Here is a 137,225-nt window from a genome sequence, read left to right as displayed (position 1 = left end):
TTTTTTTTTTTTTTTTTTTTTTTCTTTTTCCCTTCATTTTCCTCCAGAGGCACTGGATGAATTACAGGAACTAGTATAGGATGATTAGTTAAGCAGGGTTAGTTTTCCAAAAAGCTTCAAATTAACGGCGAGCATCTTGAAATGCTCATTAATTACAAATACTTTAGTGTTTATATTATTTTTCCTGAAGACAGTTATTCCTATGGCAATTATAACGTCTCCCTCCACCATATGCAGTCATTTGCTGTCTAGAACTCCTAAAGTTTTATATCAATTTGAGCCAATGTTATGGTAATTGATACTCAGCCCAGCTCCTGGATGAAGACTTGGAAATTGGTGGACAATGGTGCATGGTGACCCATGGTAGTGGTAGCACCAGTGGTAGCACCACTGCTTCTGTGGTGCTACAGTCATGAAAGGCTCAACAAAGGAGAACGTTGCACCAACACTGCATTAACCATGGAAACGTAGACAAAATACTTCTATGGAAATACTAGTTTGTACTGCTGCAGGTCAGTGCCAGACAAATGGGTGAACAGTCAAGCATCTGAGTTTAGGAAAAAGAGTATGTATCAAAGGATGTGTGCCTCTTGCACAGATTTATAATAACACTATATAATTTCTGCTGAAATACTATTTATTTTAACTCCAGATGTTTGGCTGCATCAACTGTTTATGAGGATGAACACTGTGCATATTAATTGAACTGTGCTATCTGTCATTTCATTTCTTGGAATAAAATGTTTATTGTTAGTTTCTAAATTTTAAGTAACGTGATTTAGTATGCAATAAGAAATAGAAACATGCTAGAAAGTATTTTCTCTGTGCAAAACACCACCAGTACTTTAACAGCAACCGACAGACTCTCCATGCAGCCTTCACTGCCACTTAATAATACTACCGCGAAGAGAAAACTGAATCAGTACACAATTTGAATGCCAAGGACCAATACAAAGTCTACCACAAATTAAGGTGATTTTTGACAGATTCATCATGATCTGTTTTCACATATGCTCTGTTGCAATCGTCAGTCTTTGTTAAAGTCCTGAAACAACAGCTGTACTGGAAGATGGGAGTATCCTAGTCAATGTAAACACTGGAACAAGAGACTTTTCTCAGGCTACATTTCATGTTTCTTGTCCAGTCAGGAAAGCTATTTATAGCCTTTCCCAGAAGGTAAGACACCACCCGCTGTTGAGCCAGATTCAGTAGCAGGGACTGTGACATTTGCCTGGGGCCCTTAGAGAAATTCAAGATTAAAAACATATTTTCACATGTTGTGTCTCTTCCAGGCAAGTTTTATGGCATGCAAGGCCTGGACAATGTCATTTGGGGTTGATAGAACCCAAGAAACCAAAAGAATTGGATTAAATTTAGTTGAATGTACAGCATCTCTGAAGAGCTATTAAGCCATGACTGGGACAAGGCTGTTTCCCAATGTTGGTTACAGGCTGCACTGTTTTGCATGAGAAAGGTTTGCTCAGGAGCCAGGGCACTGTGTGTGCCTGTGGCATAATCTGCTCTGTGTCAGAGTGACCCAAGGCTGAGAGTATATAAAGACAAAATATCAAGGAATGTACTGTACCCAGATTAATAATAAAAAATAAAGTAAATAAAATAATAATTAAAAAAAAAAATAAAAAATAAAAAATAAAAATCTTCAGGAGAGGATAATGATAATAGCTCTCCTTTAGAGACTCTATGAAGAAATTTTAGTGGAAAAAAAAAAAAATGTCTTGAGTTTTTTTCAGCACTTCTTTCTGCCCAAAGATTGGTATGCAAAGGGTAGATGACATTGTGAAAGGCATGAGAGAAAAAAAAGGCACGTCACACCTCTGCAGAGGTATAACAATGAAGAAACTTCTCAAGATACCATCTGAGCAGCAACTGAAAATGAAAAATGATCAAAAAAACTTGTTTTAGTGTAACTGACTATAAACACACGGTATCACAACTAGAGGACAGATTGTTTAACCAGAATACTAAGCAACATACACTTATAATACAAGTATTCCTAGTTAAACCCAATAAACATTTTCTTAAAGAGAATTTCAAGTCAATTTTTAAATAAAATCGCTTTTAAAATTGAAAAGAAACATTGGATTGCAAAATCGCTCCTGTTAAACTTCTCATTCAGACTTTCTCATGCCTGCTACTGTTTAGGCAATGAATATTCATGAACATAAACATGATTCGTAACATCTGTATGCTAGTGGTAGAGTGTTAGCAAGACATTTACACTCCTTTGTTTTGGATATATACATGTATACAAAAAGAGAAACTTTCCCTTGTGATCTTCTCCAGAGATGATTTCACAGTCCAAATCTGGCCTTAAAAATTATAATGCATATCATATGATTCTGCAGAAACAGGAATGGAAGCAGTGTCTCTTAGCCCACAGCCAAACACGTCTACCCTGCCAGAAAACAGAAATAAAAGTTTAGTCTGTGAATCCCTTTAGAAGCCTTCAGTCCACTTGAAAAAAAATAATAATAAAAAAAATAGACTGCATCTGGTTTGCCTATGCTGAATGCATCTGAGTTTGCCAGTACATATGAAATCCCATCTTCTGGGTTAAAATTCCCTTTCTATATGTCATTTCTTTACTCCATTTGGTCTAGCTGACTTAAATGAAGTTGTGGAGCTTGTCACATGAGGAAGTCAGCTGCGTTATACAATCCCTTTTAAAATCTGGTAGTGAAAGAAGTATAAGTAAGCATTTGTAACCCACATGAGGTCTACTATTTCAGCTTCCCACTGTCTTATTTTTGTTAATCTTAAACTAACTCAAAATTCTAAACTGAAGCCATCAATTTAAATTAGCTTCTATCCTTTTGTGCCAGTCCTCATAATCCATTTACGTGTGTACTTTCTTTAAACTAAGCTTATCTAAGAAGGAAGTTCCTTGGGAGAGAAGTCTAATTTAAACCAATTAGACAATAATAGCAAACAAGAGTGGTACAACACATAGTGGTATAACAGATCGTGATGCATTCTGTGACAATCATTTCTAATAAAAACTAATAAAATCCAAGAAATTACCAACTGTGACCTGACAGTGGCATCCTTCTGGGAATCTGGTGCCCCACTAAGCATTTTAAGAAGTTTTATCAGCCACGTATTATCCTCCCAAATGGAGGTTTGCACACAGGCCTGAATTCTCATCTGCTGATGAGTTACTTAAACTATTTGCTCAGAACAGCATCCTCAGTGGCTTCAACACTCTTATCTTCTGGTCACTTTGTAATTATGTTCCTCTACATGGCTTGTAGGTAAGAGCATAACTAATTTTTCCTCTAGCTAACCACTTTTCAATTGTTATTCTGGGCTATAACAAAAAGCCATTGCAATACCAAGTTACTTAACTGGAAGTTTCAGTCAGAATGAAGTTAAACTGGTCCTGAGCTGCATGTTTAAGGTTCTTACCCCAATATAGAAGTCTTTACATATGGGTCACCCAGCAGATCAAAAGAAGCTCTAATTTGACTACTGGTTTCTAGCAGTTCAATTGCTAACATGAATGAGTCAGTAATTAAAAGGTCAGTCACTCAGGTGGCAATCGTTTCTGATTTAGAAGTGAGAATTCACAAATTTGGTCTTTATGAAAACTGGAGTGTATGGAGTATTACAGTATTAAAAATACTGCTGGTAGACACACATTTACAGAGAAGTGAAATACGTTTCATCACTTGCCTGTGTAGAATGAATTATAGTCTGCAACACTCCAAAAGGCTTCTGTGAGCGATCTGAAGTTTTACTGCAAAGTGTATGCTGATGAGATAAAAAGCAGTCTACCTATGGCTGTTTTGTTAGATTTTTTAAACTGAATTGTGCCTTGAGTTATTGTGGTCTACTATGTGATTCTGCAGTCAGTACATCCAGTAGCCCATCCAGTTTCTTTGGAAGGAAGATTCTTTACTGAGCATTAATCTTTAATTGCTATCTCAAGCATTCCTCTTCTGGGATGAGGGCTTTTGCCAATGTGCTGAAAAATGCCAATATAAAATTCTTCTGTCATATACCTATATCTTAATTTTAGGAATTGCCACATTCACAGACTTCTCAGTCAGGATGAAAACAGTTTGTCTCATTCTCAGTGTAGATAAGACAGGTAGGTTTGAGTGGAACGTTACTGCTTTTGCTGGTTCTCAGGTGTTGCTGCATATGAAATACAGATTGTTTGTAAGATGTAACTGCATGCTATGAACAGTCAAATGGCTCCAATTATCTTGCCGTGTCCACACTTCAGATTAACTCAGGCCTCCTCTTCTGGAAAGCCTGTAAAAGAAAGATTAATAGCAAATAGGAAGCTTTAGAAAATACAGACATCTGGAAGTAAAGATACCATAGTGGTGTAAGCCACAGTGGAATAAAAGATTTGTTTAGTTCAACCTTTAGACTCTGAAGCCACTCAGTAAGGAAAGAGAGCCAACAATTTAATGGCGCACATTTGTTTATGTAAGATCTGCTGTGCAGAAGAGCCATCCAACTTAAGTCTGCAAACTCTCCAAAACAGCAGGTGCTGGGTGTGCTGGGCTGTTGGAGCACCCATTTCCTAAGGGTAAATACACATCATCACTCACATAATCCTTAAGCCTCTCCTGTCTGGCTGATGAGCACCTGGCTGAGCCCCAGCCTCTTGCAGTAATGCAGGACAGGGTGGAAACTGGCAGTGCCAATTCCACTGGGATGGCGCACACCCACCCCCAGCTCCTGCCTGACATGAATCCTACAACATAATTCATCTGGATGTGCAGCTGCTGCAATATGGCAATAGCTGGTATAGGTTCCTGCAGAATTTCATGTGTGCACTATGCAATGGTGTCAATATAAAAAGTAGTTTTAAATATTTTGCTGGTGATGTTTACATTGTGCTGATTTTAATTTCCCACTCAGCAGGCTGAAATATTTTCTTCCAGACTGGATTTCTCCTTAAGCACATAAGTCTGCATTTAATTGAAGCTGATATTAAAATAAAATGGTTTTCTTCCTTAATGTCATTTCATGCAGTGTATTAGTATAGCCAAATATCTTTGTTTGGTAGCAGTGTTAAAAGGCAACAAAACATCCACAAGGATAATGCTTCTTACTCTGATTTGCACACAGTGTTGCACTGTAAGAAGAATCTCCAAACTCATTTGCCACTGTCTGTTCTTGTAGTGAAGAGCAAAGGTTGAGATCAGTATTTTGTAGACTTTAAAATGAAAAGTTTATCTAGTAGATGACTTGGTAACAGAAAGTACATTAGAACATCAGTAAATCACAGTGATGGATGGAGCCCTGTCAGCTACTCAATTTAACTTGTTTTAAAGTTAAATCCAATTTAACTGTGTGTATAAGAGAAGTTTTAGAGACCAACTGTGAATTACCAAATTTTGGTCGTGATTCTGTAGTGAATCACCTCCATTTTCATTCAAATCAATATGAGTAAAGGATATTTAGCTCTTTGCAGAACTAAATGATAACATGAAGGATTATTCTATGAAGAATGAGCTTTAATTTGCATATAATTTATTTTGAGATTCAGCTCCCTGAACAAACACATCTAAAGAAGTGTCTGTGTTGGACATTGATGGAGAGGAATAGACTTTTTCAGAGCTGTGAAATAGATGTGTAGAAATGTCAAGAAGTATTATCCCCCAAAACATCTATTTCCCTCTAAAGAATGATGGTTCTGTATTATCCTATCCTAATTTCAAGTCATTGGGGATTTATTCTTATACAATGGTCCACAAGATATTTACTTTGACTAATTAGAGTCTTAAGAATTTTACTCCACTTCTAAGAAACTTTCTATAGAAATTCAGTAACCTAAGTTTTCTAACAGGAGTTACAAGAAATAAATAAATCAGGTTTGTGAAGCAAGAATTTGCAGTTTTATTGTATTTGTCAATTTTTGTGATCTTTTTCTTTCTTGTCAATTTTTATGCTATATGACTGTTCCATAACAGATATAGAAGTTTCAGGGGTTTAATACTCATAAGTCTTTTCAAGGAGACTGAAGACCACCTTTCTTCTTCTCTTTAACTCCTTTGCTTAGGGCATTCAAATATCTGTATATACTCAAAGTAGAAACATTCTACTCCCTAAATCCAATTCAAAGGTGAGGAACAGCTACGCTTTTAGCCATTTCTACTAAGTACCGTGAGATTACGGATCTTACGGACATCTTTATTAAAGAAATAAGAAAGCAACTGTGTGGCTTTATGGTATGATAGATTATCCACAAAAGCTCTTTGCAAGGCATCTTTATAAACTTGAACAAATCACAGCAGAGTTTTTTTTCTTCCTGAGATTAGAATAACCAAAGTTTTCCTTTTACAGAAGCTGTTTCTCTGTCACAAAAATAAGCACTGTTTGTATGAAACATTGTGGCCAGGAAGAGTCAGTTCCAGTCTCATAGAATTAATTGCAAGTTTATTTATTAAGTTAAATTACAATGTGTATATTCAGGGTGGGAGGGAGAGGTCAAGACATAAAATTACAATAAGAGAAAGAACGCAATAGAAACAGGTAGTATTGCTTTCTACACCTCCAGCACCTGATCTGTGTACCTAGAACACATGTTTCATTAGTCCCTTTTGTAAGCTGCTCCAAATGCAATGCAAATCACTCCTTAATGATTGCATTGACTAAATGGGAAATGCTTTTGTTGAATGCAGCAATTTTCTGCCTGGAAACTTCTAGCAGAATTTAGGAAATTTCCAGAAATAAGCATACAAGCAGAACATGGACATATAATCATATTTCCTTTGTTCAGTTTTTTTCCCAGCTGACTTGACATTTTTCCTCTTAAGAATTTAATTAGAAGGAAAAATAAAATTAGATTATCAATAGCAGTTAAATGGTGTCGCATCCTAAACAAACTTTACGTTATCAGAGAGAATGAGATTGTTTGTTTGTTTTAGAATAATATTTTGCTCCAAAGTAGAACAATCAAGAAGGAAATATAACAAGGTTCAAAATATACTGAGACAGACTGCAGAATATTTGCTCTTTTTCATTGAACAATGACCAGTTTCTCAAAAGTGCTGAGACCTTTCCAGTGAATTAAAGCCAAGTATCATGCACACTGAAATGAATGTAAGTATCATAACAGATCCATCATGGTCGCTGTATGTTTCAAACCATGAATGGAACCAATTTAGCAGTTTCAGACAAACTGTAACAACTTCCTTAGGCTTGATGTTCATTGCACATTTCTAGGGTAGTACATGGTTAATTTATAAAATGTCTCTGCCTTAACAGTGTCTTCGAGAACTAGTTCTGGAAAGAAATGTGATACATTTCTATTTTAAATTTCAAGAATCCCCTTGCTTTTTCACTTACAGAAGGGATAGTTCTCATTCTACAGCAAGTAAAAGAGACTGGGTGAGCCAGTCCACAAGGATGCCTTCTCTTCTGGCATCAAGCAGTCAAAAACCTTCTCTTGGAATAAAGTCAAAAATGCATTTGATAAATCAGATAATTTCATGGTATAAGCAGAATCTCAGTAGAAATTTTGCAGTTAATCTTTGCTGCATAAAAAGTCCGGTTTAATCTCTTTAAACAAAGCCATAGTAAATAAGTTCTTTCCCCACCCCCAAATTTTCTCATAGAAGTTCAGCTGGGATTGATGTAAACAAGAAAAAAAAAAAAAAAAACACTGAATGGATTTAGAAATTATTTTTAAACTTCATCTTGCTTCATTTCCTTTCCCTTCTGTACATTTCTATTTGCTTAAAGTCTTCCACCATCTCACGAGAGCTATTCTTAAGCTTTATCTTTCCAGAATTGCTTATATCAAATGCTAATTGGCTTAATTAACTACAAGTCATAGCTCCAACAAAAGCATTTCCTATCTAGTCAGTGTGACCATTAAGAAGTGATTTGCATTGCATTTGGAACAGCTTGTGAAAGGGACTAATGAAGCATGTGTTCTAGGCACACAAATCAGGTGCTGGAGGTGTAGGAAGCAATACAAAATCCCTTTGTAAATGCAATTTAAAAGATTTAAACACTAGTTTTCTAAAAAGGACTGAAATAACTTTTTGCAAGGATAAAATAATTAAGAGAAAGAAGAGCACTGTCCTCAAGCAATTTGACAGTTACAAAAAGAAGCGCAGTCTTTACTTGTAGTAATTCACGCAAGTGATTCAGCAAGTACCAGGTCAGAAAGATGTTATGTAAGTCATATTTTGAAAACAATTTCGAAGGGCAAGTGCAGCACTGAAGTGTTGCTAATGGCCTGCAGGGACAAATCTGCACAACCACAGAACTCTGCTCTTATAGTCAGTAAAAATGCAGCACCACAGGAACCAAAAAAAGGCACCATTTCAAGTGGAATTTAGGTCACATGTAAGTGCCACGATACAAAAATATAATCCTGTAAATCTCTGCACAGCTGCTAACAGATCTGGGTAGGTAGTCCTGCGTTCAACACAGATTTTCCATCGATATCTGCAGCTCTTATTCTTGGCATGTGCACATGTAGTACACGTTGGCAGGGCTGAGCTACAATGTCTGTGCCTGGTGCTAGACCTAAATCAGGATTCGAGGGTTGGGATTCAGAATCTCTGCCTTGGGCTCCAACACTTGTCTAGAAGATGTTATCTGGGCACATCTGAGATGCCTGCACTCCACAGAGCCCACAGGTGAGATAGGAAACCTGTTTATATTATAGTAACGAGAAAGAAGAGTCTGATTGTCTCCCCCACCTCTTCTCTTTCTGCTGTTTCTTGGCATTTTCCACAGCCCTGCAGATGTGTGGAAAGCGAGATTGACTTCCTGCTGCTCCCTGTGGGACCGATTGCTCTGGCCACTCACTTGCATGAGAAATGGAGATTGCTGCATCTTCTTCATCTAACTTTGAAGTCAGCCCTTCTCTGGGACCCTCCCACCCTAAAATATTACATGATTATTTCATCTGCTATGCACATTTAAAAAGATGGCAGTAGCCCTGGCTAATTTTCTGCAACAAAAACTGTAGACCTATTTTGGGAAGTGTATCCACAAGGAATGAGTTTGTATGAATAAAGAATAAGAACAATAAATCCTCTCTGTGGGATTTTCATGCTGGTGATCTGTAGGTGATTCACTGTGTACCTGGGCGTACAGTTTGCCAGTGAATTTCATTCTGGCACCCTTTAACTTTCTCAGGTAGTGTTTCATAACCCTGAGCTCCTGAACCTGCTCATGAACCAGAAAAGAGCCCTGAAATACAGATGTGGCAGGATTGCCTGTGGGGAAGGGGACTCTCACATCTTTCCCCACTTGCTCTGATACCAACCAGTGCAGCTCAATTCCCCACAGAGATCAATTATTCAGAAAGCACTTTTCGGTCTTACAGTGGAAAGGTCTGACAGAGTGCTTTTCCACTCCCATCCTATTTCCAGGTGAGCAGAAAAGCATGAATCACGTCCCAGAGCTCAGAGGTTACGTCTCTGGTTAAAAGAGGTTCTTAAAATTTTAATGCATCATCTCTCGTGTTTCCCAGCTGAATGTAAACTGAAAATCAACAACTGAAAAACACGGTAATACAACAGAAAGTCTCAAATTATTTCCCAATTTATCTGCAAGCTATCAGCAATACACAAATAGATTCAAGACCATGTCTATATTAACAGGCAGCAATAAGAGGATGTAGGTGCAAACTAAACACTTAATGAGGTAACCCTGGTGTGTTTCGGACCATGCCAGCTGTCAACGGGCTCCATGCAGGGTGTAGTGGAGGCTGGAGCCCCTGTGGAACAGGGCCTGGCACCGTGCCCCTTCTCACCCCATCCAGGAGCATGCAGGAGGGGCTCTGAGGTGGGCCCAGCACCAGGCACTTCCCTGGTGACAGCGAATGGCTGCATCAAGGCCAGGATGTAGGACCAAGGAAGGGCCCAGCTGCATGGGGCCCGTGGCCAGGGAGGGCTGTGAGGAACTGGAGCCCAGCTCTTCTGTGGCCTGGCTGGGGCAGGGGACGGTGGCTCCAGGAGTGATGTGGGATCCTGGGCCCGGGCCAGGCTGGGGAGCCCCAGGGAGCAATCAGGACTCTATGGAACCTTATGCCTTCAGGTCCCCAAGGCAGGGCCATTGACCATTCCAAATCAGAAAGGATGGATGAGGCCATCTCCTTCGGTGTATAAGAGAAGTTACGCTTGTGGCTAAAGGCTTTGTAAACCTCCTTCTACAAAGGCCCGAACTTTTCACTAGAATGAAAAATAAAGAAATGTAGTTTGAAATATCATGTGGGCATGTCCCATAGCAACAGCTATTACTGCTTTTAAGTACTTAAGTTACAATAATTTATCTTCTTGTACGTACACATGAATGATCTTCTCTTAATCATCTGTGGGCAATCCAAAGATTTTTGCATTTTGTCTCATTGTATTTTAGCCTGGGCCTTCTAGCAGTTTTCTGACTCATTATTCAGATGTGTCTCTTGTTTAATCACCTCAAGCTATCATATGTCTAATCTCTCCTTTGGTAAAAGTTGGAATCCAGTGTTTGGCCACTGGATGGTTCTGCACAGCCACATGCTCAGGCTGTGGATCAGAAAAGCTAAGCAATGCACATCCTCACCTCACCTCCCCCAGAACACTGGAAGTTTCAGGAGGTTGGTTATGGCTGCCGCCTAGCAAGGATCTATTCGTGTGCTTTGCCATGTTCATCCCATGTTCCTTGAACTCTATTTAATTTTGGAGAGATTTTACCAGTAGATTTGGGAATGCCCAGAATGACAAAAAAAAAACAACAAAAGAAAACAAAAAAAAACAACAAAAAAAAAACCAAACAAACAAACTTCTGGTCATGCTCAGATTTTTATTTCTGCAGGCTAAGGTGCCTTCCATGAATCCTTCCAGAAGAACTTTGCTGTGAATTGCAGGCACTTCTGTCAGGACTGGCATGTATTCCTCTGACAATTTTAATCTTTTTTCAATATTTTCTCTCTCAATATTGTCTTTCTCCCAAGAGTGCATCTTCTCAAGGTGGTCATTTAAAAAATGAAAACATTCTTTTCAGAAACTAAAACTTCCAAATTATTTTTACCCACATTTTTAGTTGTCTTCCTGTCCTAATGGGAAAAAATAACTTCTTTAAAACCCTGAATCTAGTCTTCTACTGACTATGATATTTCTTTCAGTGATAAGATCATTTGTTTCTGGCAGCACATGAGCTTGTGCACCTATATCCAATGTAAAATGTTTCATTTGCTTTTGGACTGATGGTTAATTTTCTGTTTCTTCATTCACTCTTCAGATTCTCCTGGCATTGGTGAACTCTTAGAAAGTCATGCAGCTATTTTCAGTTTCTGTATTTTCTTCTGAAAGCCAGGCCATTGTGTTGCTTATTGCAATGCATGGAACTGTTTCACGTATCCTGATTATCGTCTCCACGTGCTTTCTTTCTCATATATTGCAGTAATTCATCTTCCTTTAAATCTTCTGTGTCAAAATAGCCTTTACTCCCACATGAAGCTCAAACTGGACTAGTTGATAGCTTTGCATGATCTATCAAAGTAAATATGTAAGTAAAATTTAAGACTTAAGACTGAACCTCTTATTCATTACTGTCTTTTGATTCACACGTAAATGATGATTTGGTATTTAGAAATAGCCTCCAAGATTTCAGGTGCTTCATTTTTCTTTAAGCCAGAAAGTTTTCTGTGATTAAGAACATCCCTCTCTTATTTCACACAATGTGGAGTAATACAGAACAATTTCAGATCTAGCCTCTGCCAAGTGTTCTGAAGACAGTCAAGTTCAGCTCAAAGAACTCTACATCCCGCTAGAATTTTAAAGCTGGTAGTCCTTTTTAGTTGTTCTATTTATCATTCAATATTTTTTCCTTTGTTTTCTTCATCCTGCATCAGTCAGGAAACATGAGAATAAAACCACTTGACAAATACCTGGTTTAGGCTGTAATACCTCAGCCATTAACACTTGATTGATGCATTCCCAGATCACCCAGTAAAATGCTTTTGATCCAGATCAGGTGTGTTAATGCAGCCACTGTTTCGTGAAATTAACAAAAGCCCACAATATGGTGTTAATGCTGTCTTCACTCTGCAGGATTTTTGATCTCACACTATAAGCTCTAAACCTGACTTTAATGTGTAGTCAGATCATGACCTCAGCGCCTGAGCTGTAAGCTAACAGCACTGCATAATGTGATCCTCAGCAGAACACAATGCATTCCTTGTGCTTTCTCAAGAGTATCTGAAATGTATAACTCCCAGCAATAATTTAGGTGAGTCACACAGAGGAACCATGGCCTAAGATGAAAGTATGTATTAGTGAATTTTTGCGCATATAAAATGATATAATACCTCTTGCTAAATAGTTGTGTTTTCTTTTTAAATTTTTTTCTACTATGCTTCTTACTATTTTGTCATATTTTTTTCTGCTGATATTTTTGGGAGTCTAGCATTGTATCATCACAAGAAATGTGGTGTCTAAAAGCCAATTTAAATGTGTGTTTATTGAATGTCAGTATATATTTACACTGACTTTCGAAGCCAAATAATTAAAAATACTCTTTAAATATTACTAGTTTACTTTTTCCTTTGAGATATGCCTTAAGCTTACATTATAGTTTTAGTCTATGAAGTCACTGGTCTAGTTATGGGAGAAGATTGAAGACTAACCAAAAACCACGTTTTACTTCAGAAATGTTGTCATGAAAAGATGAGCATAATTGTTCTCAAAGTGAGCAAGTCAGGAAGATTTGTAACCTGACATTCCAGAATTCACTGTTTCCAACATCAGCAGCCGGTTCCAATGCCTGACCATCCTCCTGATAAGAACCTTTACCTAATACCCAACCTGACCCTCTTCTGATGCAGCTTGATGCTGATCACTTGAGTCTGCTGGCTCATTACCATAGGTGAAATGTGGAAAGGTAAAGCAAGCAGTAATCCAACATTAACACTCATCTTCCAACCAACTTTGTATTCATTACTCCATTCATTAAAAGACTGCATGTTGTGAGCTACTGAGGACAGGTCTGGAAGGCAATTGTACAAGATATGGGGTGGGAGGTGAGGAATTCTATGTCTACAAAGCCAGATTGCATAGAGAGATAGGGGAGGCTTGAGGGATAGGATGGAAAAAAGTGATTATCTATGTTGATCAATGATCTATTTCACATACCTTTATAAAAAAACATTCTTCCTCTTCTTCCCATTACATTGTCCTACATCTCTCCCTTCCTTACTTTCAAAGAGGAGTTCTGCAGAATTTTTCTGAACCAAGAAGCTATTCTATTTGGATTCGGAAGAGAGAATTTATGGATTTTGAACAGGAAACTTTATGTTGTGAACTAAACCCATGTGCAAATACTAAAATTTATATTCTGTAGGGAGCTAAATGGATTTCCAAAGTCTGCAAGCTTAAAAGTCTGGAATGTTGCCAGAAACCTGGCAAGGTGATGTGGTCATCATTCTACTAGAGAGGAAAGATTTGTGGAGTTTGCAATTACTGTGGTATAACATTGCCTAAGTTTTTTTGAAGGGAAAACAATCCATAATGAACTTGTACAATAAGCCTCTGTCAAGCACTTCCATTTTTGGGAAGCTGCAGTGTAGACAGTGTTTTAAAGTGGGGCAAACTACAAGGTTAACAGAGGGCTCCCTGGAACCTGAGACCATAGTTAAACACTTTCCACTGGACCAAGAGCAACCTCTAGTTCCACATTTTTAATTCATAATTTTCTTTTCCAGAAATACTTTTAAAGTCCAGGTAGGACTTCAAAAATATATAATAGTGCCACACATAGTCAGGCATACACAGGGACAAACATGAAATCTGAAGGAAGGGAAACTTAGAAGATGGAATTTAAGCTTTCCTTCTTGGCAGATGTAAGGATTTTGCTTTTCTTTTAGGATATAACTGTAACATTCCTTAGCTAATGTGGGATGATGACTTTAAAAGTTGATGCCTTGAAGGCTTGTTACTCTGACATTAAACATTTGTTTTATATGGTGAAAGAGATACTGTGCCAAAGAGCTGATTTTCTACTTTTTTTCTCCTTATTATTACAATAAATGGAACATTTAAGGAACATTTGTATTAAAAAAAAACCAAAAACACAAATAAACAAACAAAAGAACATTAATTTAACTTCCCGGGAAAAGTGTATGAGAACTGGGTTGTTGATGCTTTTTTGTAATAGAAAAATTGTGCTGGTGTTCTTGTAAGTGTAAATGCTTTATAAAAGAAGCTAAGGTTGGGCAAAGTCTACGTGTTTTCATGGAATAAAATAAGATTGTTTGCAGATCACAGAGAACCATGTCCTCATCAATTCATGTGATCCTGTTGCACAGGCTGTACCGGAAATCCTGGGCTGGTAGGAATACAGAACTGGTATTGTATTGTTTTATAAATGCCAATTACTTGGTTGATATCTCTACTAACAAAGGAAGACCTTTGTTAGAAAAAACTCATGACCTATGAAATGTCAATAAATTCGTGAAGAAGTGCATGCACACTACGTGGAACAAACTTTTTTCAGATGTTTTTCAAAAAAATCTTTCAGCACGGTTACCTACCTGCAGGAAGAACCTGACCTGAAGAAACCACAGAGTTCAGAAAGCTCTGAAGATACGTTAAAATAAACAAATTGCATTTTTGTTCTCATCGTAAAAAAATACCAGTTTCTAAACGATTTTCTTCTCTCAGTATCTCAAGTCCTAGCAGCCTCTCTTAAGGTGTTTCACATTGTTAGTGCAGAAGAGCAATGTGAAAGCACTCTCTAGTGCCCAATACATACAATGAAGCATGCTTAGTTGTTAGAAGCCTTGGATCGTCACAAGAGTTATTAGGAACAGCAGACAGAAAATACACTCTAAGAAATCCAAACAATAATTTTTAACATAATTCCTTGCCTGATCATTCCAGTATTAAAACAGGCTTGGATAAAGGGGGTGAAAAATGGGAACAAAAGGCTCCTGGGGTTACTATACAATGACTTTTAGGTTCATATTAGTGATTGAAATAATGTATTGAAATTGATATTGCTTGCATGGCAGTATTACCTCATCTCATATTCAGTAGAGAGCAGTGGGAATATTTACTAACACAAAACAAAAAGACAAGGTGACCTTCTTTTCCAGAATTGAAAAATTAATATAAATGAAAACAGAGAAACATGGGAAAATTCAATGGAAGCATTACTATGACTTTGCCTAAATTGCAACTTTCATCAAATTCTGACATATTCATAAAAACTGTGAAATATGTATCTAGGCAAAGAAGAATCAGTGATTCATCATTCTGTGCTGTTCAGAACACCACGCTGCAAGGTATGCATTTATACACCGTGACAGTACAAGCATGATAATTTTTATAAATGGAATAGTTATGTTCAAGCAAACAAGTCAGACACGTTGCCTCATATCTTTAACGCCCACTGAGTTGGCTTAGAGTTTTCCCATTAGAGATAATTATTTATAAAGCTTCGTGTGTGTTGAGCATAGAATGTGTAAAAATAGATACACTAACTAGAAGCAATTCTCCTTTCTATTCTGTTCAATTATTTTGGTTTACTTTTGCAGTGTTCCAAATGGTCACCATCTTTTTTTCATTAATTAATTAAATTGGTCTTGCTTTTGTTTTCCGTTCTAGCTAAACAAAGTACAAAAAGTTTCCATTGTTGCTGTTTCCAAAACATCCTGTGGTAAGTCAGATTCACTGTGTATGTGGCTGGTTTTTTGCTCTTTCTTTGAATTCACAGTCTGCATATCATGCAATGTTCTCTCTGGCATCAAATGTCTGGACTTCCTGGTCTCTCTTATTGGTTCATGGCATGCTAATTTGATCATGATATGAACATAAATAATACATCTGTGTATTACACATACCAAATTTATCTTGCCGAAAGTCTGGTATGAATATACTTCAGAAATGTTTACTTAAACTATTGATTTTATTTAAAAAAATATTTCCTTGGCTTTGTTTGTGCCTATGTTATGTTTGTGATCCATAAATACTACAGTAAACGTTCTTCATTAAATGAGTAGTTACAAGAAGCTAATTTTGATCAGATGGTCTGATAGTCACAAGAACTACACTTCATAATTTATATTCCATCTTCAGTCCCCCTGTCAATTACTATTCTTGTTGTTCTAGCTCATGATCTTTAAAGATATTCCTCACTTCTTATTACAGTGTAATGCCTCATGACCTAAACAGGACGAGAGCAGTGAAGCTAAGCAGATGACCCAACGTCTGCAGAAACAGACTTTGCTTTGCTACAGAAACTATCCAGTCAGAAAATAAAGCAGTGGAAAATGTAAATATTCCATACCATTTGTGAACCATCTGCAGGCCAGCAATTATTCCCTACAGAAATTAATGCATATTCCAAGACAATAAATATGAGAGATAAATATGATCTGCTAGTGCAGTTCACAACAGGGGGAATTCAGCAGTGAGCAATGAGCCAAAATCAGGTTAAGCATCTTGCAGACTAACTCTAAGCTTTTCAGAAAAGGTTTAAATTAGGCTGAAGTACATGTATTTTCCACTTTGGAGTGGAATTCACATAAACCAGAAAGAGTTTCACATAAAAATTCACATAAAAATAAGGAGTTAAATTAACTAATTAATCTGTCACAATGGTTTTCTGTTTGTTTATTTAACACATACACACTCCTTTTGCAAAGTAAGATGAAATTCAATCCAGAAAATAGGAATGCTTTGTAGTATACTTCTGATACATTTCAGTGTCGCATGCTTGTTTTCTTATGGGAAGTAATTTATTACCTGTGTTCATTTAAGGGCATCTTCTTAGCAACAAATAGCAGAGGGATGAGACCTGGCCTTTTAAGACCATAATCAAATAAAAAATCTCTCAGGAACTGAATGCAAACACTTTAAAAATCATTTTCAACAGCAGATTCATTGATTAGATAAAAAAAAAAGAAAAAGAAATATATTAATAGGACTGCAGCTAACTTTCACAACATTAGGAATTTCACATTTTCATTCGTAAGCTCTTATGTAAAACTGCTGCCTAGAATAATTGTCCTCAGTTTTTGAGAGTGGATCATGAGAATTTTTTTGTTGTTTTTGAAGGCCATGCAAACTGAAGAAAGTGATTGCATATATTATGGCATTGGAACTGTTTGCAGTAACTGTTCTGAACATCTACAAAACAATTGTAGGATTTGTTTTCTATAGGAAAGGTTTTTTAGATTACTGGAAAATATGTATTGCATACTTTTACATCAATTGGAAAAGGGTACTTCTGTCTAGCCATACATTATCACGTAACTGGAAGGAAAAATAAATAAAGAAAGAACAGGTGAAAAGTCTCAGGAATTAAATATTAAAGATACAAATTAGATTTCTAATATAATAGGATAGCTTCCCTGAGATGTTTCAAGAATGAAGGTCAGTTTTGGAAGAGCACTTTAAAGAACGTGTCGTTTCAAAGAGGACTGTGTCAGAATGCAAATGTAGTGATAATATAGATAGTGTACATCAAAGGTGCTTTTCTGCCAAGAAGGAGGGAGGGTGTTTGATTTATCACACATAACACAGATTTTCTGAACACAGTTTGGGGTTATTTATTTATTTTCCAGATCTATTCAGTAATGTCCTCTGGACAACCTGGGAACAACAATATGTACCACAATGTTCAATGACAAGTCTGTGAATCCGGCCTCTCAACTTGCATGCTAGTTCAATAATACAGACACCCATATTCCCTGCTGAATTGCGAAGCACAGTGTCACCTCTGCGAGATGACAGCAAGTTCTGTAACAATTTTCTAGGGAAATAAAAATACAATTGGAGAAAACGAAAAATCTTCCATTCTCTACAGTGAAAACATATCAGATTTTAGACAGTATTTTAATTTAGTTCTTAGAATAGGTCCATACTTCACGTACTTCAGTGGTGATAATACACGATTAAACTATAATACTGTGACTTTCCAAATCACTTCCTCTCACAAAACGTCATTGTACTTTGCATATTGAGCTCTGTCTGCCACTGCCAACATAAAGTAGTGCTCATATCCTTCCCCAGGCCACTTGAAAATAGAAAACAGAAGAAATATGAAGAAAATAAGAGAACTAGTTCTAATAAAGAAATGATGATCTCCAAAGAAAAAACTGAGGTAAAGATTTTTAGACTCATACTTTCCAGTGGATACACCAAAGCACATGTACTCAGTTTGAAACTCAACCACTTGTTCCAAGAACAGAACTTAAATTTTCTGATATAGTTTTAGGGATGGGTGTAGTTTTAGCTTTAATGATGGAAAAGAGATCTGATACTAAGACCTACAAAATTTTGTATTTGAATAAGAAAGGATTTGATAGAGATCACCACATACTGTGATTACAGTTTATTTGTGATTCTGGCTGTGATGTTTAACTATACTGCTGCCAACTGGACAACATTACCTGAGTGGAAAAATAGAAAGTGAGCATGTAAGTTGCTCAACTTTAGGGATCGTAAAAAACAGGGCCAAAACTTTTCTGTATTTGAGATTCACAAGATACAAACCAACCTCAACACAAGTTGAGGAGAACAGCTTGGAGAAGTTCAGCATGGCAGATGAGAGCAGTTCCCAAATGACTGACCACTGCACTGGAATGGAAACCCACTGGGATGAATAGACATGTCAGGCACAAATCAGAATGACTTCCATCAGTCTGTCTGGTGGCAGCGTGTCTCAGACACTGAGACAGCTCCATAGGAGCCATGCTCACAGAGTTTGAAGAGCAACCAGTGGTAGTAGTACTAAAGCTTTTCCTTATTCCAGCTATGCTGGAAAACAGAGAATTACTCTGAGTTATCAACACACAAATGGCCTTATGTGCTCTTTGACACCCAGTCTTACATAGGATAAGGTAGATCAGACATTCCTTACTTGAGCTGGAGAATCAGAACTTAAAGTTGATTTCAAATCTTAGCTGACCACAAAGCAATGAATAAAACTGACATTTTCCTGTGACAATCCGGTAAAGAAACATGCCTACTGTGAACCACAATCTCTTTTTGCATGTGTTCAGATATGCTTTGGCAGCTGTTTTAAGGGAGAAACACTACATAGCAAAACACAATACTTTGATTTCATTCAATAAAACTGTAGAATGTTAATGTGTAAAAAAAATGCATGTTCCTAGATTTGCCTTTTTGGAAACTTAGGTACAGTTTGCCAAGGAAAAATAAATTAGCAACATAAGAAACGGCAACATTTCAATAATACATGAATGAATAACTGTGGTACATTTTATTCTTAATTAACTTACATTGTCTTAAAGCTAAATGTTAAATCACAATAACAAGGAAAGTTCTTGAAAATTTTTCCCACTGACATCTTGAAATATTATTTTCATTATTCACTGAGAAGCTATGTCCAGGTACGTAATTTTCAAGTCCTGATGGAAAATATTTTCAATGAAATCACATTCTAAAAATATTTTCCACAGAAAATATTTTCCATTCCATTGTGAGCAATACATCTCACATGGAATTGTAAAAATCAATCAAAAATTATGTATCTCAATCTACAGTAATAGGTTCTGTCTTGAATTAACGGGCAGTACACAAAGGATTATTAATTAACATTACTTTCTTTAACATGTAGCTCATGAATAAGGGATGCACTGCCTGCAAAGTGCTGATAGAGGTACTAAATGAGGAAATACACCATTTATATAAATGCAGTTCTTTGTTTTACACAGTCCTCTTTTTGCACAAACGAAAGGAAATCTAAGTTTACAACGAAAAGTTGCTCTTGAGATATTCTGCTAAATTACTGTAGCAAATGTTGCTTTTTGAAAAATTAGGGTTAAACCTTACTTTCCTTATTGATAAAGGCAGTTATAATAGAGGGAATGGGAATTTCAGCACTGGCATCAGTAATTGTATAGGCTCACACTTGCATTTCTCTTGAGTTGATCTTAGGAACAAAGAATGTCATTTAACTCCTTATTACTGTAATCAGTGCTCTTGTTGTTAACAGACCAGTGCATGGAGAAAAGAAAATCCTGAAGGTTTTAAAGTAAAAATAGATATTACTAGTAATAAAAGATACACAAAAAGCTGTTTGAATTTTCTCTTGCTGTACACCAGGAAGATTTCAATGATGATCCAGATTTCAGCGTGAAAAACAAATTAACATGTTTTTTTAAATGTCTGCTGGCCATAAAATTTTTACTCAGAATCAAGAATCCATCTAGAGATGATCTGAATGGTATGCATTCATTACATGACTCAGTGCTGCTCTTCATATTCTCAAATTAAAGCTAAAATTTCCAGTGAAGTAAGCTTTTACATTTTTGTTTCTATTTTTTTTTTTTTTATATCATAAGCAACATAGCATTAATTTTGGTGTAATCATTCTTATCTCTTTTGCTGACTATTAATGCATGTGCCAATAAATAATCATTCAAGATCTTGTTGCTGTCCGTTGAGTATTTTGAGAACTGTGTTCTTTGGATTGATAACCACGCCACAGAGTACAAAAAGGTTAGCAACTGGCACATTTATCCAAGTAACGTGCAGTTCATTCTACACTTTATAACATCCAAGTGTCTTTTTGATGACTTCAGCCTTTCTAAGACTAACAAGTGTATTTAGGATTTACAGTTGAGAAACAGCATGGCTGCTTCTGCTGCCAGTCTTTATTCATGACTCTAATAATAGAAAGCGTAATAAACAATGTAGATTTATAACTGTGCGTTGTAGTTATTGTAACTGAAGGTTCATGTAATCAGGAGAGGTGATGGCTATTTTTTCTAACTTAGAATTTTCTCACTCGATGCCAGGCACTATCAAGTTATTCAGTAAGCAGACAACTTTGCTATTTTCATCAGTGCTTTGTGAAAGAGTCGACAGCTTGCATGTTAAGGCAATCTGAGCTTCAGTCTAACAATCTGATTTGTTGGCTGAGTGGATTTACTGCATCTTGATTTTCTTGATAAACTCCATGTGAAACACAATGAAAGCTGCCTTGACAACATCTTTATCTACATGAAAAAATCTGCATTGGTCTGTGCAAAGAGGAGCCTCACATAAAACTGAGAATTTTGTAATAAAAACTTAAACGTTTGTGCAGTTTTGTGAACAACAGTATGGTGTTAGCATGTGCTATATAGAAAAGAAAATGGAGCCACTTCAAGTATAACTGTAAAAGGCTGAAAGAGATAATTCAGTGATAAACTTTAGATTAAAAAAAAAAAAGAAAAAAAAAAGGAAGCATAGATCAGAACTGAAGAATAGATTATATTATAGATAAAAAAAGCATTATGTAGGAAATAGCTTGATTTTATGGAATGAACAGTATCATGTTGTTGCCCTGAAAGGATTTTCTACTTTTGAAGTTCCTAGATTAGGTAAGTTTCAACAACCCTCTGTTAATTACTGAAAACTCATTATTTCTTGTATTTCCATTGAATCAGACAATTACATTTCTTCCTACAATTTGTAAAGAATCATTATATATTTTACAGTAGCTGCAAATCTCAGATATTTTGTCCATATTATCTTGCCCGTGTGTCTTGTGTTCACAAGTTTAGCAAATTCTGGCCAACTATATGCCTTATGATGTAATCTGTGCACACGCTGTTCTTTCCTACCCAACAAACTAACGCAGTACAATTTCAATTGCTTCTAAATTTAATCAGTAATCCAGAAACCATTTTCTGATTTCCTCTGAATCCACAATTATTTTTAGTCATCTACTGCTTTGATGAGTGACAAAACTGTATTGTGAAAAAGGCACATCTATAGATATAAACCACAAGACAAAAATTTTGTACAAATATTGATAGTCATTATTGACTGAAGTAGTAGTAATAGAACGAACTGACTGAAGAAGCCTGTGAAATTGATGTCAATAATATTTATACATCTGAAAAACCTTTTGATGTTAGATACCTATTCTATGTGTATTTTGCCTTTTAACACACACAAGATTAGAGTGTCACTGTGAACAGCGTCACTTGGATGGTGAGACAATTGTCTGTTTATTCCTCTACAGGTTGATACAAATACTGCAGACAGCCTTGAGGAGGATATAGGTGAAGACTGGGAAGGTTCGTGTACAATGTTTTAACAGTTGATGGCAAATCTTCATTATGTCAGTGTGTGTTCTTGCAGGTTTCAGCATAATGAGGCTGTACACTGGAATTTCTGTGTAGAAGATGCCTCAGAACTCTTGAATCTAAAATGACTTCTGAAGAGATGATATTGTGCATAGTATTTTTAATATTCTATGGCTCTTAGTTTGTCTGATAATTATTAATCTGCATGATCTTCAGGAATTAATTTCAAGTCTTCAATGGAGAAAAGAACAAGATGCCTCACAGTGCAACTGTGCAACTTCCTTGAAGAATCCTGAAGGATTTTACTCTTTTTCTTAAGGTACTCTGAAATATAACATTAACAATGATAACAACCACAGAGAAGCAAATTCAAAGAACCTAACTAAGGCTAACTCAGCAGCTGCTTGGAAATACAAAGTTTAGAGCCACCAGATTGAGTTGGTTGTTTCAGATGAACATAGTGAAAGACCAGCAGGTGGATCCCAAAGAATTAGGCCACATTCCCATTTGGCAGCAAGCACGGGAACCTTGAAAACTGCAAAATTTGAGCAGATCTCAAAAATGAAGGAAGTTAAAATCACAGTTCTAAGTGCTAGGTGGCCAACTAACTTGTCTGAACAACTTCATTTCTGTCCCAATTTGATTACAGACACTCAAAATTTGTCATGTTTCATTGTCTAGCATGGAGTAGACCTCTTCCAGAGCATCAGGATATAAATCACTTATAAGGAGGACATATTATCAGTAAAAATGAACAGGCATGTGAGAAAAAGGATTTAAAATGCTGACAAAGACTGAGCATTCAGATGCTTCCTAGAGAAAAGAGATGTCTGAAGCCCCATTCTCAGTTACTATTTCACACTTGAGTGGGGAAGACTTTCTTGGTGCTGGTTCTTTTTTTTTTTTTTTACCACCGGCGCTTTGTGTCATTGATCACTGGCAATACAATGACACAGTTATGAAAGGTTTTTAGGAAACAAAGCATTTCTGTTCCAGTAAGTAATGACAGGTAAGAATATTCCAGTCACCAAAAGGACAGATAGCTGTCACCAAGCCAGATGTCTTTAACATGCTTATCGTGCAAAGAATTTAAGTCATCATAGGACATGCAGATTTTGAGTCTCAAGATTTTAACTCTATCATGAAATAGCAAAAGCATTATTAAACCTGAAGAATAATTATTACACCTAATGAATGGCTGTTGTTTTAATGGTAAATTAATGAATACTATAAATGGAGAACATTAATAATAATAATAATAAAAAATCAGAAAAAGACTTGAAACTGAAGTCCAGAAACTAGATCAGTGCAGGATGTTTTGTGAGGTGATGTTCAAATGCATGATTCGAGACTTCAGGATTAAAGTTTATTGGCAAAGAAAGCAGGCTTAGAGATCTTAGGACTACAACCTACCCTTGGATATTAAGGCTGCACACATACCCTGCGCATCCTCTTGTCTCTCCAAGCTTTCAGCCCTAGGAACTATAAATAAATCACACCAATTTTGCTGCAGAATGCACAGACGTGCCACAAACAGAATTGGGCAAACACCTCAGGGAAAGCAGGTATATCCACAATTCCTCAGAGAGTATCCTCAAGATGCATAGCTCACTTTCATAGTGAAAGAAAATAGAAATTCCTTTCTATCAAAAGACTTCATTATATTTAAGATACTGTTTACATTATGGGAGAACTGCTGGCAATAACCACAAAGAAAATTCATTTTATTCAATTTGATTACTTTTGGGGATTTTTCCATTATGTAAACAACACCTCATGCATCTCAAGCTTTGAAACAGCTTTGAAAGCAGACAGCAACTGATTTGGTTGAATGCAAACTCTTTATATAAACCTCTTGATAGTTATTATTCTAAGAAGCACATTGCTTCTGTCATTGCCTGTATAGACTACAAAGTGTGAAAAGTACTGAAAAAGCCTGAAAAGTTGCTGTGGGGGCATGAAATTTTTTTTTCAGACCTTTCTGAAACAGTGGAAAAGTGTTTGGGCTAGAGACGTGCTTGTAATTCTAAACTATTCCAAATGTCCTCTTAAAATAGTTTCTGGACTTCAGTTTCAAGTCTTTTTCTGATTTTTTATTATTATTATTATTAATGTTCTCCATTTATAGTATTCATTAATTTACCATTAAAACAACAGCCATTCATTAGGTGTAATAATTATTCTTCAGGTTTAATAATGCTTTTGCTATTTCATGATAGACATGAAAGATAGAGTTATGAGTTCATGAAAGAATTTCACTTTGAATTCAGATAGCTTTATGCACATAAAAACATCACACAAAATTAGCAATAGCCTATATACCCTATGTAATATGGAGCGTGTTCAAATTAAACCAGGCAGAGCTTGCTGATGCGACTATTTTTCTTGCAAATACAGGGTACTCTTAAAAATTTGCATTCAGTCAATAACTGTGATAACTTTGTTTGGACACCATATATGCCCGGTTTTTGGTATGTGGTCTGAAAAAGCAGGAAAAACAATTTATAACACAATAAAGGCAATTAGAACCCAAGTAAATTTTTCCAACAGCACACAAGGTTGGGATGGCAAATCTCTATACTAATAATTAGACATCATAATTAGCAAAGCCAATATGATAAGCTTATTTTTTAAATATTTTTGTTCATCTTTTTTTTAGACGTTATTTACCTTAAGTTCCTTCTTTATATTGGATACTATTCATATTTCCTTCCAGATGTTAGAGGTTAAGAAAAGATTTTTATTTCTTTTGATTTCTCTCTTGGGTAAAGAATCTACCAGCTTGTTATTTTCCTCAGTACTCTCTATATACCAAAGAATCTCATATGTGGAAGGCCTCATTTTCTCTTTTTAGTTGTACTCCAGAGATGCTGTGAGCACCTGCAGCTGAAGTTGATTTCCTTGAGTATTGCAACTGTTCAGCAACAATAAGGATTGAACCTGCTAGAGCTAAATAAATGTGAGAAGCTCGTACTGGATCACAGAATCACAAAATTGTAGGCATTGAAAGTGACCTCTGGAAATTAGCTAGTCCAAGCAGGTTCCCTATAGAAAGTTATACAGGAAAGCATCCAGGCAGTTTTTGAATATCTTGAGAGGAGACTCCACCACCACTCTGTGCGGCCTGTTCTGCTAATCTGTCACCCTCAAAGAAAAGTTATTTTTCTTCATGTTCGGATATAAATGCTGTTTTCTAGTTTGTGCCCAGTGCCCCTTGTCCTGTCACTTGGCACCATCACAAAGAGTCTGACCTCACCCACTTGACTCCTATCCTTTAGATATTTATAAGCATTAATAAGATCCCCCTTCAGTCTTCTCTCATCCAGGCTGAACAGTCCCAGGTCTCTCAGCCTTTCCTCATAAGGGAGATGCTCCAGGCCCCTCATCATTTTTGTGGCCCTATGTTGGACTCTCTCCAGAAGTTCCTTGCCTTTCTTGAACTGAGGAGCCCAAAACTTGACACAGTACTCCACATGTGGCCTCACTGGGCAGAGAAGAGAAGGATATCCTCTCTCCACCTGCTAAAAAACACTCTTTTTAATTCACTCCAGGATATCATTGGCCTTCCTGGCCAAAAGAGTACACCTCTGGCTCACAGTCAACCTGTTGTCCACCAAGACACGCAGCTCCTTCTCCGTAGACCTCCCTTCCAGTACATCAGCCCATAGCCCATAGGTGTCCAACCTTTTGGCTTGCCTGGGCTGAACTGAGTGAAGAAGAATTTTATTGGGTAGCATATACATAGGCTGCTTTGAAAGTAATGCCTCCTATTTATTCCCATGGAAACTACAAAAGATATAGTGAGCTCTGTAACACTGTTTGATAGAGAAAATTCTCAGCTACAAAACACTATTTTTTAACATATTCACCACCATTAGCTCTGCATTTTCATCAGTGATGAACAGGAGCCTGCATGCCACGCTCTTAAAAACTTGCACCAGCAGAGGTGACCCACTGTCACTGCTGCCACTGCTGAAAGGCATTACCCACTGCCTCACTGTGCTCACCTCTACTGATGGGTCTCCATAAACATTCAGCCAGTGTCAGTGAATGTCAGTGGGTGCCATTTTTTCCACATGGAGGAATTCAAGGACACATCTCTCCCTCATCAGCAGTTCCATGTCAGACACCATTCTACCCCTCTGCTGCCAGCTGTCACACGATAACAAAACGTAACGGAATATTGGTGGGAAGGCTCAACCTCTACTGCCACACCACCAACATCTGCCTCTGATACCAAGGGCCAACATCATAAAATAGGAGAATTACTTTCAAATCAACCCTCATAAAAAATATAATATAGTCAATGTATATAAGTAAAAAAAGATTTTTTTTCATATTTTTTATTAAAACATAAATAGAGCAAAAAAAAAATAATCATTGAACGGGTTGACTTTGTGACACTAATGCACCAGTGTGGTTCAATGGAAGTGATTGCCATTCTCAGTGAGTTCTCAACGTGTTAAACAGAGCTTTTTGATGAAATTTTTCTCTTTCTGTGATTACTCCTTGAAAACAGCTGTTCACAAATGCACGTATTGCCAAAAAGTGGTGACATGAGTAAGGTGTGATTGTGAAGCGAAGGATATTTCTCCGCTAAAACAGGCTCATAAGAGTCCAGTACCGAGACATCATCAATATTTTTAGTTGAATATCTGATTGCAACTCTGTACATTCCATTTGAAAATTTGCAAATAATATATTTATGTCAATTGAAAATGGAGTCACAAATATTAAAAAAAATGGTAAGTTTTTGGCAATGTTGAAACCTATTGTCAAATTCTTCTATCAAAAGGCACAGCTGCATATTTTTTGCTGTTCACACACTGTGTTTAGCCAGCACATCAAAATGCATAGATATATTTGTCAGAACTGCACTATGCCCCACGTCCTGCTTTCAGCTCAGCCAGAGTTAATAACACACCCAAATTTGGTTGTTGCTGAGTGACGGTTGCCCACCTGGGGCTAGGCCAAGCTGCTTCATGCAGAAGAACCATTGTCATTATGCCACAGGGCAGGGAGGGAGTGGGACACATTGTGAGCTGCACTGGGCTGTATGTGGCCCGCAGGCTGTGAGTTGGGCATGCCTGTCCTCACCTGTGCTGATGCATGCTGTTATTCTTCCCCAGGTGCAGGACTCTACAACTGCCCTTGTTGAATCTCATCAGGTTGTTCTCCACCCACCTCTCCAACCTGACCAGGTCTCATCGAATGGCAGCACAGCCTGTCAGTGTGTCAGCTAGTCCTCCCAGCTTTGCCTAAACAGCAAACCTGCTGAAGGTGCATTCTATCCTTTATTCAGGTCATTGATGAAAATGTTGAACAAGATCTTAACTGGTACCGAACCCTGGGGAATGCCGCTAGCTACAGGTCTCTGACTGTAATCCAAGCTGCTGATCACAACCATCAGCGCTTTACCAGTCAACCAATTCTCAATCCATCTCACTGACCACTTCTCTATCCCACACTTCCTAAGCTTATCCATGAGGATGTTGTGGGATACAGTGTCAAAAGCCATGCTGAAGTCAAGATACACAACATCCACTGCTCACCCCTCATCTATCCAGCCAGTCATGACATCATAGGTTACCATATTGTTCAAACATGATTTTCCTTTGATGAATCCATGCTGACTACTCTTGATAACCTTTTCTTCCACTTGCTTGGAGATGGCATCCAGAATAAGCTGCTCTATCACTTTCTCAGGGATGAAAGTGAGTCTGACTAGCCTGTTCCCCAGATTTTTCTTCTTGCCTTTTCTGAAGAGTGGAGTGACACTGGCTTTCCTCCAATTCTCAGAAACTTCTCCTATTCTCCGTGGCCTTTCAAAGATGATAGAGTGGTTTGGCAGTCACTTCTGCCAGTTACCTCAGCCCTCATGGGTGCATCCCATTGGGCCTCATGGATCTGTGGTAAAGTTTGCCTAGACGATCTCTGATCAGATACTACTTGACCAAGGGAAGTCTTCCTTTCTCTAGACTCAACTCTTGTATCCAGGGTCTGGAATTTCTGAGGGGCAGTTGTAGCAGTAAAGACTGAAGCAAAGAAGTTGTTCAGTAACTGCATCTTCTCAGTGTCCTCCATTACTAGGACATTCAGCACCACATTCAGCAGATCCACTGAGCTAGTAAGGACTGAAAGTCCTAAAACAGACAGCAGTGAAATTACTTACACTACTAAAAACATTTATTTCTTCCAAGTGAATCCATGAAAAGAGATGTGACATGTTAGAAAAATACCCTACTTCCCTTTTCTTGAATGGCCATGTTCAAAAGCTCACATTATATTTTGCAGACTGAAACAGAATAAGATTTAACGTTCCCTAGATTGGAATCTCAGTTTGATTCCCAAATCTATTACTATATCACTATATAATTAATATAAAAATATTTTCTGTTACTCTCATTTGCTGCCCACCAAAGTTGCATTCTCTGGTTTTATTTTTTAATGTTGAATTCTATTATTTATTGGTCGGCCTTTTTTAATACTCCCTGTAATTAATCATTTTTTATATTCACTGGAAAGTTCTAATAAAAGCACTAGGAGTTAGAATAGAAACTTTTGTCTTTTTTTAATTGATAGTATATCTGCAGGCTTAAGGAGATGAGACTGAGATGAGCACATCAACAAATAAATTTCTCACTCATAAAGTCAGTATGGCTAAGCAGAAACTAACTAGAAAGTTTCAACTAATTTAGGCACCAAAATTTTTATGCTTATACCTAACACATTTGGGCCAGATAATAGCTTACTCATAAAACCCAAGGATTAGAATGAAATGCAGCAAGGCAGCTGATTATTTAATATTGGAATACAATGGATTACATCACACTCAGTTGTTTCTTTCAAAGTCACTGGCAAGTAAGACATGTCAGGAACACGCCTGAAGGAAGAAGAGATTAATATAAAACTCCTGTTGTGGGTATTTAGTATTTAGTCTTAGAAGGTTCTAGACTCTTCAGGTTGCTCTACAGTAAGCTGCCTTAGTTCACTTGGAGAGCAGGAAAGTACAAAGACTTACTTAGTCTACACACTTCTTGTCTATAACACAGATTAATTTTCTGTTTAAACTATGTGTGGTCTGAATCCAGAAAAGAAAAAAGCCAGGCTTGCCTAAGATTGTTGATGTCATCCATTGCAAAAATAGAAAATTTCTATGGAAGAATAATCTTGAAATTAAAAATACCAAGAGGAAGGACATTGATAGATAAGAATAGTGCCTTAAAAAGATGAAACATAAAAATTATTTTAAAATGTTAATCACATAATACAGGTCATAACTTTTATAAGAAAATCATACGTCCTGCATTACTTAATAACTGACATGAGGAAGCAGTGGTGATTATAAAAGAGGTGCGGATCACAATTTATTTCTTACGATTCACAGAGGCATTGCATTTATTATTTTTGCATCTGAAAAGTAAATAGTTGCCAAATGTATCAGTATACTTGAGGAATCAATTAAAAAGAACAATGAGGAAACAGCAGTATCAGTTCAGCGCTTTCAACCCATCTGCAGTTTGCTTCCACTTAAAGACACGACTGTTTCTTCAGAGCAATAACTGCACAGCATCTGGGGGATTTCACAGGATCAAATAACTTCACAAGTCCTGACCAGGCAATGTTGTTCTGTAAAGCGATATATGATTGAAGTACATTAAAATGTCTTTGACTTAAAAGCTAAGATATGGTAATAGATCCGCATTGCCCCCCTATCCCCTCCCCCCCAAAAAAAATTCCTAATGCAAAATGAGAAGAACACTTGTCTAACAATAAAAATAGTGAAAGTTTGTTGTAAAAAAAAGGAAATGCGAAGAAGGATATATCTTAAAGTCATTAAACTATTTCTGGAACCATGAAATGACAATTTACCGCCTCCTTCATCAATAAAGCTTTTTTTTTTCCCAGCTGAACTACAGAAACTATATTAAGGATCAAGTCCTACTTGTTTTATGCAGCACATTCTACTACTGCAGCTAATTAACTGACTTTTCAAATGAATAAGGCCAGCTGGATCTGGTCTTCATGTTGCATATGGCTTTTATCATTTCTATTTTTTCTTCCTAAACATATTTTGTAAATCAACCAGTACAAGATTAAATCAATGGGTATATTACATTTAGGAAAGGTAAATTAGAACTAAATGCAGCAAGTCTGATCTCCTGTCTTGGAAATCATACAGATCTCTGTGTGATTTATAACTGGTTGGCATGTGGGAAAATACATCATTATTTAAATATTTCATATTGTCTCTCTGTAAAAATACCAGCTAGAACAAAAACATACATTTACTACAGCTCAGTTGTTCCAAGAGTTCTGTGGCAAAAAAGAAAGTAAATTTTTAGATATGATAAAAAGAAGCTGTTAAAATGAAAGGCTTATAGTGGAAAAACAGCTATTCACATGAATGGGTTTAAACTGTATATTAAAATTTCATTTTCACCATGGACCAAAGCAGGAGCTGGAAGATGCTACCATGTCCTCCAATAAAATTGTTGCTTGTCCAAAAATACGTTTACCAGCGCAGAGAAAGAGTGATTGATGCTTCTGAATTTATCAAGTCAAGGTCAAAATTAGTATTAGTAGAAACACTGTATCATAAATCATTATAGAGTAAATATAGTAGCATTTGCTTATCAAATGTACTTCAGTTGATCCATATGGTTGGAAAAAGTGTACCTCTCTCATCACAGATATTCATTAATAAACAATAAAAGCAATGTAATGGGACCTAATTAAAAATTTCTTGAATTATATGTTCTACAAAATATCCTTTGGAAGCTCTAAAATGTGCAGTATAATGTTTGTCTTGCATTTCCAATATTTTTTTTAATAATCTCTATGTCATATTAAACGAGATTTGTTGCATATACAATTTATTCATTTTTTATCATTTATTGGCTTGTAATTACTATTCGATTAAATGAACCTAAGCTTTACTGTTGCTGCTTTACTGAAAATAAAAACATCTGCTGGACATATGTTTATACTAAATAGAATGAATGCTTATACTTTTGCAAATATGAGAAAATAATTCTACAACAGAGACTTTTGTCTGCACAGTAATAAATGGGCTGAAATAGTCTCATTTCTCTGATGCAGCCTTTAGGTACCATAAAATGTAATGCAAAAATACCTGCTCCTTGAGGTAGCAAAGACGATCCAGAAGTATCAAAACTTCTATGCAGGGAGCTAGCACAACCTTTAGCTGAAAGAAAGATTAGATACTGTTATGATTTTGGGAAAGGGAGCCAATACTTCCCAATGGCTCCACTTCAACAAAATAATACCAGGAAGGTCAATCAATTTCTAGAGGCTTTGCTGTACAGATGTCACCTTGTAGGATGGTCATCTTCAGAACAGATTACGTTAAAGATCAAAAATACATGGAAAGCCATAAAGCTAGAAAACTACATTATTAGTTGTTTTTGAAGTGTTGTCCAACATGAAAATGATATTATATGAGGTAGAACAATTTTAAAGAGGGAAATAATGAATTTTAATATAAAGAATTTTTATGAAATAACTGCATGGAGACTATTCTAGGTTTAAAAGGAGACTAACATTTTATTTTCCAGGGTAATGGTCCCCCTTGAAAAAGAATCTTCCATGTGTTCGCTTTATTATTTTACTGACACCTAATATAGTTTTGGAATGAGATATACTCCAAAGTTTGGAAGTGGAGCTGCTTTGTTTTTGAGATTGCATACCAGAAAGTAAGACAGTCTACCTCCACATAAAACTTAACAGGGCTTTGTTCTAAACTACCACATATATACAAGGTAACGGTATTAATCTTATAACTTTTACCATATTAAATGCTTCAAGCTCATTCATTCTGTGCTTGTATTTTTCATAGTAATCCATTATACAGCTGTCTGGGAGCTGCAAGGAATTAAAAAAAAAAAAAAAAAAAAGTATCAGAGTCATTCTAGTTTTGAAATATGAAATATGTTTTTTATCATAATTGAAAGTCATCCTACAAAATGAAATCTATGGCTTTTTTTTTTTTTTTTTTTTGGAAATTAGCAATTTGCTAAGGTCTGTAACAATTTTCCAATAACTGTTTCTCAGTTCTCATTTGCAATTACTGTTCTACAGACAGTATTTTGCACTACCATGACATAGAGATATATTCATTATTCAGAGAGTTCTAGCCATTCTTAAACGTGTATTACACAGCAAAGTGGAGATAACATTCTCATTTCCTTTCCTATAAATCTCGTCCCTTGTGCCCCCTGGCCCAGGAGATTTATTTAAATAGATGAAGATTGGAGTCTGGTGTCAGAATAACATGCTTCACTTAGGACTCCTGGATGGTATTTCACATTACAAAACCTACTGTCAGATTCTGGAAATAATACTTTGTGTCATTGTATTACAAGTAAGCCATGTCTGAAATAAAAGTTTTTCTATTCACCTTGAACTACTATATATTCCCATCTTCTTTTCCCAATTACTTGATTCAACACTGCCAGCATTGCCACTATAACTGCAAATGAGGTGACTTTGGGCTGAATTTGATAGAGTAGATCAAGAGCTTGGCTGAAGCAAATACTCCTCTCCTTTCAGTCCATGGTGGCCACTGCAGCACAGCAGATAGCACCTGTAGTGCCCAGTCACAAGGAAATTTAATTGCCTAAAATAGTAAAACAAACTAAAAACATTTCCATAAATTCTAAGTTTTCAGGTCATGTGTGTATTATGGACTCAATCCTAACATAGCCAAGAAGGCAATGAAATGGCTTCAGCACTACCACTATTAGTGAGCAAAGATGGTTAATCAGATGGCTGGTGGATGTGAGGCTTTCATTATTAGAGCAGTCTGTTCAAATTCAATGCACTGAAAAAAAACTGAACAAATACTCAGGAAACATAAAAAAAAAAGGAGTGATAGGCAAGTAAGTAATGAGTTTGTCTGCAAACTCAAATCACAAGACAGTTTGCTTGCGAGGTGGGTGAGAGTATTCACTCTCCAATTGCCTAAAAGAAGGTCGTGATGAGGTGGGGATTGGCCTCTTCTCCCTGCAGAGGATGAGAGGTGATAGCTTCTAGATGCACCAGGGGAGGTTCAACTTGGATATCAGGAAAAAATTCATAGGAATTTTAAGCATAAGCATAGGAACAAGCTGCCCAGGGAGGTGCTGGAGTCACTGTACCTGGAGGTGTTCAAGAAAAGAGTAGATATCGCACTGTGGGGCATGGTCTAGAGTGGGCACAGGCATGGGTTAATGGTGGGACTGGATGATCTTACTGGTCTTTCCTATCTATCAGTCTATGATTCTATGAGTCATGACAGAAAAACAGAAGGCTGTCATATATTCTGACTTCAGCAAGATTTCTGACACCATTTCATACAACAATTTCAAAAGCTAATATAAGAAACAAGGCTTAGATTAAAGTGAGTGAAAAGTGAGTGTAAAACCATAACCAGAGAGCTGCTGTTAATGAGTCTCTAAACAACTGAAAATTCATACTGAATCAAGGTCCATTACAAAATGGAAAATGTTTTCATTAAGAACTCAAATGATAGAACAGAAACCACACTAAATCTGAATATGTGCAACAGGAAAGCATTGCAAAAATTTTAAATAATTTTCAGAAATGGGAGCACTGCTTGGAAAAGGAGTTTGAAATGCTGTATGGAAAACCAGGAGGGACTACATTCAGGCAGAAATAATCAGCTGTTCCTGATGGGAAACACCACATGGCAACCTGGGAGATACAGCAGATCACAAGCTGAGCAAGAGTCACAGTTGTGCTTCTGCAAAAAAAAAGCAATCATACTGCAATGTGTATGCAAGAACAGCTTGCAAAGAGCAGGAATTAATCTTTCAATTCTGCTTGGCAGTGGTAAAGCTTGAGCTGGAATGCTGTATCCATTTGGGGCACCACATTTCAAAGCATGAGCTATCTGAAAAATCCCTAAGAAAGAGCTCCATATCTTTCTGAAAAGAGATCAGAAATCTAGAATATATGACTTGTGAAGAGAGATTTAGTGAACTGGAACTGATAAGGTTAAAGAAGAGAAAATTTAGAATGGGCACAATAACAGATTTTGCAAGGCTGTCACCAACAAATAAGGAAGGTTGTTCTGTGTATCTACAGCAGGTTGGATAAAAATGCATGAGCTTGCTTTGGAGGAAAAAAAAAAATCAATCAAAAACTTGAACAATTTTTTCTGTGAAATTAATTCAGGACTGGAGAAGTCTGTTTCTATCATGGGAAGTATTAAGAAGATTAGACAAGCATTTTTTAGGAAAGATACAAAATTCTCACTCTGAAGCACTTTTATAGCCCTTGAGTTATACATGCATATTTTTTAATTTAGAAAGTACTTTTTCAAAGTAGAGCAGCAAGGTCAAAAAGCTGACCCGGAGGTACTAATGCACTGACAGTTTCAGCCTTCTTGGTATTTTATTTTCAGTAAAGCTGTTCAAATATCTAAAGTTTTTTGTTGTTGTTTTATTATTTTGGTTGGGTTTTTTCCCCTCTATAAAGAGCCAAAGCAACTAAAATACATCAGTCTTGAGATAAACAAAATAGTTTATTCGAACTCTGCCCTATAAGCTTTTCATTTCAACTGAGAATTAAAAGGGTTTTAGTATAATGGATTTTTGAAATTACAGGCTCTTTGGTATTAAAATATAAAGATCTGTATTTGTAAAAATATGAATACGAAACCTTTCTGCTATTGCATCCTTTCTGGTCTCCATTTTTCAACATGCATCATTTCAATTAAAACAAAACAAACCATGAAATGTTTTGAGAATAAAAAGTTGGGTCAGAAATGTCTCCTGGATGTAGCCACACTTGTCAACACTTTTGCACTCCCTCCTCGCTCAGCACACTGACAGAATGCATCCTGCTGTCATGGACAGATTAGGTAATATTCCAAACTGCACCTCAATTAAAAGTTTGGTTTGAATACATCAGGCCAGCTGAAAGCGAGACAGTGACCATGGAAAACTGTTGACAGAAAAGGGCACGAAAAGGGTAAGTGGTCCCTAGCTATGTGATTGATTATCTGAAGGGAGACCAAAACCCAGATTATGCTGGCCTTGAAACCACAACAGTTTGCCACCTGGCTTCAGTACTTCAAGGGCACCCAGCACATTCTTCGGCTGCCCTTCCTAGGTGAGGCACAGTAAATTATTGTTCACATTTTCTGGACAGAATTGGACTTACACATGCAAAGAAAGCCCCATTTAAGCCATTGGAATTGTGTGTACAATTATTCTCTGATGCCGCAGATTTGTGAATGTATAAGAAATGTGCTGATAGAGCACATGCTGAAAAGAAAGCAGATGGGCACAAGGTGGGTGACAATGAGGAATACCACACTTGGCATTTCTCCAAAGAGCCTTTTCTCAGAGCTGTGTCTTTCCCCAGGCTAAGAACACTTTGATTGAACTGAAGAAAGTCTTTTCCTGTCTGCACACCCTCTTCAAAGGAGAGCCAAATCCTACAGATCCTGTCCCACAGTCAGGTTAAACAGATGTGTTTCTCTTTGCTGCCCCAAGAGAGTGCTTTCCCCCGATCTGACTGCACATTCAAGTCTGCTCTCTTCTTGTACCAACACTATCATGAACACCAGCAAGAGTACCAGAGAGTAATAAGAACCCTTCAGCAGAGCAGCCTCAGTACAAAATCCTTGGGAGACCATCCTACAGAGCCACTTTTTACAATTTTCTCATGACTAAGGCGGTTAAAAAAATTTTTGTTTGTCATATAATTTAATTACTGAGAAACTTATGTTTATTTAGAACTTCATTTGAAACACAATCTATATTATTTGTAAATCTAATTGAAGTAAAAGTCCCAGTCCTGGTTTCCGCTGGGATAGTGTTGATTTTATTCCAAGTAGCTGGGCTGGTGCAGTGTTTGGCATTTATTATGAGAGTAATGTTGGAAGCACACTGATGTCTTAGTTGTTGCTGAGCAGTGCTCATGGAGCCAAGGACATTTCAGCTTCTTGTCCTGCACTACCAGTGAGGAGTTGGGGGAACACAAGGAGCTGGGAGGGGACAGAACCAGGACAGCTGGCCCCTACAGGCCAAAGGGCTCTCCCATACCATATGGCATCATGGTGAATGATAAAACTGAGGGAGCTGGATGGGGTGGGGAGCTGCTGCTCAGGGACTGACTGGGCATGGGTCACTTGCACTTCTGCATCACTTGTTCTGTATATTCTTTAATCATCATTATTATTATTTTCCCTTCCTTTCCTGTCCTATTAAAATTAACACCCAGTTTCCTCCTGTACCCACTGTGGGGTAGCGAGCGTGGCGCTGAGCTGCCTACCGGGTTAACACAACGGTCACACTGCTTGAAACTGCTGTCAGACTGAAAAGCTATGCTACCATAATTGGGATAGTATTTTGCCTTTTTGAAAAGCAATTATACTCGAAAACAGCATTATGCAGCATTTATATGCAGGGTATATCTTATACACTGTAACACAAATGTTACCTGAGCCTTCATTAAATATTTCCTTAAATAACAACAGAAATATAAAGTTTGAGGTGTTCACTTCCATTTAAAATCCTCAAAACTGAATATGGTGGGATCAGACATTTTTCTCATTTCTGCAAAACTCTTTTTCCTGCCAAGCAGTGTTATGTATGTACAAGTTTGTTCATGTTTTAATGTTTCATTCGATTCCACTACTGACAGTTCCCCAAGTCTAAGTATGTGGCTCTTAAGCAATTTAAAAATAACAGTAAAATTAAGTGATGCAATACAATTCTTCCTTTTATGTCTAAGTGGAAGAACCTTCATTTGCTAACTGCATTTTATAATATTCTCTTCTACCAAGTCAAGGTAGGCATTTATTAACTTTGTAATCAGAACACAGCAGAAAGGTGTTTTCAGGAGACATTAGCAAATGCCAAAAAATGGAGAAGGCATTCTTATGTGTTTTATCACAGCAAAAGGACCAGGCACAGACTTTTCACAGTAGCAGCTGTGTGGCATACTTTCATAATATTTGACTTCCAAGAAAGTAGCTTCTTTCAGTGCAAGTTAGCAGACAAATGAAAAAATAAATATTCCCATACAACCACCAAGTTCTCAGAAGACTTTTTAGTGGCATTCTTTTAAGCAATCTACTTGAAAACAAAACTGGCTTGGCTCTCTGGCATCTCAAATAGCACACAAAAACTTCTGCATTTGCAAGCAGTTATTCTGTAGTTAAGACTCTTAGAAAGTTTCTGTATGTCAAGTTTTGGAAACTGAGTAACGTTACATATGGGAAATGAATAATATGTTCTGCCATTTGAATTTAGGAAATCTCTTCAGTTAAAGAGTTCATATTGGTGTCGAATTTAAGTTCAGAAACTCAGCTAATCCTATGAGATAGGCTCAGAGAATGCCATGCTTCTTTGGTCAAAATCTTGTAACATGAATCAGAAATTCATATCAAAAACCAGTTTAGCAAAATTTGAATAGATAAAGATGGATGGATTCTCTTACTCTAGAGCGTTCTCACATAACTGGAAACGTTAATAAACATTTTCTTGGAAAGATGGAACTTTCAAATATATTGTTTTTTAAAAGTTTAGCTCTCTATATACTGTAATGCAAGTTATTCTCACAAGCTCCATAAGGACAGAGGCTTTTCATCCTGCCCTGGGCTCACCTGCTGATTTAATTGAAATGTTGTTTGGCAATAACATGTACAGAGCACAGTGTCTCTTAGTTATATGGTTTACAGCATTCTGCTCAGCATAATTTGTCACAGTTGCATTCAAGCTTAATGAATTGAAAGATCATTCAGATCTGAAACACAGATGTAGGACCAAACTAGGAAACACACATGATAAACTGCGTAAAGGAGAAGGAACATCTTCAAAACCTACTCACTACGACATGAGTAGAACATGGTGAGGGACTAAATCCAGGACAGCTCACGACACAGACTGCACTAAGATCAAACACAGGGGAACAGGGCTTCTACCTGCATGTTCACAGAGGGACCATGAAGCTTGCGAAGGCTTGTTGGATAGGCCCTGATTTAGACCAGAAGGGGGAAAAATGCATAGTAGGGATGGATCCCAAGAAACTCCAGAGATGCTTCAGAACATTTTATCAGCCATGCATTGTGAAGCTGTCTGCAAGGTATATTTACTGCAGCATTTTCACAATGCACTTCTGTGCTTGGGACATCCATTTCTCCTCAGAGGAGTCTCTGACAGTTCCGTCTTCAAGTTCTTGGCTCTAGGCCTTGCTTTCATCTAATACTGCAGGAATCTGAACACAGTAAATTGGAACTGTTTTTGTATTCATTTTAGAAAGAGTACTCTTATCATGTAAATACATGCAAGCAGGCAGAGCATAAGTTATGTCTGCTGAAAATGTATTCAGGAATGAACCCAATGTATTAAATATAGATTTAGCTAACATGAATAACTGGCTCATAAGAGAAGACATCTCCTTAAACCATGTTCACTTTGCCATCTGAGCAATTATAAAAAGGAAACATATGTTAAAACTGCACTTCTGAAATAGTGATAAATTACATGGAACTTGGAATAAAAGTATATCTATGCTCCTTGTGCAAAACTAATTGTTTTTAAAATTAATATATCCTCATTTTATTAAAAAAAAAATCAATAGAATAAGCTTTTTTATTAGTCTTATAAAACTCAGAATTTTCACTTTCTTTGTTACTTGATATATTATCACTCAGCTCAGCTATTTAGTTTCAGGCTTCACATATACATATAGGCTAACATAACTATAAGGTGTTTACTTCATCAAAATGAAAGCCAAAATTCACACATGCTCTACTGCTAGTTCTCTTAAAAACTATTGTTTTTTTTCTATTTCTTTAAAACACACTATAGCCATATGAAACATACATCAAGTGTGTCCAAAACTATCAGAAAATAAAGTTTGTCAGACAAAAAATAACCAATTATCAAACTAAATAATTAGTACAATTTCATACAAATATTTTCAGTTTTCTCTCATAAGTTTTATTACTCAAAATTAGAAACTACAGAGTTTGCAAAAGTACAAAGTCAATGTACCAAAAAGGAAGTAGTACAGGAATTCCAGAAGATCTGAACTAAGAAGGCCACTGTATTTCAGATCTCTTTGGATTTATTTAGTGATATTAAAAAATGCAAACATAACTATTGTATGAAAAGGATTATTTTATGATTTACTGATATACATTAAATGGAAAAAACATTCAGAAAAATAAGAGAAAATTATATATAATTATTTATCAATTATTAATTATAAATAAACCAAAAAGAATTAGTTATTGTAGCAAAATAAATTGCTAATGTCTTCATTTAATTAAATATGCTTTAAATACATAACCTTTTCAAAATATGCAGGATGATATTACTTATACCCACATTTAGCTACACAGCTAAATGAAGACTTCAAAATATTCTAACATTGCTAGCCATAATGTATCAAATATGAAAGCTGTTTAAATCATATACGATGACAAATGAGCTTTTTACAGGACATGAGTTTCTGTTACTGTGTTATTATTCACTGCTACTGTGATGGGTTCAACACCTCACAGACAGGTCCAGTGCCCTTTGCTGATCCAGCAGTTCAGAGCTGACAGCTGTAGATCTTTGAGAGATGTTCTACCTGAAGCCCAGGGTCAAAAAAAGACAAATGGGTGGCAGCTGTTTTTAAGAAGTCTGGTCAGGGCTACAGCAAACAGGAATGGTGGAAGGTGTGCGTTAACCATCTGTTCACTGTTGCAGATTCTTATCTCAGGTTGTTCACCAAATCAATGATTTTTTCAGCAGGAAGCAAATTCAGGTTACGTTCAGTCACTGGGTGGTTCAGAACTTAAAAACACCAGTCACAGGAGACCTGGAAGCTCAGTTAAACAAAACCAAGTGAATCTGCCACAACACACTCACTGACTGGCAAACAACTTCTCTGTTCATGGAAGCTTAAGGTGACCCTACCTTCAAAACTTCTATTCTACCTCCCCAGCATATGTCTGCATCTCAAAGGGTTAAGTGATTTGTGAAATATTTTGACTAAGACAAAGTAACTACCTTATATGCTATTAGCCCCTAGCAGCAGCTACAGTGTAAGTATAGCGGGAGATGAAATCACAGTGACTAATAGCTTTTCTTCGCGGATGTGTCAGGAGTGTTTCCAGCCCTGTATATCTTCCTGCAATCAGATGTGGCATTAAATAGCATTCTGTCCTGAAATGAATCCTGGCCAGCTTGCTTGCTGAGCAGCTTTACCCGCTGAGGTTCCCACTTAGAGTCACAGAGCATCCCAAGTTGGAAGAGACCTATGAGGATCATCGAGTCCAACTCCTAAACTTAACAGAACAGTTGTCATCCTGGCTAGACTGCAGGTCCCTGAGCTTCCCAGCCTTAACCTGCTAAGCCCATAAACTTTCATCACCCAGTGAACAACCTTTTGCCTGATTTATCCCAATAGGAACAGGACACAGGGCGATTTAAGAACACTTAAATCTATCTGCAAGAAGGCCACAAACAGTGGAAACACATCATGCTGAAGAAATGCACCAAGAGGAAGGAACAGCTACCCTTACTGCTCGAAAGAAGTGAGACTGACAGTGCATGAGAGGGCAGCTCCATCAGGAGAAGGAACTGGGATGAGCACTTCATTCTCTCACATGAGTCCCACACTCATGTTAAATTAGGCAAAAAGGGAATAAAAGGGAGAAGAAGCCTGATAGAAAGAATTTATTCCATATCTAAGCAACACTGTATGCTTTGTCTGTACAACATGGATTGTATGGGAACGCAGGGAGAAAAACAACCTGGAATAAAATACTGCCTCTGTGTGTATCTACGCCAGTTACTGAAGCCCTACACAGTGATCCATAGCCCACAAAGCAATTCCATTAGTTCTGAATCTAGGAGCAATATAACCATACCTGTGAAGCATCAAGCTCACACTAGAAGACCCCTCTCTGCCCTCACAAAATGAGAATATTTTGTCAGACATTCGACAGTCATGATGCATGCCTCAGTTTTACTACCCAAAAGAATGGTCTTCAAACAAAAGGCAGGAAAAGAGTTCATTTACATCTCAGTGTGTAATCTGGAATTGACAGGCTCTTCTACATTGATAAGAAACACTACGGAGGAAATTATTTTGGCTAAGGTAATAAGAAACTTCAGTCCCTGAAGGGTAACTGGTAACAACGAATGGGTGACTGGTAAATGCTACTTTTTGTAGGGGAAAAAAAAAAAATATATATATATTACTATTCTGTCTCACTCTCACTCAGTCTTGATTGACAATCTTTTCATAAAGGCTCTGATTCTCATTTCTGATCAGCAAAGACCTTCTCATCTATTTCACACATGAAAGAAGCGCTGTTCCAGTGATGAACTGATGGGGTTGAGGTACCTGAATACCTGAGAAGAGCCCTCAGATAAGCCCTCACTTAGCAAAACGCAGATACTCACGAGTGAGCACAGAGATAGTTTGGGTTTTTCAGGCAGTTGCCCTCACTCTCTCTATTTTTCCAGGTCTGAGAAAGCAAGAGACGCTTCTGGTTTGACCAAGCTTTACTTAGCTGTTTTTTGAACATTACTGAAAGAAACTGATGAATGAAGACAACGATTGACTCCTTTATCAGTGAATGACGGGCATGTTTTTGGTTACTGCGGTAGTACTATCTACTTATGCTTACTCTTTACTTGCACTTTTCCTCAATGACCAGTTTTTGGCCACCACCAGAGACAGAGCAGACGTTTGGTCTATGCAGTGCAGCTGCTCTTTTGTTCAATTTTAAAAACAGAACTAGCAAACAAATTCTGCATAAATTTCTCTTTGATTTGTTGTCTGTGAGAGCAAGTGCATAACATTCATCACATTTTTAGCTATGTAAGTATTTTTTTCTGAAGAGAGGAATTTAACACATTCTCCAATACTGTGTAGATACAGTGCTGACTCCACTATGAAAACTGCAATATAAGAGCCACCATTGAGAGAACAGTAACAACTTTTCTCACCCTACCATCAAAATAGCACCGCTTTTATACTGCTGCAGATTTGAATGCAGCTGGAAAATGAAAAATAATACTGTTTTGATCGGCATAAAACTCAGTTGTCAGCCAGCTGCACATGAAAATGAGAAACATGAGCAAAAACGAGCATTTACTGGAATGAGATCTTCAGCTCCCACACAAGAATGCAGCTCGAAGTGGTGCTGAGATACACTTCTCCCAGGGCAGCCTTGCCCAGAGCCTTTCTAGCAAAAGGCAGCACTTCTAGAATCAGGCATGTTATCATGAAGTTTCCATGCTCACTATTTTTAAAGAAAAGAATGTGTAACTCTTTACCAGCAGAATTTAATCAATAATTCATTAAACTGGCTGTAACACAAACAATCCACTGCTGCTTTTGGGCGACTGCACACATGATAAGGAAGACGCCAGCAGTTACTTTAAACCAGGGCAATGTGTGATGTTAGCATCTATGTATATAGAAAAGCTAACAGGTAATTCAGTTAGCAAACAGAATTTAATCCTTTTAAACTAAGAATATTTTCAAACTAAGAATCCTTTAAAAAAAATATCCTTTTTAAAACCAAGTGGCAGAAGTCTTTTTCTTAAAGCTGTAAGCAAGATTCCACCAGCAATTGCTATTATTTGGTCTTTTAGCTATTTGTTTCACATTTTTATCCTATGGTTTGATGCGCCTGTAAATTCTAATTGATTACACAGTTCAACTTTGGATATTAAGCACTGATTTACCAAAAACTACTACAACATTCAATTTAAGTATTTTACATGCTTGCCAATCTACTTTTTCTTTGATTTTTACTATTTTTTTTTAATATTCTGCAAAACACTTTCTAACATATCCGCTGCATAGCTTAATCTTACAGTGCAGCCAGGATTTTCCATTCACACAGCCATATTCCATGCCTAATGCTAGGTTGCCATCTGTTGACCAACTTAGCAGCTGTATTGTAAAGATACAACACAAGGCACTTGAGAACATAAACAAATTGCAAAAGACCTTTCAAGTTTGAATCCCGGTTTTGTACTTCTTTCTCTCTACCTGGGAAAGTTATTTTAAAAGGTTACCATTTCTCCTTAACTTAATTTGCAGGGAAAAAAAAAGGATCAAGCTTTTCCATACACAGAGTCAGTACCGGAGAACATCTTCAAAGGCTGCTTAAGGAGACTGTCTGAAGGCTAAAATCAATAGGACATTCTTTGGGAATCAAACTGTATAAGAAGCACACTGCATGGATGGAATGATCAGTATTAGGCGCTATAATGTTATCTTTTTCACTTTCAAAAGGTGTCCAAGGGAATCAAGAAAATATTGCCAGGGAAATGAAAATTTAAATTGGTCAACATATATATATCTCATTCTTCCTTTTTTTTTTTTTTTTTTTTTTTTTTTTTTTCCCCTTTTTCAATTGCTTTCATTTAAAAAGAAGTACAGATGAAAAAAACAACATCTCTGTATAGGACAGTATATTAGCTGGGTTTACAAGGGTGCAAGAGTCACTTTTAGCAGGATGAACAGTATCACCTCAGGGAAGAAATACCTACTTCATACCTACTTCACTTAGCATGTAAAAGGCTTTAGTTTTCTCCAAGTGACTGCATGTATGAAACAGAGTGTCTAGAACATTTCTTTTGCCTCAAAGGAGATTTGTAGGGAGTACCTTCAAAAACAGTGGAAAGGCCTTCAAGAATTCTGATCATCAGCATCACGAATAAAAGACAATTGTTTTCTCTGAAGTCATTAGAAAAACAAAGCTTTCCAAAGGAATGATACATGAAAAGGACTTTCCAAAAAACATGAAACAACTGTGACATATTTCTTAATAGAAATATAATATTAAATGATAATGTACAAAATAAACAAACAATAACATACTTTAATAGAAATAGAATCAAAATAGAGATCAGCTCTATTAATAGTACTTTATATAGCAATATATAAACTTTCTATAGCAATACATGAACACAGCACAGTCTAAACACTGCATTATGGTGCTGAGCTCAAGAACTTACATGCATATAAGGATTTCATGCAGTCTGTTTAGCGACTCACCTTTGAATCATCCAGTTCCAGTTTTTTCAGAGACTTCCTGACATAATCTAAGAAGGAGGATGATTTGGAGAAAATTTTTCCAACATGTCGATCACTGCAAATATAATGATGAGATGCATGCATTCCGCTAACAGAAACTTACAGATTTTAAAAATCATTTTTATCTGAATTTACATTTATTGAGGGCAAATAAATCTGTTGGACAGCCCCTTGGGTCAAGTTAGTGACAATTTTTCTTTTCTCCTTTTCACTTAAAACAACTAGCTAATACTGGGAGAAGTTTCTAAGCACAACTGTACAGCTGTACTACAGCTGGAGTATGGTTACTATTTTACCAAAAAATGAGAGGGGTGAAGGTTTCTTTTTAATTTCTCCCGTGATGGTTTTATTTCTTCATATGAGTGACAAAATTCTTATTTCTATCGAATGATATTACCTTCTGTGCTCCTGTAACACTGTCATTATTTACTGCAATGCTGCTGTAATTTATTGTGTACCACCAGACTGAGCAAATGGCAGGTCATAGCAAAATTTCACTGTAACCTTGTGTTCTTATCCTCAAAACTGTAGCTTAGTTAAGTGATACCAGAACTTCCACTGTTGACAACAGTGGCTCACTTTTGAAGCCGGCTAAAATTGCAGACAGTTTAAGAAAACGTTAAAATAACGTACAAAAACACAAAGACCACTCAGAAACACTGACAGGTCTCATCCATTCATTTTCTCTGCTTTGTTTAAAATATCTTGGAGAAATTACATAAAACTTTATTAATCTGAACTCACTTTCTTGACAATTTCCCCACATAGCACTACCCTAATCTAGTTTTGCAGCTTAGGAGTTACATTTTCAGCTATAACAGCTGCTCCTGAACATTTCTTAAGAAGGAAGTATGCTAAGTAGAAATAATAACAAATAGATTAAAAAAAATAATTTAATTTGTAAATATTTTAAACTTTTCTCCCTCTTTATTCTTAGTAAAAACTCTCCTTATTTAAGGATCAGAATTAACATCTACCAAGGTCAATATAATGACTTTACCCAGTAGCATTTCTAATGTTTTTTGGGTGGCAGAGATCCCCATTCATTGAGAACCAATGGCCACATTTATTTTTAAGAATTTCTCTAGTCATATTTAATACTGAGGTGCAGTTAAACATTTGGGCTGATGCAGCCTGAAAATCAGTTAATGATTATGCTGCTATGACAGGCCTCTGCCCTCCTAATTAGATGCTAGAGGGGGAAAGATATCACACTGGGTCTGGCTGAGATAGGTTAACTTTGTTCAGAGCAGCCCATATGGCGCTGTGTTTTGCATTTGTGACTAAAACGGTGCTGATAACACATGGATATTTCAGCTGGTGTCAAACTGCTCTGCCTTGCAGCAAGGAGGATTGGGTTGGGCAAGAGGCCAAGGGTGAACCCAGCCAGGACAGCTGACTTAAACCTACCACAGGGATATGCCATACTGTATACCATGACACACAGCAATAAAGCTGGAGGGTGGTGTTCTCAAGGTAGTAGATGCTTGTAGACTGCCTGGGCAGCAGTCTGCTGGTGAGAGGGTGAACCTTTGCTTCATCTGTTTTTGTGTTTAGAGTTGCTTTTAATTTTTTCCACCTTTCCCTTTCATTAACTTATCAAACAGTCCTTATCTTGATGAGTTTTTCTCATCCTGCTGTGAGGGCAGTGAATGAGCAGCTAGAGAGTGCTTAGTTGCTGGCAAGAGTCAGCATAGATATACAACATATTTAATAGATTCATGTTGTATACAAGTAGTTTAAAAAAGAACAGATTAATAATAGTTCATAGTCTTAACAGTTCATTCTCTCAATTGCTTTAATGTGCTAAATGTTTTTCTGGAACTGGACATCTTAAAAAATGCAGAACAATCACACTAGGTTTCAGAACAATAAAGAAAATATCAGCTTTTCCACTGAAACTGGTGACAACTCACATTAGTCAGCTTGCAAGCAGGTAGGCTTCTCCTGCTTTTATTTCAGAAGTATAATCCTAAATTACTTCCTCCAAATTATGCTTCCTTTTACAAGTGAAGTATATTGTCATCCCACGCACTTTTTTTTCACACTTTATCAACAATGGTTTTACATGTTAACTTTTAGTTAATTTTAAAATAAACAAGTATTTCTTCTTTCAAAAGACTTTCTGAAGGGCTAGCTGTCTGGCTTCCCACTTTCCAAAAGACTTGGGGGTATCTGCATTAGCATTTATTTTAGATCATAAGTATATTCCCCAAGTGACTTTTGGGGTTTGCTCACCTCCCACAGCATGGTTTGTGCTGTGGAACGGGATCAGAGCTTCAAAATTAAATTAAATTGAAAGGTGTGCTTCTGGATGTGCACCAAATGCTAATGAGCACACACCCCACATAATAAAAGTTAATCCAGACTGCAACTCCAGAAAAGTGTTTAGTGAAGATGTCAAGATCATAGCACTAACTTGCCAAATCCCATCATCCATAGGCACAGAACTTGCTGATGTACACACAGGCAGCCATCAGCACTTGCTGATGTAGCCCTTCACAGACAGCCATGTTAGCCATTGGTCATTTTTCTCAGGACAAATGGAAATGTATTTTTGTCTTCTGCAGTATTAAAGCTGCCAAGTCTTCTGAAATACAGGATAGCCTAAGACTGTCAACTTTTAGATGTTTGCTATTGTTTTGCTGTTGAAGATAGATTTTAATAATGAATCCGGTACCAAGGAGGACCTATTTCAGCTATGAGTAAAGGAAGGGCAATACATCTGTGATGTGGACATAGAAGCAAATGTGATGTGCATAAGGAACAAACGTATCCTTCATTTTAATGCCAATATGTATTTTCAGTCTGAGACTGATTCTTCAAACCTGCTGCTTAAGAAATACAGAAAGGGATCACAGAAAATCAGATGTTTTGTATTCTCTGAGTTTAGAGCTTCCTACCTTTTGGTGACACCATAAATTTCTTCTATAATAACCTGAAGAACAGCTCGATAAAACAACGACTCTGTAGGCAGCTGGAAAAAAAAAATCAACAAAAAGGATTTGAAATTGGAATTGAAATTAAGATCATAGTAAAAACAAAACAAAACAAAACAAAAACAGTATTGGCTTCTACTTATTTGTTTACATTCCTTGCAATCAGTCATAACAACTGGACAATTTACTAATGTTCCTGAATCCAGTTTAATTTACGTTGCCAGATTCTAACACAACTTGAATGTGAAAAAAAAGAGAAACCCAAAGCCTGAAGTAGAAGATCAAAGACTGGCAGAGAAAAAAAGAACAGAAAAAATGTAGTGATCATGACCCAAATTCTACTCTGCAAAATAAATCTAACAATTTACCTAAACTGTTCTAAAGACAAATAAATAATTTCCTAGCTGAATCATCATGTGCTGTAGTTTCAACAATGCAGAAAGCACTGTGCTCATAAAAACAGAAAACGCTTAAAAGTTCACATCTTTGAGTATAAAAGATCTGTTTCCATAAAAATAGTTAATAGTTGTCAGTCTAAAATTCGTGGCAAAGCTAACCCACAATGAAAGACTACAGGGAACAGGAGGATTACACACAGAGAGAAGAGTTCTCAGTCTTTTTAAATATTTGCACAGTAGGTGTCTGCCATCCAAACAGGATAACTTGCACAGCAGTAATTCAAAGTATTCATGGATTAAAAAAAAATACAGAGATTAAAAATGAGAATGATGATGTTTCTTACAGATATAAGCTTTTGTCATAACAATTTCTATTTTTACATTCGTTGATATAACACTGGGATGGAATGATCCAAACCAGGGATATCAGAAGGGCATTTGGACTTAATTTATATACTTGCTGAAAGATAGTGCAAGAAGTTAGGAAGAGTAGCTTAAATTTTAAGCCGTGCCTTTTTTTCAGACTCTTAATTATCAAGAGAAAACAGACTCACTAGGTACAACCGCAGCAATAAAAATGCAATTTCATGATGACACATGCTATCTATCAGGATTTGATGTACTGTATGCTAGTGTTTTAGATTCCAGAAATTCAAAAGTTCAATAAAAGGTCGTGGATTAAGAGCATTTAAAGGGGAAAAACACATTTTATCTTAGAATGGTTAAAATAAACAGTATGACTTACCATTTGGCCAACTGCAACTCGCTCCAAAGCCTTTAAGAGTGAAGGAATTAAATTGCTGATATGTTTATTCTTTATCAGAACATTTTATAAACACATTGTATAAAAGTCAGAGGATATGACATTTTAAAAGATTAATGGTGTGACACAACATGAGCTTGCACACTTTAAAGTGTTAATACCGTTACAGAACCATAAACAGCTCACTCCTGTTATTTTGGTTTATTTGTAAGAGAAGCAATGATAACCAACTGTATAGATGTGAGCAAAATTTCTTTCTTTTTCTTAGGTTTATAAAAGAATTTCTGAGAATTCTTTCCGTATTTTTTCTTTGTATTGTTGTATACAATTATTGTATAATTATTTATTTACAATATAATATTTTAAATGCAATATTAGATATTTGTTTTATATCTTCTATTCTTGCAGAAATGCAAGCAATTCAGTTTCCAATCAATTATTTCAAAGTGAAGATTGGTTCAATGGCCAATGCCTTTAAATACTTTTAGATTCTAGTATAATGAGTGTAAATAAATTAAAAAATTCAGAGGGACTGAACTTAAAAGGGTAATGCATGAACTTTCACAATAGATTCCTCAGATCACAAATCCTGATGCTGGTATGAGAGTACTTGATTTTTATGATCCATACTGATCAAGAATGGCAAATAATCACAAGCATGGTATGTCTTCCTCCAGAAGTAAAGATCATAGTAGAAATGAAGGAAAAACTTCAATCAGTTGCCTGACACTAAAATAAATTAGATAAAAAATCAAAAACGTCTCACCACTCAAGGATCATTGTCCCCAAATTCCACCACAGCAGATAGAACTGCTTTTCACTGAATCACCCACTTTTTCTTCTCCTAATTTGAGAACTGATCTTGTATTTCAGATTGTGCTTCAACTACAATCCAAGTAGTTGTACAAGTGAAAAGTGTATACCTGCCTCACTGCAGAAGATGGATGTGTCTGGAAAAGTGTGAATCTGAGTTATCTCATCCAGACCTTTGTCCCTTGGCCCTTTAACCAATTTGAACAATATGTAATGATGAACATTATATTGAGTATCTTATCATTGTTCAGCAGATTCAGTTTCTCCAACCTAGCCATTGCCCCTGGGAAGGTGGGTGCCTAGCTGCATGTCACCATCTCCTTTCTACCTACTAGAGGGCAAGGAGTGTCCCAGTCATGAAAAATGCAAGCATGAGATTTCAAATGTACTAATTGTGGAAGCATCTAGTGCCATGGGAGAACTCCTTGCCTTTGTGAAGTTTTAAACAAAAGAAATTTTTAACTGCCTAATTTCTGTGAATTCTATGAACTCTAAAACAGATAGATTTCACATGTTCAGTACTATCTCTTCAGAGTCATTTGCTTACAAAATTTATCTTCCTACCATTGTTGAAAGACAGCCCAGACTTTCCCTTTCTAAAAGAAAAAGAATGGGAACGAAAGCAAGTAATGGGTCAGCCTAGGAAGTAATGGTATTGCATTACACTAACAATAAAAAGAAAACAGGCAATCTCTTTTAGAAAGTATTTTTATGATAAAGGTTTTACAACACCATGGCTAAAAGAAACAGATTTTTTCTTGTACCTTGCCAAGGGTAACACATGTAAGCCTAATGAAATACTAACTGTCCTCCCTTGCTTTCATCTGACAGTATTAAATTATCATGTTAGCTTGCATTTATATAACCTTGATATGTTAACCTGTACTGCCTCTTCAGTCCATACTATTCTCTCAAACAGAGGTAAAGAGGTAGCAGCAAAGGCTTACCAGAACCTATGACTCATCTTGATACAAGAAATTAAAAACTAATAAAGAGTATAAGTCTTCTAACTGAAACAGTGGTCAAAATTTTTGATACGTATCTGTTCTTTCAAATTGGACAACAGTTCATCATTCTGTCTCACTGAGGTTAGGTCTTTGCAACTCCTGGTGCAATGTTAAAAAGATGTTTCCAGTCTGTTAAACCACACGGATTTTAGAGCTCTTCTCACTTTTGGAAGAGGCAAGTTTGTTTAGGTTTCAAACAGTCAGAACATTCAATATTATGAATCATGAAGGCGTTGGGGGAGTTACTGATTGCAATCCTTCTACAATTACCTTGTTCCACTCTAAGTCCTTGGCCAGGAACTATTACCCTAAGGGGTTACCTTGTTTAGGTTTTACCAAAGGTTTGGCCTTTCTGTCCATTCTTAAAATATGTTTCTGTCAATACTCATTTTTTCATTCCTTCAGCAAGTATAAAATATATAACACTGGAAGGTCAGTACTATTTTTTTAGATACAATTCATCATGCTTACAACATTAATGACGTTACTCTGCAAAGTCTTGGATTAAAGTCATGGCTCTTGGATTAGAAGCCAAAAACAATGAATCCTATAACATCTGGACAGAGTTCTCAGTAGGAAAAAGAAAAAAAGGGGAATCATACCAAGCACGCTGACATTCTAGCATTGCGACCGCAGCACCAGCCCTCGTCCCTCAAGTACTGACACATGGGAAATCCCCACACTTCCTCTGTGCAATCTGCAAGATGGGGAAAAAAAACAGGCACAGCTTTCATGAACTCTTCACTTTACCTTACAGTGTAAACAACATATTGAGCAAGATGAACAGTTAATGGATGGTAGCAGAAACACTTAACTGTTCCAGTCCAGTACCAAGAAACATTAGTATTATAATTACGGATTTTCCTCATAACAGATGTTTTTGGCTGATATTGAATTTCTGGTAATTTCAAAACTTTTTTTTTTTTTTTAAACTAGGTCATTTTTATAAAAATCAACTGAGAAAAAAGTTCTAAGGGACACGGTAGGATTTGCAAATACCTCTGGCACATCCTGCCATGCCATGAGTTATAAGAAGTAAGGCAGGCAGTCATTCAGTATAGCAGGACTTCACTATTTCTTCCACTGGGTTCCTCTTCTACCATAAACATCTAAAATCACAAAGAATGCGTACGTGTTTATTTCAATTCTGAAGCTCTGTGCTTTGCTGAGAGACAGAATGTTTGCTCTCCAGAAATGAGCAGCTGCAAAGGCTCATGCTGTTTCTTCAAAACACAGAGAAGCATTTGCATCACAAACTGTGTTCAGTTTGTTCCAGTATCATTAGTATTTTGAATAACAGCAGAAGTCTTCGTGTTTAACACTAGTGAAAATGTGGGAAAACTAAACAAGCAGTTTAGACTATTATTAGCTAAGTGTTCATAATATCTAGGTGTAAATGTAGATGAAATCCACAACGTTTAGAATTTTTATTGGTGTATTTGTCAGCTGATTTTTTAGTGCATTGAATAAGAATTACCTTATTGCTCACTTACATACTTACCTTAAAAAAAAAAAAAAGCCAACAAAACAAACCAAAAGAATTCTACAGCAAATTGGCTAAGATCCTGGCTTTTTAGCATAGAGAGATGACTCGGGCACATTTAAAGACAAATCAATTTAATGGGGTTAAAAAAAGGACAGCAGAAATGCGACTCTTCAAATTTACCAGAAGTCTGGCGATACAAACACATAAGCAGAATTCATTTCGTGAAAGATAGGCAAAGAAGGGTAAGAGGAAACTATAAAGGACACCACTCTCTTCCACCTCTTCAGTTCTTCTAGTGCTAGTCTCCAATGACCAATGATCTCTAGAGAGTAACAGTGAGCAAGTAATCTTCTGCAGGCAACCTCACATTTTGCTCTCCTTTTAGTCTCAAAGGCTAAAAGCTTAATATGGAACGTATACTCGTTTAAGGACCATAATTGAAGAACTGAACATTAATGTGGGATAATTAACAGAAGAAGGAAAGTTCCTGTAGACCTGAAGATGAAATTAGACAAAACAGATTGCAGCTTGTTCCAAACTAGGACTATATAAATATTTGTAAATGCTTCATGACATGACATCAAACGCCATTTAACTTTAGGTCTAATTACTGAGTGCATGGAATAAAGCTCCTACAACAGGGATAGTAATAAGATCTTATTAAATACATATTTGGAAAGCAAAAAATGACTCCCATGGTTCCTATTTTAAGGATCACATTAATAAGCTTTTCTAACACGTATGTTAGAATATTTTAAAGTAAAAATGTGCAAACTGAGTTAGAAAGATAAAATCAATCAATCTTCTCAAGTTATCCCTTATAACCTACACCCTCTCCTCTAGGCAAAATAATCATCCATGCAATTAAAATTGCTAACCACTGAGCTACAATCACAATATTTGTACTCTATACTCATGTGTAATGCTGAAGAATTTCTGACATTTTTGAAAAGACGGTGATACAAAACATGATCTTCTTTATTGAAACTTTCTCTTTAGCTGGAGAAAGAGAGGTAAACCAACGCAGTGAGTTAGGTTTTTTGGTCTACTTACAAAGCTGACCATATATCTACAATATTGCCTTGAGTTCTTTTTGTTTTTCCATATCCAGTGCACTCTCAAGTCTATTGGTGATTAAAAAAAAAAATAGTTGAAAGATAAATACATTCCTATGAAGTGTACATGTTTATCAGCTTGACTTCACAGACCTGAAAATTCTTTTAATGCCTTTAACTACTTTTTACATGCTTGATACTACATAGCTCATTATTTATCATCTTGTGCTTCTATCTGACAATGCAAAATTGCACTAAACTCTATACAACTCTACAAAAGATTCAAACATTTCAAATATGGGTATTCTGTGAAAGACTTCACAGCAAACACTGCAAGCGATCAACAGTGCATGAAGAAAATAATAAATCATGCATAATGTAAAGAAGCCAGCTGAACAGAATTCTCTTTCCATGAAAGGTTAACAAAATGGGAATTCTATGCAACTATTTGATGAGATGAACAGATAGCTATAACATGTCTTCTTCACAGGTTAGGGGGATGATGTGCTAGAAAGGAACTCTGAGCAGGACTCCTGCTGGACAGTAGGTTGGCTATGACCCAGCAGTGTGCCCCTGTGACCAAGAAGGGTGCATTAAAAAGAGCATGGTCAACAGGTCAAGGGAGGTCCTTCCCCTCTACCCTGCCCAAGTGAGGCCACATCTGGAGTACTGTGTTCAGTTCTGAGCTCCTCAGTTCAAACAAACAGGGATCTTTTAGAAAGAGTGACTCAAGCACTGGAATAGGCTGCCCAAAGAAGCTGTGGAGTCTCTCTCTTCAGAGATACTCAAGACCCTTTTGGATGCCTTCCTGTGCAACCTGCTGTAAGGAAACTGCTTTAGCAGGGAGTTGAACTTGATGATTCTAGAGGTCCCTTCCAATCCCTGCAGTTCTGTGAATCTGTTATTCTGTGAAATTCACAAATAAGAATTTTAATAAGAACTTTCCAAATCATTGCTTTTTTGCCATTATAGATTTTTCATGTCTTTTGAAAAACAAAGAAATTTTATGGATCCTAAGTGGATAGATCTTAATCAGAGTATCCTTTGAAACATTTGCATAACTTATGCAATCCCTCCATGGATTTACTAACTCTTCTTGTAACCACAGCGATGTTTCACAACTAACCCTTGGGCATCTGATTTATCACATTAGTCTAACAGGCAGAAATAAGATAGGTCTTGAAAAGAATATGCTATGTGGAGAAGTTGTCTTGAGTTTGGTTTCCTATATACTTTAAATCCTATGGAGGAGATCATTAAACACTTTGAGAAACATGTGCAAACATACCAGACACAACTGCAAATTATTTATGGACTTTTTCACAGAATCACAGAATCACACAACACTGTCTAGCAAAGGAAAATACAAAGGCCCAGGTAAAACATTTTAAGCTGGAATAAATGCAAAGCCTCATATTTTATCATCAACTGAGTAGGACTAAATTTTCTACAAAGTATGTCAGATTACCATTTTCCACTTCTGGGAACTCAATGCTACAATGCTGTCAGAATGATCTTATTTCTTAACTCATTCCTTGAAATCACATGCTATTTTCTGTCCTCCAATTATTTAGACATTTTTCTAAGTCCTTCAGTAAAATGCTGTCACGGTTTGTACAGATTTCAGCCTCCTTCCATCTAGAATAACTTTTTGAATACTGTAATAGTAATGGCAGAAACCGTTAGGAGCACTTGTACTATTCTGAGGGTTTTTTTTCCCCTCTGGTTATTTAAGTTCCACGTGAAAAAGAGGACAATATGTATAGATATCTGGGATACTGAAATTTTATTTCAGGTAGTAAAAAATTAGAAATCATAGCAAATGTGTGTATATATGCATACATACATTTAAAGAATTAGATCAACTACAACTTCCTTCATCATGATTTACTTCTTTCTGGATGCAGAAAAAAGTCAGGTAAGTTTCATTGTTCTCATTGTATTCACGGACACACTCAGTTGCTGAACAGTGTTTAAAAGAAATTAATTAAAGGATTTTCTAACAAAATAGTTAAGTGTAGTTTGGGAATAGGATTTCCAAATATAGAATACTGAATGTTATTTATTAATATTTCTTTTTCTGATAGATAAAAAATGTACTAGTGTACATTTAGTGTACATACTAGTGTACAGTTAGTAGAAATATCAGACCTTACATAAATCTTAACTCTGAGCAAGATTCTGTTATTTCTAGCATGTTAACATTTAAAATTTACATATCACATCTATCTATAATTAATGAGAAAAAATAAATAAACCAGGACTTTGTTTCACTTTTGTGGCAGTGTATACATTGATCATAACAACTGCTTTGAAACTCTTCATCTGTTCTTTATGAAAGCAATACAAATAAATTAGGATAAGTGGCAAAGCACTATAAAATATAAGATTCTGATTTTTTTGAAATGTATTTAATTTTTCTATTCTCAGGTTTTAAGATTTTCTAGTATATACATGACTACAACAATGAGAATTACTTTCCAGTAATGAGTTCATCAGATTGCAAATAGTATGTGACAAAGCGAAGACAAAAATCTGTTTTTAGCGTACAGGCTGAATTTCCAACTTTACTCACTATCGTGTCTTGCTTAAGAAACTCTATTGTCCTTGGGAAAAAAAAAAACAAACGCTTATTTCATTCCTAAACTTTATCTTAGGCAATTTATTACTGAAATGCAGTGAAACACCAGTTTCTTAAAGCGTTTCAGCATGAGAACATAACTTCAGGAGAATGAGAACTTGTTCTATTTACTTAGTACTGTCAAGCTGATTGTACGCCCACAGCCAGTTCTGTACTAAACCACTCACACTGCAGTTTTTAGTGGCAAGTATCTTATACTTACCTTACAAATCACCATTAAGACTGAAAATGCTTTCTGTATTGAACTTCACCTATGATTTCTTTGGCACTTACTTTAATACAGAAAGGCATTAAAGCTTTAAAACATTCACATTTAATATTTGAATTTGGAATGTATTTTAGGATGGTGTATTATTACCAGTACCTAATAATACCACTCGGTGAATTATCACTGCATTACCTTGTCAGACTTGAATGTTTAAATACATTTTTGTCTGTTACCACTTAAAAACTGTGTTGGATACAGACACTTCCAACTCCATTTATTTATGAAGTGTGATCAGAATCAGCTCATGTAAAATACAGCATGTAGCAATGTATACTCTTAAAAGAACTTCTATTTCCTTTTTATGTGTTCTTATCTTTTGTTTTATTCCATTAATACAGTAACATCTCCTTCACAACTGCTATTATTTTGACACTAACATCTATTTCTGTTGACTCCTCTGGATGTGTTAGTGCCTCATCTTTATTCATCTTCATAATCTTTCTCTCCAACATACAAATTCCACTACAATTATGAAGTATAATTCCCCAGTTTGCATCTCTACTAGTGTGTGATTTCAGTGTTTAAGATGCTTAATTCTCACTGGTTCATTGAGTTGTTTTTCAAAGGTTTTCTTGATTGAATTTTTTTTCATTTTATTAGTTTCAAAGCATTTAATACCTGAAGTTCAGACACATTAATTTTGTTTGCACTTCAACTGCATTTTTGTACTTCATATCCAATGCATTTGAGCATCTCATTCTGTGATCATGGAAGAAAAAGAAAGCTAAAAAGATTTTTTTAAAAATCAAGAGTATGTGATGGCTCCATTTTGAATAGGCTTTGAGCAGTTACAGAATACTCATGACTAAAATAGAGGAGTGCCAATTGTACAGAAAAAGCACAACTGACTGAAGATCAGACACAGCTGTCAGTGTGAGGTAATTGTACAAGGACTGCCAAGCACACTGAAAAATCTCTATATTAATCATATACTTGTCGGCCAATAACATCTTAGGATTCTCGCCAAAGACAAACAGAGAAGAGTAATGTGATACGGCACCTAAAACCCATAAGCGGCTGAATCCACAAGACTGGCACTAAGAACTGCTCCTCAGCTGTCTAAAGCCAAGAGCAATATCTGAGAGGTAACAATTGAATCTGAATCACATCCTTGCTTGGGTAGCTCTGGTCCCTTTTGTTATCTGGACCCAACAAGCTTGGGTAGCTTGTTGGTGGTCAAGATAAAAGCAGCCATAACAACAGGTCTAAAACAATCCTCTCTACTCTCATTTCTTGTTCTATATCTTGTCATTCCTACTTTACTACTTGAAGTTGCTAGAAAATCCATGTGTCAAGTGTATGGTAAATGGTCAAACTCTCCATCCAACCTGGCTTTAAATGTCTCCAGGGATGGAACAGCCACAACTTCTGTGGGCAACTCATCATTCTTAGTCCACACAGAAAGCTGCAATCTAAAAAGCCTTAGGAGCATCCCCTTCTGTGTAACTTAGAGCTTTACTTCTTCCAAGGAATAAAACCAGCATTTGTTTATGTGTACATCTCGAGAAAATACAAGCAGGGCTCATTTGACATGAGCATTATTGTCCATTTCCCTTTTTCTGTTTTTGATTATTTTTTTTTTTAGAAAACTACTAAGATTCCTTAAAATGTTCTTATTAAAACACTCTTTGCAGAGAAAAGTGATTTTTGTTTCTATTAGCCAGAACACAATAAAACATGATTAATAATCGAAATATATTACTGAAAAATGAAAGGAAACCTTTAAGGAAAACAAGTGAAAAATGACTAAATGGTTACTGACAGTTTTATGTCAGCACTGGTATGTCAGCAGGGGCCATATTAAGGTACGGAGGGATCCCTGCCCTTACAGTCTCTCTACTACTTGCAAGTTCTTGAATAATTTACAATCTAAACAAATGAAAGTGCAGTGAGGATGGAGATGACATACTAAGAAGTAGTTCTCTGAAGAAGTCTGGTTTCCCAGGATACAACAGTTCATTCTGGTACTATCAACAAACCCAAGAACTGCCATAAAAATTGAGGTTAGTAGGTGTGAAAGGAAATTAAAACAAATTCTTTGCTAGCACTGTATTAAAATATTGTTTTTTAGAACTGCTACCTAATTCTTGGAAGTTATCACTAGTCATATTAAAAATCAACAACAGAAATATGAAACTAATTCTTTCTAACGTTGAGGTGAACTGTAAATCTAATGCAGACACCAGGGGAATAAAAAAATGTAGTCACTGATTTGGAAATACATATATTAAATACTATGCTGTATCTACTTATGTAAAGATTCAAAAGACAGTCATTTTCCAAATACACTGAATTTTTACTGATAAAAAGAGCATTATATTCCAATAATCAAAACTGTAAACATGACATTAAAAACGTTACAGTTATGCAAAGCACTAATTATAAGCATATTTACTGGAAAATAAAATTACTCCTAATTTGTAAATTAAATAAGTTGGAAAAAAGCTTGTCTTTATTGATATATACATTACTTATCTCAAAGGGCTCAAATAAAATGGAAGTATAGGAAAAAAAATCCATAAACTACCCTAAAAATGTAGAAGCGAAAGGAATAGCACCTTCATGTGAACTCCTTAATAATAAATAAATATTTTTTTTTTGCAATTTTCTGATATGTAAAAAAAATATTTTCTTAAACTGGACAACAGATTATTCTACAGTTACTTTTAACAAACTCCAAAGAAAAGGGAGACAATTTTCAACACCAGTGAAATCTTTTTCTTACCTACCTCTTTTACTTAGAAAAATCTCCCACTGCAGCCAGTTACTGCTATTTCACACTGCTGGACTTATAGCACTCAGCAAGGCATGACACAAATCTAAGAAACTACAAGAATTTGTATCCTAAATCAGATAAATCCCATTAGCAAAATAGGAGAAATAAGTACAAAATATGCATAGATAAAATATATAACTATCCTTTTAATGTAGTCAGTAACATCAACAGAACTTTATTTTCTACCTCCTACTTTTACTTCTCTTCATCCATCTGTTGGCAAATATATGATTTATCTTACTGAAAAAAACATACATTTTTCTGTAGCAAATATGAGCTATGCCTGAATAGCTGTAGGAGTGGATATACTCTCTTGTAATGCATCAGGAGTCTTCTACATGACAAGCCCTGTCACGTTCAAGTTGGAATTGGCACGTACTGGTCACACTGCATATTAAATTTTTCTCACTAAGGCCTTGAACTTGCAATACTCCATGAGAATGCTCTGCTTAAAAGGAATTCTGCTCAAGTAATTCAAATACTAGAAATTGTGAAGCCTGGAGACTGAAGGATTAGAGTATATTTATATTGAATACGTAACAAAGATGTGTAAAAGGCAGTTATCTGAGACTTACAAGAAACAACCATTGTCATTAAATTTGTGGGATATAAATGAAATAACTTTTTACAGAAACTTTCAATATGAAAGTTTTCCAGAGTTCTCTATTTGAAAGTGGCCTTTGTTTTCTAAAGAAACTTTTCAATTTATTTCAATTTGAAAGATGCTTTCTATTCTTGTCAAGTATGAAAACATGTTTATTTGACTAGGTTGGCATATAATGCACAATGCAAAAGATTTATGTCAAAACAATGCATTTTTTTTTTAAACAAGGTAAGAAATTATTTTCTAATTATTTTTGAAAGACTATTATTATATTCCTACAGATGCTATTGAAATAAGTGGTGTATCAAACATGTGTTGTTCATCATTTTCATGCCATTTTATTTCCATATAGTTCATTTTAGAGTCCTTAATAATTACAGGAGAAACAGGCATTAGTTCACATCCCACAAGCTCTTTGCTCTTTGCTCTTGACAAACAAAGGCAGTCACTACATGCAGACTCTGTTCTTAAACAAGCTCAGGAAGGAATTACACTATTCTGACCAGCAGAAAATATACAGTGATATATCCCAACAATATTATAAATACTAAAATCCAAAGAGGAATGTAATCTTGCTTCCAGAATTTTATAGCTTTAGTAATTCTTCTGTGCTCACTATGATTAATCTTTTTGCACTTGATCACAATAACAGTTATTTTAAAAAAGTGAAAAGTTTTCTTCTCCGCTGTGTTATTTATATTATGTTCTCAATGCACTTTCTCCATTTCAAGGCATAAAATTGTCAGGATATTATTTTGAATCTCCTTGAAAGAGCACAAAGAATTTAACGGTGTTCTGTACAGTGACAGAAGAGGAAAAGATTATTAACAGATAACTTTCTTAGGCATATAGCAGTATAACAGGCACAGGCAAACGATGTTTTTCTTTCAAGAGCTGTAAAAAGTAATTCTGTATGTTCTTTTGATAATAATTGATAATAATTGATAATAAAATGATCTCTATTTTTCTTTACTTTTAATCTCAAATCTCTTCAACCTCTCGCAGATACTTGGATAGAAACAGAACAAATTAATAGACAGTCCATAAAACGAATTGAAGACCTGCTGAAACACGCTGAAACATAACTCCAGTTGTTTTACCTCTTCCAGGGTGCTCAGTAAAACAGCAGAATCTCAGTCTACTTCTACTGCTTTGAAGAAAGAAAAGGAACTACTTAAAATGACTTTTTCCTTTTGTGGGAAAGACTAGAACTTCCTAGTCTTTATCTAGTCCTAGATAAAGATTTCACAGTTCCTTGAGCTTATACCTTTCCTAAAAATCACATCACTAAAAGGGATTTATCTGGAAAAAAAGGTGTTCCACCATTTCAGAAAATAGAATAATTTGTCTTTCCAGAACCCAAATGTATGGTATGCTTTAGTTATTGCATATTATAGTAAGCTTTGCTTTCTCAATTATAATCTCCTACTGTGCGCACACACTCTAAATTGTAAATGTGAGATAGTTTCAGAATTTAATATATTTTTTATGCATTTACTCATGAAAAATACCCTTGTAATTGAAATACATAATGCTGTCATTTAATGTCTATAAAACTTACCTAGTTAACGTTTTCTCAAGTTTCATATATTTCTCATGGCCAATTTTGATAGAAAACACCTGGGTTTTAGCCACTAGTTAGGCCTGTCATAAATTCATGGAAAGGTGCCTGGTGCAGCAATAGCTAAAGATGCCTTGGAAAGGAAATAAAGCTCTTTGATCTTTTGCTTGGATATGTTTTCCTGTGTCACCATGGTATCAGTGATAGCTATTTTAAGACACGGGATATGGAATATCTTTGAAAATATAGCTAGGCAACATATAAATCATCCACACTCTAATAATTCTAAAACAATGACTAATCTTTCCATATTTCAGTGGAATGGAGTAATATGATGTTTGCATATGGAATCCTTCAGAAAATTCAGTTTTGAAATTTCTGTCTGCTGACTCCAGCTTACTCAGAGCCACTGCAGTTTTCACAAATCTGATAAAATGTTGCACGTGAATTGCAACAGCCCTTTGCATCCCTTTCAGATCCCTTCATTATGTTCATTAGTTTCTAAAACCTGATGTGTAATGAAAGCTTATATGTATCTAACTTCAGCTTTAGAGACCAAGTCTTCTGCAGACAGTTTATTGATTTCATCCAGAATGCCTTGCAGATAACCCCCCCTTCACATTTTCCTATAGATCTCTGGAATTCCTCTGCCTAGCATTTATCTTTTCCTTCCTAGAGTAGATACCTGCTGTTGGAAAACCTTGTAATAGTTGGAATTCACAATTTGCAGTACTCAGGCTAACTTCAGAAAGGAGTTTTGATCAGTCTGCTATCAATGAAGCCATGATTTTATCTATGTTTTATTTTGTATTATGAAATGCTTATTCATATGCAGCTATCTACCTATTCATGTTCACGTGTTATTTTCTCAAAACAGGGGATATCAAATAAAGATTTCAGTACGTAGTAGATTGGTAGTGATGTGTTTCAGAGAATGGATGGTGAGAGGGATAGAATTAGAATATAAAAACACATCAATTCCTTTGTAAGTAAAGTCAAGTCTTAAGTGGAAGAACCTTAAAATCGTAGTTGTTGTTGTTAAGGAATAATTATAGTCCATGTCCCAGAACCATGCTAGCTGAATGTAAGACAAAACAACTCCCCAGAATTCCTGAACAAAGGAATAGAGGTTTTGTTTTTTTTCAATCAAAAAATCATAGGCAGACTTCATTTTTCCATAAAAACCAGCCCTAAATAAATAAATATATGTGAAAAGTCTCTAGAAAAATCCTTCCTATTCTGATGTAATTGACTATCAGATGCAGTAACAGTGAAGAAAGACCCCAAAGGAATCCACTGTAGTAATGGCAAAGCACATTTAATGCATAGAAGAATCTCTGTACAAACAGCCAATTCTTAAAGAAAGTCAAACTAAAACTACTTAGAATTTTCTGATAGCTGTCATAACATTCCTTATTAACTGAAGTTTAGTACTTGATACGACCTTTGACATCCATAAAATTTAAAGCCAACTGTCTCAACAGTCAATGGCTTCAGGTTTTTTTTTAATTGAACGTAATTTGGAGATTATACAGCACCTTTTTGTTGTTGTAGTTAATAAAATGAAGGCTCTCATGTTCTTAAGAGTTCAAAGTTATTTCCAGCATTCGCTCATTGAAAAAGAAAAAAAAAATCCAGAAGAATTTAGTTTACTTGTAGATATTTAGAAGGATATACTGTATGTCAACTGCAAGATCCAAGACTGTGACTATGGCATCCACTTTTTATCCAATTTGCTCCCAACATATTCACAGCAGGACCAATGGCACACTGAACTGAGCAATTTTATATCTTTACTATTTTTAGATTGTAAGAGAAATGTAAGCTATTAGTTCGCAACTCCTCAGAAAAAAAAAAAACAGCCTTCCAATATCCAGTTGAACCAACAGCCTGCCAGAACTAGCTTAGTAATATTTTCTTGATTTTTTGTCATCTCAAAATCTCAGACTTACAAAAGCTACTTTAGGCATTGAAACAGGTAAATTTTCTTCCCATGAGTATCAGTTAATCCCATTTAATAAAAAGTGAAAGAACAATTTTTCACTGGCCTCAAACAAGACTGACTTTGGTATTAAATAAAATACAACTGCCAAGCAATGTACAGCCCATTTTTTTCAAGTTATGGCAACTGTGAGTCCCCAGTAGCTTTTGTGTGGGCTGGCACATCTGCTTTAACAAGGCTTAGAAGAACAACCATCTGCATTTACATTAAAGAAAAGGAAGAGGGGAAGATGGAAAATGTGCTACTTTGGTGGTGCTGGAGATTTTTCTCTGATGCAGAACAAGACAGGCAGAAGTTTTAGACAGACACTCTCAACCTTCTTTACAATAAGCACCTCAAGGTAAACCAGGCAAAAGCTTAATATAAATATAAAATCAAGTACTTACATGTCTAAAACAGAGAATCCTCAAAGCCACTAAGCCAAGATAAAACAAGTATAAAATGATTTATAATAGAATGTCCCACTGTGGCCTCAGAGACAAACCCTCGCATATTGGACTGATTTCAAACAATTGTGACTTCCTATGTTCCAGTAAATTCCGCACAATTAATTTGGTCTGCTTCTTAGGAAGTTCTTCTGTCTGTCACCACAGAGTCCTAGCTCTAAGTCTGCATTCTAATACTCTCCACATAAGGCCTTCATTAGCTTCCCTGGCAGAGCCAGAGGAAGTGATGCACTACCTACAGTACAGGGACCACACAAGCAATCTGGAAATACACAAGTCCAAGAGACCAGATGGGATGCATGTCAAGAGCTGAGTGAACTCGCTGATGTCACAAGAAGGCCACACTATTATCTTTGAACAGTCACATCCATCAAGGGAGGTTCCTGGTGACAGGAAAAAGGCAAACACCATGCTCAGGCTAAGTTCAGTTCTCAGCAAGATTATGGAACAAATCTTGGAACAAGGATACTGAGAATAGTTGAGGGTCCAACATGAATCAGCAGTGTGCCCTGACAGACAAAAAAGCAAACCGCATTTTAGGTTGAATTAAATAGCACAGCAAGCTGGTCAAAAGAGGTCATTCTCCTCCTATATTTAGCATTGGTAAATTTATTAATGATTCCAGCAGGTGGACTATAACATGAGTAGAAAACTAACAGTGTTTCAGTGCTCACCACAGGTTCAGAGACATGATTATTTGCTTTCTTTAGCACTTGTGAGACCATCTAGAGCTTCTTTGGATGTTCCACCCTTACTGGAATGACTGGGACTACAGGGCTGCAGACAAGGTGAAGGAGGATCTAACTTCAGTGTTAACTCCTACCTAATGGAAAGGAAGAGAAGAGGTTAAACCAGACTCCTGGAGATGCATAGTGAAAGGACATTATGCACTTCAGCTGAGAACTTCAGAAAAAAAAAACTTGGTGGTAAGGATGGTCAAACACTGAAATGGGCTGCTGAATCACTGCTGGTCCTTGTACCATCAGCCCTCCACTGCACATTCACCAACGAATCATATAATGTCCTCTCCAGGGGAATATGGCAACATTTTAGTAATGCCAACAGTAATAAAAAAATAATAATAATTTTTTTTGAGCATTACTCTATCTTCCATGTTCTTTCCCCCCGAAAGAATACTATAATTTCTTTTTACTCTGCATAAAGAATTCTTTAAGAGTTATTTGCATCCATCAACTAGAGGAAAATCCAACAGCTAGAAATTCCAGCGCAGTCTGATCTCATTTCCATAATATTATAAAACTGCATGCACATCTGTTTCTTTGAACTTAGAATGGGCTATCACATCTGATGCTTTGGTTGTGTCTGAGTACCAATATTTAGTAAAGCCTTACATAATGATCTGGAAAAAGTAAGCATCCAATAACTAGAGCAGGAAGCTGTATCCTCTTTGCAATAACAAGAAACAACCAAATGTTTGATACACTCAAATTGAGTGTTGAAAAAGTTCATCACTTTTTAAAACTTTAATGTAAAATAATTTTGTTTTGTTTTGTTTTTTTTCACTAATTGAGTTTCTAGACTTCAAATAAAGCAGAATAAATTTCTATTGTATCTTTTCTTTTTTGAAGCATTGTGAAATAATTGAAATCAGTAAACTCCAAAAGCTTTCAAAACTCCACAGGTCCATACTGAGCAACGTACACAAAAAGATTACTAAAACAAGACACAGCTAGCATGTGTTGTGGTCAACCCATAGCTACGCCTCAGCTGGCTGAGCAGCCAACTGTTACAGAATAACAGCTGAGTTCCTCCTGCCTTTCTGTCTATATAGCTCCCTGAGACAGATGAAATAAACTTTGCCAATCCACTCTTTCCCAAATTTGGTTGATATGCTTATCAGTTTCATCTTCAGCAGATGGTCATTTAGACAGCTCAGCTACATTACACTTGTTTGCTCAGAAAAGCCAGCTACTTAATGCTTTTCATTATGGATCAAAAACAAATGAGCTGAACAGAAATGAAGATGTTAATGCATTTGTAAATCTGTACACTACTTGAAGTAGGCACAGAAGATGCTGTAGAAAATCCCAGTGAAAAGACATTGAATGATGAAGTAGAAAGCGACGTGACAGGACTTAGCTGTAGTTTAAGTCCTTTTTTAATATCTTATACTAGAACACTTCTGAGTTGATATGCAGAAAGTATTAAATCAAACAGAAAGTAGTACTTCTGTTAGCAATGACTCCATCATTGTTGATTGTTTAACAGCAGACAACAGAAACAGCATGAGATCTCCATGCTAAACCAACTAATCCAGCAGGCATTCATACACTTGTGCAAAGATAATCTGCAACTTTTTGTTGTTTGAAGGCTGTACAGAAAAGTAAGTAATTTTTTCAACTAAAGATATCAGTTTTCTATCAGAAGTACTAATAACATTTTTTTTTGAAGGAAAATTCCCCTGTGGTTTGAGAACCCAAATGATTTTCAGCTTGTCTCTCCAAGAAAAGCTATTAAATGTGCTATTTCTTAATGTTCTAAAATGGCAGAGCCCCAGAGCACAGCATTCAGATGAATGTTTTTTAGAGTACATTACAAGGACTTAATTCTGCTTATAGTTGTACATGTACAACTCAACATAAATGGATGCTACATGCAGACAGCCAAAGGCAAAATCTGGTACAAAACATTTCAAAAGGATGAAAACATTGGCCAAAAACATATACACATTTTATGAGTGAAGTAATGGAATAAAACCAGCTGTATTCATAACCACATTAAAACATTCTGCATTAACATCCCTAATTTCAGTACGAATATTGGCAATATTGGCATAACAGGAAAGCTACAGGGCATCCAGGAGTGAATGACCCACGTAATGTAATTAAAATGAGTACTAAATAAGCCATTGGAAAGGAACAAACATCAGGAGGTTATTAATTAAAAGGTATAATATTCCCAACATGCAAACTGGCAGCCACAAGTTGAGCACAGAAAAATTACCTTCTTGGTTTTCATACTGTTCTGTCAACAGATGGTAGCAGCAGCCTACACTGCAAACTGCTTTGATTTCAGGCTTGGCAGTAAAAATTCGTAGTGTGTTTGCAGCAAGGTCACCACATGTATGCAGACCAACCATTATACAGTCCTAGGAAGAGAAAAAAAATGCTCAATATAAAGCATCTCCCTGTGCAACTGAAAGAACACGAATAACAACAAAATCCAAAACCCAAACATATTGCAAAGGGTTATTCATCTACAAGGTTTAAATATACAACTGCATGACAGCTCCACGTGTTCTGTTCCAGAATCTTTTCTAGGCATAAGAAAAGCACTCCAGTTTAAGAAAACACAGTGTTTGTGAGGAACCAGACTGCTCAGTATTTTGTTCATCTATGGAGCTCTGTTTCTATATACATTATCTCCAAGAGGAAGCAAAAGCTCAGGACTGTGAACAGCAGCGATTTAACTGCATGGGAGGGAACATCTGCATGATGACTGGACAGTGGCCATTTTCTCCTAGCCTTCCTGTCATAATTTTTACTACCACTGCTACTTCCTTTTCTTATTTCAGATTGACTACCACAATACAGACGGTTGGACCGATCTATGGCATTTTTGCTACTCTGAATTGCTGAAAACAAAACCACTTCCTAATAAACTTAACTTAAAGAACAGGCCCTTCTTCATCTGCTTTGTTACTTCCAGAACTGTAGCTGTACTGTGGTGTCCCTATGACTGTAGATTCAATAACAGAAATTTCTTCCCTAAAATAAAGAACTTCAGATACTCCATTCCTCCGTCCACTTTAATTTCTGGTTTCCTTCTTCCTCAGTTTCCCATTTTCTTCTATTTCACCATCTAAATCACCCCTCTTCTCACTGTTCAGAACAAGACTTTTCCCTTCTAGCACTGGGATCTAAACATGGTGCTTATTGCTTTGAATTCCAGTCGTATTTATTAAACATAATCAACAAATAATTAGCCAACGTTCAGTTGTGGAACCTTTCTGATTCTACGTACATATCTATTTTTTTTATTACTTTGTATCTGTATAGTACACATTTGTGTGAAACTGTACAAACTCCTTTTTCTTACTGTTCTTTCTTTTCACTCTTTGCTACTTCTCCTTGATTGCCCTCTGCTTTTCTTAGCAAATTTTTGGTGGCAAAAGTTCAGTTCCAGTTCAGCTTAGTTTTTAAAGACTTTTCTTCCTGTTTGTCAGCTCCAGCTCACCATTCCACAAAGCTTTTCTTCCACATAAAACAGAGCAGAACAATACCGATGTCTGGAGGCTAATGGAAGACATGCACTTGCAAAAGCAGCATTTAAACCACTGAGTTAAAGTCAGAGAGGTTCTTTCAGGGGAAAGTGAGTGGAAGATGGCTATCGATTCCGCATGCCATCCATTCCATATCCAGGAAACACATTACAATGCTCAAAACCTCTGAACAATATGAGCATGATCTGCCTGGGTCAGGCACGCTTCTGGACCATCCCTGACTTCGCTGAGGTTGCCTGCGTGCAACTGAAAACACTTTCTGGATCACTGGTGTCAGTGCAGTAAAATTTGTACCTCAGCATTTGTCCAGGGCTACAAACAAACACACATTTCTACCCCCACACTTCATCAGCAATTCAAATGAATTTCAGGACTTACAGTATGAATCAGTAAATACTAATGTTACACATTCCACTTTTTTCCCCCCAGTTTAGAAAAAACTGAGACAAAAACACAATTTATGGTTAAAATAATAAATGTAAATGTTTGTAAGACTATTTGAAAAACAACATTTCTAAAACTTCCAAAAATATTTTAGAGCCATTTAAATGATTACATTTTTTAAAGTATTTTAATTATGCACATTCATCACATGTAGCATGCAGTCTGTTGTTTTTTTTTTTTTTTTACCACAGTACAGTGTTTACTTTTTACAGTTAAGTTTTTTTAAAGACAGGCAGTGATGGAGGATTTTTCCTGCCTTTTATATCATACAAATCATATACTAAGAGGATATAAAATCCAAACATGCAAATGTTAAAGGCAGATGCTTTACCTACTGTTGAGAGGTATGTAAAGAAAGTAATAACACAAACATGTATTCCTAAATGAGAAATGAAATACACATTTGAGTATATGAACGCATACAAGTTTTCATCTTTCCATAAAAGGCTGACTGTATCTACTCAATCAACATATGTCAGCTCAGGCACAGTAGCAGCTTCTAGACTTGCGTCACTGTCTTTGGGCAGCTGGGTTTGGACTTGCATGTGTAGACACAGTTCCTGCCAGCTAGCAGATTACTAAGTAACATGGAAAGGCCAAAATATAACGTTATTTAAATATACAGCTCATTATAAACTCCTGATGTTGAGTAATGTACTCAATAAATTACTTCATGCCTTCAAAATTTTATTGAAATTATAAAAATATCAAACTTCAAGAAATTTCAGGAAAACTGAAATTCCAGGGCTTAAGACATTTGTCTCCCTGGTAAATAAAAAATTCTTAAACACTTAGATGTCATCTGTAATCATCTGTGATCTGTAAGACAGTCGAATATGTTAATATGTGTACTGTTAATTTTGACATCTGATTATCATCTACTCGATAAATTCTAAAGGCTGTTTTACATATTCGAAACAATACTAACACATATACTGAAGTAGAAAAATAATCTCTGAATCTGTAATACATACTAGTGTAAACTAGCTGGGTCAGAGTATTCATTCACATATGTACACACATCACACATTACGGATGTACGAAAACAGCAATATAAAGACAAAGGAAAATATATTTCAAATATTAGTGACGTAACCTCTAAATCTGTTATGATGTCACTGAGTTCTGTTTCTGCGCTGATGTAGGAGGTCAATGGAAAATAAAGGCTTGATTCACTTGACTTGCTCTCTTTTGCCTTCATAAAAGCCATTTTTCTTCGTGCTTTTTCCTCTTCACGGACTTCCCCATAGTTACAGGGGGATGAAGAAAAAAATTCTACAGCATCAGCAGGCAGAACACTGAGAACAGCAAGAGCCTCTTCGGAAAGCTTGCTCTCATCAGACTGTGCCTGAGCCAAATTGATCTCAGTTTGTTTGCTGGTCTCAGATACAGCTACTTCTGTGAAAACACAAGAAGGAACTAAGTCTTGGGTAGTCCCTTGGTCTTGACTTTGAAGACTGCTGTTATTACTTAAGGGCTTTTCATTGATAGCTTTACATTTAACTTCATTTTTTATTGGCTTTTCCAACCTCTGGGTCTCAGAATTGACTCTTGCTCGACTCTGATAAGTTTTCCAGTGTTTCTTCAATTTCCTGTTCCTTTCATGAGCGCCGTTAGTATTGGTTTTCGATGAATCGATTCCATAAACTTTCAAGTTATATTGCATAGACAAAAATGAACTCAGGTAGCCCTTTCCAGAACCTATATCAATCACCTTGATAATGGAGAAAAAGGAAAAAAAAAAAATAGAAAAAAGGAAAAAAAAGTACCATATTAATGAGCAACAAGACACATTTAAATCAAACGCAAAATATTTCCTTAAAAAACTAAGCAGGGATTTGATAATGACTTTTATCAGTTATCCCTCTTACTACACTTAAATCTGCTTTCTGGCACACTTTCTGACTTTAAAAAACAGAATTAAGTCAAAACTGGTTTCCTTTAGGAAACAGACAGTGCAATGCTTATGCACTGCACATGTCCTGACGCTTTTGGAAAATACTTTCAGTATGTATTTTGACATAGAACTTCCTTCTGTTAAAGAAAATAACCATAAATCACCAGCACTACCACCTGCCCTTGCCAAACGGGGTTAAAATACTCATAGGAAGTTTAGACACTTAGGAGTCTACTACACGCACACAGAAGAAAATGTCTGCAGTCTCAGTGCTTAACATAATCAATTCAGAGGTGACCTAAAGACATGCCATATTAATACTGCCTCTTACGTCAGAACACCTATTTATACCTTTTTTTGTGTGCGTGAAAATAATCTGTACAAATCAGTATAACAGAAGGATGTTTTTGTAATAAAACAAAGGGCCTGGTATATCCCATGTGCTTTCCACTGCCTGTTCTGAAGGAAGGTGTGAATAGGAATGATAACCAGCTGAAAGTTCAGTTTCTCTCGTAGCAGATAGCATGTGACACTTTAAGTGACATTTCTCTATGGGAAGGAAACCATAACATTCACTTCTGTTCAGATATGAATCAAAAAATATATACTGAACATATACAATGACTTTGTAGATGTCCCTGAAAAAGATTAATTTGAGAATGTTTTTCATGTCTTGTTCTTGGTTTGTTGAACATTCATAAGTAGAGACTGACTGCGTAAGTGTAAATGCCAGAATATATTGCATGTATCCATCTTAAACACAAGTGCGTATGTTTTAACTAGGTAGGAATATGCAGTTCAGAAATATCCTGACAGAAATGAAAAAAAATTATTCTAAAAATACAAAAGATTTGTACAGCCATGGAATTAGGAAGAAAAGATTAAATAAATGCCATTAAAGACTACAAAAAAAAAACAGTGGAGAATACATGCCATTAAGTAAAAATTGTCTACTCAGGCTATACACACCTTTCTCCTTTGCCTTCTCCATATAATATTACTGCATGTTTACTTGTCTAGGTACATGAGAATCCTCAAATTTCTTGAGTGAGGAGAAGATACAGTCATATATTACATTAATCATTAATATTATCTCAGATTATTTAAAATTGAAGGAAAGAAAAGTGCCCAAGAGTAATTCATGTAACAGATGTTATTATTATGCAGAATATGCACATCTCCACTTCTACAAGGTATTTTAACTACTTCTGTGAAGTCAGTATTTGGGCAGAGAATTACTGAATACTCCTGACTCATACACATGATCTCTAGTGGCTATAAAGACCAACTGCTGGTTCTTGAAGATTTTTTCAGCTGTTTACAAGTGAAAAGAATCACAAAACAGTTTGTTTTGGAATGGACCTTAAAGATCACCCAAGCACCCTGCCATAGGCAGAGAATAGACCAACAGAGCATGTTGCTCAAAGCCTTGTCCAAGCTGATCTTGAACACTTCCTGGCATAAGGCATCTATTCTCAGGAAAAAATAACACACTGTTTAATTAGCACTGGGAAATTAGCTCTGAAACGAGGAAATTTTGACTAAAAATGCAATGATCCTGTGCTCAACAAATAGAGTGGATTAAATTAATCCATGTTTTACCTTCCCTTGATGACATAAGGAAAGACAACCAGTAACCCATAGCAGATCTGCCAAGCATGAACATTTAAAATGAAATTTCCATGATATAATGATCTCCAAAGGTCCTGTCCATAGTGAGCTGGGTACTATGTTTAAATACACCTTCTGGCAGCACACAGTCAAGAACTCCATACGCCTTACAACTTTTCCGAGCACCAAATCACAAATGTAATGGATGGTGAATGCCGAATTACATCATACTTGCAACTTCTGTTGGACATGCTGCAATTTCCAAAGAAAACTTTCACAAATACATCAAATGTGCAATTAAGTAAAGAAAAATTACTAATGGCTTCTTTTCACACTTTAATCAAGAACTTCTTTCTAAAAAGTTCCGCTTGTATGAGGACAATGATGCTAAAGAGGAGCAGTAAACAACTGAATAAAACTTCAGTTAATTTGCTTTAATGTTTTAATTCAAATCATTAATCTCAAAGTAATTACAGTAATAATAGAATTTTTGCTTTCATTTTTATTTTTACTATATGTTTAGTATATTGTAAAATACCACAAGAGGACAATATGCTCTACTGCCCATTATACATCATGGTATGGAGGTGAAATGGAGGGCATTTTTCAACCCGTCAGTGATCTGTAATATCTGAAAGAAACACCCTGAGGACACATGCTATTGTAAAACATGTGTTGTGTTTTCATAGCTCTAGCATTTTTAATTAAATGTTATATACATTTTGTTTTGCCGAGTAGGACAGAAAAAAAAATCAATAAAGAAAACACTCTCCTAAAACTTTACAATCCTTATATTGTTTTAAGTTGAAAGGTAACCAAAACAATAGAAGTTGCTTTTTAATAACTGGGAAGGAGGCTTTTCTGTTTTTTTCTTTTTTAACATGTACTGGAAAGCTCTTTTCATATATTAGGGATTTGTAACTTTGAACAAATAAATTCTCTCACAGTATATGACTAAAATGGAAAAAAGTTAATATAAAGCAGTCAGCATTTCATATTCAGAGATATATTGCAACCATATTTTTCATTAAATGCTACGATTTTTTCAAAAAATAAACAGAAAATAATCCTAAGGATACTCCAAGTCATCTGATAAAAGTGCATCATCACAGGCTGAAATTGTAGTGCATTGACAGATACTTAATGATTGTTAGTTTGAGATTTTATTAGTAACCAGCTACATCGAGACTTAGTTGAGGTCATTAAGGTGGCTCTACTTTTTCACTCTCTGATTATGGCTTTTTCTTTCCTCTCACTCACGAATCTCATGGGAAGTATTTAAAATCAAAATGAAAATGGTATATGAAACACCACCAATTCATCTTCTAGCAAATGCAGAGAACATTTAGTATCACATTATTTGCAAACTACACATTTCTAAAACTTTTTCAGTACATGAAAGTCTTCAACACTTGAACAACTGACACTCACCTGAAGGAAGAGGTAAGCAAGGCAAAAAAATATGCAAATAGAATGACTAGAATTTACTTTTGTGTATCTATTACTACTGCATTTTCACACTTTATAGAGTGCATACACTTTACGGTTGTACAGGACATCCACATTTGTTACTGTGGCTATCTCCTGATCGAGCTACTGGAGAGATCTCATACCATCTCTGAGTAACTACAGATGCTCACAGACCGCAACTCATCCAGTAATATTTGGCCTCAGCTGCAGTTCTCTGTTTACTCGAGATTCCCAGTTGTAATGAGGAGATTGCCTAGAACTTTGCCCTTTGCAGCTGCTCCTTACAAAACAGATAAGTTAGAGTTCAGAATTTTGATCTTCAGCTTCTAAAGACACTGACCCAAACCTATGAAGAATACTTCATCAGAACATATCGTTTACATTATCTAAAATGAACTCAGTCTGAGCAAATAACATGTGTCTAACACATACAATGTGAAATATGGTACTGAAAGAAGTCAAGTGTTGTGATGCTTGTGTTTTGCCAAGAGAAGCATTAGTAAACATCTACAAGGTTTTCATGTAACAATGACTTAGTGAATTACACAATCCTAATGACATTAAGAAAAGGGTAAGTTACAGTTGCATTTTGGAAGAGAAATGCTGCAATTCTTCATCACCCAAGGATGAACTTGCCATCTGATGCATGTGGTTTCAAAATTCCTTAGATTATCTGCATTTTTCCCTATGTGTTACTCTTGTGCGTCTCACAGGTGAAGATTGAAGTTTTGTCCTTCTACTGAAGTCTACAGTAAATTGCCAGCAATAGAAGGCAGCAACTGAAACAAGGCACTGTCTGTGCCTAGCAAAAAGCAGTGCAATTTTTAGCTGATCAATATACAGAGGATGAAAAGATTTCTTACTTTTTTTTTGAGTCACAAAATGACCATGGCTCTCTAAAAGGCAGTTCCTTGAGAACAACCCATTTATAAACAAAACTGCCCTTCAGCTTGCCCCTAAAGGCTTTTCTTTAGCTATATTATTTGTAGAAAAAATGAGAGCTGCGAGGAAAAATATCAAAATATGGTATTTGAAGAGAACAAAGATAATTAAACAGTAACATACATTAAGAAATGCCTTCTTACCTGCTTTAAACCACAGTACTTTGCTATTTTGTCTACCAGCTCTGACATTGCTTGTACTTCATGCGATTTCTTATTATTCATAAACTCATCAGTTTTGATACCTGTATCAGATTAAGAAAATATATACATATTGACACAATCTATAATAATAAACATTTATAATCCATTAGAATATTTTCCAGTCTAAAAGCATTTCTAAGTATTTTTTATACTTTAAGAGCAGTAATCTTTAATTAAACATCCACTGAGCAGTTACAAGACTAAACTGAATTATACATAAAAATAGATAAATGAAAAAAATCAACACTTTAAAATATAGCACTTTTAAAGTAGTTTTTTTTTAAAAAACTGTAAGTATCTAAGACCTGACCAGATATTAGACACAAGCTATTACCAAATAACTACTTTCTTTTATTTTTTCATTTAAAAAGATTAATTTTTATGTGATTTATCATATTGATATTTACATATATGAAATATAAAGGCAAGGACAATTAACAGTCACACAGTGTTGTTTGTTAATTCTCCAGATTTGTTCAAAGTATCAAGTGGGAGATACCTTAAATAAAGGTTATGACAATGCTGGTAAAATTTAAAGAAAGATGCAGTGTTTTTTCCCCTTTATTTACACTATGGATAGATAATAGAACTGCTATATGTTTTCAGAAGAAAATGACTCAAAATATGTTAATGAGATGAAACCAACCTCTAGCACCAGTTTACGTAGCTACATCTCTACAACTAAGGACTAGCTCAGAAGCAGCTCCCTTGTGAGAAACCTTATGAGTTAAATTGATAGCAATTTTTGAAAGTCTAGGTGAGGGTAGAAGAAAGAGGACTGCTACTGGTGAGCATGATCTTAGAAAACAAAACGGATTAATATATTCCCATTTTCTGCTTTTTGCACAGTATGCCTTCGTCTGTCCAAAATCTGATCATTAGGTAAAATCTATGTTCATTCCTTGATCAGACCATGCTGGGAACAGAGCCAGGAGCATTACTTATTTAAAAGAGAGTGGGGAACTGCACTGAGCTCATGAGAAACCTGATGTTTTCTCTATTTCTTGAAAACCCACAGGATCTTTCAATTTCTCAAACATCTGTTTTTTTAATAACAAACTGCTATGACAATTAAAAATCTAACAACTGACAGAAGAAAATAATAGCCTAAAATATTTTTAACAAAACAAAGCGAAACAAAAAAACAGAAACAAGTGTTTTGCTAAAATATTCACTAAAGACTCCCATTTGCTTAAAATGGTGAAGATCTCTATGGCCTCCCAAAAACTCTTAATTTGTAACTATTTCAAATGAAAAAAGAAGAAGAAAAAATAGAAAAAAAAAACCCTTTTTTTTTACTTTTGAACTTTTTGGATAAGCTCAATTAAAAAAAAAAAAAAAGAAAAAAGAAAAGAAAAAGAAAATGCAGAAAATGAAGAATCAGATATTAAATATTTTTTAAAGAAATAAAAGATTTGTTTGTCTGGTCTCCAAAGCAGCCCCTTCACTCTGAGCCATCATCACATATCGCACCTTCCACCCTTTGCTATAATACAAGATCAAATGACTGACATGGTAATACTCTGCAATAGAATTTCAAACAGCACTTAAGCCAAAGTATTTCAAATGCCAGGGGCAAACCCTGAAACAAGACCCAACTTAAAGGAACTGAGGTTCCAGGTGAAAAAAAATTGTGTGCTCACACCTACACATATATTTATCACCTTAGTTACTACAGTTTCTAAATTATTTTTAGACCTACATTTTGCAGAATGAAAACTGCCTAGATTTCAGCACATGCAAAATTGCACTGCTTGCAGAAGATTACTTTTATTAGTTTTATTTTTGCTGGGTTTTCTGCTAAATGTTGATTGCAATAGCCTTGTGTTTGTCTGTTTTTAAATCATTTTGGCAAACAAGCAAACATATGTCAATCTAATAGGAAAAAAAAACCAACTCTTTAAGGTCTGGTTTAGATGCCCAAAACATCCTTCTGTGACCTAAGAAGAAAGTGAGGCTCCAATACTTTACAGAAGTACTCTGGATATCACAGAGTAAAAGAGAGCTTAATGTCTAAGTGGTACTGAAATGCTGCTTGTTTACATTGTGAACCCTAGCGTAAGTAGATGCTTTCCAATTGAAAAACTGCTTTAACTCTACAGTGCTATTTGTACCCACATCTTTAGTTCTGACCTAGACAAAGTGAGGAGCGAATGCATTTCATATATGCCTAATGCAGATCTTCCAGATCTTTTATACCCTTGCTACCTGTTGAAAGTCAGATATACCAGATTTAAAAGAAATTTTCAGTCCATTCATAATTTACAACACTATCTACACAGAAGTTACAGTACTGCAATTTAATTTTATCAGCCAAGACTGGCAGGGACTGGGATGACCATATGCTAAAAATCATTCAGACAGCCCATGTAATTTAAAGATAGATTTATTAACAATTGCATGACTATTACATAGTGCATAAACACAATGAAAAGGTAGAAAGTACTGCTATTTCAATATTTTAGCAAGCCTCTCTCCTTATGTCAAGTATAAAAGAGAAATTGTCCTTACTGGCTTGTTCCTCTTGGGTCAGATCTTCTGGATCCTTGCACTCAACACAAGCAATCCAGTGGGGCAATGAGGGCCACAGAGAACTTCATTGGAATGGAAAAAACACTTCACATTCAGACTACACTTAAATTTTGGAACTAACCTTTTCAGGTAATCATTCTAAATAAGAATAGTAATATGTCTGCATCAATATGCTATAGAAATTAGAGAACTACACACGCAGTTAATTCATCCAAGTAAGTTAATTTAACTGATACTTTGCCAGTTCAACACAAAGGTTTTGAATTATAATACCATTGTTTATGTTCAGAACATTAGAACATTTTCTCAGTGAAGTACCATTAGAATAACTACACCACAAACCCAGATCCCAGCTACCCAACAAAACAGAACTCCTTCAAGACACAGAACAAAATAATTAGTAATTGTCTTATATGTTTCATTCTGCATGAGGAAAATGATGAAAGAATCCTTGTATTTTTGCTTGAGAAAGTCAATCCAAGCATGAACTCAAGTACATGTACATATATAACAAGGAAGAACTACAGAATTACTGAAAATTAAGCAGAACACAGAGAATGAGAACATAACGAAAATGCTAATAGCTAAAGAGTAAGCAAAAGGAAAGCAGCACACAGCTGTCAAACGAGGAAAAAAGGCTTCAGGCAGAAAAACAGCAGAAGGAAAGAAGTCAGGAACTAAACTTACAGCAAGATCAATGCACAACAAACCATTAAGGCTATTTGAGCTGTTTCAGTAATTCTGAAGAAATCTAAAACTGGGGAGACAAATATGAAAAATAGCAAAATTGGAAAGAGAAGATTGCTGTAGAAAACAGGAGAGATGCCTAATGTATCTAAATTGTTGCTATCACTTAGGATGGGAAACATCAGAGGCATTTTAATTTATTACAGTGACAAAGTGCACTAAAAAGCAAAGGCTACTGGCTTAGAGTCTGTCTCTGAAAAACTAATGAGAAATCTGAAAGATGGTGAGAAACCTATGACTGAAGATTCCATAAAGAACAGATGCAGTGAAAATGACAGCAGTCAAAGCATAAATGTAAGCTCATCATCCAAAACAAACAAACAAAAAATTAGAGGGAAGACTTCCAATGTAAAGATACCACCTTGAGAGTGTTTTCAGCCAATCTCTTCAAAGACAGCAAATGAACCTACTCTAATTTTAGGACACATATTTGGTACTGGTCCAAAAAATACAGAATGAATAAAAGCAGCTTCTTTTGAAATATCAGATTCTTACTGGGCCATATTCAGTTAAATGCCCAAGCACATGTCTAACATTAAACAAAAGTTGTGTGCAAAAAAACAGCACCTGAAGAGGTATGGCTGCCTGACTTTAGACTGAGACTTGAAAACAAACAAAGAAAACCCCAATACTAGCAGTTATAATTTGTGTTGCTGTTGGAGAAGAAAAACAAAAGGAATTAACAAGATTTTTCATCTGTATATGAAATAATGATGTGCCTGATTGCCTATCTCAACCCCTTTGAAACACGGAGAATCTCAACAAAAGCCTGAATGCTGTCACCCCTCTGCTGAAATTTAAGCACAAGAAGCCACTTTCTAAGAAATGGCAGTGAAGAAATTATCTAAGAACAAATGAGATTTGAAGTTGAGAAGCATGCAGGAAAGAAATGCATGTAAGAACAAAACAAAACAAAACAAAAAAACAACACAAAACCGCCCTCTGGAACAAAAACTCTGCAGATCCTGTAGCGAGAGAATTAAAAACTGAAATATAAATGTAAATATACCACTTGCTTCTTGGCTGTCTCCTCTCAGCGCTTCAAGTATCTCTTCTAATGGGGTACACACTCCAAGGTTAGGCAAAGAATAATGCTTGGCAGCGAGGGCAAATAAGTGTACATTGATAAGTTTCTTGGAGTTTTCACAAAACACGTCAGAAAATGTGTTGTCATCTGTACGGAAAAGAAGAGGTTTCTATTAGAAATGCTTAGCACCCCTGCAGCATCTTCCCATAGAACAAAAAGCAATAAATAACATGGTATGAGACAGAAGTAACAATTTATTTCACATGTGAAAATTTGCCATTATTCTACAGCTATTTTCCTCCCCTTTCAGATTGCAGGTCAAAATTTGCTCTTAGCTGAACTAGTGCAGATGTGGAAAACTATTATTTTAGCACAGCTATTTTAATATAACCAACAAGATAATTCAGTAAACATCATCAAGTCTATTTACAAACATGCTCATTATGCCTTTCTTAGTTATCTCCATTTGAAAATATATATACTACTAGATATTATAAGAATTGAAGCTGTTCAACATAAGAAATGTTTTGACTTGTACACATTACATTTACATCACTTCTAAGCTGCATTGTAGCTGGTGAGGTGCTGGAACAGGCTGCCCAGAGAGGCTGCGGATGCCCCGTCCTTGGAGGTGTTCAAGGCCAGGCTGGATGGGGCCCTGGGCAGCCTGGTCTAGTATTAAATGTGGAGGTTGGCTGCCCTGCATGCATCAGGGATTCCTTCTAACCCAAGCCATTCTATGATTCTATGGTGAATCTGCTGGGAGAATTAAATTAATTTTTATTACCAATCAGGTTTGAGCCAAAGTTAAATTCCAGTGCATATTTTGTTTGACTGAGGATGAAACATTTCAGTCTGGCATTAGTTAGCTCTTCAGAAAATGTTCCCTTTTCAAAAATGCACATCAATTTTTAAGTGAAACATACATTGGTAAGAATCACTTACTAAATCTGAAATTGCTTTGAATTTTCTAATTCCTCTGTATTTTAGCTAAACATATTTGCTGAATTCTCTATAGTTTTGGTAAAAGTAATTTTAGATCTCTAAGCACTTACAAATGTTTTATAATAGATGATAGCTAGCAAGACCTGCAAACAAATTGTAACACTCATTTTAAAAATATTTCCTGGTTTGTCTTTTCTCTCATGGGTAGATAATGAGCAAGTGCATACCTAGCACAGCAACCTTCCAGAATCTGGCCTGCCCACCTGTACAAAGCATAGATCTATTTTATTCACTCCCTTTCTAATACTCTTAATTTTCATACATGAGTAGTGATCTCATATAAATTTCAGTCTATGGAAAACAGTCACAAAAATGTCAATACATTTATTTTCACAGTATAACAATACCAAGGCAAGAGTTAGTAAAAAAACATATAGAACTAAGAAAGCATAAATACTAAGCCATAACCAGAATTAAATTCAGTGCCTGCATGGCACTTTTTCCAGTAATTCTCTGTGAAACAAAATCAAAAAGGAAAGCCATTTTTCACTCTAAATGACTGCTTCTTGTTTGAATTTCAGAACATTTGCTAATCTTTAGTTGATTAACCTTCAAGAAAGATAAAAGTGAAATACAGGGGTGCTCCAAAAGTAACACCTCTTGTTTTATTATATTGACCCTCAGCTGTACATATTGTACAGCTTATTGGTGTATAATATGTTGGAGATTTGCATCTTTAAATGCAACATAATTATATGAACAAACTTAGCACAGGATCTATAGAATATTCTGAATTAGAAGGGATTCACAAGGATGACCAAGTCCAGCTCCTGGCCCCACAGAATGCCACCTAAAATCAAATCACATTTTTGAAAGCACTGTCCAAATGTCTCTTGATCTCTGGTAGCTTGGGGCTGTGACCACTGCCTGGGTGGGAGGTGAAGCCTGTTCCAGTGCCCGCTCACCCTTTGGTGAAGAACCTTTTCCCAATCCTCAACATGACTATCCTCATTTCCTCAGGCCCTGTCACTGTCACAGAGCAGAGCTCAGCGCCGTGCCTTCACTCCCCTCATGAGGAGCTGAAGGCTGCCATGAAGCCTCTGCTCAGCTCCTCTGCTCTGGGCTTAACAAAACAGATGACTTCAGCCACTCGTTATGTGTCTTGCCTTCCAGACTCTTCCTCATCTTTATAGCCCTCCTTTAGAGGCTCTGCAATAGTTTTACGCCCTTCTTATATCATGGTACCCAAAGCTGCCTACAGCACTGGAGGTGAGGTCACACCAGCACAGGGCAGACTGGGACAATCCCTCTACCTGCCCTACTGGGTTCAGTTGGCCCTTCTGGCTCCCAGGGCATGCTAACAATTCATTCAACCTGCCATCAATCAGCACCCTCAAATCCCTTTTGTCAGGGCTGCTCTCCAGGCTCTTGTCCCCAAGTCTGTACTTATACGTGGGGTTACTCTGTCCTGATTTCAGAATCTAGCACTTGCTCTTGTTAAATTTTATGCGGTTAGTGATTGTCCAGCCCTCCAATTTTGTCAAGATCTCTCTGCAAGGCCTCTCTTATCAATGGAGTCAAAAACTCCTCATTATTTAGTGCCATCTGTGAACTTACTCGGTATACTGTTAAATCCTGTATACAGATCATTAAACAGAACTGGCCCTAAAATGGAGCCCCTGCTAGTGACTGGTCACCAGCCTCATGTAATCCCATTTACTATAAGCCTTTGCACAAGGGCTAGCCAAAACCTAGCTACAGCAGAAAAATAGAAGCAACCATACGTATACCATCTTACACCACCCTACCCTGATGACACTATGGAAAAACATTAAACCTATACAAGGAAGACATTCACCCTAATTTTTCAAGCTACCTTTCAAATAGCTCACAAAGATCAACAGCGCAAGCAAATATTCTGCAGATAACAAATATCAAGGGGAAATGACACCATCCTATGCCAAAAAGTAAGACACATCTCTGCAGACCATCTCCACACTAAAGGCAATTGTTGGACTACTTACTATTCACAAATATTAAAACAGTTTTCTCAAACTGTTTCTACTTTGGTTGCTCTCAAGATGAAATCTAATGTGTCTTTTTAACCAGACAGTCCAAATACTCGCAAATAGGTCTTTGGAGGAAAGAAATATATGCCAAAAAAATGGAATTGTAGTACAAATGGTAATTTACAGTAAAATATGAGAATAATTAGGCAGAGATTTTCTGTGCCTGTGTCCAATTTGCAGAAATCACATGATAAACAAGAAACAATATGGCAAATGTTAGCTTTTAAATGTATGAAGTATATAAAATGATTTTCTATATCTAAAAACTGATCTGAAAAAAATCTGTATAGTACCACTGGAAACCAGGAATTCTAACCTTTATGTCATCATTACAATGAAATATCTGATAAGTGTCTGAAAATATTCTTTAAAACTAAGCTGAAGAACATGTAATCTTCCTCTTGCACACAGTACCATACAACAGAACTGTAATTTGTTGCTTATCTATCTCTAAGAGAAAATTACAGCTTAGCATGTGTACTCATCAAAATCCCTACAGTAAAATAAAATATTGTGCACAATAACAGTTTTGTGTCACTCTATAGTAATGTCACTTTTTAATTTGCAGAACCATGTGAATTTGAACTGACGACCTCCCATTTCCAAATAAATTCTGTCAAGTGTAGCCTGTGTTCCCCTTTAATTTCACTTGGGATTCTGGAAAACTTCCATAGTAGTGTTTGGAATGTGAATGTATAAATGCACAAACTCTTAGAGAGCAAAGGTTTTACCAGATGAAATCAGAATGCCATTTTACGCACACTGTGCGTAAGGTATTTGGGGTACATGACTCCAGTGTCATTTGGACATATGGAACAAATCTCTTCTTATAGCTACACCTCCTCATAAGAAAAAGGTCACTCTGTGAATGACAGCATGTTAGGAGAGCATTTAGTACTCATTTCAAACTATATGCATATAACTAATGTTTAAATATCTGATAATTTTAAAATAAGAAACAGCCTCAGCAGGAAGGCGACACACTCTCCCATAACACGTGCTTCATTTTAGCCATAAGCTGTGTCCTTTGATCCAGTAATTCCTGTATTAGATTCCATAGCACACACTTTGAATATAGCTCAGAAAATGATTTTCCAATTTTAAATTCTACAGCGCAATATTCTACCTTCCTGCCTCTCTACTTAACAGGCCACCACCTCAGTGTCTGAATCATTTCATGGGCTATCCCATACATACAGTTAGGATTAAGGTAATTTTCCTTTACAGTTTTCTTTTTGATGACTTCATCCAAATATCCATTTTATTCTAGACTCAATTACACTCTATTTTATGTTCCCACTATTGCTTAAAATCAGCTCTGACTCTGACATTACCTCTGAAATATACTTGACTTAAAGGTTTTGCTCACCACTTCCCAACACTTTTGCTTGCTGACTGGTTCTTTGCCTTGTTTCCATCTGGCTCCCAAAGTCAATTCATAACCCAGTGTCTTTTTCATACATAAATTAGCTCTGTTTTTTGTGTTGGTTGTTTTTTTTTTTTTTTAAAGGAGTCTTACAGTTAGTATTTTGAAGGTCTTCAGATCCAAGAGACAAATGTTACAAGTGATGTCGCAATTCGCAGCTCTTCAATCACTTTCCAAATTCAAATTATTATCTGTTTGCCGTTTATGCCAAAATATACTCAGCTCCACATGCTGTTTTTTTTGTGGACCCTTACATTACACTCCACATGTTCTTCTGCCTCATGTGTCATTTCGCGTGCCATATTCCAGAACTAATGCTACATGAGAGCCATCTACGCTTAACAAGCTTTGGCATGATGCAGTTTTTTCCTCTGCTGCATTCTTTGTCAAAGATATTACCTTCGTTTTGAAGCTGATCTCTTTGCCAGGACTCAGGTCCTCAAAATAACAAACCTTTCAGATGCTTTATCTTCATTTCTCTACTCTGCCTGAGAGCATATTATCGGTACGTTTCCTTTTTACATGGAGAGCAGTAAATTCACTCATAGAATTTCATAGCTGGCCTCCTCTTGAGTTACTTGAAAATTACTAAAAATATGAAGTGCTTCTTAAATAGCTCTTGTCAGAAATAAAACTGCTTTCTGTCTTCCTTTGCCAGGCACTCATTATAACAGACATATAGGAAAGCCACGCTTAAGTCTTTTCCAGCTGTCCTCCACATTTCCACAGTTTCAACATTTGGAGGACTTTAACAGTTACATCTTTCCACTCGCATGGATTTATTTTATACGTATATATATTTTTTTGTTCATTTTGCTCCAGTTATTCAGAAATTAGTCCGAGGGAAGCCGTCTGCCAGCTGGGAACTTCATGTCATTTCTCACTCAAAAGGAACGGGGGGGAAGTTTGAAATGAGACCACGACACCACCTAACATTATGAGCGCCTCTCTGGGTGCAATTCCTCGCACCGAGGCGGTGCTATCGAGGTTGCAAAGCCGTCGCAGAGAGTGAGGCGAGCACTGCTGGTCCGCATACACGGAGGAGCACAAAGGGCTCCGGGAGGGCAAAGCAGCGGCAAAGCACTGCGGAAAACGGCTGCGAAAAAGCAGCTGGTACAGGCGAAGGAATAAAGAGCAGCTCTGCAGAGTGGTGTGAGATTCTCCTTTTATTAAAGCAAAGGGAAATGACTGCAATCTGACTTTGCCACAGAAAGGAGAAGGCCAAAGAAGTCTGAATGGCGAGGACAGAACCTCATAGTGCCTACACCGCCCGAAATACCATAGCGGGAGGCAGGAAGCGCGCAGGCGGCTCCTGGTCCCTGCCCGCGCCCCACCGCTACGCCCCGCCGCGACTCACCCCACCGCACGGCCGCGGCGCCGGAGGCCTCCGGCAGGGGGCGCCGCAGCGCCTGCAGCACAACCTCGGGGCGCGCCGCCACCAGCTGCTCCCACAGCCCGCGCGCGTAGAACTCCGTCGTGTGGGCGCGGCACAGCGGCAACGCGCGCGCCAGGAACCGCGCCAGGCGCCGCAGCCCCTCCTCCGCCTCCGCCGCCGGCAGCTGGGCCGGCAGAGCGCCCCGCGCCCGCCGCATGGCCCCTCGGCACTAACGTCCGCCCTCGCGGTGCCGCCGCCGAACGGCCAGGCGGGCGAGTCGAGCGCCGAGCGCCGAGCGGAGGCGGCGCGCCGTGGTGACGTAGCGGCTGTGCGACGCTGAGGCAGCGATGGCGGCGGCGGGGCGTGCGGGGTCCGAGCACGGGGCTTTGGAGAGCGCAGGCGGCGCGGCTCGGCGCCCGCAGCGGAAACGGTTGTGGAGGCCCACAGCAATGCACGGCCTTCTGGGGAGCGTTCAGCAGGGTGAGCCTGGCTGCGGGCACGCGGCTGTCAGGAGAGCACTGACGCTAATCACGCTGCCGGCTTATGGTCACGCAGATGAGTGGCTTCCCTGTGGCATTGCAGCCGTGCAGACTCCGTAAGCCCGCTGCATTGCTTGCATCAGTGGCGTAACGTGTGCTGTGTTCCATAAAGTAGCGTGTTTACAGTGATGGTGAAGTTCAGGCAGTAATTCTCAGTACATTGTACAAGCTGCAGTAGGGATTGGGTTTCTATCAGTTTTGTTTTTGTTTTTGTTTTTTTGTTTTGTTTTTTTGTTTTGTTTTGTTTTGTTTTTCCCTGAATCTTTAAAAGGTCCTGATGAAAATGACCCTAATTAGTGTTCTCTAGGAGGAACGTAAATGGAAAGTGGTCATGGCAACAGCTACATGGTTCGTTGCTGCTCCAGTAAGCAGCATTTGACTCCCTTTTTCCTTGTGCTTACAGGACGAGGATTTGCATTTCGGAGAAAACAGAAGATTGAAAGGAAATACAGGAAATTATTGAAGAAGGAGCAGAAGATCTGTTCACCACGGGCTGATCAATTCACAGATACTTACCCAGAGCATCTGAAGCATCTTTACCTAGCAGAGGAGGAGAGGCTGAAGAAACAGCACAAGTCTCCAAATGATTCAGTTCTATCAGAAGAAAAGCTTAATAAAGCAGTAGAGTAAGTCACGGAAATACTTCTTTAAAAATAATGTTTTTTTATGCTTACAGAGGTACTTTAGATCTTACACTTTACATGGACTCCAGTATGATGATTTGCTTAAAAAAAAGCACATAAGCCTTCAGTGTTTTTCTGAACTGTTAGAAAATGTAAGAATACAGCTTTGTTGTGTTTACATCAGAATCAGCTTTTTGGAGTTTGATTTCAGAGCATCGGCCAATTTTTATACTATTTATAGAATCTTAGACTTGGAAGGGACCTTTAAACATCATCCAGTCCAACTCCCCTGCACTGAACAGGGACGTGTACAGGTAGATCAGGTTGTTCAGAGCCTGGGCCAGACTGACCTAGATTGTCTCCAGGGATGGAACATCCACCACCTCTCTGGGCACCCTGTTCCAGTACATCACCACCCTAATTGTAAAAAACTTATTTCTTGTGTCCAACCTAAATGACACCTTTTTGTTCCCATTACAGGGAGTAATGTAGATCTCTGAATTCCAAGCCCTGTGTACATTTAAATTTTTGGAAGAAGAACATGCAAGAGAGTACAGAGAGAGGCAATCAGATCCAAGCCCTGCAGTAGGAGGAAAGTAGAGTTGTGTGTGGAATGGGCAGTTAATTCACAGAGATGACTGATGCAAAACTTAGGCTATTTTTCAAACCAGATTTTTTTTTTTTAACTTTACCAAGAGTCGTCGTGATTATAAACAAAATTTGTAATTTTATATGAATCTAGCTGCTAATGTGCGAGGTGCAGTGACACTATTAGGTAGACTTCAGTGCTCTATGGAGATGTAAAATAGATCATTGATTAGGTAATTCTGTTAAAATATTAGCAAACGTTGCCTTTTAAGTAGTTTTGCAGTTCTGAGATGGGGTGTCATTACTTAATATTGCCACAAGATGGAGATCAGAGTATAACAGATTTTTTTTTTTTTTTTTTCCTTCGGAAGGGTTGTATTCCATAAAACTATGAGCAAATCTGTTCACTTACCTTTTTGATTTTCTACCTGAGATTTCTGAGATGACGATGGTGAATTCTAGAAGTCTTTTATTATGAACAGTAGACTAAACAAAAACTCATTCTGTGAACAGCTGTTAAATATCTAGCAAAGCTTATGTTTTTCAAGTGTGAAATATGTGATACCACACTGTTTACATAAAGGACTTACCGTGAAAAATATAAAGAAAAATAATACTAAGCAGAGAATTCTGTATATCTATTATAATAATATGACAATAAATGCCAGACAAATGGCACTGTGGGAGTGTTTTTTGTAGAGTTTTCTTTTGTGAGGGATAACTTCTTTTGGAATTCGAGAAGGAATATGAATTCAGCTCCTAATTTCAGAATGTTAAGGGCATAGTATACTGTTATGCCATCTTCTTCAGTAAGAGTTTTAGAAAAGAAATTGTTGCTGCTAACCTTTTTCACTTTGCCATGTCAGCGTGAACTCTGATGAGCAGTTTGCTGACATTTGCTTGTCCTCATATTCTGCAGTTGTGTGCATGTGTTGGATCTAGAAAGAGATAACACAGCTCAAAGTTAATGCAGTGGTCAAGCTTTTCAAGCTCAGAAGACTTTGTATGATGGAGAGAAACATCCTCTTTTAGGCAATGCTTAGCCTTCATATATGCCATTCACTTAAGATCCAGCAGATAAGACATGTGCATTACTAAAAGTTCCATGCAGACCAGTCTTCAGTTCACTTGGAATGAAGAAATCTAGTTTGCTATGTTGCTAGATGCTCATTACAGTACATGATACCAAATAGCATTACATGTAAGAGTAGTGCAGTTAGGTATTCGTACAATACAAAAAGATGAGCTTTGCTCTTCTCTCATGTAATCTATAAATCTATATTTCTAATTAACTTCACCCCATACGCAAAAAACAGTGCAAGACTGATTCTGCAGTAGCCATGGTATATGTGATGATGGGCTATCTGCAGGCAGGCATATTTGAATTTTGTGTATTTTTTCTTACAGACCAGTCACAACTGAAGGAAAGTTTAAGAAAAAAACATCCAATCAGAAGGCAAAAGAAGAGTATGAAAAAATACAGGCTGAGCGTGCTAAGAAGAGAGAGGTAAATGTTAAACAGAGATCATTTTGAATCTTAGGCATAGAGTAGTTTAATACTATTTCCATCTGGATTCAAATAGGACCATGGGATAGGAGCACAGATATTGGTGATATTCAGTCTTTTTCAGTTTGCCATTGATGTGCAGGCATTCAGGTCTTTGGAATTACGACTCTTGGTTCTAAGTTTTGCACTTGCTGTTAGAGGGAATTTTTATTTCATCGAGAAGTACTTAGACCTTCATTTATTTGGGGGTGTTACTTCTAGTTAATTTTACATTCAAACATTAAAGAACATTCTTACTAACTTTTGTACATCATAGAAGCTATTTATACCATGGAAAACAAAAATATAATCACTAAACTTATGATATATTCGAACATTCTGCAGACACGTCAGCCTTTGGGGTCATCATGGCATTGAATTTCAATTAATAAACTTGAGAAGAAGTCTTAAGTCTGATTTGTGATGGCTTACATAGGACAGGATACAAGAGAAGGAAGCTAGTTAGCTTGACCAAACTACTTACTAAAATTATGCTAGAAAAGAGGATGCAAGCTCTTTGATTTTTTTTTTAAAAAAAAAAACAAAACAAGCACACAACCCCCACCCCACCCAACATATCCTAACTATCCACACAGAGCAAGTGCCTCCATTAGTGTTCTGGTTATATGTGGTTATATATATCCTTGACAAGTAATTCGGAAACTGAATTGCATCTTTTTCTTATCTTAGTAAAGGCAAAAGTCTGTTTTCCTTTGAAGAGGACTGGTCACTATAATTTCAGTCCTGATTAAGCATCACATCATCATGTGCTTGTGATGCTATGTTAGTGTTGCAAACAGAACACCTAAATGTTTCCCATATCATATCTGCCAGTCTCGTGCAAATATATCCAGTATCCTAGCACATCTGGGTTGGTATGGCATTTTCATGGGGTTGCTGAATCAAGCTCTTTCAGTCTTGCACTGAAAAAGAGAAGGTAGAAAACTTTGGGCACTTGAGTCATTTAAGAAAAAAAGGAGCACGTTTGGCAGAAAGGATGTAGTACATTTTTGGGACCAAACCTTCCTTTCTGGGATATTCTAGTAAGAAAACTTGGCTTTTCTCTTGAAGCTTTAGTCAATATATATTTTGATTGCATTACGTTCTGAAACAATCCTAATTAAGCTTTTAAAGTCAGTGGCCTACTGTCAGTACAGTACCTGATGACTAGTGCTCGTATGAAAGAGAATATATTGCTTATAGATTTTTTTTCACTATCATATCTGTTTTGTTTTAGGAAGCAGAAAAAAGAAAACAACAAAGAGAAGCAGCTCAGAGGTTGTACAAGCAAAAGAAAATGGAAGCTTATAAAATACTGAGTAGGAAGACCAAGAAAGGACAGCCAAATCTAAATGCACAAATGGAGTTTCTTCTTCAGAAAATACAACAAAAGACATAAACCTCTGCATAAACCTCCATTACAGGTTTTGAGTTACATGTGGACATTTTATTAAATGACTTTTAATAAATAATCTCTTTTTGCTTCTTCATTACTTTTTGCCACCGGCACGATTTATCTCAGTCCTATTGTGGAAGATATTCGCCCTGAATATCTTAGGAATATTCTGTTCCTGAGAGTCAGTGAGACCTGGTACTTTGAAAATAAATGGCCCATGTTAATAAAATTCTGTTTGTGTAATGTCCTGAATTCCATATCATTAGATCTTGGAGCTGTCTGAACACGAATTTATGTTTGTTTTATAGCTCCTAACTCTTCCAGCTGCTGTAACTACTACAGTCATGCTTACTGGAGAGGAGCAAAATGAGTGGAGTAAAATGCGACATGGTTGATAATCTCATGAACTGCCAAGGAGAGGAGTATTCTCTGGGATAGGATTTGGCACATGAAAACAACAAAAATTATACTTGGTTGGCTATTATTCCCCTTAAAACTTTACAAAAGTTAAAAAAATGTTTTAAAATTGAAGATATGGTATGTTTCAATCATCTTCATCACAAAATATGTATGATTGTAAACAAAGTGTGGCTTCTTAAATGAGATGGATTGAGTGGATTGGTTGAAGTTTCGTTTTGCTAAATATGTCCTTTTCCTGTGGAGTTTTTCTTTATTCTGTGGAATATATATAGAAAAATAATTCTAAAGAATTTGAGGTGTTAGGCTGATCTTTGTGGGTCCCTTCCAAGTCGGGGTGTTCAATAATTCTATGAAATCTTGATTTGGAGATTTAATTAGTGATTTTTAACTTAAAAATTAAATTATAATTAAAAAGTTTGTATCGAACTTAATAAAAATTCTCAAGGCATGCTCTGTAAGATTTGCAATACTTTTTACAAATTACATCATAATTATCACATTTAGAATTTGATGTCAACTGCACAAATGCAAAGTTTTTATTATTTCGAACGTATGAGAAATATAAACAGTTTTGAATTGTTTGATAAGTACTGTTAATTGAAGAATAGTTTAGGAGTTTAGGTTGGCTAAAATTCTTGTTATGTCAGTATCCTGAGGCTTTTTCCAAACGTAATTAAGCATTTTGCAAGGCGTGGCATCTTTTCCTTCTTATGACTTGAACCCAAGTCGTAAGAAGAATGTGGGAAACTTTCTGAAATGGACGTGTCCATTCTTGTAGGAGACAATGGGAAAAAATGACATGCCAGTATTGTTCTGTGCTTTCCTGATAATTGCTGTAATTAAAGTCATCACAGACTGGCTTTGGTTGAAAGGGGTCTTAAAAATCATCTAGTTCTGACCCCCCTGCTGTGGGCAGGGTTGCCACCCACTACATCAGGCTGCCCAGGGCCCCATCCAGCTTGGCCTTGAACAAATACCTCCAGGGATGGGCACTGTCAATTTTGAATTGCTCTGCACAGAAACTGTGAAGAGGAAAAAACAACAATTTAACAGTAGTGCACAAGACTTAAAATACTTCATCTAACTTGTGAATAATACAATAGGAATACCATCCATATAAATTCATGGTTGAAATTCATCCTTTATCGTTTGCATGTCTCTAACCTGTACGAACTTTTAAAACTCCAGCTAAGGAAATATGAAGCACAAGTATTTAGAATTGTTACCTTAAAAAGATCTCAACTCAGTTTGCCATTAGCTTAGTTGTATGTACTGGGCACAAGTCTGTAGGGATGTCACCTTTCCTGTTTATATAGGAAAGATTTCAGAAAATGCCAAGTGTTAGACTGAGAATGTGTTAGTCCATGGCCATCTTAGATTATTCTTACTGCTGTAGATGCTGGTATACTGCCTGTATATCAGTATCCTTTTAGAGATGGTGTTTATCTGTAAAGCATTTGGATAAAGTTTGAGTGGTGCATTTGAGATTTCTTTTTCTCATTTTGACTTTACTGACAAAATATTCTGTACATATGTTCGATTCTTCATGGAGAGTAGGATAAGGATAACATGAGCTATTTATTTCTTTATTTTGGCATATCTGATTTAATTTTACCACATCTCACAAATCAGCTCAATAAAATATATTTGTTTTAGCAAATTGCATTCATAATTCACTCAAGTAATTTAATGGCTTCACATCATTCCTCCTTAGCAACAAGAAGTCTCAGTGGTTTTAGGGTGGAAAAGAACAGAATTTTCTTCTGAAAAGAAATCTCTTTTTCTACTCGTGTTATTCTCTGTTTAAGGATTAGAAGTAGGAGAGGAATTCAGGATACAAAGTATGTGTTCCGTGGTATTGCTTACAAAAATTAATCTTGCATCATTCTAACTTTAGTTAGAAAGTTCTCTTCAGTCTTTTTACTCTGTACTCAGTAATACGTAAATTTTCCTGAGTGGAAACCAGAAGATGCCTCCCTGGTTTAGTTATGAGATATGGTTTAGTAGCTTGTGGTAGCAATGGTAGTGGGAGGACAGTCGGACTAGATGATATTGTCGGTCCTTTCCAACCTTGTGATTCTATGATTCTAGGACTCTTTGTGCCATGCATAGGACAGTCTGGTCAGGTAGAGCACTTCATCAAATACTGTTATGGGGTCTGACCTTAGGCTTGTCATTGCTGGTTTAATGTAGGAGAGACAATTTGTGTCCTTTCTCTCACTCACTTTCTTCTGTACCTTTATTTGATTTGGAGATAAAAGGGGTTATTAATAAGCCCAGCTTATTGCAGTCTCAGGTGAGAGATCTTTTTCTCCACTGTAAATTAATTCTTGGTATAAGGGTTCTTGAAAGGGAAAAGAAAAGAAAAAGCTAAATTTACATATTTGCTAACTCTGTATTTTCTATATTTTGCTAATTGCCCATGACGGCGCTGCCCAGTGTCTCTATATTTCATCTGCCTGCAGTCCTGCAGCATCAAGCTCCTTACATTAATTCAACACAGATGCAGCAGCAGCAGCTCTGGATGACTCAAGGTCATGAAGGCACAGTAGGGAATCAAACCTTTGCTTTCATTTGCAGAGCAGCAGTGTAACAGCTGACCCATCATCCATTCGTGGAGAAAAAATATTGAGAGTGGAAGGAAGGAATGGTATGGAGAAGGAAATAGTGAGCTAATTACTTTTTTTGAATTGCTGTTTTCTACAAAAATAGTCAAATGTGAGAGAGATGATTTTATGAATGTTGTAAATGCTGCCACTTTCAACCCTGTCTTTAAAATATCTGAGAAGTGGATTCAACAGCATACTTAGACCTTTAAAGCAGTCAAGCTATTTCTGTTTGAAAGTATGATCCACATAAGTACCAAGAAAAGACCACTCCTTTGACTGTTTTTCCTTCACTGCTGTGAATGTGTAGGAAAGATGTTGAAACATGAAGAGTAGCGAAGTCCTACTACAGTTCTTCCAGTCACTCACTCAAGTTCTCTCTTTGCTGGCGGTTTGTTTTCTATTCTCTGAAAACCTGCATCTCAAGTGGTTAAAATCTCTCAGGTACATCAAAGATGAAGTGGAATTTTGATATCTTGTTCTTTAAAACTGAGTATTCAATGAACACAGGGAACATTAGATGTCTTCTGGTTTTTCCTTTCATTGTAGACCGGTGAAGCTGTGAATCAGAAATAAGGGAGGAAGAAAACAGAGTACAACACATTCCTTTTTCCTTTTTGGTTTCCCTTGCTTCTTTTGCACGTCTTGGGAAAGTCACAACAGGGACCTGAATGGAACACTCCATTAAGCTGCTCTGAAGATAGGACTTTCTCACTCCATATCCATCTCAAAATAGATATTTTTTTCATGCTACTTATAGGAAAAATAAAACAAAAACTTTTCTCCATGGAATTATGTTGACTTTATGCTTCTTCTTTCCTCCTCCCTCCATCCCCCGCCCTCTGGCCCCCCCCCCCCATCCCCTCTCCGTCCCTCCCCCCTCCATCCATCTGAGATGTCAAAAAAGAGTTTATGGTGAGTTAGGAGCTCCACTTGCCCTTTGATATCGCTCCACTTTTTCACTGTTACTGTGTTTATTTACTCAGGAAAAAAAAGCAAAAAGCAGTGGACCTACAATAATATTGTTTATTGTTTTTGTTTATTTTGGAGCTCAGTTTTGCATATGATGCTTACTACAACATAGTGAAAGATGTGTTCTAAGACACAAAAAGTAGTAAGTAACAACAGCAGCCAAGAAATCTCTGAAATATTTTTAGAGAAATGGAAGGTGGATTTATTTGTCCTCTTTTGAGAACTTAAACAAAACATTCTAATTCTGTTGTTTTCAAAATTTTCTATACTCAGTGTACCACCAAGGGGGCAAATAATCTCATCTCATTATAGATCACAGATGTGATTCCTAGAGATATATGTATCAGTACGGAGTTCATGGGGATTAGCTCAGATGTTAAGACTTTGAGAGCTAGGCAAGGTAAATCCTATTTTGTATGTTAAATGAGCCTTTGAAAGGGAAGTTCGGCAACAATGCTTAGTTGAAAGTCCTTGATGAAAGTACAGCTGCAGCTGGCTGTCTTGTGGTAGGAAATTCATCAGTTCCTGTCTTTTAGGGTTTACTGTATAATACAAATTCCACATTCAGTGCACAAGCAGTATGTCTGATTTGGCCCAGGCTTATCATAGTTACAGCAGTAAGCATTATGACTGATCTGTGCATGTTTAGAGCATTTGAAGCTTCTAGAAATTTTACTGCATGCTTACATACATGATATAAAACTGTTTTGCTCAACACCCCTGACATTTGGCAATGTAGCATTCAAGTCTGCATTCATGCTTCAAAGACTGTCAGGACTTCAAACTTCATCAGATGATACTACTGAGTACAAAATGTCCCCAGACACCAAACATTCAGTAGCATATTCTGTTAAATGAAAGACATTTATTTTTCATAATTGTAATTGCTTTTGCTTTAGTGTCCTTTTTTCAGTTTGCATCTTCTTTTCTAATGATGGCTAAAGACTAGCAGGTTTCTGTGCTTAGGAGTATATTTCTGCTAGAGGTCGAACATTTGCAAACATAAAGCTATAGTATATAATATTTTATATTCAGCTGCAGTCATTAATGTGCTTTTCTGTCATCTCAGAGAAATCTACTGTAAAATAATTGCTGCTTTTTAGTACGGCACAAACATTTAATTCTCGAAAGACAATGCAATGAAAGCTTTCTTTTTATGGTGTTTTGATTTCTTCAATTAATGGTCCATCTGCAGCAGTGATAAGGTTGCAAAGCACAAATTCAGGCTGTACCATAATTTCTACTGATATTTATCTTTTTTTTTTTCTATTCCTTATTTAGCTTATGGTGTTTTTTTTTTGTTTTTTTTTCTATTTTTTTTCTTTGTAGATAATATAAATAAAACTGGTATTTGAGGTGAAAAATAAATTTTGATGAAATAAAAACAGATTCTTTTGAATATTCTGATACGCTTTAAAACACATTCAGTGCATGATAAACCAATACACACTAGAATCATAGTGTATTCTGAGTTGGAAGAGACTCACAATTCAAAGCTCCACAAAGAACCACCCAAAATTCAAACCCTATGTCTGAGAGCAGTCTCCAAACATACCTCAAAGTCTGGGTTCAGGCCTGTGCCCACTGCCTTGGGCAGCCCGTTCCATGCCCACTGCTCTCTGGTGCAGACCCTTTCGCTAATACCCAGCTGCCCTCCCCTTACACAGCTCCATGCCTTTCCCTTGGGCCCTGTTGCAGTCACACAGAGCAGAGCTCAGCGCTGCCCCTCTGCTCCCTTTGAGGAGCTGGAGCGCCATCCGGGCTCCCCTCAGCTCATCTGCTCTGGGCTGAGCTCACCAAAGATCCTCAGCTGCTGACATATGCTTTGCCTTCCAGACCCTTCGCCATCTTCACAGCTCTCCTTTGGACACTTTAATAGCTTTACGCTATTCTTTTACAGTGTCTCCCAAACCTACACCCAGTGCTTGAGATGGGATTCCACAGGTAAACTAAGGGAGCTGACTAGGAAAGGTGTCTTCCTACAGTTGATGCATGATGGGTGAAGTGGCAATTGGTGGCTGTCTTGGCCTTATTAAAACACCCATTTTTTTTTCAAAATGTGACTTTTAGAATTGTTATATAGGTGTCAACATGATAAATAGTACTTCAGATTTAAAAACACAAAACTCTATTCCATATGCATCGTGCTCAAGATTAAAGGAAAGGAAGGGAAATTGTACAACGATATCTCTCCATATATCTGTAAACATTGATCAAATTTTCAGGAAGAGTTAGACTTACAGCAAACACTTTTTACTTAATAAATGTTTTCATTGGGAGTGCACAATGAGGACTAAACAGTACCAACATCTTCCACTTCTGCACAGTGCTTATTTCAGTAGTACAGCAAGTTCTCAATTTTCAACTGCAGAAGTGGGGAAAGGTGCACTTTTCCAATTCACGTCTGCACTTCTCATCTCAGAATAAGCCCTCTTAGGGCTTGAAGTTCTTGAAGAATCATTGAAGCTAATCATGCAAAGTAAGAGAAATTAAAAAGGCAAATGAAAAGCTACCTAGTCCATCTTCTGACCTCTTACATTCTCTTTTCCAAAGCTGGAACCTATATCTTAAGATATGCATTTACTTTTGGCACAGTACTTCCCAAGGCACTACACCTGACCGTGCCCTAGGAGCAAAAGAACAGTTACACAGAGGTGTAACACAGAGGCACAGCAGTGTTCACTGAGACCATTGCCAGAGATACAACTCAGGAAGATTTCTGAAACACCAGGTTTTTTGGTGCATTGTCAGAGGATGTCAGAATTAAGTTTATTTCTGTGAGAACCCTGATTGAGTTCAGAATACAGGAGGTATTTTTCATAAAAGTTTTAAATTTGAGGTGAGTTCTGAATATTGCTCATGCCTTCAACCTTCATACCTGATGAAATCCTAATGATTTTGAATAGAAAGTGGACTTCTAATTAATACTCTCTAAATGGTGAAAACAAAGATTGTTTATCAATTTCCTCAGTTCTGAAAAGTAGAGAGAATTTGAAAAAATAGCACATAGGCTCAATTTTCACAGTGCACTCTTACATTTTTTTTTTCAGTTTTCTGATGGTTCTGGGGCTATATTGTACTTTTCTTCTTTGGCTTTGTATTCACAAAAGAAAAGCAGGGCTGTGCTGAAACTACAATATTTACCATTTAATGAAAAACGTGACTGAAAAAGCAAAAATAAAATAAAAATGAGAAGTGAGCTTACCTTGAAACTGTAATATGCAGGTAACAACATCTTTTATTTTCTTGCAATGTCATTTGGTAAGTGTACAGTTGAGGTACGTTGGATCTTAGGCAATTGTCAGTCAGTTTGGATAAGGTCTTTCTTAGAAAAATATTGTTTCATAAAAATTATGAACTTGATGGAAAAATGATTATCTGGTCTATTCTATACAAAATGTATGTAATTATTGCAGGACTACCATGTCTGCAATTTGAATTATTTTCTAATACTTTTGTGGTATTACTCCAGCCCTGCAAAAATCTAATTTGTGCTGAAGACTGCAGACTTTTGTATCTGTTAACTGTTGCTGATTAATTAGTGGCTGAAAAGCTTTTCATTATCCTTTAATTTTATTGTCTTTTAATTTCAGTGCTATGGTAGTATTAATAAATTGTAAACAGTGCTTTGCAGACAGCAGCAGGGTACTGGATGTGAAAGAAAAGATTCATTCTTTAGTGGTTTTGATGTTAGATGTAAGAAGTAAGCAAGATGTAGTCTCTGCTGTGATAGGGCATTTGACAAGTGTATCTTCTGCTTCTAGAACCAGCATGGAAGAAGAGATCTTGTTCCTCCTACATTAGGACAGAAATGTTTTCCTAGAATGCTTTTTCTTGTAAGTTTGTTAAGAATGTATTTCCTCATATGTCCATTTTAGCAAAAAGTGATGCATCAAAGTAAAGTTTTGAGCCCAACAGAAGAGAAAGGGGTGGAGGGGGCAGACAAGTGGGAAAGCTGATAACTATGCATGACTCTTACTGTGAACACTATCAAGAATAGGTTGAGATGAATTGCTGCTGTACAGAATCATTGCATATATATAAATATTCTAAAATATTACTGCTTGGAAGTCAGGACAGAGCTAGTTCTACCACATGAAAAAACCTATCTAACTTAATAAAGGAGCTCACCTTTACAGAACATCTTCTACACATTTCAGTGTATATAGCCACGACATTTATTTCAGTTTACAACAGGGATGTCACTGCAAGTAGCCAAATAATCTCAGTGGGGAAAAACAAAATTAAGAAAATACTTTACCCTACTTTGAGTCTGTAAAACACATGCTACAGAATGAAGGCTTATTTCTTATAAAAAACCTGTGATATTATCTGTTTTCTTTCTTCTTTTAAGAACTTGAAACTAATTTCATTTTTTAAACTAAGTTATATGAACTGTTTAAAAAAAGGAAGAAAGATAGGAAGAAATATAGAAAGAAAGGAAGGAAGAAAGTACAGAAGAAAGAATGAAAGAACGAAAGAAAGAAAGACATTTTCCCTGTGGCTAACTGTATTTGGTCTGTTTCTGTAGCAACAGGAAACACATTTTGTAGATGATTTTTAAACATTTCAAACATCTCACATTTTTGGTAATCCAGCTTCAAAAGGTAATATCAGTACATATATACAATTCAATTGAGCCAATTTACAGAAAAGATGGAGCAAAATAATAGGCTGCATCCATGCTTTCCTCTGCTACTCCATGTGTGCAAGCAGTTTTCAGATGCTCTTCTTGATTTTAGCCAAGAAAAAGCCACTGGGTGGTGGCATAGAGCTGGATTTCGTCAGGAGATCACAATTCAAATGAGAAAAAAAAGGAAAAAAAAAGAAAAAAAAAAAAGACTTTAAGATCAAATCTGATAGACTTGTTAACAAAATCTTTAAGATTTGGTCATTATTTCAAATTGGTCTCATCATAAAACTCACTGGACATAATTAAAAATTAGTTCTGGCAATAGATAATCTATGGAAAATCTTTATGAAGTCTTCAAATGTTCACCTTATTTTCCATTTTATACTGTCCAGTTGCTACTTTGGCCAAACCCTGCTCTATTTTTGCTTGTTAGATGAACAACACTGTAAAAGTTACATATATACTTGCATTTCATCTAAATTGAAGAAACCATAGAGTCTTTCAGTATAGAGGGAAATACAGTATTTTCATTCTCTTGAAAGCTAATTGTAAGTTTATCAACATTTTTCTCTTAAGGAAGACATCAACATATGACAAAGTATCTGTTCCACAAACCATTGTAGGCTGCAGAACATCCTCTTCCTCTGTGTTCTCTACTCATCCCTTGCTAAAAAAGGGGCTGGGCCACAACCTCTTAGCTTCTAATCTGAGGTTGCTGCATTGCTAATAGTATAAACAAACACTGCAACATAAACTCAGAGGGATATTTAATGGCAACTTCACAGCTCCCCTGAGTTCAGTTTCTCCTGCAGGTACTGACACCTGCACATTCTGTTGGCATCTGAGTCACAGGCAGCACAAATGGTTTTAGCCAGGTGAGCCTCTGCACCTGGGGACCAACCTGAAATGACACAGAGTGAATCCTGTAGCAGCTGAGCTGGAGGAGTTACTTCAGCAAGGCTGGGGATACAGCAGTCTGAAAAGGGTGACGAGGGGACAGGAACATTTTATTGACATCTTTTGCGTACACTTTAAAGGAGATGTGTGAGATACCAGATTTAGATACCAGATTTGCTAATCTCTGCCAGCTCTTCCAGTTCACTGAGTTTTGGACAGTATTTCAGGTCAGGATGCTGTTTCAGCTCAGCCCTCTCTGTCTTTTGCAATGATGATGACATCTGCCATCCACTGTTCTACTGGTGGTTACAGCAACTCTTAGCATCTCATAGCATCTTAGTATAAGGTCTTCTCTGGGGGAATAAACCATGTAGAAAGAAAAAATAAAGACCCAGTTAGAAGTTGGAGAAATAGCCTTACAGTCAGCTCTGAGTATCGAGTATCACAAAGTTGGACTCCGTAATTTTGTGTCTGGATGTCTATTCTGTTCTCCTTCTTCCTTGAAAATGCTTGGAGGAGGTCTCCAGAGCAATACAATTAGTTCGTGGAGTCTTAGCAAATATTGAGGCACCTGTGAGATGTCACTTTCACAAAGTTGACCCAAGTGACTGATGTGCTTCTGCAATGTTGTTGTGGTTCACTGGGTTGATTTACTCAGACTTCTTTGTCTAGGTACAAAGACAGTCTGCAGTTAGGATATGTGCACCTTTAAAGTATAAAACAAAAATTCATTTTTTAAGACTGTTAGGAGTTAATAACCTCTTAGTCTTTAGCATTGGTGTGCCTACTACCTCTGCTTTGAAGAGCCTTTGCTGAGAGGCCAGCAACAGTCAAGAAGGGGAAAGGGCTGGCCACCACCACCTTCTGGGACACATCCTCCATACTTCAAGTTTTTGTCTGTCACCACCTCCATCAACTCTGTTGAAAATGGCCACTTGATCCAGTGTCAGTTCCCAAATAAACAGGACAGCCTGAACAGCCTCGCTGCTCCACATACCAAGCTAGTATTTTCTCTCATATCCTTGAAATATTAGTGATGCTGTCTCAACATTCCTATCTCCAGATGAGAATTTTATCTTTTCTATCATTTTCTTCACCTTCTCAAAGCACTTTTGCATCCACCTGAGCCCAGATTATTCCACTGGGTGTGAGAGCTGGGTCTTGGATGGCTGGTCCACTAGGGAGAGTAAGGACTGATTTGGTCACGGTTACAGAGAACAGTTTCAGCCTGTGCAGTGACCCAGAGAAAGGTGCTCAGGAGCTCATTTCTCTGGAGAATGAAACTAATCATATTACTTGTTCTACGCTGCTGCTGCTTTCACAGTCTAATGTAGATTTGAGAAAGACAGAATTTTTGTTGTCTGAAGTCACTCAGGATCATGGAAGAAGCATATTCATCTAGGGAAGGGTGTTCTTCCTTCAAGTTCAGGAATAGATTGTTCAGAGTGGTATCAGGTTCTTCCAGACTGGGTCCAAGATTCGCATTTGTCCTTGTGGAATTTACAACATTTCTGCTCACCTGTTCCTCTAGCCTGCGTAGGTCCATCTGAGCCACAGCCCTACTTCAATCATGTCCATTGATATTTCTGGTTTCATTAATATCAAAGATATTAAACACAAAAGATCCCAGGACAGACCCTTGTGATGCTCTGCCTGTCATCAAATCCAGGTATTATTCCACAGCCTTGCAATCACGGGCATCCAATGTGTCTTTACCCACCCAGTAACCCATTTAGGAACATTTTTAAAATAGGAAACATGCAATGTTTTTGTGGCCAGGTACTGACTACAACTGTTTTTTGAAAATGTATACCTTTCCTTGTTTATCTGCTTCTGAAATAGCGTTATTATTCTTTTGTCTTAAATAGATGGTATAGACATTAAATTAGCGTTATTTTCCTGATTGCCAACTATAGTGGTTTTTTTAAAACTCTTTAAGATTATCGATTGATTTTCTGCAATTTCTTATTGATATTCATTTCTAATACCCTTCTCTTCTTGTCTCTTAAACATAAAATTTTTTATTAATCTGTACAACACTGTGATGTATAAATGTAATAAAATTGAAAATGCAGAAGTACTAATTTATATGCATAAGTTCCATTCATTTAGCATTACTTAAAATAATGAGCTTCCTAAAAGAGCTAGCGATATTCTGCGTAAAAAAATAATATCTGTTGCACCCTCTAGCAAGTACATTTTCAAGATCCACCATCCAAGATCCACCAAGAACCCTAAGGGTATCATATCAAGAGAAAAAAAAAAAAAAAAAGAAAACCTTTCACATTTTAAGTCTAAACAATCTTATCTACTGAGATTGTTCTAAAAATCATATATGTAGCTATTTTGGAAATAATTTTATTCAGCCTGCTAATACTAAGTTATGTCCTTCATTTTGACAGATGATGGATTAGATCACAGAATTATTATTTTTTGTTGCTTAGTTCAAGTGATCCTGGTTCAAGTTTAGTGTGCAAAATTCATACTAAGGAAGCAATATGCTTGTAATTCTACAGAAGACACAGCATTACCCCGTCATACACTTCCTGTTCAGGGCCCTTTTAATTCTGGCAAAGTAAAATAATTATTAAAAAAATATAATAACAATAATGGGTAAAATAGCTAACTAGTTTGCTTATGATATCTGACACTTTTATCTGTGAGATTTACAGTGAGTAAAGTCAGTCTAGAAATTTACAAGAAGTGCACTCATGCATTTATGCAAATTTTTTCTAACGGTTCTACTCCTGAGACATAAAGTGATTTATACATGAACTGTAGCATCTTACAAATTTGATTTTTTCATGTGTTTTATGCATAAATGGATGTTTTCCGAGCAAACTCATCACCAAGAACTTGTTTACATAATTTGATTGACACATACCTCAGTACAATTACTTATATACTGTGGAAAAATTCCTGGGGAAAAACATAATTGAGAGGATTATCTTGTTTGCTGGAACTCTAACAGTGTTCTAACAACATTGTTAGAATAACAGGGAATATTTTTTATAACGGTGAGCATTTTTAAAATGTCAGCTTCCATTCCAGATGGCCCTTGAAAATATAACCCTGTTTGACGACTGAATTTGAATCCTAAAGACTGCAGTTTCTTGACAGCCAGCTAAAATAATTGGGCTTATTTGTGGTTGGAACCCACAGACCAGAGACATAGCTAAGAAAGCAATTCTTAGCTTAGCTGGAAGGAGGCATAAGGAGGATGGCCCACACAGTGTGATGTCTGCCATAGCTTCACTTGGCCATCCCAGGAGGGGTGATCTTCGTTTGAGTGAGTTGCCATCTCAGCTACTTCTGACTCCTCCCTGAAAGACATTACACACCTGGTAACAGTGAGGGGTGAACAAAAAGCTGAGAATGATGTTTGCTTGGTGCTGCATTTATTTATCTAATTACTTATGTTCCTAGTGTACTTTCATAAAACGAAATTATTATTATTATGATATTTTAGGTTTATTAACTGTAAAATAACATGTTCTACAAAGTAGTCTTTAGCATCTGCTTTGACCTACAAAGTGATCATGTACATGTGTCTATGTTTCTTCTTTAAGCTGCTAAGAGCATGAACTTTCCACGGTCTGATTACCCCCTAAGTCCATATAGTAATTAACTGATTTTGAGAATGATCAGTTCCAGTGAAGTAATTGTGTTCTTTACACAGAATAATACCATTTTTAAAAGAGATGGTAAGAAACTGCTATAGAGTTGAAGCCATACCACTGAGGTACTCTATCTCCTTTTTGTGGACCTATTTTGAAAACTGTTGCTATTTTTAGTTGCACTACTCAGTACTAATAATTTTCCTGTACTTTTCTCCTACTAGAAGACTGGGCATACTGTTTTACTACCTGAAAACTGGAGGTAAAATTGCTTCAGGTGGGCTTGTCATAACCTGGAGTTGTTCTGCTGGAAGTCAGGAAGACTGATGCGCAAGAATGAAGGTACTGCTCTTTTGCTTTGGCCATCATATGAAGAACTACTTCAAAACTTTTCTTAGCCTGCTTCAGGGGAAAAGTTGCCATCTAACAAAGGTTTAGGAAACAGGAAAAGAAAGCAATACTCTTATGTGATGTTTCTGGTAGTTGGTCAATTTTCTCGAGTGAATACAGTATTCTTTCCTTGTCAACATCATTATGCTTCTTGTTTTGAGGTTTTACTAATCTCCAATCTAAAAGAGAAAGAACATCAACTATTTTCCTTCAGAATACTTTCCTATTAATAGTCCATTCCCACATACCTTTGTAACATTTTTTTTCCCATAGAGCCTTAAAACAGCACATCTTTTCAAGACTGCTTTCTTCATTTCAGCTAAACCCGCTTTCTTGTCCTCTGCCTTTTTTAAACATGGAATAAAGAGAAATCTCTACATAATGGAGGACGCTCAGTTGAAAGCAATCTCAATTACAGTTTTAGCTTTGCAATTGAATGGTATTCAGCCTGATTATTTCAGGAAAAGAAAAAAGGGGACTTAAAAAAACAGTGCGGTGAAGTTACCTCCTCAGCAGCAATCATCCTCTTTATGAAGAGCGGCTGAGGGAGCCGGCATTGTTCAGTCTGGAGAAGAGGAAGCTTGGGGCTGACCTTATCACTCTCTACAACTACCTGAAGGGAGGTTGTGGTGAGATGGGGGTTGGCCTCTTCTCCTAAGTAACTAGCAATAGGACAAGAGGGAATGGCCTCAAGTTGTGCCAGGGGAGATTCAGGTTGGACGTCAGGAAATAATTCTTCTCCAAGAGAGTGGCCAGGTGCTGGAATGGGCTGCCCAGGGAGGTGGTGCAGTCACCAACCCTGGAGGTGTTCAAGAAACATTCAGATGCTGTATTGAGGGACATGATTAAGTTGGAAATGTTGGTGGTATGTGGACGGTTGGTCTGGATGATCTTTGAGGTCTTTTCCAACCTTGGCAATTCTATGATTTTATGATCACTGCTGGATCCACCAGCATTTCTCTTCGTAGCCACATAAACCTGGAGAGAATTGTGTAGCAGAAGATCCCAGTGTAACATCAGGCAATTTCTTGTAATGGATAAATTTCAAACAGTGTGAATGTAGATAGTAGATATCAAGCTCTATGGAGTTAAGATTGTGTTTATGTTAACAAACAATGCGATAGTATAACTATTATGTTATCTCCCCAGAAATGGAGTAACCAGAAATAATTCTTTTGCATTCAGACTCATTAGTGAAAATACCAGATTTTTTTTTTTAAATTTGTTCTGATGAAAGAAAACTAAATTTCTGTAGTACAGTCAGTAACACAATTATCTGGATACTTTAATATTTTAGAATTAATAATATTATTAGATATGATGATTAGTTATAATTGAAGCATCTTTCATTAACTTGGTTTTGTATAATTGATTGCTAGGCTAAAATTTTGATCTATTGAAGGTAATCGGATTTTCATCTTATGTTTCCAGCAAGTCAATTTTTCTCCCCTGTTTCTTTTGTTAACCTTTTTTGCCCCCATTCCAGTCTTTCATTTCTTGAAGTGACAGAGTTCAAAGATCTGATCACAAGACCTGATAAATCTTGTGGAGCATAGCCCTTAATTTTATGTGTCAGTAATTTTCAAGTTGTACAATAAAGCTTGCTAGAGCTCCACATGAACATACTTTATTTGTTCTTCCTAGTGTATGAGGATAGTAACACCAACAGAGTGCCTCAAGACCTTGCTGTCTCTCTGATAGGGAGCACAGATTTTTTTGACTTAAGAGAAAAAATGCAGTCAATTCATGTTAAACCACTGATTTTTGATTGCTACTCTCTTTTCCAATAGCTTCTTCCTCTGCTTGGAAATACCATATATTTCCAAGAAAAAAGATTGTTCAGTAAAGACATATGAAGACGGTGAGGAATGTAATAATTTTATAAAAGATCTGATTCTGTCAAAACACCTGTTATTATGACCTTTTAAAATCTATGGAAGGAATTTTGTGGAACCAAATCTTGAAACTTGATATCCATGTATTGTGCTATTGTATTTTAAATGGTGTTAATAGGAAGAAATACTTCTTCTTAAAGGATTTTCAGCTTACATTTCCTGATTCAGACATTCACTTTGGTTTATATTATCTCCTGCCTTACCTACTTTGGAGCATTTAGAGAACTAATGAAATACATTATGGAAGACATGCCATGTTTTTCACTGCAATAATACCTGTCCTGAGAGGATATATTTTCACTGATAGAACAAGATCATTAACCAAGAAACCTCGTTTTACTGTGTGTATTTTTACAACAAACTTATTTGTGCGATTATAAAAAGAGAAAAGTTGTGACCTTCCTTGATAATAAAAAGTTTCATTTTTAAAGAGTTGTGTTTCCTAGTTTAGTGAGTGCTCACACATGACTAAGATTAACAGAACTTCCAGTCGCTGAAAGGAGAACTGCTGAGTTCTTCTGGAAATGTGCTTTAGGCAAAATAAATAAATAAATAAATATGAAAATGAGCATGTCCTTCTGACCCTACAAGTATTTCTTTCCTGGTGAGAGTTCAGATGACATCAGATTTTGTCACAGAAAACCAATAGAAGGAATATTAGCAATATGAGTCAGTGGCTTGGGAGCAGAGAAAGAGCCAATATAAGGCTCAGTACGTGTTCTTCACAAAATATATCCTGTTTCCAAAGGGGGGCTTTGGTTTAATTATTTTTGCTTCAGATTTCATTCACTGAATTATGAATTTCTTACAAGAGTCTTAAAAAAGTGTCTTGTTTCTCCAGAGAAAACTGCAGACTGTCTCAAATAATGAGCTACTGGCTTTGTGGAATTGCCTCCTTTGTTGTCATGGAAACTAAAGTTATGAAAAATGAAATGAAAGAAGCCAATAATGCCTCCCATAGTTTTGCTATAACTCTTGGAGTTGCTAATGTTCCTTATCACAGATAATTATTTTTAAAACCTTTGGATCAAAGGAATGATCAATATGGAGTTCTGTTGAAGAGCAACTGAACATTTGTGTACACAACTGGAGCATACTGATGCTAGTTAATCAGAATCTTACAGAATTATACTACAGATCTCAGTCCTAGGGAAGGTAGTCAAAATTTAGCAGAATTTTATCCAAGTGATGAGGACTTGGGGATTGTTACCCAAACTCCTGGAAGCTTCCACCAGTGGGAAGTAATCTCCTTCTGAAGATTAACTGGCAATTTAGTCCTAGAATAAGGACTAAAGCATTCTTCATCAGTTGTTTCCTGAAGGCTAATATACAAAACTCTTCCAAAACAAAGCTGTGTACTGTCCCATTCCAGATGAATCACCTGAATCAAGCATATTTTTTATTTAAAATAACTATGTCATTGGAACAACCCTGCAAAAAGTCTCCGGCTTAATTAGTCTTGAAAATTTATAGTTATGGCATCCCTGTCCAAAATATCTGTAATTGACTTCCAAAAAAGAATATTGTACTTTAAATTAGTCCCACAGTTCATTACCATGGTCGTTTTACTTCAGTAATCAACTTCTACCTTAAGAATGTATCTTTATCATAAGGGCCAAATCAGAAGTACTTTGGACCAGAGATATACTGATATCTTTTGAGCATCACCCAAATCCTAACGGTGGTTTATTATTTCCTGCCAGTTTGACAATTAGATATTCTCTTTAGATGGTCACAAAAATTTTTACAGGTAAATATTAAACATCTCAGTTGTATTTCCTCCAACTAGAATCACTCCCCAATGCTCACAGGCTTCTTAAATGCAGTTGCTGGCACCAAAAAGACAGTGAAGATGGACTCTGCCTTTTATAAAAGGCACCTACCAGGCATGTGACATCCACTTCTATGTAGTAGGTAAATTCATAGAGCATTGGGTGTATAGTTAACATCTTGGGTTAATTCTCCTCTTCCCTTGAAGGCAACTCAAATTTAAAGAAGGCTATCATCATTATCTAAAACCTGAAAACACTCTCTAGGTTTTCTGCTGAAGCTGTCGATTCTGCAGCAATTAAATTCTCCTACTACTGAATGGACAGAAGGACCATGATGATCAGCAGCTATTGTTCCCACATGAAAGAGAAATCAAAGATTCTTACTCTACTCCCTTGACTCATTGCACTTTTCACTAAAAGTAAACATACCTACCCTGCCCTTGAATAAATGGTAGAAGCATGTTTGAGGGGAGGGCTCTGATCATAATCTCATGGCAGCTCTCTTTCCTGGCCCGTGCCTCCTCTATGGGCATCAGATTGGAGAGCTCTCTGCTGAATGTGCTGGCAGGTTTGCTCTGTCTGTCTGTCTGGTGTTTCTGACTTGTCCAAACAACTCTGTCAGCAGTCAAGGTGCTTAAGTCAAAGCTTAGTTTTTTGTTTTCAGACATCAAAGGATCAGTACTGTAGTCCTTAATGTGACGTCTGCCTACAGCAGTATACTGTAATCTTTTATTGAACCTGATCCTTATTTTTTTTCTGCTTTTATTTTATACTGTTAAGTGATGATATTACTGTTACATTTCACTGAGTTTTGTTTGAAAAACCCAACAGCTTCTGAATTACTCAGGTACCAAATTAAAGATGACCACGAAAGTGAACATCTAAAACAATACAGTAAAATGTGTTATTTCAGTTTCTGAATCTTAAAAAACAATTTTCATTAACCAAAAATCCATTCAAAGATACTCACCTTGTGCGAGGAATAAGAAAATGCTAATAGTAACACTAGCAGATAAAATCGATGAGCACAGGGGCAAAAATAAAAACGCTCTATTTTTTAGAAAAAGGTTAGGTAATTTAGAAATTAATCAAAACTTTACAAAGCACAGAAGAAAAAGCAATTAATATCAATCTGTTTTGTATTGCTTTCAGAGAGGTCAAGATTTTAATATTTTTGTTTGTCCTTTCCTTCACTTTGGCTTTATTCAGACTTGTTTATCCTGATTCAAAACATGTTTAACTTTCTGTCATTGAAACCTAAAGCCGGGATTACTTGAAGGACATGTTTGAATGCTTTCCTTAAATCATACCTTTGCCAAATATCCCAGTTTAATCACATTGTTTTTCTCAAGGAATGTTCAGTCTTGAAGAACAATCTCCTGGATTTGTGTAGTTAAGAAAGAGTTTTAGCTGCAAGATTTGTTCTATGTTTCCTTCAGTAAGCACCCTATCTTTACAGCTGTGGATAAAAACTAGAAGTATGATTTTAAAAGCCCATAAAGGCACAATTTCAGAAAAGCAAATAAAAATAACCTCAAAGGATTCTTTTTACAGCTCCTCCTTTAGACCTAACCTCCTTGAGGTTATACTTTCAGTGATACAGGATCAAAATCTCAAATCATGCAGAAAACAGATACATTTTCCAGAATAGATATCATCTTTTTCCAGTGAAAGGAAGTAAAAAAATCCCTGAGTCTTGAATATAATTATTTGAAGCAATATGAAGGAATCAAGACATTTGCTATTCCTTAGGAAGAATGAAGACATCAGAAGTGTTAATTAAAATTACATCCTGCATATAATTTGCATTTTCCATTTAAGATATTTAAGATATCCTTTTACCTTATGCAGTCTTCTTATCCACAAACTGAAACCTGCTTGATTTATGACATGTGTAATTCTTTTTAATGTGATAGTAATATTCAAAATGACCAAAAGTTGAACAGTTTGTAAATCTTACATTTTTTATAGATTAAAGGAAAAAAGGTGAGTTTCATTTATTTATTTTTTTTTTCACAGTAGCACTCTTGTTTCTATATACAATTTTAAAATACAATTCCTACAGGAGCATCCTTCTTCTATCCTTATGTTTTTCTTCTGTCACTGACGTAACATTTTCACCTCTTCTGGGGTGAAGTTAAATTCATACTGACACATCTAAACATAAATATTTCTCAGGAATCTCAGCAAATCTCAGATAAGATGAGGAAGCTATGTTTAACTATTGGAACATTTTTACAGAAGCTCATTCTCTACTGTAAGTTTCCCTGGGGATCCCTGAAAACAATTACTTCTTAGCCCCCTTTCTAATATATTTTTCAATAACTGCAATTACTAATTGAATTCAAGATTGGTTTTTTTTTCTAAAATGTGTGCTCAAGCTCAAGTACAACTATGTGATATGATGTAAAATTAAGCCCAGTGGATTGTTAGTGTAATTTAGTATTGGAGGGGATTAATCTCGTCCAACTTTGAATTTCCTGAATTCAGACACCATGTCTAAGTCAACTGTATAGAATCCCTCAGTATCCTATGAGGAAATCAGGTAGCTCCAGACACTCCAGACACCTTCTACTGTAAGGCAGGTATCTTATGCAGAACAGATAGTGTGTGCTCTAGCAATGCCTCTCCCTCTCACTGTGGTGAGATATGGATGACCAGTGAAAAGCAGATGATTCCTAGGTTCAATGTGAAGAAAACTATGAACAATGTTCTTCCATTCTGTATCCCAGCACTGGCAGCAGCATCACTTTCTAGCTCTTCTCTGGCAGTTCTACCTGCTGTCTTCCCCGTGGGCCGGCAGCTCCCAGCTCCACCCCCTCTACGGGGCCATGCTTGTCTCTGCCAGCTGCCAAGTGAGAAACTCACTGCATCAGAGGAGCAACTTGCTGTATATGACAGTGGAATAACAGACTGTTCTGCTTCTGAGCAGATATCAGTGGTCCCTAAGGAGACCGGGGAAATTACAGAGGGACCAAGAGAACGAGAAGGAAAAAGCCTCAAGGGAAATGGAGAAACACAAAAAGAACAGCTGCAACAGAAGAAACACACATAAAACCTAATACTGTGTAGGTGTAAAATTAAAACAAGATGATTTATAAAGAACTGTGGAGGGAAGAGGCTGTTGGGACAAAGAGAGGATATATAATTCAGAATTAAATTTTTTGGGAGACTTGAATTGGTCTTTGCACAGTCTGGATAGTGAATAGTTAAACTGGTTCTCTTGAATAACCTATACAGTGACATTTGTTTCCATAAATTATTCACTGAATACTGACAAATAACAAACTCATTTGTTTTAACTGGCTTTCAAGGGAAAAAAAAGGTGAAATTTTCAATACATTATTCAAACAGCTGGAGTTCAGATATGTTTTTATGTATGTCACCACAAATACACTTGAGGTGTTATTAGATGGCAAGTGTGATAAACCGGGCATTTGCTTTGCATCAAATGCTATTGATTGCTGAGCTCAGAGGGCCGTTGTCTGCTGAAAATGTGGAGTATTTGAGCTTTTGCCAGTTCCTTGTTGCTGAGCAACAGCATTTGTCCCTTCCAGTTTCTAGTGTGTATGTAGCTTGTACATATGGATTAAGTTGAATGTAGAATGAAAACTACCTTAACTACTTAATGACTGGATATTGTATTCCCTTTATTTAAAAAGTGAGAGCTGCCAAGCAGTACATTCTCGTGCAGTTTGGCTGTGTATAGGATGTGGCTGTCTGGGGGCAGACAGAAGCAGGGCTGCCCTGTTGGAAATGGAGAACAGGGAGATAAGGAGTCCTTGTGCTGATCAGGGAGGGACTCAAAGCCAGGGCTCAGCCCCACAACAGCCTAGTAAACTGTAGGACAGACAAGACCAACCAAAGGCATAAGTGATACAGTGATGGCAATGGAGCAGGTCCGAAGTTCAGTCGCGATGTCAGGTCACATGCCCCAGTGGACCAAGTCTGGGCAGGGCTGTGGACCTCTGTATGGTTCCAGCTCAGTGGGACACATGGCTGGGCAAGGCAGGACTTATGGGCAGCCGAAACCTGGCCCTGCAGCAGTCTGACTGGGGCAGAGATTGACAGCCATGGGATCCTGGGCTGAGGAAGGCAGGAGAGCCATGGAACGAGGCTAAAGATATTCTAGGCTGTTGGTGCCCCAGGACTCCTGCAGCAGGTAACTTTAGTGAGAATCACACTCACAGATTATTTAGTAATACAGAATTTCTGAACAAAATACGAAGATCTTTTACTACTTTCATGCAGTAATTTTTTTATTATTATTGTTATTTTTAATCTGTAATGACTTGTGCTAATAAAAAAAAAATAATATTCATCGATGATGAGAATGTTTTTCACCACTGCAGGAGAATGAGAGAGTTTTTGTAAGATCCACATTTGGGTGAAATTGGGATTCACATAGCAGTGCTAAAATTGTTTTGACCTTTTCATCAGTCGCTTTAAAATGTCAGAAGTTTTCAACTGACTCCACAAAGCACCTTTAGTTCCATTAAGCACCTGTTTTGTATCTGCTATTTTATATTTTGAATTCCAATAGCTGTGTGTTAATTAACATAACAAAAAGTGATTTCCCTCATATATCCAAATGGAAAGCCAGAGGTAAAATCAAGGTCATTTGTGTTTAAGGATAGTGGAACCCAGTGAACCCAGCTTCCAACTAATTTAGTTCCAATTAAATCCAGTGTTTAATTAGATCATATTCATGGCTCACTGATGAAATTCTGTAGAAAACAGAACTGAGAAACAGTCATGTTGGATTGAGTTACTCATATCTTACAGGTTTTTTTTTGTTTAAATGGTCAAACTCTCTAATTCTAGTTATTCCAAGCATAATCTTACTGGTGTCAGCCTGCCATCTGAAAAATCGGTAGTGGTTAAGCAAAAAAAAAAAAAAAGCTGTTTACTTTTTAATTTCTTGAAAGCTGCAAGTCTTCCATACCTCCATGTTGCATAAATAAAAATTAAAAATAAATAAATAAATAAATAAGAAAAAAAAAAAAAAAAGAATTTTCCTCTTATACCTCATGCATGAAGTTGATTTCTACATGAAAGGTCACAGAAATTTAGGAATAAGTTAATTATGTACATATGACTTCCTCAGCCTCCCTCTGAATACAAATGTATCATCTTTAAATGCATCATAGTACCCAAGTCTTTGAAATGGTTCAGACTTTTATCATTAATTGCAAAATATCCTTTCTTCTTTTCCAATATTAAAAATGATGAAGCAAAATACATAAAAAATAATCTCAAATATTTGTTTAATCCTCAGAGCAGCAACAATCAGCAATAGCGTAGCTATGATGATAAGCTAATAGACCCTTTCAACTATGCTGTGTAAGATCTGTAGTAGTGATGCTGTATAAAACTTCTGTGAAGAGGGTGCTGGAGTTCTGCCTTAATTGCAGATTTATTTGAGCTTGGATTTGCCTATTGAGTTAGGTCAAGATTTCACATAGCTGTTAGGATTTACCTATAAAGTTAATGAAGTGCACATCTTCCCTCAAGTCTCTTATAGTCATTAATTTGTATCGTGCTGCAAAAATTCCTCTGTTTATGACAAAGAATCTCCTCTAAAACCCCACAAGATTTGCAGTAAGATGCTACTCATTTATTCATTGTGGCAGTAAATTCTGTGGAGAACTTGAATGGCACTTGTCTGTTTCCCAGAATTTGTGCTAAAACAGAGATTATTCAAAATTCAGAGCTCTACACTGAGAAATGTATTCAGTTATCAGTCTTATGAAACTAATATTCATATGGCTTTTCAAAGTCAAGTGCTTTGTGACAGTATAAATGGAAGTAGTGATTGCATGGTAAAAAAGTTGGTACAAATAAGCATTGATATTTTTAAATCTTTTTCGATAAGCTTGTAATCTTTGCAAGCAATCAATGTTATTGAAAGAATGGACTGGAAAGAAGTCCCTGCATTGTCATTATTGGTTCTGGAGATGATGCTGCAAAATTTTATTTACAAACTACAAACTTAAAGGAGTAAAATATATCTTAAAAAATCCAGAAGTCATTGGCTCCAGAACATTCACAGGAAGTCTACTCTGGAACTGTGCTTCTGTAAGAGGCCTTCTAAATTCTAACCATTTTTTTTTTCATGGCCAGTTTGTTTTTACTTGCTTTTTTTGCCAACATTGTCCTTTAGATTAAATAGCTCTTATTCCTCTCTCTTGTTTATCCCCAAAGTGTTTATAGAGAGACTGTATTCCCTCTCAGCTTTTGTTTTGCTAGGCTAAACAAGGCAAGATCTGTTGACAGATGGTTGGCCAGAACCCAGCCAGGCGAAGCTGACACACCAGCTTCAGAGAGCCAGGAGCCATCAGTCTGCGGAGGCTACCTCCAGACTCTGAGGCATCCCTTCAGAGAGCTGAGAGCAAATAACCATTCTCTTGGACTGTAGCTTTCTCACTTCTACCTGTTCCCAAGCTACCAATAGTCCATGAACTAATTTATTTATTTTTTCATAATAGTTAGCTGCTGAAATGCTTTTATGGACACAGGAAGTGTTATTGTACTGGACTAATTTTTGTCAGACGAATGTGTACGCCAACATAAGTGAAAAGTAAAGAGTCTGAAGAGAGAGCAGTAAAAAGCTGTCATGGATCCTGAATTCTTTTTTCACATTTGGAGGTGTGCTGAAGTCCTTGAATATCAGTGTTATTTCTTCCTTGATCCAAAGTGAGATTTCATATGTATGGCAGTCACACCAGTATCTGCTGGGTTCAGATTTTCTTGTTATATCTCCCTGATCTGAAAAAAAGGGCTCATAGAATGCTAATAGAAAACCAGAAAAGTAGGGAAATCACTGAGAAATCCTGTATTTTTTATTCTTATTTCTTTAAAATTGACCTGGTAACAAAAATTAATTTCTCCTTTTGAACTACAAATATCATGGCCAAAATTCAAATGGAGGTACCTCTGTTCTTCCAATGAAGAAGTGGAATTGCTTGTTTCATAATTAAAATTACTCTTTTTCCCATCTTAAAAATATTTTGCAGTCATAAAGTGGCTTCTTACCAACAATGTTGGCTGTTCTTCAACATGGGGTGAGGTAATCCCTACATATAGTGCTCAGTCTTAGGAACTGGCTAATGTCCAGACTGTAAAAATGAATAGGTTGTGTTGATGTAATAGGCTTTGAAATCTTGTTGCTGTAAATCTTCCATGGGAAAAATATAATTGTCATGCCTATGGATAGTTTTATGACTAAAAGATGTGGTAAAGATTTACCCCACACACATGTTCTTCTCCTAAAAAAATGAAACCTAGAAGGATTATTTACCAGAACCAGCAATACACACGTAGCTGTCTATTTTCCTCCCCGCCTCCTTCCTGTCATCTATTCCTCCCTCCCTTGCTCCTTGTCTCCTTCCCTCCTCTCTCATCCCCCACACTCCCACAGTCTTATCCTCCCTTCTTTTCTTCCAATCCTCCTTCTCATACCCAGGTTTCTCTATTTTATTACACACCATAGGATGATTTCTGTGAAGATTCTGGAACGTTTGTGTGTCTGAATGAATCAGGGGCATAATTTTGACTGCCAAAATCAGTCCGGTGCAGCATTTTCTCGATTTATTGTGACATAGATCATCTGATTACTTTGTGACAATATTTTCTATATTCAATCTGTTGAACTTGTTCTTTCTGAACGTAATTTTTCCTTGTGATTCTCCAGGTTTTTTTTTTTGTTTTTTTTTTAAACTGTATTTAAATAAATTTGAGCAATATGGGAATTGAGAAAATATATTCATTTTGACACTACTGACACTTTGCTTATATGTTATGTCATTTTTCTGTCTTTCATCCTTCACATGAGGGAGCATGATTAAATCCTTCGGCATAAACTAAAGCTTTGTTGGCTGTGGATGGACCTTTTTCTCAACAATATTGTAACACAAATAATAGATTTATTCATTACAATGCTATTAACAGAGAATGCTGCACCACAGAAAAATGTTTTTTTGTCTTACACAGGGACCTGTTAACTTTTTTTTTTCCACTAGTATGAAGTCCCAGTTCAATAAGAGTAGTTGCAAGAGCCCGAATATGTAATGTATTCAACATACTAATAAATTTTCTTAATACTATAAATGTCAACACTGCAATTTTCTTCAATAAAATTCATATTCACAGGTATCCAAACAGCAGTCTTTGGCTGGGGATCCAATACATGTGTGTTTGGTGGAGACTTCAATATTTGAAAATATAATTTGTAAATAAACATGAGTTTTATTGGAACAGTGACTGAACAAGAAAGACTTGGAAAGTATCTGGATCACTTGGAGGGCTGAAATTTTTTAAGTACAACTTGTCATTTTCACATACATAGACAATCTGAAAGACAACTCTGTTTGAAAGGTGTCAAATCTTTAGCGAGCACATAAGTGTTGGGGTAGGGACTGGCCAAAAGATTCATGCAGAAAAGGCAACTGCTATGGGTGCAGAGGGCAGAGAGAAAAAATGAGACGGGTGAAAGGGGTAGAGGAAGATAAAGTATCCCCATCAAACAGATTTCCCTCAGCATCTTCTGAGATGAATAGCTGAAGTCCCACAAAAAAACGGGGCTGATGTACAAAAAAAATCAATCAGATGTGAGAGCAGTGCTGACCTGCTCACATATTGATTGGCAAGGACAGCAAGAAACTCAGAACGATTCCTTACATGCAGGTATTCACAGAGCCATCATGCACTTCCTACTCCTTTCTTGTTGTTTCTCTTTGCCTGACTGGATTTCTATATGTCATAATGTTATTGCCATATGGTGCAATGAAATATAATAGCTCCTGCATAAAGTTGTATGCAAAGCATTCCTTAATCCGCTGAAGATCATACTGCAATCTCCTTGATATGAGTCGCTCAGTAGTTTCTGGATGACCATCTTATCAAAATTGTATTCTATTTACCATAGCTGCAAACAGACATTACATCCTGACACCATCTCCTTGCAAATATTTAGGTCTCAAAAGCATAATACTGCTTTGCTTTTATGTTGTTGTTGGCTATTATTTTGGTAGTAATTCTCACAGTTATCAGGATTTACTCTTTTTTATCTTGATCCCGCACAATTATAAAGTCATTGAGTTAATACTGTGCTACACTATTGCAGTGCTTAATATTCTCTAGTGCTGAAATTTTAGATTTTTAGTCATGATTTCTTTCTACTTTTTTGACCAGAAACATTTTATTAAAAAAAAAAGAAAAAAGAAAAAAGAAGAAAAAAGAAAAATGAAAAGACAAAAGAATGAAATTATTGAGAAAAATCAATAACTCAAATGCATTTCCATATTTCAGTTTTCGTTTTTTCTTGCTTTAGCACAACTCTGTATGTTTCTATTACACCATTTATTGTACACATGTATATTAGAATGATTACTCCTTCAGGTGGGACAGTAATAAATGCTATCACCAGGGAAAGTAATGTCTGGGAAGGAATGTACCATACAAACATTGTAATTCTTGAAGAAATAATAACCACCGGAGGAAGAATTCTTTCCAAGGACTTCCTGAAGGTGATGCAGCTCTATTTAATCTTCAAGGTGAGTTAATTGTTTTTGTATGCAAGAAGACAAGGTCCTATTCTCGCGCTCTAAGCTGCCTCTTGATTCTGGCCAGGGACAAAACTGAGTTGATGACATACAGACAACACTTTCAAATCAATTCCATTTTGGTAGTTCAGAGTTGATATTTAAACACAAAAATCTGCTTCCCTTGTTGTAAGTGCATGGGAAAGAGAATATAGATGGAGTAAAGATGCACATGGACAGAATGTACTTGTGTTGTAGATAGTCCTAAATTATTAAGCTTTATCCAACCTGAAATGGATTACTGCTGTTAGTGGAGGCGTCAAAGGTAAAATTACATGGTCTGAGGCTGCCATTTTTTTTTAACTTGCATTTCAGTTTGACTGTAATAATAATGTATTGTAGGAAAATGTCAATCATTTCTTGTTAAAGTTGTTCTGGAGAGGAAAGAGAATGCATTGTTCCTTCATAAATGAATGTAATTTAATTCCTCTAGTCTTTCTTGTTCTATTATAAATATAAATAGTTTTTTTATAATTGATTTTTCTGTCCTGTGCTACGAGATTTTGCCTATATCTCCCATTGAAAACTGGTTTGAAATATCTCCATCAGTGTCTGGTCCATATTCTTATTTGAGATGCCCCATTTCTTCTCAGATTAGGATTGTATGTTTACTTTAATTGATTTGCAATCTCTTTATTGCTGGATTTTTTCAGATGTGGCTGGTGGAATGTACAAGATGTTTGTGTTGTTAAAAGTATTACTTGCTGTGTTTGTAAGGCTTTCTCAAAGAAAATTTTGTAGGCTTTTCTGCAAGATACAATGCTTTAGATTCACTTTCTTTCATTTGAAAGTTTCTCCTTTCCCTAATTCTTAGAAACTCAGAACATCAAACTCAATGGGACTTTACATTTCCAATATACTTTAACATTCAACCTGCCTAGAAATTCAGCACTAATTGCTGCAAGGAAGATCTTTTAAGCTAGTTTTTTAACTGTTTCATGGCTTCTACACTTCATTTAAAAGGTAACGTGATTTTCTTCCATGGTTTACTTCTGACAGAAGAGGTTCACCGTGTTTCTTTTGTTTAAAAAACTCAACAGCACACAGTTATATCAAGGAAAGATCACAGATTAATTTGGTATAATTTAATTCTGCTCATTCTCATCTGCATGTTGTTCTTTTTTTTTTTTTTTCTTCTTTTTTTTCCCTCCAGGTATTAACTTTTCTTGCTTTCATAATTCCTTTTAATGTATTTCATAAAATTGAAGTCAGACTGCAGTATAATAAGTCAATGACTGTTACATCTACTTCCCCCTCTTTTCTGCTTTCCAGTCAAATTCAATTGACCACTGACTTTTTTTTTCCAGTATTCTGTTGTGTAAGTAATCACAGAACGCTTTCAGGTTTGATGTGCTTTGGTTGAGTCCGTCCTCTCAATCAAGAACACCTTATTAGCAGCTGTCATACTGTCATATAGACTTGATAAGCTGAAATGTTGCAGGGGAGCAGAACTGTCTTGCTAATTCACAGACTAAACTTTGGTCTTTAACTATCTAACTCGGTACTGTTAATTGTTCCTTAAGAATATATTGAAAGATGAATGTACTATGGTCAGATAAGACAGAGATCAGTGCTGTCTTTAAGATACAAGCTTATGAAATGTGTTACTATTTTTTATATAGTGCTTAGGCTGTTAGTAGTTATTTTTCATTACTCTACATTTCACAAAGTATTAAGGTGTTAAAGGACAATCCAAATATGTTTTTACATGAGAATATTGTAGCTCATGTGTTGTCAGCATGCAACACTCATGTCTTCTGCCTTCCTTTAATATCTGTCAAGAAAGGCTAGAAAACAACATTCATTAGTGTATTAATTCAGATAGTAAATATTGCTGTAAAAAAAAGTAACATTCCATTTTCACATGCTAGATCATTTAACCACTTTGGTAGCCCTGTAAATGACAGAAAGTTCCATGAAATGTCTATTGGAAATGCCTAATCCAACCTAGTGGTTATTTTCCTTTCTACAGTGAACTCGCAGTGTGAGGAGAAAAGTGTCTATTTGAAGAGGAAACAATTACAAACAAATCTGTCTTCTAATAGCAAGCATTCCGAAATCATTCCGAATCTGTGCTCCCATTAAGTCTATATACCACAAAAAGCTCCTCTGAGGACACTGGAATTGCACAAGTGGTGCATGGGAGAAAGGAATGGAGTTCTGAGAGGTAATCCTATACTAAATATTGAATGATTGTAAGAGCAAGGTGAAAATGAAAGGGTGGCCTTTACAGTTGTTCAGAGGGCTGTGCAATAAACAAAACACAAGACAAATGATCAGATTGGGTTACTTCCATTGACTTTTATTATTTCTTTTGAAATTTCATTTTCCATATTTTGCAAGGTATTGACAATTTCTAGGAACTAAATACTTGTTTTCCCACTTTTTAATACCTTGAGTTTCTAATGTTGCATTTAACAGGTTTAGAACTCACAAGAGTTCTGCTCTAAGGTCATTTCTATTAAATACTGTACTTGCAAATAATAGAGAATTTGCATTCAGTACTGTCTCTGTTTCTATTATGTTAGGGCATTGTACAAAATGCCTGTCAGATGCCTGTTTGTAACATGACATTTTCAAATGTCTACTCTGAATATTACAGTGATTGTGAAGACGTTGGATGCTTTTCCCTGAAGAGGACAAATTCATCCCCAGGAAGAAAGGAAAAATGCTGACAGTTTTGCAACGTATTCTTTAGCAGATGTTATGATGTGATAGACATTGGTCCACAGGGAGAGCCACAGAAATTTGTTTGTGCATTAAACAGAGCTTTATGAGAAGCAAGAAATGTTCCTGCTGAGCAATAGATATAATCCAAAGCATATAGTCTTTGTGGGAAACTGGTTCTTACAAATAAATATTTAATTAACAAGAAATAAAAGGGAGTAATAATGTCTTAACTTAAGAATACATTGCTCCAGATTCAAAATTCAGTGTTTTTAAGCCTTAGATATTTTACTGCTAAGTGTAAGATGTCTGGAAGGAGCTGTCTGTTCAGATGATTACATCTGGCATCAGGCTTAAAGCCTTTTATGCTTTGAGAATTAGCCATTTGTCAGTATGCATAGGATTGCTCCTAAGAGTTATACTGATGACTTCAAAGATAGAAGCTGATGAGCCACTTGAAGTACATAGTTCAGATAATATTTTTTAAAGTATCCTGACTGGGGAACTTTAGGAGAGATAGTAAAATATTTTAGAGAAAGAGGTAAAAAAAAGAGCAAGAAAGATTTTCAAATAGGCCATTTTTATACATATATATGAGATGAAATGTATCCCAGAATTCCCAATTAATTTTGAAAGCAATGCTTTTAGTGAAACATCACAAAGCAAGTACATTAAACTTGTTCTAATTTTTGTAGGGCTATGATTTTTTTGTCACTGATTCTTTGATACCCTTTATCTGCTGAAGCTGTTGTAATCAGTTCCTTTGAATCAAGAAATAACTGGAAGTTCATAACAAAAGCACCAGGAATTCCCAGGTAACTTTTGCTTAGAGCTCCCCTGTAGACAGTTCAAAAATTTTCAGAGGATAATGCAGAGTTTCTTCTGGAAGGAGCTGGAGGAAAAGAGAGGCCTCATTGCTCTTTGAGCCTTGTTTTAATTTTCTGGTACTCAGAAGACACAAACTTAAATGTACATTATGGATATGCAAGCAGAAGAAATTGTAAGGGTACATTTGTATAAGTCTCAATACTCCAAATTGTGTATGCTTGACCAAAATTGAAGATGAATATTTTGTTACAATTCCTTAAATCTAGAGCGAAAACGAAACTCCTCAATAATTAATTATATTCAATTTGATAGATTGGTTTCATGTAGCATTTACTTCTCTTTTTCCCCCTTATTATTGCTGTAAAATGTCTATTTCTATGAATAAAATTTACAGCTAATGGCTGTAGCCCCTTTTTTTGTACTGCTGTGTTCAAGGCTCAAGAATTCAAGACTTCTGACTTGAATTTTGGCATCTGATTTAACCCCAGGAACCTGATTTTCTTAGCTGCTTATCGCTCGTCCACGTGGAATCATTTTGCTCTGTTTCACTTCTCTGAAAACAGCTCAGAGCACTTTCTTCCTACTAATGTCACATGCTAACTACATCACTGAGGCCCTTACACCAGAACGTAGTCCTACAAATTTGTATCTCTTGTACTGAGTAATCTGCCTTACAGAATGACACTTCACAACAGAAAAGCTATAGTTTCTGCTTATTTTCATTCTACTTGGATGAGTTCAATATCCTGATTTAGTGATTTTAGAGTTCTGTTTACTTTGCATTAGAGGAGCAGTTCCATTGCGCAGACACTTAATGCTATTAATTAGCAATAATGCATATAGCCATGAACATTAGAGCCAGATAAATGCCTTCTACCATTTTAATTATCTTAAAAGACACACAGAAGAAAGACAGACTTACGTATTTTAACAGCAGACAGAGAAAACATTTGTATGTTGGACAAACATAGCCTTTGTATTTTTGCTAATATCAGATGACATAGTTAAAATACACTGTCAAAAACAAATGCATTTAGTGACAATTTTTAGACTAAAAATGCAACGAAATACTTTTCCTTTTGTGTTTTAGTATGTTAGCCACAAAGATTTCTCTCTTAATATGCAGCAAGCTCTCTTATTATTATGTAGCTTGCTTTACAATGATCACACTAGAATAAAAGGTCTAGATTACTCTTGTTTTCTTTCTTTCAAGAATACCTCCCACAACTATACAAAACATAGACTATGCAGTCATTATTAAACTGCAGTTTCCCAGGCTCTCACTATGCACTGTGACTACAGGTTTGCTCAATTCCATAATGTAGTACTTGTCATAGTCAAACTCTACCCTAATTTAAGCATGAATTTTGCTTAAAAGAACTCCATGATTTTAGATGGGATATGAGCGATACGTATTATAGGTGTTCTTTTAATGATTTCTAGTTAATCTCAACTATCCTTTTAATTTTTTCCAGAACTTATCCTGCTTTCCACTACTGGGGAACACAATCAAGAGAAAAAGCAAATGAAAGAGAAGAAAAGGAGTGAAAGGTGGGAAATACTTGGGATTCATGCAATTCTAAACATACATCAACCTATATCAGAACAGAGAAGGTGGAATTAGGAGTAAGCTGGTTGCTCTTTGCCTTTTGAGGCACAGTCACGTTATTCATGTTTGAGACACAAGTTGGTAGTTTGAGAAGGCACTGGGTCCATGTCTTCAGAATGCTATGGTTTGCTGGGAACCGGGTTTACAAAGTTCTTGTTCATTGTGGAGATGCCATTCAATATGTGCTTTTCCCAGGACTTAAGTAAATTTGAATCATGCTCAGTTGTATTTTGATTCTCTGACACCACAAATCTGTTGGTAATCATGCTTGCATCTTCAAACCCACAAAGCTGGTAACATAGCATACTTAAATAGAACCTCAGCAAAGAATGAGAGTGCTTCTTAGAGGGCACTAGTGTGGTTGTATTGCTTATTGCTCGTCATACTGAATGAGTAGTAACCAATAGAAAAATGAATGAAAAATGATTTAAAATTATTGTTTTGGCTGCGTTACATCCATTAGGTATAAATAGTAAATAGCGTGGACTTTCACTGTTCTTTGACCCTTAGTGGAGGAAGTTGCAGGTCAAATCCGGTATGTGCACATTCTTTGTAATGGAACTAATTACTATTTCTGTAAGTAATGGAGCAGAAAGGGAGAGAGGAATGCTTAGCAGGACAAGGGAGGGTGTGATGCATGACTAGCAAAGCCCAAGCTGGTAGGAAGGGCCACTCAGCAGTGCTTGGGTGAGGTTTTGTCAGCAGGGGAGTGTAGAGGTAGCCTCTGTGAAGAGATCTGGGAAACTGCCCCGTGTCAGATCAGAGTCAGTTCCAGCTGCTCCGAGACGGCCTTCTGCTGCCGCAGCTGAGCAGTGACTGACTCCAGTTGTGTCTTTGGGAGAGCATATTTCAGAAAGGAAAAACCTGCTGCCAGCAGCAGTTGGGAGAGAGAAATGAGAAATGAGAGAGCCCTGCAGCCACCAAGATAAGTGCAGGAAGGCAGGAGGTGCCCCAGGCATGGAGCAGAAGCTCCCTGCAGCCCAAGAGAGGCCCATGGTGGAGCAGGCTGTCCCCCTGCGGCATGAGGAACTGATCTCCACGCGCAGCCATGGAGGAGCCCATGGTTGATGAGGCCTGGAGGAGCCACAGCCCATAGAGAACCCCCACAGGAGCACCCCAGGCTGGAGATACTACCCATGGGGTGGGCTGGGGGAGCTGCCATCTGTGGGGACCCGTGTGAGGCACTGCCTCAAGGGTGGGCCCTGTGGAACAGAACCATATTGCAGTGGTGCTTGGAGAGCTGCAGCCTATAGGAAGCCCAGGCAGGGTCAGTTCAGAAAGGATGGCATCCCATGGGAGGGACCCCACGTGGAGAAGGGGCAGAGTGACCATGAAGCAGCAATAGATATGAAACATTACGGGCTGGCCACAGCCTTCATTACCCATTCCCCTGTTCAGGGGGATGAGATAGAAGAGGGAAGATGGGGGGAAGATGATTTTAGTTTGATTATCAATAGGCAATACATTATGTTAACCTCTTTACAATTAGTTCTGACTGTGGTAGTAATTGGTCACTGATCTCCCTGTGCTTATTTCAACTCTTAAGCCCTTTTTCATCCTATTTTCTCCCTCCTTTACTGCTGAGATGGGGGAGTGAGAACATGTGGTGGAAGCTAGCTGCCCATCAGGGTGATGAGCGCACAGAGCACAGACCACACCTCTAAAGTATCTGGTCTGGCATGGTGGGGCTTAGAGTCCCTTCCTGGCAGTGGCTGACAAAGAGACATTGTGTGGCCAAGAAAAAGGGAAGGAATCATCATAGAATCATCATAGAATCCTTAGAGTTGGCAGAGACCTTTAAAGGTCATCTAGTCCACCTCCCCTGCAATGAATGGGGACATGCACAGCTAGATCATGTTGCCCAAGGCTTGATCCAGACTCACTTGCTGCAAAGTCCAGTGCTGGAGGAGCTGACTGAGCAAGGGACAACCAGGAGCTATGCAAGAACAATTCTTCCCACTTTATTTCTAGCAACTCAGCAACACTTAACAGTTTTAATTACAGAAAACAGCTGGCCTGGCAGTTGCTTTCCCATAGGAAAAGGAGAATAAATTGTTATAGTTACCTTTCAGGAATTACCATTCTGCTTATCTAACATAAATGTTCCCACCCACAATAAAAAGATGAACATACTTCTGTTATTTTTCAAAGTAAAAATCTTTCTTGTTGGTAGGCAGTCACAATGAAAGGGAATTTTTTTAAAGTAGGGTTTCAATGTAATGTTTTAATGTTCACAGTGAAGCTTTGCCTGGAAACTATAGATCAGGCTTTAAGATTCCCTGGTGCTCTACATTCACATTCGTACTACTGTCTGGTGTAGACTGTTACTTATGAGACAGTCTAAATATAAATTATGTTTGCTTTCCATAAAACTCTGTGGATTCTGTTCTGCTTCCATTGAGGTCAGTGGCAGTTTTGCCATCAATTTTTGCAAAACCTGAATCAGGTCTGAGTAAGAGAGAAGGGGGAATACTTGGGGGAGCAGTAAGCAAACACCTGCAGTTTCTTTCAACATTTCTCAGATGCAGTATTTTATCTGGTTAATTTGGCTTGTACACTGTCAAGTGCTTTAGCCCAGAGTACTTAATGAGTTTTTTACGGGAGCTAGACCTCTACCACCTAAGGGAGTCCTAGGGACGTCACTGAGGCAGGGAGAGTAGATGCTGATTAAAAAACAGGGACTTACCTACTTCAGAATCACTGCTGGTTGGCTTACAGATCTGAAAGGGCAACACAGCAATATACTATGAAAAGTGCTTGATACTAGTCTACTGAAGTGAGGATGCCACATATTGTCAAGATACTAAGATGTTCAGAGTAAGAAGAGCAAACATTCAGTGGAATTTCATGTGTAACGAAGTCCCCCAAGGCGGACGTTTATACGGAAGTAGAGGTTGAACCTTCCCACCAATATTCCATTCTTTTTTGTTGCCGTGTGACAGATGGCAGCAGAGGGGCATTGTGTCAGAATGATAGCTGACATGGAAGTGTCTATGAAGCAAAGTTGAATTCCCTGTCACTGAATTCCCCCATGTGGAAAAAATGGCACCCACTGACATTCACTGACATTTGCTCAGCATTTATGGAGACTAACCAGTGGATGTGAATACAGTGAGGCAGTGAGTGGTGCATTTCATCAGTGGTGACTGAGGGCATTCGTCTTCACTGGTGCAGACTCTTATAAGTGCAGCATGCAGGCTCTTATTCATTGCTGATGAAAAAGCATAGCTAATGGTGGTGGCTGACTATCAGTACAAGCTATAGGATTAAAGGATTGAGTGCAGTCCTGCTGAAAAGGACTTGAGGATACTGGTGGATACCAAGTTGGATGTCAGCCAGCAATGTGCCCTCTCAGCCATATCCTGGGTTGCATCAAAAGAAGCGTGACCAGCAGGGCAAGGGAGGTGATCCTGCCCTTCTACTCTGCTGGTGAGACCTCACTTGGGATACTGCGTCTGAATGTGGAGTCCTCAGTGCAGAAGAGACATAGATCTGTTTAAGCACATCCAGAGCAGGGCCACAAAAATGATCCAAGGGATGGAACACTTCCCCTATGAGGACAGGCTGGGACAGCTGTTCAACCTGGAGAAGAGAAGGCTGTGGGAAGATCTGATGGAGGCCTTTCAGTATAGAAAGAGGGGGCTATAAGAAAGAGGGGGACAGAGCCTTTAAGAGGATCTATTGTGTTAGGAGAAGAGGAAATGGTCAAGCTAAAAAGGGGGAGATTTAGAATGGATATAAGGAAGAAGTTTTTTATGATAAGGGTCATTAAGCACTGGAAAAGGATGCCCAGATATGTGTTTGGATAGCCCATGCTTGAAGGCATTCAAGGTCAGGCTGGATCAGGATCTGAGCGAGCTGATATACCTGTAGGTATCACTGTTCATTGCAGGGGGAGTTGTACTGGATGACTTTTAAAAGTCCCTTCTTACTCAAATGATTCTATGAATTTATGATTTTAAATGCTCAAAAATACTACTGAAATTCTGTATTTTTAATTTAAAAACCCTATATACTATTTTCTAGCTATGATTTTCTTCCTGCCTTCCTGCCTCCCTGCCTCCCTGCCTCCCTCCCTCCCCTGCCTCCCCTGCCTCCCTTCCTTCCTGATATTCTCAGGCCCGATTCTCAATTTACAGACATGAGCCACTACCATCTGTGTGGCTGGTTACACTGGTTACACATCGTAGTACATTAGGCAAAAGTAGGACTATTAAATATGCTAGACAATTACTCTAATCACATTTTATTTTTAAAAGTGAAACAAATTCACTCTAAAGAGTTCCTTATGTTTACTTTGAAAGTGCTCTTTGTACCATCATAGATTAATAACGGCACTTTATTGTTAGCCATTTCATTTGTCTTTGTTTATGAATAGATAAAATATATGCGATAATACTATTTTAGTGAGTCATGTATTAGTTTGAGGGATAACTCAATTTTCTAAGCACTAGGGACATGAGATCCTCTTATAAATCTACAGAAGTTTTCAGTATACAAAAGCTGTTGCTGCTGTCAGCTGCCACGGATTGCTATTACCCATCAAAGTCAAGGGAAATATGGTCATATACAGCAGCTGACAGAAGAAACAGAACATTCAGCTTCAGAACAAGTTTAAAGAACCAGAGCAGTTTGCTTGAAATAGCTACCAAAGCAGAGTATAGTAGAAATACTAGTGGGGCATGACAAGAAACAACTCGAGAAAGGAAAAGGTTGGATCCTCCTTGGTTGAGGATCCAGTCAGAGATTTTCTAGGCAAACTTGATGCACACGAATCAGTGGGCCCTGATGAGATGCTCCCACAAGTGCTGAGGGAACTGGCAGATGTGATTGCCAAGCCACTCTATCATCTTTGAAATGGAGAATAGGAGAGGTGCCTGAGGATTGCAGGAAAACTAATGTTATTCCAGTCTTCACAAAGGGCAAGAACATATAGGCCAGTCAGCCTTATCGTTTCCCTGGAAAGATTATGGAGCAGCTTATTCTGGACGTCTTCTCCAGCCAAGTGGAAGAAAAAAAGATTACCAAGAATAATCAATATAGATTCACCAAGGGGAAATCATGCTAGAGAAACCTAGCCCTCTGTAATGTCATTACTGGCTGTGTAAATTGGGGAAGAGCTGTGGATGTTGATTACCTGGACTTCAACAAGGCTTTTGACACTGTCTCCCATAATTAAGCTTGGGAGATGTGGGATAGATGAGTGAGCAGTGAGGTGGATTGAGAATTGGCTGACTGACAGAGTTCAGAGAGTTGTGATCAGTGGTGCAGAATTTGCTTAGAGGCCTGTATCTAGTGGCGTTCCCCAGGGGTCAGTACTGAGTTTGGTCTTGTTCAACATCTTCACCAAATGGCCTGGATGAAAGTATACAATACAGCCTCAGCAAGATTGCTGTTGACACAAAGCTGGGAAGAGTGGCTGACAAACCAGGAGACTGTGCTGCCATTTAATGAGATCTGGTCAGGCTGGGGAATTAGGTGGAGAGGAGCCTGATGAGGTTCAACAAGGGCAAGTGCAGACAACTATGCCTGGCGAGGAATAACTGCATGTGTCAGTATATGTCAGGGGCCAACCTGCAGGAGGGGAGCTCTCCAAAGCAGGACCTGGTGGACTACAGTTCCATGAGTCAATAATGTGCCCTCATGGCCAAGAAGACCTGTCATCCTGGGATGCATTCAAAAGAGCATAGCTAGCAGGCTGAGGGGGACTATCCTGCCCTTCTGTTCTGCCCCAGTGATGACACATGTAGTGTACTGTGTCCAGTTCTAGGCTCCTCATTTCAAGAAAGGTGGAATTTGTGAAGAGAGTCCAGCGTAAGACTGCAAAGATTTTTCCCTTATAAGGAAAGGCTGAGAGACCTGGGACTGCTCAGCCTGTAGAGTAGAAGACTGAGGGAGGATTTTATGAGTGCTTATAAAAAAGTGTGGGAGTCATGTGGATGGTGCCAAACTCTCAGTTGTACCCATCGACAGGACAAGGGGCAATGGCACAAATTGCAACATAGGAAGTTCCATACAAATACAAGGGAAATCTTTGCTGTGAGGGTGACAGTGCACCTGAACAAGCGTGAATTCTCTTTCTCTGGAGATATTCAGAATTTGCCTGGACGCTTTCCTGGGCAACCTACTGTAGGCAGCATGCTTTAGCAGAAGGGTTGAACTAGATGATCTCCATAGTTCCCTTTCAACCTCTACGATTCTGTGGTTTAGTTGTCATGAATTTTCTCCCACAGACTTTACTGGAGCCTGAAAACCCACTCACCTTTTTTACAGTTTTCCATTGCTATAAAATTGCATTTTTGTGTGATATTTATCTCTTGAAAGTGATTTTTATTATGCCTTTGTAATTGCAAAATGTAAGAAATGTTCCTTTTTTGTATAATGAATCTTGTTAATTAAACTAATTTTACTTTTGTGCTACGAAGAGAAAGTTCATGTTATATAACAGAGAGATTGCATTAATTCCAATTGAGTTAATGAAGCTGATGTGCTAGTTAGCAGCAAATTACTGTTAATTACCAAGTGTCAACCTCTGAATTAAGAACAAAAAAAGGGAGGGGGGAGAGAGAGATGACATAAAATAAAAATCTTTTCAAAACTAGGATGGTGTGAAATGTAGTTAGTAGTACCAATAAAGCAGTAATGAGCTCTGAAAAACAGAGACCCTTGTTCTCTGACTGCATCTGTTTTGTTAGATCAAAAGCCTACATCAACACTGAATCCATAAACGTAAAATTCTACTTGATTCAGTGTCATTTCAGGCTGCAGTATTGCAAGACTTCCTGTTCAAATGGATTCCTGAGCTTACGCCAGACATTACTGAGTGACTGCCTAGGTTTTTTCTCCTTGTGATCCTCTGCCCCAGAGGTGCTTTTCACAGCTGCAAGTGTGTTAGCTTCAGTACGCTTTGGATTTGTATCTTTGAACTGAAGGCAAGGAGAACTGCATATAAGTTAAGTTTTCTTCCCAATTTTACCTATCCAGGCTCTTTCTAATTCTCTTTTATATGATACTCATCTGAAAATTCCAAGGAACACATCTCAGGATCTTCTGAATCTTAGGAACAGTTTGCCTTTTGCCTCTGTAGACACATACATATGTGGTACTTTCCACCAGCATGAGAGACATCTCTTTTGCTAGACAAAGAACAGAACTGTCTGGCTCAAGAAGAAGAAGATATAGCTGAAATTTATTTTGTTTTAGGCAGAGAAGAGAAAGATAATATTTGGTGTTTAAGAAATTTAATTTCAGATTTTTCTAGGTAAAAAGAAAACTGTGCTCTGTGGAGCAAGGTGCCTTTTATGGATGAAAGCTGCAGGAGCACAGTGGCACACACAATGAAACATTTCAGTCTTCTTGGGTGAGCATAAGCAGGCAAGACTGTAAAGGTGCAGGTTCCATCCTCTACAAAGAACAAGGGAGTAAAAGCAGCACCACAGGCAAGAAAGATGTTCAGACTACTGTGTCTGAAATGCTAATGAAACTTTTGTAGATACTCAGAAAAGTACCCTACTTTTAGTTATTTCTGCTTTTAATTGCTTTTGTGTTCTCAGAGAACAGAAAGGATGTTGCAAAATACACAATAGATAAAGAGGGAATGTATCAAACTACAAAGTGTAGTGGTTATCAATTACACTGACAGAAGAGAGGAAACAGAATGAAAGGAAGTCTGCATTAATTGAATATTACAAAGACACATCACTGGCTCCAGCTAATGGAGTTATTTAGGAAACTTTGGGTTCTAATCCCCAATGTAACGTCTCATAATTAATTTATTGCATTGTATTCCATCTGCAACCCATTAAGAAAGAATGTTGTGATGTGGAAATCCGCATTGTTGGCTCCTGGATGATGGCTGCAATACAATTCCTAACCACAAAGGAATTTGTTTGGAAATTATATGAGATAGAAGCAAGGAGAAATATATATCAAAAGAAAAAGTTACCCAAGCAATTTTAATACAAAAATTGAAAGATAGAAAGATATGATTTAAAAGGTTTTCTATGTGTTTCTTCCTCTGAAGAAGACATAACAATTTTTGGGGGTGGTCATACATATTTTTCATCTTGATGTGTTCTAAGCTAGACATGAAGAAGGATTTGTGTATATATTATATATTGACATCCATAATTGCTGTATTTCAGGTCATATCGTAAAAGTGAAGTGGGAGAAAAACATTAATTCAAACATCAGCACCAACTATTTTCTAAGACTGAAGGAAAAATATATTTATAAAAATAATCATTTTATTCCTTGTGCTCTGGTATCTTCTGCCAACTTTGCTAATAGATTATTCAGTGGAATCCATACAAGATTTTCTTTAAATGACCAAGGGCCCAGAAGCCAAGACTTAAACAATTATATGTAGATTGACAAAACATTTAAATGAATTCCTTTGTCTGGCAATTCATTTTTGAGATCATTAATGAAAAACCACACAGAAATAGGTTTTGTGATTAAACATTCTTATCTGAGCATACGACCCAGAATAATTTTTCTGACTAAGAGTAAATGCCTTTTGGATTTAGTTCAATTAATTATGTCACCTATCTAAGAATGCTTTTCTTACCGCAGTTAGATTGTTCTTCCACAGAAGACAGGCTAACCCAATGGCTGCAACGATGAGGCTCTTTCCTCCCAGCTCTGTGCTGAGCTGAGCAACTCAGCTCAGTGTGTGGCCCAGTCAGGTTTGGCTCCTCCAGAAAGGCTGCTGGTATCTTCAGCACACCAGGATCCATGTCTACCTACCGGAAGTGGACCAGAACACTGACACTTCCCATAGCCCTGTCATGGGATTATTGTAACACTGTGGATCATACGTCTGCTCCCAAGGGCTGGCTCCTAGCAATTCACTCTGCTCAGAGGGGTAGGAGGAACCCAATAACTCCTTTCTTTCTACGGGGATGTGAGGGCATTGTGGACGCTTGCAGATGGTGACTTAAGAACTTGTGTTATAATGACAGAGCAGCCAACAGGGAATGCTGGCTGGAGCCACCTGGACAGAAGTGTCCTGATGAGATGGGTGCCATGTGAGTGCCAGCAGGGACATGAGGGACTTGCAACAAGGACATAGGAACATGAGGGATATACTGCTGCAGCCTTGCAGTGACAGGCTGCCCTTCCATAAACATTCAGTGTATGTCAGGAATGACCCACACGAGCACTGCAGATGTAGGAGGCTCAGACTGCACTCCAGTGTAATGGAGGGGACCGCAAACATGCTGTCCCCTCACCTGGTTCAAGATACATTACCTTATCAAAAAAGTCCAGCAGAATTTGTATTGTTTCCCATCCCTGTGCTAAAATACTGGACTTCCTGCCTGAGTTTCAAACTGATTGAGATACTATCAACTCAACCAATGGGTATTGTCCTTAGTTGATAGATATATTACATTGAATGTAACCATCACAAACAACAATACATGTATCTATTGTTTTATCTGTAAATGTATCCATGTTAGAAAGATTAGCATACAACATTGTATCTTAAGCTTATTGTGAGTAACACTGAAAGAAGAATTTCACTGTATAAATACACTTTTATTTTTATGAGGGCATCTGGAAGCCAGAAAGTATTTAGTATTTGTGCCATATTTTTTAAGATGATTGATTTATGTAACAAACTTAAGATTTGCAGTCTTCTGTGGGACAACTGTAATTTGAATGGCAGAACTTTTAGCTAGCCATCAAAATCAATTTTGCCAAGAAATGTGAGAAAACGTCCCCAGTCCAAAACTATCTGAAACAAGCAGAAGACATCTGACTATTCATAGCTATATATACTTGTAGCAGAAATGCTAAGCCACAGCCTGAACCACTGATTGAACATCCAGTGGGAAGGCAGGGCCAATCCAGGGGAGCTCAGATACAAGCAATGCCTCTCAGTGACCAGAAGGGGTAGAGCCAGGATCCATCCCATCACAGACTGCACTGAAGGGTTGGCAGTGGAGGTGAGAGTATCTTGCTCGGGATTCCTGTGTATCTGAGGCCTTCTGAAGGTAAGTTTTTGTTTGTTTGTTTGTTTCTGTATCTGTGGTTGCTGAATTTGGACTTATCCTCATTTGCTGCAGCCAAAGATTTTGTACTGTTATTGCTGTACTTCCATATAGTACGAAAACTAAAATTTTTTGTATTTTTGAGTGGGGAGGTTAAGTGTCATTTACTTTAAGTGCCATACCTATATTTACTTTCAAATGGGTCTCATAATGTGTAAATGTCAGTGTATGTCTAATAGCAGTTTACAAAGCAGTCCCTCTAGCTGTCTAAATGTTTCTAAGAGTTGATCCTGAATTGTGCATGTTTTAGGAGAGGACCGTAGCACAGTTCTACATGCAATTTTTAAGAGCTAGAACTTTTTTTATAGATACTTTGTTCTTCCTGCCTTTCAAAAACCCCTTTCTCAATTCAAAATGCAATGAAGGGGCTGTGGATTTCTCTATGCTGTTTCAGTCCATTTAGTCAGCTGGTTTGAATTTAATGCTGAGCCTGGTTTGGTTGAGAGCCCAGCATGCAAACGTGCTGGAGTCCCTGAGGGAACAGCATCCTGAAGCAGTCATGGCAGGTGGGAAGGGGTGGAAATGCCTGAAGACTCCTGTAGAAAAACAATCTTATTGCCTTACAGCCTTATTTATTTTGGTGCTTTCAAAAACATGTCTCAAAGCTCTTCTGCTGGTTGCCTCTCTATTCAGCTTAGAGTATGAGAGCATTTCTATGTGTTTGTGAAGGGAAGAGATTCAGGGAGGCAGAGGGGATGTTGCCCTCTCGACCCACACCTTTGTTTTCCAGACTACCTACTGACTTTCCTTTCAAAGCACTGCTTAATTGCAACGTTGTTGTCTGCATTTTTAACATCCATAAAAGTATGGGTGTCCTGTGTACATCGAGGAATACAAAACATTTTGTCAGTAAATGACAATGTCAGTCATTCAGTACATCCAGCACAATTTTCATTTGAAGCTTAAAAGATAGAGACCTTCATAACATTAGGACTGAATGAGGCTTAAACATTGCCGAGCCTAGCATATATGCAACAATTTATCATTGAGGAAAGATAATCAATGCTTGTTTAACCTATTATCACTGCTGCTAAGTGGGTAATTCAACAAAAGTTGTTTTCTTGCTATGTAAAGAGGAGAAAATTTGATTAAAACAATAGATTAAATGATTAAAAGAATGATTAAAGCAGTGTAGGAAAGAAAGCAATTTTTGTTTATGAAACTCTTATTCCTTCTTGCAGTCTCTTCTATTTATGTCTTCAGGAAATTAGGGTGATGTCTGCATTGATTCTGTGTTTTGAATTCCCAGTCTTGCTGGTCATTGCCCTGATAGTTCTGCCTGGTCGCATCGGTCAGTTTGTGCAAGGACGTCACAGGGGGCTGTGCACCACAGAGCTGAATACATTAGCCTTAAGAGAGAGAAGAAGCAACCTCCAGCCTGAGGGACTCCCAAAGGCACAATTTCAGATGAACTACACTATGAAAAGAAAACTAAAATAAAAATATGAGAGCATGTGAGGAACTTTGTTCCTGGAGGTGTACAATGATGGGGACGGAATGGAGCAGTACTTTCCTTCTTCATAGCTGATACCACATCTCTGAAGGCATCTGTAGTAGTAGCTACATGTCAGTTTCTGGCTGCTACTACTTGTGATATGCAAGGAAACGTGAGTGCTCAGGATGAAGGTTGCTGCTTTATACTGGGAATTAAGAATCTAAGATGACCTATTGTGCTTGTTTGTTTTTGGACAGTCTTGGTTTACATCAGGCCAATCCCGCATCAGACCCATTGAACAAGTCACACAGCCACGTAATTTTGCCACTGAAACTGAATAGTCAAAATAAAGTAACACAGAACTTCCCCAAATTCTTATGAATTAGGCTGTATTTATTTACGTAAATATAAATTACAATATTTTTGAAGTTATTTTAATTGTGCAAATATACTGTGTGTTTAGGCTTTCGTACCTGTTGGCTCCTCTATATCAGTCAATAAGAACCATACTAGTTTCAATGCAAACTAAGCAGATCTGTGGCATGAGCACAGATGTTGTCCCGTTGTCACCTGGGCAGTTCAGCACTGCCTATCCCAGCTCTGCTCAGGCTACCTGCCAGCAGTGCTTGGGCATGGTTCAGAGGATAGCCCAGAAGCCAGCAGTGTGAAGGAAGCCAACCCATTTGGAGTCAGAAAAGAAATTTGGCTGTATTGATATCAGCTGTGCCACACAGCCAGTCTGCAGAGCTGAGAGCTGTGGCTTCTTTCATTTTCTAGTGCGTTTTCTACTTCTCCTTTCAGTCAGACACTAATCCAGAGTGATTCATGAGGTTGGCCATTGTCTGAGGGTGCTAATGTTGGACTGTTTGTCAACTGGAACTATATATTTGCTTTTTTTATATCTAAAAATTACATTAATAGAGTTTTTATGTATTAGCATAGTGGTTCAGATAAGGCAATATGTGATACCAAAGCAGTTATTTTTATATAAGTGGAGTTACGTCTGTTCTTAAAGAAAGGAGTGTATTTGTTAGTTCATATCTTACAGTTAAAATATTACAAGATGTACTATGTACACTACATTCAAAATCAATGAGGAGGCAGAGGGTGAGGATTGGAAGAAGTATAGAATTATATAAGCACTTGTTAGCAAATGGATGGTGCTGCCTCCTTCCTGCATCTTGTGCACTTAAATTCTGAGCTACCTGAATGCCTATTTGTAAACAAAACTCCTACATTCTTTAATTCTATTTACCTTTCACCAAGCATACTGTTTATGTCATCAGACTAGAAATACTCATCCTTCACTCTCCATTCAGAAGATCACAGAATAAAGTGTCAATATGTTCTGCTTTCTCAGTAGCTTTACAGCATAACAAATACTACTATCCTGTCAATAAAGTTCATATGCAATTTTACTGAATTCATGTAAACCAGGAAGCTTAACTTCAGGCATATTTTTTGCTGAATGTTTCTTGCTGCATGAATTTTGTGATGCTTAGGAGTTAAAATTTAGGAAGGGGTTTGCATAAGAAAATGGTTTTGTACCTATGTGGACTTTTCTTGGAAAACAAAACGGTAGTCACAAAATACTCACCTATTCACATCCATAGAATTTGGAAAAAAAACCTTTCCATTAAAATGTGAAGTACTTTTCCTGTTCATCTAACATACCAAAATTTCAGGAATTATTCACATGAATAACAAATATGTTATCTATTGGGGAGTGACTAAATACAAACTCATGCTCTTGAAGACATAAAATCCATTAGAAGGCTGTAAAAAAAAGGATCAGTGTGGAGAGCAACTGACACTAAGGATAGTGTGACAAAGAGAGTTTTTGATTTTTCTATTCCTCATTGTACAGTCTAATTGTTTTCAAAGACAGTTTTCCCATCCCAAGGCAGATGCCTGTGGTTCCTTGGCTTATGCAACGTACCATTTAAGGACAGCCTTCCAGCAACTTCACTGTCAGTTTTACTACGTTGTCCCACTCTGTAACCTCCAGCTGTTATTAGAGGGATTTCTACATTTAGGCAGCGGTGGACATTTAGATATTATAGTGACTTATCTGAGTTTTCCTTTAAAAGATAATACATGTGCAGTGAGATTAAAAATTTAGAGTTTGCAACTTCATGTGTATAAACACAATATAAATATGTATACATGGCTTAGTGATGGGACTCAGTAGATCATCTTGGTGGTTGGACTTGATCTTTAAGGCTTTCCAACCTAGATGATTTCGTGATTCAGCATGTGACCTGTGCAAATATAAATAGTATGTGCAAGCATGTAAGCTTTCACACCTTCAAACTCAGAAAAATGTCATGATATGAAACATATGCAGGATGAAGATTAGAACATATAGAAATGCACATTTGTAATTCTTTTACTAATGATGGTAGGTAAATATAACCTCCAAACACACTGAATTAAAGGATTATTTTAAACTCTTTAACACACGCTTTTTCTGTGTTTTTGTTGTTGTTGTTGTCTTTCCCTATGTTAATAGCATTTACAAGTACTGCCCCTGAAGTAATGTTTCCCATTTTATTCTGTTGGCCCACAACGTCAGAAGTGGATGTTGGTGGTGTGGCAGCAGAAGTTGAACCTTCTCACCAATATTCCATTATATTTTGTTGCTGTGTTACAGATGATAGCAGGGGGCAGTCTTACAGAACGGCATCTGGCATGGAATTGTGTACAAAACAAAGGTGTGTCATTGAATTTCTCCATATGTAAAAAAATGGCACCCACTGACATTCACTGATGTTTGCTGAATATTAATGGAGACCAAACAGTGGATGTGAGCACAGTGAGGTGGTGGTGGTGCTACATTTCAGCAGAGGTGAAAGTAGTCAGTGGGTGCAGATTTTTATGAGTGTGGCATGCAGGCTTTTGTTCATCACTAAGGAAAATGCAAAGCTAGTGGTGATGATTATGTTGAGAAATTGTGTTTTGTAGCTGAGAATTTGCTCTATCAAACAGTGTTACTGTTCTCTTCGTACCTTCTGTAGTTTCTATGGAAACCAATAGGAGGCATTATTTTCAGGGTGACCTGCATACATTCTGTACTTCAGAAATAAATCTACAGTACATCTTCCAATGTGCATGATGTGTTTTCATCAATAAATTTGTGCTCTATTGGTACCTGCATGTAATTAGAGTCATCTGCTTAGTGGACTCACTGCTTTGTTTTAAATATAGTCAAACATAGAAAATATATGACTTATTAAATGTATTTTTTTGAATACTCTACAATAAGAAACTAATTGGTTTATAGAATCATAGAATTCCTAGAATTGAAAGTTATCTTTAAAGGTCATTTAATCCAACTCCCTTTCAAAGAACAGGGAGCATCCTGCAGGGAACAGGGAGATCCACAGCCAAATCAAGTTGCTAGGAGCCTGATCCAGCCTTGCCTTGGAGGTCTCCAGTGCATTGATGTATAATATAACAAAAAATTATGTAATTCTCTGTGATTAAATAAATAATTCCAAGCATGGGAAAATTCATTAAATGAATGATCTGCAACACGTTTTATTTTACCTAAACATCTAAAATAAATGAAGTAGTCTAAGTCACAATAGGTTCTTAAAGCAGTTCTGAAACAAACAATACATTAATAAAGATAAGCAAGGGGATGGGTTTTTACACAGCAGTCTGTAGTTTTATTAATGTAATATAATAGGCATTTTCTCATTTAATACAATAAGAAGATCATAAAGTTGGACAGTTTTGTAGAATCATAAAATTTGTCTCTGCAGACCAATTATCTTCAACATACCAATAGGATTCCCCTCCAACCTTAAGTCTTTTCTTAAGTCCTGGGCCAAAACTGAGATATTAAGAAGAAACTTTATTCACAAAGCCCTTAGGATTTCTACTTCTCAGCAGCACTTCACACTTCCTTAATTTCTGAGAACTATTATGAAGCTACACAGGATCTATCTGGAAATTTTGTGGATATGAAAAACCTACTGTTCCTCTGCCAATAAAAAATGGCCTTTTTCTGACTCATATATTTGATTATTTGTTCTGCATGCAGACTTCTTTTTCAGTTAAATTTTTCCTTTATTTGGCTGTGTTTAATAAACAGATTATACATGTCAAATTATAAAGCACATATATATTCATAAGTGCATATTCCATGTGTAATATAAAACTTGCATATACCCACCTAGATGAAAAGAAATAGCTATGTTGTTTTCTAAAACAAGTTAAAATAAGAAATTATTAATGAGATTGTGTCACCAGTGCAGCTCTATACTACTCTGTCAACGTTTGTCAGTACTGTCACATTGCTTTAATTCAAAGAAAGAATGTTTGGAACTGGTTAATTATAATAAGGTTTTATCTGCTCTCAACTTCTAGATAGAGGCATTACCCTTCTTGTAATATTCCCCTGACATATTAATAAGGTCTGGACTATTTCAGCAGTGTTAATTCAAGATAAATCTGTACCTGAAATTTTCAATGATTATTGAAATTACATGTAAATTGCTTTGTAATCTTTAAAGAGAGCTTTTATAATTTTCATTAGGATTCATTTCAGCTGTGTTGGGAATGTCCCTTCAACTGTTCTTGTAGGCAGGGTAAGCCAGTGATGTTATGCATAGGACTCAAACTGCATTGAAAATAAATAACATCTATCTCAGAAGCTGCCAGTTATGTTTTTCATTTTTATCACAGTTTCTGGGATTTTTTTAATTATATAGCATTAGAATTAGTTATCATCACTGCTGTCATCTACACAGTAACATCAGTTTTTCTTGAGGAAGATTTCTTTTTTTCCCTTTCTTCCCACGAGTTATGGAAAAAGTTTTAACTTACAAAGACAAATACAGCCCAAGAAGAACTCACTAGATCCATCAACTGAGGCAAATCTGCATATGCGTAGCCACACTACTGACAAGGCTTCTGCTTTCTGATTTTTAAGTACAATGGGCAGAGGACAAAGAAATATACTTTTGAAGTTACCAGAAGCACAATTCCAATATTTTTGGAAATTCGTCTTCTCTAAGAAGGTAAATTTTCTGTTGTTTAGCTAATTCATCCTGTCACCAGAAGACTTTTTTATTACTGGCTCTTCCACTCTTACTGCGTGTGCCCATAGGCAATTAAATTACTGAATCATGATTAGCTAATGATACAGAAGAATATGTACTAAATACATTCTCCAGTTTCTTCAGTGAACCTTCATTACTATGACAAAGTTTTTCTGTTATGTAGAGCTTTGTCATACTGTGAAATGCAAACATTTTAAGAATAAACTTCTGTGCCATAGCCTCAAATTCACCACTCAAAATGTTTTGAAATTCAC

The 137,225-nt window shown here is 36.9% G+C and overlaps 2 protein-coding genes across 2 annotated transcripts; one reads left to right on the top strand and one right to left on the bottom strand.

Moving 5' to 3' along the window:
• Positions 1–29,369: 29,369 nt before the first annotated feature.
• Positions 29,370–84,029, bottom strand: METTL25 (methyltransferase like 25). The gene is made up of 12 exons (XM_042815713.1): positions 83,795–84,029; positions 77,980–78,144; positions 73,632–73,732; positions 68,665–69,282; positions 65,846–65,990; positions 50,645–50,739; positions 48,205–48,234; positions 47,026–47,099; positions 44,084–44,177; positions 31,841–31,915; positions 31,167–31,238; positions 29,370–29,659 (listed from the first exon to the last, which is right to left on the bottom strand). The coding sequence occupies exons 1-12, from the start codon at positions 84,027–84,029 to the stop codon at positions 29,561–29,563; spliced, it is 1,803 nt and encodes a 600-aa protein (XP_042671647.1). The 3' UTR covers positions 29,370–29,560.
• A 130-nt stretch (positions 84,030–84,159) lies between these two features.
• Positions 84,160–88,733, top strand: CCDC59 (coiled-coil domain containing 59). The gene is made up of 4 exons (XM_042815773.1): positions 84,160–84,292; positions 84,755–84,977; positions 86,970–87,069; positions 88,346–88,733. The coding sequence occupies exons 1-4, from the start codon at positions 84,160–84,162 to the stop codon at positions 88,505–88,507; spliced, it is 618 nt and encodes a 205-aa protein (XP_042671707.1). The 3' UTR covers positions 88,508–88,733.
• The last annotated feature ends 48,492 nt before the right edge of the window (positions 88,734–137,225 follow it).

The sequence above is a fragment of the Centrocercus urophasianus genome, unplaced genomic scaffold (genome assembly GCF_019232065.1).
Source record: "Centrocercus urophasianus isolate 14NV4802_14NV808 unplaced genomic scaffold, USGS_Curo_1.0 seq_15, whole genome shotgun sequence".
In the NCBI taxonomy this organism is placed as follows: domain Eukaryota; kingdom Metazoa; phylum Chordata; class Aves; order Galliformes; family Phasianidae; genus Centrocercus; species Centrocercus urophasianus.
This window is presented reverse-complemented; position numbering and strand designations above follow the sequence as displayed.

What these genes read in the sequence shown, in the direction of transcription:
- METTL25 (XM_042815713.1), bottom strand. Translation starts at nt 84,029, where the DNA reads ATGCGGCGGGCGCGGGGCGCTCTGCCGGCCCAGCTGCCGGCGGCGGAG. An exon ending in CGCCGCGGCCGTGCGGTGGG is followed by an intron (nt 78,145 to 83,794) that starts GTGAGTCGCGGC and finishes TTTTCCGTACAG; the next exon opens with ATGACAACACATTTTCTGAC. An exon ending in TGGAACTGGATGATTCAAAG is followed by an intron (nt 31,916 to 44,083) that starts GTGAGTCGCTAA and finishes AATTCCTTGCAG; the next exon opens with CTCCCAGACAGCTGTATAAT.
- CCDC59 (XM_042815773.1), top strand. Translation starts at nt 84,160, where the DNA reads ATGGCGGCGGCGGGGCGTGCGGGGTCCGAGCACGGGGCTTTGGAGAGC. An exon ending in TCTGGGGAGCGTTCAGCAGG is followed by an intron (nt 84,293 to 84,754) that starts GTGAGCCTGGCT and finishes TTGTGCTTACAG; the next exon opens with GACGAGGATTTGCATTTCGG. An exon ending in AAGCTTAATAAAGCAGTAGA is followed by an intron (nt 84,978 to 86,969) that starts GTAAGTCACGGA and finishes TTTTTCTTACAG; the next exon opens with ACCAGTCACAACTGAAGGAA.